General features: G+C 43.8%; 1 protein-coding gene across 10 annotated transcripts; it reads left to right on the top strand.

Annotated features, from left to right (window-relative positions):
- The first annotated feature begins 27,010 nt into the window (after positions 1-27,010).
- Positions 27,011-101,852, top strand: HIC2 (HIC ZBTB transcriptional repressor 2). 10 transcript variants are annotated; one of them, XM_082324897.1, is made up of 5 exons: positions 27,011-27,445; positions 68,626-68,695; positions 93,077-93,220; positions 94,660-94,792; positions 99,116-101,852. In XM_082324897.1, exon 5 carries the CDS (start codon positions 99,152-99,154, stop codon positions 100,862-100,864), a length of 1,713 nt encoding a protein of 570 aa, XP_082181023.1. In that variant the 5' UTR covers positions 27,011-27,445; positions 68,626-68,695; positions 93,077-93,220; positions 94,660-94,792; positions 99,116-99,151; the 3' UTR covers positions 100,865-101,852. The 10 variants fall into 10 exon arrangements, with proteins under 10 accessions (XP_082181023.1, XP_082181016.1, XP_082181014.1 ...); XM_082324890.1 differs by lacking the exon at positions 94,660-94,792 and adding an exon at positions 62,944-63,032; XM_082324888.1 differs by lacking the exon at positions 94,660-94,792.
- The last annotated feature ends 42,327 nt before the right edge of the window (positions 101,853-144,179 follow it).

Here is a 144,179-nt window from a genome sequence, read left to right as displayed (position 1 = left end):
CAGTTAATGTGAAGAAGATGACCACATAGCATCATCATTACAAAGCTCTATTAGCATCCTGCTGCCTGTGGAGCAGCTGTGGTGGTGTGTTACTCTGCACATTTCAACAGACTGAGCCAGAGAGGTAGATGAATGCAATCCTCTGCTCAGGCACATAAGAGCTAATTATGAAAAGGTGTGATCTTTGATTGTTATTTCTTCCGTAATTATATCCCTCACTTACAAGGACTTCTTTCTGACTGTTCCTCCCAATAACAGTATGCTTTTAAGTACACAGCAATAATTGCTACTGTTATTTGCACTGCAGGTTTGGTCAGATGGAGGAACTTTGTATGACCTTCCAAATAAATGGAGAAAAAAATGATGCTAACATCATGATATTTTGGGTGATTAATAAGGGAAGCAATGTTTGGAGTCAGGATGGAGTTGGTAGTATTGCTGGGAGATCTCTAAGTAAGTCCATTGAAGCACGGTTCCTGCAGCCTGAGAGCTACACTGCATGTAACGCTTCCAATTCACGCATTGATTCCACTACATTTCAACAAAGTTGGACTAACTAGCAAAGAAAATGTTTATAAGTCTCTATGAAAATAAGTGATGTCAGGATAAAACTAATCAGAACAAAGGGACTTATGCTTATTTTAAAGCATAAGTAGATCTGGCTTTAATTTTTTTGAACACTTTTGCTCAACATGGGCTTTTGTCCAATTTAAAGAATAAAATACAATTTTTGGTTACTTTTAGATTCAAACCATTGTGCTGGCACTGTGCAATGGAACGGGTTTTTTAAAAAATTCCAGGGCAGTCCTTTGATTATAAAAAAATTGATGACTGCCAGACTAGACAACCTCTCAAAGTCTCTGCCAGCCTTATGGTTCTATGACTTGTCATTGGTCTGGAAAAGTCTCCGCTCTCATTCCTATCCACGTAGTTGCACTGTCTTCATTTTACACAAAGGAGTGGTGCCGTAGAGAAGCTGAAGTAGCTTGCCAAGAATCAAAAAAGGGATCAGTGATCAAGTCTGTGCAGAAATGGGACTTCTTGTTTTCCACTGTATAACCAAAGAGCATGGCCTCTGACGGAACTGCTCAGCTGTCAGATCTACCCCACAGAGCTACATTCTCTACAGACCTTGGTGCCTGATCCTTCCAGTCAAATGCCAAATCCACAAACAACCATTTTCATGAATTCCTTTAACATTCCTTTGCCCTCCTTCCTCCCTCCCATCTCTTTCTTACTTCCATCTCTTCACCTACCCACGACATCACCTGCACGCTTTCCCAGGCCCCTGTTGCTGCTCTGGTCTCCACATCAGTGTTCCCATCACTTCCTTACCAACGGCTTTTGGGGTGACAGAAGGAGTGAACACATGTGCAGAGGTGGGGAGAAGAACGGGAGACAGGTTTGACTTGTGGGAAGAGGGAATGGACTGAAGAAGGGGACCCAGGCTGTGCTAGCCTTACCATAAACTGGAGCACAAACTGAAGTTTCTGAAAACTCTCATGGGAGAATTTAACACAGAATTACCAGGAAATGCCAAGAACATTTCAGACTCCCTCCTCCCTGCCATCAGCAGGTATAACATGCCAGGGCATATGACACACTCACATCCACGAGACTGCAGAGTTCCCTTCCTTATTTTACTTAAACCTGCAATGACCCTTGGTATTTGGCTTCCAAAGAAAATGAGGATTATGCGGTCATGCTGTCTGCCTGTTCCTTGTCCCAGTAATGTTTGAACTGGATGGCCACTTTCAAGAAAAACTGTTTCAAAGCTATTAAGTTCCCACGTTTCATGAAAGTGAGTGTCTGGACAGAACATGAAAGCTTTTGCCATATCAAGTCCCTACGCCTCATAACAAAGATCTGGAAAAGGACATGTTGTTGCCCATCCTGCTCTGAGTTAGACTCAAATGCATCTATATTTTCCTCAGTGAATGATTTTTGAGTCTGAGTCTGTTCTGGAAAACCTCTAGCAAGGGGATGCCTCAGCACCCCCTGGCAAACCCAGAGCTGCCACCTAAGCGTTTGCCTTCCTCCACACACTGCTGCCACATCAGCTTGGTATGGAAGACAGTTTTAGAGAAACATAAATAAAGAAGCTTAAAAGGAAATAGAAAAAGGAAAACACTTCTGAGTAACAATGCCAGATATCAGCTCCGTATCCTGAGATAACTGCTTCAAAACACAGCAGCTGTCTATAGAGGCAGACCCTTTCAAAATTTAAGACTATTTGGAGAAACCAGTCACAATAGTCCCGTAAGCACAGATCAAAACACAGCAGTGCTGCATGTTACCAATTTGTTGCTGACAATGCTTTGTGTCACTACCCTCATTTAGGAACAGGAGATGGAAAATGTAGTCCTAATACCTACTTCTCTCCAGTAGCCTCTCCTCCTTGTGTCATTTCATTTTTGGTATAAATCTACTCTACATGCCATATCCTTTTGTGAGAGGCAGGGACCTGGGGCTAAACGTATATAAATATCACCGAGACGCATCCCTTAGCCTTGAATCCGAGAGAGGAAGTATTACTCCATTTTGAAGTGCAGTGAGATAAGAGCACACAGCCAAATGCCATCTCCATTAACAGCCCTGCGAAAAGCGTGATGGTGCACAGAGCACAAAGGCACTCCAGCCTGCAGTGCAGAGACCTCCCGCGCGCTTGCAGTGCAGAAGGCCCAACCGCTGCAGCAGCTCAGCGTGTTGCTACCCTGTACCATGGCTCCCAGCCCCAGGCCAGCCCCGGGCTCCGTCTGGGAACCCAGCAGAGGGCTCTCCTAAACAAGCGCCAGGAGAAGATGTCCTGGGCGGCCAGGGCGAAGTTGCGTTGGGATCTGGCCCTGGCACTTTGCGGTTCAAAGACGGGCCTGCTCGCTTTCCACTCACACAGGGTCATTCAGCGAGAGAGGAAATCCTGACAGAAAGTGAGCTTTCTGGGAAAAAAGCAGAGACATTCACTGGCACGTTGTTTCCCCGATGCGTGTTTGGTTTGCCAGGGGAAAAAGTGATAAGTTTTCCATGTTCTCCAGCTCATGGCTGTGGCTCCAACTGCATTATTTCTGCCAGGTTTGCTGGCAGTGCCTGAGAGCTAGGGATCGTATTTCAATATTTATTAAAAAGAAAGTGTATAGGGAAGGGTAAAAAAATCTTGTTTTAATGGGAAGGGAGAAGGCAAACGAGGAATCTGCAGCCTTTGCTTTGCTTTACGTTTCTGTGCAAACTGGTGACTTACTGCTTGATCTTCCCCTCTCTCTGCCATCCTGCCAGACCAGCTCATACTGTGCTTTCAGTCGTGCCATGAAGCACAAAGGAAGTTTAAAAATCCATCAGCACTCACAGAAAGCGTTCAGCAGTGCTGCTTGGTCACTCTCTGGCTGGACTGCGCTGTCCTTCATCAATAGCTTGTGCACTTTGATTGCAAGCTCCACGGGCCATAGCTGCCCCTAAATAATTAGGAAGTACTGAGAGGATTTAGTTCTGGCTTTCCCATTTCAGAGCTGTCCTTTTCTCTGCTTTCAACATCGTATTTTATTTACTCTATGCTGAATACTCTGTCCCTGGACCTTCCACCTTTCTGGGAAAGTTACTTCAGGATTTTGCCAAACATGCCAGGGTAGAGCACAGGCTGTGCAGGGAGGAAGTCAGGCATTGCACCTTCTTCCCAGCACCCGTGGCCCTGAAGTATGTCAGTTCACAATAAATCTTCCTGCTGCTTGCCAATGAGCTAACTGCCTCCCCACACGCAAACATTGCCACAAAGATGTCACAAACGCTTTGTTAAACACTTTTGGGAAATAGGTTTCCATTTAGAAGTTAATCCCAAAGATGCGGGGAGGGTCTGAGCTGGCAGAAGGGTGTGGGAAAGCGGCTGGGAGACGCGCACTTACTTCTGAACCCGGCCTGAGTAACACGGGGGCCTGGCTCCATGTGTAGGACTGTGTTGCGGGATGGGGATGCACGTATGATCTCCATTCCACTTTGATGATTTTATGCCTGCAAGAAAAGCTGAGAAATTTCCTTTTCCCTCGCCCACAGGAGAGAAGTGACAGGTATGAAACAAACCCCAGCTGACTTTGGCGAAATAGAGGCACTAAAAATCAGCTTTACATATGCTCCTTTGGCTTCAGATTTCAGTTAAAATCACCTCTTTCTATTGGTAGGTTTGGTTCTTGTTTAAGTGACAGCAATGTCTCTTGGGCCAGTAGCTCAGATTGTGGCTCAGCTTCGCTGCAAAAAGGCTTGTCCATCTATTGCTGGGTGTTTAAGTTCTTAGGTTTTGAATTCTTGCAGGTGACTCAAGGAAATAAATCTGATTTAGTGACCTTTAAAAAAATTATTGCTTGTAAGAGACACAGATGGATTGCAAACAAAGGGCTGGTTCCTGCTCCTGTTGAAAGCATGGAGTTGAGGCATCAGAGTTCATTCCTGACTGCTTTAGGTTTTCAGGGACAAAGAACGAAGTAAGAGCCAGCTGTAAGGCCGAAAGCGAGCACTGACTTGCTATCAGACCCTCGTGATTACCTCCGAGGGGAGAAACGCCACTTGTAAAAAAATTATAAGAGGATAACTGCACCTTCTCCTCCATGAAAATGAGCAAATTCCAGAGTGTTTCTTCTTCTGCCTGCTATGCGATTTGCTTCAGCTTCATTTCACGTGATGTCTCACACAATAGCCTCCGGGGATTCTCAGGGAAAAAAATTTAGCTGCCTCACCTTCTATGCCCAAGTCCTGCCTTCCTGCAAGAAAATTATTTGCTGCTTTCCTAACAAACCAGCTTCAGTTGTCACTGTAGTTAAGGTTATGTCAACACTTCTATTATAAACTCCTCTTGTCAGGAATTTACAAGTCGGCTGTAAAAATTCCCTTTGCACTTAATTCTGGCATAGATGAAAAAGCCCCAGGAGCACATTAAAAAAAAAATCAACATTTACATATTAGATTTTAACACTTTCCAAGAAATGAAAATTTCAATGTTAATGCAGACACTGTATCATCAGACAAAGACCTAAACCAATGGCTCCAGTCAGCATGTGAATCCTCTACTGAAGTAAGTCACCTTGGAGTGCCCTGCACTCCAGTGTTGCAAATATGGAAATGTCACTCTGAGTGCTACCACAGGAATAACAACGAAAGTTCCCTGAAAAAATCTCATCTACTTATACTGCAATAATTAAAATGCAAGCCATCCTGTTTATTGAGGGATACATCCTGTTTCTCATACCAAGAAGCTGAGTTTAATGTATGAAGGTTTCACAGGAGTTGAGGAAGGATTATTTTTATCTGTCTAAAATATTTATCTCACCTTCATCCTCATCTGAGCCCCTCATAATCACCAGCACATTCAGCTTTTCTGGTGCATTACTGTCGTTTATTTTCATTTCAGAAACAGAGCAGTGATAAGGAGAGAGGTTAAATGATTCGCCCAAGGTTGCAGAGGACAAGCCTCTGCTCTGAGAAAGGCACTCATGCCCATGCCTGGGATCCACCCTAGCAGATTCTCCATCCTCTCATGGATTGCTAAGGAGTAACAGCAATTTATCATCCTTAATACAGCTCTGAGACTGCAGTTTCTTCTGTCTTCCCTAGGCTACTACTTGGCAGGATTTAAGAGTCACTAGCTTCAGCCTCCCCCTCCACTTCCACCCTTGCTTTTTATGGGTTTAAGAGGAGCCAGAAAAGGTCTGGATTTGGCTCTGGGGAAGTCTAGAGACCCCATGTATTTGCTCCCCAAATCCTCTGCATATTGGAAATTTTGCTGCTTACAGACTGAAATGGAGACAGGCCAGGATTTGCTGTATAGGCAGAGGTGCGTGCTTTTGTATTTTGTCCAGTCCCCTACTGAAACTGAGGAGTAAATGGCACTAAGCTAAACTGGGTATGTCTTGAGGAAAAAAAAGAAGGCCAGGAAAAGGAAAAATAAGATACAGAACAGGCATAAGTGTTGTCAAGACAGTCTTTAGTGCATTTTCAAATGCTACAGGAAATCAACGACTGAAAGAAATGATAAATAATCCAGTCAGAACTAGTGCAGCTTCAATAAAACCACATTTTTAAAAGTATGATTCCAGCTCTGTAAACTCTTCCGCATATTTAATGCATGCAAATATCTACACCCATGCGTATGACTTACCTTTGCAAAGTTACACTTATGTTTGCAGCATTGCAAGCCACGTTTTAAACAAAGACTCAGATCTCCATCTTTTACCTTCCTTTAACTGTACTAGTACATGCACAAGGAACACTGCTTACTCTAGTGACAGCTAAGGAGGACAAGTAGTAACCCTGTGACAACCCAGGTCCAGTTTTGAGCAAATGATAGTGTAAGTCTGGAAAGAAAAGCACTGAATTCTGTGTAACAGAATCAGGCCCAAGAAGCGCAAAAGGAATTTACAAAGCAGGATTTCTGTAATATGGTCCATTGGCTTTTGATAATAAAAAACACATTGTAAATGGCCAAGAAATTAATCTTTAAAAGGCAGCTGTAGCCCATGTGTATTAACTATTTTTTCCAAGACATCTCCTCTGGATTTTTGTTACCTTCTTTAATACATGTTTCCAGCCAGCAGAGATGTTATGCTCTGTGGGCGAAATATAATATGCATTTTAAAAACATTTATAAATATGTATACACCCTATGGATTCACATGGCACTGTAGGAGCTGTGTTCTGGTCTGCCTTGAAATTAAGGCAGTCTTTAAAAAATAATTACAAATATACTAAGGTGTACGCTCAACACAATGCATGGAGATTTAGCCACATAAATTTCATTAGCGCTAATGAGAGGTGTGCAGCTAAAGCCCTGCATATCAAGACATCATGCATAAAGAAAAGCCTGTCTAATGATGCATTTACTTATTAAACCAGAACAGCTCTGAAGGGCATGCATGTTTATCTATTTTTACTTATTCCTTTTCAAAAGAAATGAAATGCACACATGTGCACGTGCACACACACACACACACATCTATATTCAGTAGAACACAGAATTTCTAAATTTTGATAAATTATTGTATTGAAAAATCAATTAAAATGATTCTGCAGCTATTATTACTTTTTGCAACAGGCAAGATTAAAATGTCCCTTCAGGTCGCAAACCAGAAACATGCAAATAATTTGGCTATGTGGCACGGCACTTTTGTGCTAGAATAAACAGTTGTGATAATAAAGGCGTTGGTGGTATATTTTAGTAGAGTTGAGATTGTGACATGCAGTACTTAAAGCTAGGAAATTCTCAGTTCACCTACCTCGTTTTCTCAGCTCTCACTTTCGCCTTTATAAAACTTCCTTCCTTTTCTCAACAGCGGGACATGTAGAGGGCACACAGTCTGTGTTAAGGGAAAGCCTTGTTTTTAGCGCGTCTATGTGGGTCAGAAACTAGGTATTTTTCATCAGTTTCGTTAATTTCTGGACATGAAAGAATGCATTTTATGCAATTGTTTATTTTCTTCTCTAGATTACAAGTGGGTTCCTTTGCTGAATAGCTACAACATGCATTTGCTGCCAAGTTCAGGGTCCGAAGATGTTGCTCCAATGTGTCATTTGAACACTTCGATGCCATCTACTAGATCATTGTGTTATGGGGCCAAGTTAGGGCCAGCAGGGTAAAGGCAATTTATAACCCACATAGTGACATCAATCTAACCTAGCAACCTCCCTAGCAACACTGCCAAAGCATCACAATGTGGCCCCTATAGCTCAGATGATATGAAGATAGTAGCATTGTTAGGGTGGGAGGTTGCCACTTTGGCCTAGCAACAAATAACAGCCTGACCTTGGGATCTATTGAAAGCTGAGAAGCCAAGCAGAACAGAGGGAGAACCACCAAATGAAAACCCACGGGTTCCTGCCTGTTTCTTTTATGTAACCTAAACAAATTCTTCAGAGAAAAATATGGCAATGCTTCCAGACACGCTGCACGCATGTATATTCAACATTGATTTTCCACACGGCTGGGTAAGAGCTGTACAGCTTTTACGTGGTGGTTTGGAAATCATAAAATCTGGGTGCAGAAAAAGGACGAATATAGAAATCACTACAGCCAATTCAGAGTGGAGACAAACAGGTTGCATGTTGCTATTAATGTGCACTGATGTGTAAGGGCTCACACATGTAGGTATCGCACATGGTAATCGGGGAGCTGCATACACACCGGGGTTTGGGTTCACTCGAGAAATCTAGCTGTAGCTGGCTTATACGCAACATTTTGTCACTGAAAATAATGAAATGGATATAAATCACATTCCCCCCCCCTTCTCTTTCTTCTTGTTACCCATTCAAATGAGCCCCCTATACATGCCATTGTGCCAGTTCTCCACATGCAGCTGCCGAAGCAAGGTAACATTTCGCTCTCCAATATACACATCAAGTGTAGGGCATCCTCTGAAGACACTGGAGCTATAAGGAGTTGGACCTGACCTGCTTGATATTTCTAGTTTCTTACGATGATCCCATACTCCTGGTGTTTGTAATTGAATACCACTTACAGCATCTTGACAGTTACAGTGATTCAAAGACAACTGAGAGAAACAAATGGGAAGTATGGAAAAAGTACGCGATGCATTGCTTTCTGTACAGGTGGCCCTGAATCAGTGTATGGTGCTGGAGGTTACCTGACACTGAGCTTCCAGACACCATTCGGTCTTAAAAAAATACGTAACAGTATTAGCCCAGCAGTCTCTATGTGAATCATAACCCTTGTAATTTCAAAGCTATCCTGTACAGTGACCACTTCTAAGACCAACCAGTGGGGATAATTCACCTCCCCCTCCCTGCCTGCTGGCTTTAAGCTACCAGCTGGCCAGTACAGAGAAGCTCAAATTGCAGCTGCCTTCACCCTCTTTAGCATTCAAGATAAACAGATGACTTTGGTTTGCAGCAACAAAATATTGCATATACATTTTCAAAAATGTAATTTCTTTTGTTAAATGAAACACGTTTGCCCATACGTGTGGTTCTGCATGTGGGTGTGTGTATACACACACATTTATATATAATTACATATATTTAAAAGGGGATTTTTTAGGTTTTTAATGCCTTCCATTTTGTGCTTTGTTTCCCCCTTGTATAACACTTGGTATCACTTTCAGTTTATAACTTCTCTTGAGAGAGTAGCCACAAGCCACAAATAGTCAATTGTCTACTTGCAGCAGACTTTAACAAAGGGACTGATAGAGCTGGACTGGAAATGGTATGTCTATACTGCAGTCACTGCTACAGTAACCACAACCGTAATTTTGGTAACACAAAGTCAGGGGCAATTTATCTTATAAAACCTTAGTGCAAGTTTCATCACAGAATATAGCATCTGTCCATTAGATCCATTTCTATTTTCAGCCAAGACCATGACAAATTCAAAGACATTGTATGAAGTGCATGAAAGTTTGCTCTTTTGCATGTTTCTCACATTACAAGCTTTAAGTGCATTGAAAAATAGTGATGATTGGGAGAAACTTCTCACGTGTTAGTGCGACTTCATCCATTCCATACTTTTTCAGACTGAAACTGGCCAACCGGATTTTTTTAGTACCTTGAATAACATAACAGCCCTTGTTGGAGATGTGTGCATCCGAATGGTAAAGTGGAAGGGCACAGCGGTAACCGAAACAGTATGCCTACCTCCCTACGACGCAGATCTGCTGGGATTCTCACAGACACGAAGAAAAATGAAATTTTAGCTCCCTGAAGGGCTTCCCAGCCACTCTGCTCTGTCTCCTCCCGCTGCCATCCCTGCAGCGCAGTCTCCTCAGAGGGTAACTTCCAGACTGTGAAAGAATAGGAGGAGAATGGGAACGTGGATGAATTCTTACAAACTGACTGTATGACTTTCTCCATGTATTTCCTGCGAAACTTCTTGGTAAACAGTGATAATCTTTCGCTAGTCCTAATGCTGGCCACAGCTTTCCCCTTAGGGAACTGCTCCACATCAGTGAGTCCTCTCTCCCCCTTTTCCATCTCATTTCCTTCCAACTTTGAACCACGCTTCCTGAAGGAGGGAAGGGAGTGGGGTGTGGAAGTCACTCCTCCATGCAGAGCTGCCAGAGAATGAATGGTCACTACTGGCTGTGCGTCTTTTCCTTGGCACCATATTTTGCCAATCTGTGGAACATAATGTGTGAAATACACTTGCAAAAAATAACCGAGAAGAAGCTCATTTCCTCCTCCTTCCTCAGCACTCAGCACCTCTGAAACTCCAGCATGAGCTCTCACCAGTCCCAGACACAGTGTTCGAAAGCTTCAGCTCTGACTGTCCTCTGCCCTCCCACTGCAAATTCAGCCCAGAGTAAGAGCCCTGTGTAATGAATAACCCAGGGGAGATTCAACAGGACTCAACACCAGAAAAACGACTTGATTTCTCTGCTTACAAAATTCAGTGTAGTTCATCATTTTCCCAGTTCTGAAACTGAGTAACTGAGGCAAATACCAGAGGCAGTCTTAGCTTCTTAAAGGAGACAAAAGACTCTTCCATCAATGTTTCAGGAATGAAGCAATACTTTTAGATGATAGAGGTTAGGACTGCATTGCGTGGATTTCTGTCTGTGCGTAAATTTAACAATCTTAATAGCCATGTTTTTTGAAAAATGAAATCAGTGTGTAAAAATAAATACACCTTATTAAATACTTAAAACTTCTATCCTTTCCTCTAGAGATCATGCATGACTAGCACTGGAGCTGGGCCATTGCAACCAAAAGAAATGACTGATTCCGATCAGCAGACCTTGATCTGAGCATAAGGGAGCTGGTGGGGCTGGGGGAGATTATAGCAAACTTGGGATGTTTGGATCTGGGTTTTATTCCACCTGTTAAAGGAAGGATGACAGATGCAGAATCTGGGATCCAGTTTATGTAGAGTTCATCTGTATTCAATGTAAATTTAGGTGCCTCTTTGGTGTAAATCAGAGTAAACCTCATACACAAGCGCTTGGGAAAACACAGGCTCACCTGAACACATTCATTCTTGCACAGGAGGAAAAAAGAAGTGGCTCTGCACTTGTGAGAGGAATGCAGCTATATATAAGGATCTCCAGTGCCTGTGGTTAATGCCAAGGCCAGCTCCAGCTGACACCCTGAGGCTGTGGGGGAAGGGATCGCTGTACTCTGCAGCGAGGCCACAAGATGTCAGGAGACTGCTGCTCTGCTGCTGCTGCGCTGCTGCTGCTGCGCTGCTGCTGCTGCGCTGCTGCCCTGGCAGGGCACTCAGCACTGGGCCCTGCGAGCAGCCTGGAAGCTCCTGCCATCATCGTTCAGGCCAGCTCGCTTCTCCCCTGTGCTATCCTGCCTCCTTCCCATGCCACTCTGTTTCCTGATGAAAAGGTGTGAGCAAGAAAATGAAGAATTCTCTCCTTTTCGATGGCTTTTCCCGAGTCCCTATTTTACAGCTTGCTAACTCCCTTGCCGTGTATCTACATGCAGCTTCCTCTATTATATCTCACTTTATTTGGTTAATTGTGTTTGTATTCTCCACAGGGTTCTTGGCAGTTACAGCATACTACGAGGTCACTGATTCACCTCCGTGTTTTCAGAAACCTGCCTTACAGTCCCTCCATGTAAAACTGAAAACGAGTAATATGTGAGAGAACAGCAGTTTGCAAGAATGCTCACGATAAAAGGGTAAACAAGACCTTACACAGAACCGTGCCCGGGCTTGCATCCAAACACATTGTGTTGTATCTTTAATATAAAGGGATGTCTGTAAGATGCATTTCATTCTCACTGCATGCACTCCGCTAGTGAATGCTTTAATCACCAGACATTAACCGTGTGCTATGCCCAAATCCTGCAGTAACCTGCAGGTGGAATAAATCCTCTTCCCACACTTGAAGTATACCCCTGTGTTAGTTTTTGCATGTGAAGCAGCCAGAGCACAGCTGTGCATGTTTGTAAAGCAGCAATGTCCGTTTCACATGGTTCAGTTCCAGCAGATGGTATTTGGGGTGTACACGATTGCTGGGAAATTGCACCTAATTGCAATTCTTTAAAATAGTCCTTTAGATCCAGTCTGGTTCGTGGCCAATATCTATTTGATGGATTGATGGAGCACTGTCCAACCGACTCCCATTTTGTTGCTGCTGTCAGGTGAAACCCAAAATGGTGTCCTAAGGAAGCGTGCTGCATCCCTTTCCCTCTCACACCAACACACTCCCACTTGCCTATACTTGCAGAATGAAACTCCTTTATGGAGAAGTAATTTTTTCCAAGTGCAAAGCGGGCTTAAGCAGAGGATATGTGTGGCCAAGATCTGCACAGTGCACAAACTAAACTGGGAATTTCAGGGCCCAGCTCTTTGCTTTACTGTTATTTTCATACCCTTGCTTTGGCTGTAAGCTATCGCTCCTCTGAATCGGTAACTCTGATCCCTCTCTGTGTGCAGGTGTAAACAGAAACACAAGCCACTTACCTGCTAGGAAGAGTCAGTCCCTTATTTTTCCACACCAGAAACTGTATCTCCCTATATGGAAAGTGCGGCAAAAGCTCGATTGCTTTACACAGCTTCCATCTTAAGATACTTTCTAGTATATGTTATGTCTGATTTCCCAAATGGTTACACCACTTCACACCAGTATATCTCCACTGACTTTGGTGAGACCTGTTAACCTGCATTACATGACAGCACCACTGGTGCCATGAAAGGGTGAATCAGGGCCACTGAGTGCCTGGAAACCGCTGTGAAGCCGAATGTGCTGTGTATTGCCATCTTTCATGAAACTCGGTGTTCTGTTCAGGAGCCTGTGCAGCAAGAGATTTACTGTTTTGTCAGCACTGCATCACTTCTGTCATACAACTACTTCTTTTTGGGTTACTTTTTCAAGGTGTTGTGAAAAGAATACTTAGAAAACACTGCAATTGTCTGCTACTGTTATTAAAATACGAAAAGTATTTTTCTGAGTCTCCTGGCTGCTAAGATCAGCTCTGATCCAGCAGGTACCCCATCCTGTTCACGATCTTATCTTGCTTCTGTATCCACGTTCCTGAGCTCCTGGAAACTAAATCGATGCAATGAAGCCTCTCTTTTGCCATCAAGTGGCATCTGCACACCCAGGTCTTGGGTGTCACGCTAAGATCTAAGAAAATCAGAAGACACTAGAGAAAAATGAAGAGTATTAACATTGTTAGGGTGCTGGCTCATTTGCCAGAGCAACATCAAGAAATACTACACGCACCAGCGTGTCTTGCTCCAGTTTCAAGAAGAGTCATTGCCATGGATGTTGAGGTGGTATGCAGAAGTGGATGTTAGATACTTCGAATGCAAAGCACGGGTACTGGTATACAGGATATTTTTAGGCATTGAACACTGAAATGTTCAGGTTGGTAGTGACTGGAAATTTTCATTCCACAGATTTTGAGTCACTATGTGAAATGACATGAAAACTACCAAGTTTATGTTCACGCACACAAAAATACAAGCACAGATGGTACCACATCTTTCTGGTAGCATCAGCAGGTTGAACAAGGATTAAGCAGGTAAGAAGGTTCAAACACAGGCTCCATGGGTGCCACTCGTACAGCTCCCCTGCTAGGACTGATTTCAACAGAATTGTGATTCTTTCTGAACAAGAAACAATCCTTTCCTGTGCCCTACAGGCCCATCCTCTCTGTCAGGCCTGAAGCTTAGAGGAGCAGCCCGGGATGCTTGCATCGTCACTCTGCGTTTGGCACTTTGCAACTAGAAATTTTTTTTTTTCAGCTCTGTCAACCTAGCGACCAGCTAGCAAGTCAGCTATGAAAATGAGTTCTTTTGGAAATATGGTGTGGGGATGAGAGAAGGCAGGAAATTAATGAGTGATGAGCACTGAATGCAAGTGGGGAAGGAGGATGTTTACAGGTATGATCCTACAACCCTGTAAATCAAGTTCTGTGTTCAACTTGCTACTGTACCTCTGAATTCTGGGTTGAGCACTGACGTGTAAGAAGGAGTACGAGCTCTGCAGGACAAGGCTGCAAATTCTGAGCTTTTGTGCAATGCCTCTTACTCTGCATTTGATGTCATAATCACAATCCTATTTTAATGAGGGAATAGAGCATGCATATTCCTTTTCTTCCGTTATTCCGTTCTGCTGCAAATTAAAGGAACATCAGGAAAGCAAGAATTGCAGCGCTCGGTCTCTTTTAGGGGTGGTGCACTCTTGCTTAATGTACAGCTCAACTGTTTTGTCACAGCCACTTCATTTGTATGGTTTGCTGTGTAGCCCATGGCTCGTACCAAAAAACCAGATGGCATTGGTTTCATCATTGTGACATCAGACTGGTGAGGAAAATAGTAATGTATTTGGCATTTTAGAGTGAGCATACCTCAGGAAATTATGGCACTCCTGATTTATCTTAACAGCACATTTCCCAGAAGTATTTGATTCTGTAAATACTGACTCCCAGTTCACCAGGTCTACAGTTTGTATTATGGGATACATTTTAGCTTCTTCCAAGAAAAAACTGCTTGGAATTTGGTAAATTTATAGTTTTTTAGAGAGTCAAGGAAGAAAGATTAAGTCTTAATAATCCTGACAATAAACGAAATTCCTCTATTTCAACTAAGACCTTCCTTCCACTGAGCCGAGTCCTCGGCACACTGCGCTGCGCACCTCAGGCACCGCAGTACTTTATTGTCAGGACTGTCTTTCGCTTGCAGAGCTTTTAAAAATGGATTCCAGCTTGAAGCAAAATTTCTGGTGACTAGTAACCACATGGTGATGGTATCTTGTCTGAACAGAAAACTGAGGGCTGACTACTTGCAGGGCTGCAAGCAGGTAAAAAATGACATTAATTTCATTTAAGTTTATTTCTATGTCCAGGATAAGACATGGGAAAGAGGCAGCAGATTTGCACAGCTGAACGAAACTTCCCTATATATAAATATTTGCAATTATCTTCAAGAAAAATATTCTTATTACCCAGTAATATCTTGCTGTCATATATGACACTGAACATTTGAATAAGTGAATTTTCACACTGGGTAGAATGATTTAGCACTTTCTTACCTTCTGAGAAAGTTTTTTAGCAAAACCAGCAGACTCAGGCTGAGTACTGGCATGATGGATCTTTTTAGAAATAAATGTTAAAAGAACCTGTGTTCCCTAAGTCCAACCCTTTCATAGGGAAACAAGGACAGCAATGTGTGAGGACCGCTACATGGTGTAGTGTGGTTTTGTGCCTCACGTTGGCGGAAAAAACAAGTTGACAGCAGCACAATTTGTAAACCAATTACTGCTTCTGGAATTGATAGTCTCGTGCTGCTAACCGGGGGTCTAACGGAATCAGGTGTTGGACTGCAGCACTGGCCAAACAAGGACAGACAGCAAATTAAGTGCTATCCTGAACTGCAAACAAAATATTACATTTCTTGCTCTAAATTAGCAACACTGAAGTTTTTATTTAGACTTCAAAGTCTGGTCATAGAGACCAAAGCAGTATCTTGCTCTGTGGTCAGTTTACATTAAAAAAAGTAACAATGATAGATTGAAAAGAAAACAAGAAGTCACAGAATTTGCTCTTGCATGGAAAAGACCACAAACTCTGGGAGCATTTGCCACTGCGGCATGTGACCGACCTTCCCCTGCCTGTGGACGGTGGATTATCGTCAAAACTATTTGGACACACACACATGACCTCACAAAAATGTGCACTAGCAAAAATATACTTTTTCTCAAGCCAAAAAGGGAATGAAATTTTGTATAAAAGAGACCTAAGGCTTGCTCTTGTGCTAGTGATTGGATTAGGTAATGACTAATTAGATGAGGTCATCACTTTCTATGTCATATATATACACACTATTTATGGAGAATTTGCTCATTCTAATTAACAGAGTAGAAATAGTTTCTTGACAAACTTCATTTTCCTGAAACTAAGAGCCTTGAATTTGTTCCACTTTTGATCTTTCTTCAGTGGCTATGTTTGCTTTACATTAAAATAACTTCTAACATTCCCATTAAGGATAATCCCTCCAGCAACCACAGTATGACATTTCTATATTAATCTTTTAAGCATTTTAGAAAAGCAAGGTTTCATGTTTTAATAATCACAGTGTTTTTCTCCGAGGAGTTGTAAAAATTTATGGGGCCTTTCTATCCTATTTGACTTCTACATCTTTAGAGTTTGGTGCTAATGGCCCATTCAGCCTGCTTACTCTTTGACTCCTTTTTTATTTCTTTTTCATCTTCTTACAAAAGAAAAATTGTTTCCGTGCCTTACGCTGTTGCAGATGCTGTCCAAGTAGTAAGTAATTTCAATCTAACTAGCTGAAAAAAACTCACAGCTTACCCTCATCTTGGAATCACCTGGGGGTCTCCACTGTAGACATGTGCATACAAATCCTTTAATTCTTAATTAAGAACAAAATATAGCCACTTGTTTAAAGCAGCAAAAGCAGCAACAACAATATGCATACATGCATTTTTAACACGTTATCAGCCCATCTTAAAAAAATACTTTTTCTGCTTTCGTATTTTATCCCATTCTTGCTTTTTTAGCAGAAGAATAAAAGTAACAGATTAACTATTTATCTTTATTATAATTTTAAGATGGCCATAAAAGTGGCTCTCCAGTGCCCCTGGAAGCATGCTTGTCCCATACTGCTCACACTTTGTTCTATGCAGAGCCAGGAAAGCCATTGTAACTAATAAAAATCCAGCCCTGCAATCGCAGTAACTAAACAACCTAATTCCTTGCTCTGTCAGTGAGACCTCTCTCACTGCTCATGGTTTCGCTTTCTGAGAGCCAACAGATCTCGGCCCTTTTGGACAAAGCAATTTCCAAAGTGGAGAGAAAACAATATGCCCGCTTTAAGTCAAGATTGCCTCTGTTGATTTCTGATGCTGAAATCCCTGCAGAAGAGGAGATATAGCGTGTCTCAATTAGGCAAGTCTCAAAGCATTTGTGGTTACAGAGAATAAAACCAATATTCCCTGTTCCAATGCAAGTGGAAGACACTTAGTGAGATCAATTTCTTGTGAGATGCTTCACTCAAGAAATAGATTGACATGATTTGCACAAACAGCATTACTGTCAGAAACAGGGTCTTACCCCTTACTGAAGCCACCACAAGTCAAGTCTCACCTGACTGCTGTGTAGAGAACCAAGGGGATCAAAAAGTTTCGCAGTGTCTCATGTAGCAACAATAAGCTGTTTCTTGATACAGCCTACTGTGGGCCTGCAAAGAGACTGGGACAGAGGATAAAGAACAGAGCAGTCAGCAGCACTTTGGAATAAGTAAGTTTGATAATGAAGGAGACAGGAGTTTCAGGGGCTGGGAACACTCACCAAGGAAACTGCAGTAACTATAGAGGAGTGGGAAAATGTAGTTTCTATTGCATATTCAGGACTGTAATCAAAGAGATAAGTGCCAAGAAGATCTGCAGCATCCAGAAATTGTCAGGGTTGTCTTGCCACAGCTTCCCCAGTGATCTTAGGATAAAAGACAAGTGTTTCATAACAGATTGAATGATATCTAGAATGCACGTTTAAGAATAGACAAGGAAGAAGCAACCCTTTTTTGCACCAGAGGACTCCATGCCCTATTTAAAAATAAAGTAAGTAAGGGCATGGTGGCAACTCAATCACCACCACCAGAGCCAGCACTGCCTCAATGCCCCCGGCAGCCAGCAGGCAGATGGGTCTTCCCTCACTGCAGCCTCTGTGATTTACTGCATGCACATAAAGCCTGAGTAACATGAATGCCTCCTGTATGATTTATAGAGGCGTGGGTTGCTCATCTAAGCAGAGGAGTGGGATGCAGAAATGCTTGTGCTCTAACCAGTTTTTGACATCGAGTCCTACAGCCCAAGGCACGTCATGTTGTTTCTCAGCCTCTGGGCAACTTCTCGATTCCTAAAGCAAATCCCGAGCATTTTTAGATGTGCTATTAAAGGTTCCAGGAGAATGGGGAGAGCTTGCAGAAGTGCCCAGCTGTTCCACTCCAGTTCCCCTTCCTTCTGTGTATCCAGCTCTCCTCTCATTCAGCCCCTAAGAGCGAGTACTGCCGAGTCGCTTGATATGCAAGAAGGTGCAATGATTTTCTTCAGGAGCCATCCTTTGCCTCCTGTCTCTGGGAGAGCAAATGCAGCATATCTGTTGTGCTGGATGAAAAGGGCAGCGTGATGTTCATCTATTTCACAACCACATACTTCTGGTCCTTCACTACTCCAGAATTTTCCTTTGGCCCTTGCTTGCCTGAGCACTTGGAAGAAAGATTTGCCTCTTTGTTTCTCTATTTGTACAATTATCAGTGTAAAATTTACTGCTCTGTATCCTTCTCTAGTGTTTGTAAAGCCACTGAAAAATGTAATGTCCTAAATGATGCATTTTTGCTGAAAAGCTAAAGAAATTTTTCAGCAAATATTGTTGATGACATATGTTGTTTTGATCTCTACATCAAGTTTGATCTTTAGTGGACATTTTGGATAAGCAGACTATTACCTGCCAACATGTCACAGTTTGCAAATGTTACACTATGTCACCAGAAGTTAAACAAAGGTTGAAAATATTTTGCCGATTCAGCCCAGAGTCCTGCTATGGACCTCCTTAGCCTGTGAACACTACATGTGTGGTACTAGATGGCCATTGTGGTGTCTCTGGTGTTCACTGATATTCGCAGTTCCCTGTCCCTGCACCATCATTGGTCAGAGCAGGCTAAAAGCTGCTGTAAATGACTCTCTGGCCCAGGGGAAATAGAAGAGCACCAGGGACCAGCATCTGGGTTTCTAGTATGGTGCTTTCAACGTGCTTTGTCCTTAAGCTAAAACAGTGTGAGAACATTGCCAGAGATGTTGTGCCTCCAGAGAAACAAAGGGAAAAAAAGAATGCGAGTATTAAAAAGAGGAAGGAGAAGCAGAGGGTCTGCATTCCCATGGATAACCCCTAACCTGGTACTACATCTAGAAATCTGCAAGAAAGTGCCGCTCAGTCCTCGGTGCTGATACAGAAAACAATGAAACTAAATCACCCCAAACATTCATAACCAGTCTTCTGTCTGCTCCTGAAAAAAATCCCAATCTCTCGTTCTTTGTCCTCTGAACTATAGTCACCTTGCATTACACGGTACGAAATGACTAGCCAGGCTTCCCATTGTCCTTGGCGTTAATCACAGAAGATGAATATGAACTGACCAATGGTGTTTATAACCTTGTTTAACAATGTCAGGCACTGGGCTAGAGTCTCCTCTCCCTTTCACCCATATCACTCCAGTGGCTCCAGCGTAGTTATTTCTGGTTTACACCAGCACCAGTGAAGTCAGACTCAAACAGAAAGGCACTTTTAGGGCAGAAAAATCCAACGCCACTTTTGAAAAATAAAAAGAATGAAAAGTATCAGAACCCAGTGAATTTCTTTGCTTTGCAGCTCAGGTGCACACAAAAACCGCTTTCCATGAAAACAGCACACTGTATGCTAGAGTAAGAAGCAGATCTGGCCTTTGAAGCAGATGCCCTGCCAGCATAAAGCAAAACATGTTTCACACCCATATATTTTCACTAGCACTTGAAAAATCACAGTAAATACAGTCCATGTTGGTACCAAACAAGAAAATGTCTCTCTGGTGGTAGAGAAACTTTTATCTTTGATCACCAGTGCCCTGCTGGCACTGGAACATATTTATTTTTTAGCATTCAGTGACCTTTGATACCAGTAGCTACAGAGGGCTGCCAAGCTGCCCATGGGCTCTTCCATGCCAGTCTTTATCTGCTTTGTATACTGGGCAGTTTGAAAATGAACTCTGCCTGTTTGTGAAGAGGTAGGCAGGACAGGCAGCAAACCCCATAGGGACTGTGCTCCGAGTCTGTGAGTGTGTGCGTGCATGTTATGCATGTGCCCGTGTGTGTGACACTGATTCTGAGGCCACTGATGATACTCAGTTAATATACACCTATGTATGTGTGCATGTAATCAAAGGAACTGCAGTTTCTTTCTCTTACACAGTGTAAAAAGTCATATTTGCATGGCCATTGGCTTTAAAGGGCAGTCTTCAGCTGGGCTACAACATACCCTAACATTCCGGTGTCCACTTTGTATGGAAATGAGCCTTTTTATCGTCCTTGTATCTTGTGATTATCTTCTCTACCGCATTAATTAAAAACACTGCTGTGACCTGACCAAACCTGTAGCACTCCCTGGGTTTGTACTTCACCCTGGGCAGTGCCAGCTTTGGGGAGTTTGCATAGCCCAGTTGCTCTACGACGGTTCCTTTTTTTTCAGCCAAGATCCCAGCTGGAGGGGCACGTGTTGCCCTCAGCTAGCTGTCCCAGCAATGACAGTGCATGGCTCATGTTCACCTACATGTAACTAACTCACTGAGAAAATGCCAAGTTGGGGAGGGAGGAAAAGGTGGCTTTTAGTTAGACCTCCACCGATTAAATCAAGCTAAAATTACCTATGCCCTTTGCTTAAGTGCCACTGCTTGAGAAGCAATCTCATTACATGTGGTAAACACGTAAGCTTAAAAGCATTCAGCTAAAACCAATCCTTCTGCTGTCCCCTGCTCACCAACTGGCAGCAAAGCTCCACATCAACACCAATCTGGCAACCTGTAGAGTTTGCCCTCTATTACATTTTGCTTCTATAAGCACAGCTATTATTGGAACTGCTTACTTGACCATATTGTATGTTTTACCTCCATCTGACAATAATTCATTCTTCCAGCTTGCAACATTAATTACTTATGCATACTGTACACACTGCCACTCAAAGTACATATACACAAAGAAAGCAAAAAGATTTTACGTACAGCTGAATTTGGTGGCCTTTTTCCTATTATTTTTATCTAATGTGAGGACAAGAAGAGATTTTTAGGTTACCTATAACTTGAAAGTCAACACCACAAATACTCAGAAATGTGTCTCTTACGATTACCCTGGGCATCCTGATAGACTAATACCTGTCCTAACACCTGTGATGAGATCCTACACAACAACAGACATGATGGGCCAGCAGTGCCTTCCTGTTGCTATGGGAAGAACCTTGTCTAGGATCACGTTTGTCATTTCTGTTACTGCCTCATGTACTGATCGTTCACAGTCATCCACTGATGAACTAATGCATCCTTTTTTTTTTTCATTTTTTATTGTATTCAGTTTTCTTCCTTCAAGAGAATCTATTTTTCTTCATCCTTCTGCATAGGATTCTGGATAGTTAATAGAGAGACGGACACATCCAGAGAACACTTCCTCTTATCCTAAATTAAGAATCCAGAAGAGGCAGGACAGACCTCCATTCTTGAGGTATCTTCCTGTTTTCATTGTCTGCAGAAGCAGCCCTGATGACCAGCTTGAAGAAGACGCCTAATTTTCGATGGCTAATGGGGAAGTGCATCCCAAATGTATGTTCTGTATGGAATTGCATCCCATTTCCATTGCCCATTGCTTTCACTGTCTTCCAGCTTACCAGCCTTGATACTCTGATCCTGTTAATGACAGTGGCTCTTGACTGTTTCATCAGAAAATTTCTTTAGCATGCTTCAGCTTAAATGGCAATAGATCATTATAGTGAATATTAAACAAGTTCAGTCTTGAATCACTAGTAATCTCTCTATCCCAATAGTAATCTATTGGTGCCTCTCCTTCAGACAATTTTGCTGTTCATGTACTAATCCCCATCTTCTCCATCTTAATTAGTAACTTCCCATGTGGCATCATATCAAATGCTTGACTAAAATCCATATAGATTAGATCTACTACATTTCCCCTTGCTTAGAAAATCAGTTATCTCAGCAAAGAAATAGTTCAGGATACTTGGCAAAACCGGTGTTGTGGTTGCATTTTACCCTGTTTAGATTTGCTTTTGCTCTCTCTTTCTTTTTTTTTTCTGGTTAATTATATTTTCTTTCAAAACTCTTCTGAAAGCCTGAAATGGTCTCAAAATCAATGAGCTCAGTGGCTACTTAGATAATTTGCTAATAATTTAAAAAATAGAAGTATTATACCTACTATTTTCAAATCATGCAGGAACAACCTCCAACTCAAAAATTTACTTCAAATTTTTGCTATCAATCTGGTACTTGTTCCTTTGGAATTCTGGGATGGAAATTACCTGGACTCCCTTTGCTTGAAAATGTTGAGCTCTTTTAGATCTGCTTTCACCTTTATTGTTATCATTTCCATTTTCATCCTCTCATTCCAATTAATCATGCTGGTTTTGCTCCCTTCTTCAACTCCATTCTTCCTCTTAAAAGCTACAGCAAAGCTTTCATTTAGGTTTTGGGTACAGAAGTATTTTTCATCTTTTCCTTGTCCACACACTTCATAGTAGCACCAGTTCTTTTCTTGTTCCCTGTTCATTTACATGGTTGAAGAAATGTTTCCTTTTTGTTTTAATTTCCTTCTGACATCTATTTCAGAGTTATTTTCAGCAAATCTCACTTTATTCCTAACACACATAGGTAGTGGTTTTGTTAACCAGTTGTTTTCCTTACTTTTTATTGCTCTCCTATAGTCCAGTGAAATTATGCCACTGCACAGACTATATTAACTAACAGGATAGACATAGTTAAATACAGATGTTTTGTGGATAGGTACAGAGTGAACATATTAGCAATGAAATTCACAGGCCAACAGAAATCAAAGATCTTGTTATAATGGAAGCAATGTTTTTATCTGATTAGAGTCACAAAAAGCCTTGCATCAGCCCTGCATATGCCAGAATGCCTAGCAAAAAGCTTCAGCTTGTAGCAATAAAAATATTGTATGTTTCTTCTCTTCCATGGAAATTAGAACTTTCTATCACTAAGAATGCAACAGAAGCAGAAGTGTACAAAATAGTACCTTGTACAAGCACTTAAATGACTAGCCTAATTTCTCAAACTGTTACCTTCTGTTTATTTTTTTAATTGGGTCTCTAACCCCACGATTTTGAGCAGAACCCTTACAATGCAAACCAATGCAGAGCTGAGTGAATCTGTGAGCCACTGCAGCATAAAACTAGCTCTGAATTGGGGACCTTTGTGGCTATTTTTGATACTAAGGATTCAAAATACATTTACAGTTTCTGATTTTCCTTGATTACATATGATTTTCCTAAAAGATTGTATTTTGATTTTCAGCTGTGGAAAAACCATTTGTAGAATTTGTGCACTATTAAATTTTGAATTAATAAAAACAGGAACAGATATGAGAAATTAAGGTATCATTACACAAAGGTCAAAATGTAATGTTGTGTCCATCCGCCAACTGCAATCAAAAGACCACAGATAGCAGTGGGGGAACCAACTAAGCCAGCTAATTATAAAGGGGCTGAGGATAGCGTATTCATACATAGAGCATTTGCAGCTAAGAGACAAAAGATTTTCAAAACCCATCTTAGCATAAGATTGGAGTCTCCTCCATGGACCCTTCAGAGTCTGTTGGAAAAGGCCTTCCAGACACATACGTTTGACTGTAGAGAGATATTTCTACTGAGGGGACAGTAAAATAACGTTTTAATTTCACGAGTGATCACCAGCTGTTCTGTCACGATTCAAGCACAATTTTCCTGGGTCACTGCAATGCCTTGGAGGAGGCCTGTTTCAGCTCCAATCTGATGTTCTGGCCCTCAGCATTTTTAGTGGCACTACCCCACTGGAGAGACAATGACTGCAAACCTCTGCTAAGAAACTTTTTTTTTATTTTTAGGGCTAAATCTTTTTTCATTCTTGAGGAGCAGGCTGGTTAGCTCTTGCCTTCACTTTGCTTTCAGACATACACCCTATGCTGGCGTTCTCTGCCTTGTATGTTTTGCTTAGTTCCTTGAATTACAGTTTTTCTCCTTTTTGCTTCAACATTTCCGCCCAGCTTTACCCATCAGTTTACTACTGTAAACAACTGTTTTGCCTGCTAGATGGCACTGGACATCCACTAGCGTTGGGACTGAAGGCAGGTGGCACTGAAGAGCCATAAGGGCACATGGCCACCCTTTGGTCATTATTCTATTTACTTTCTGCAATGGCATTTTCTTTGCTCAGATTACTTCATCCCTCACCCACAGCACTGGCTTGCCACTATAACAATTCTGCCCATGTCCTCTTCCTGTTTTATGATGAGTTTAAACCTGCCATTAGTACAGCTACAAAGGACTGGAGCGGCTTCCGAACCCATCGGTTGGTTGAAAATGACTAAAGACAAAGTGAGGCCCTGAAATTCCTCTGGGTTTCAGCCACTGACTTGATTTGAGTCTAAGTATTTTGCAAACAATAATTTATTTGGAGGAGTTAGTATTAATTAAACTTTTCTGCCTGCAAGCAGCAGTACAGAGCTATTTGTGAATAGATACTGAGGGCTAATACACAAGGACGGTGTGAAATCTGCTGCTTCTTTGGATTCTGTTCTGAATTCTTTGTATACTGTTAGGACACAAATCTGTTCATCATAGTTACCATTGTATTCAACACATTCATCAACACACCGAGGAGGAAGCTGAAGCTTTCATTTGTGTCTGCAGAGCACCCAGCACAATCCACTGCTGCCATCCTGACTGTGGTCTTTTCAATATAAATGTTAAAAAACCCAGTCAAACAAAATTAGGAATCAAAGTTAATCACAAGTATCTGGCTGGAAATAGAAGCGTCTCTTTCTTCAAAGTATCCACTAACCCAAACCATCCTTCAGCCTATGCTCATTGCACCACAGCTCTGTAACCAGGGTGCCACTACTACCCTTGTAGTCCGGCCTCTCACCCGAGAATGCTCTTCTCTACACCTCAGTAACACATTTGCTTTTCTCGTACATGGACACGTTTCACCCAGTGCCAGACGTGCCCACAGTGGGTGTGGTTTCTTGGAACTAGAGGGTGTACCCTCTGTTTGGATGGCAAGTTCCCTGGCTGTGGTTGCTTGGAGACATTATAGGTATCATGGTATCTGCCTTGCATGCCTGTAGATGTTTTCCAGGTAGGTGTGGTCATACTTCTACTTGGCTCATCAGATTCTCCACAGATGTCCATGTTTCTAGTGACAGCACCAGGCCTAGCTTTCTCATTAATTCTTTTTCAACCTTATAATTATCATGTATACATGAAGCTGAATGCAGTGTTGCATCCTACCATATCATTTCTAGGTGCCAGACACCTAATTTCTATCTTTTTTTGTCTCTCCACTGAGAATGTGTCTCTCCATTTCCTTAGGGATGCTCAGAACTGATTGTCTCCAAACCTAGAGAAGATTCAAATACAAGTAAAGCTTTTCGCAGACTAAATCTTGTGGCGGCATCTTCGGATGTTTCTCTCCTTCTTCTCAACCTTCTTCACTCCCTTCACTCTCAAAAGTTATCACCTGCCTAGCAAAGTTGGCAGACATACTGAAATACCTGTGCTTCAAGCCATCCCTGTGCAAAGCCTGGCACCTTTGTTCAAGTGTCTGATGGAAGTGGGTTTGAACTAAGATGTTGGTCTGCAAACTGGCAGGACACACAGACTGTTCTGCTGACTGTTTCTGGGGTGGTAAGCTTCAGTGGAAGGAAGGAAGATTGAGGGCAGACGGTGGCATTGTTGAGGTCTTGAGATGCCACACAGATTCACAAAAGCAGGTCTTTCTAAACCCAAATGTCTAAACTTGCCTGAAATAACTCCAGGATGCATTTTTCCCCTGTTTAGATAACACAGCACAAGGACTTCTGTGTATTTGCCTACCAATTCCTCTGGCACAGCGTGAAGCAAATGGCTAGCTACACCTCCCTGGCTATTTGCAAGGCCACTTAGCTTTAAAATACAGCTAAGAGCAGCACCACCAATCTTAAATTAACTTTCCTGGTGGGGGAAGAGTCTTGAATTGATCCTTATCTACTTCACTGGGTCTTCTGCTGACAGTCAGGTTTGCTGTTCTCACCACTGTTAAAGTGTTCTGCTCTTTATTGGGTGTACTGTGAACAAACCACCAGACCAGACCTTTCTGATATGGCTGTTGTGATTTGCCTTATCTTTATTTGCTCCTCAAGCCACTTTGGTAGGGCTGAAGAAACCATCTCCTGCAAAAACTTTGAACTCTGGATGAGCAACTAGAAAATATCTTTACTATCAGGGAAGGAGAGCTTAGGCTGCAGCTGGGGTCCAGCTGAAGTGCATGCAAACTGCAGGGATCTGCACAGGAAGTGGCTGAGAGAGTTGCTGGCGTTGAGGCTATTAGGGAATTCTTAGAGATGTGTTAAATGGTAGGCTCAGCTTCACTAATGAATCACCTTGCTCAGGCTACAGAGAGTTTTGGTTATGGGTGGCTCCGAGGGCACAGAAGAAAAGAAAATGTCATCTCACACTTGCAGCTAATACAGTGATTCCTACATGGGATAGTGGAAGAACTCCTGTGCATAAAAATGTTTATACGCATTGCTCCTGTTATTACAGATTAATTAGCTACTGAAGGAAGAAAGTGCTACAAAGGCATAATTCGGATTTCTGCACAGTTGTACTTTGTGGCAGTGGTCAGTAAAATTAAGATGATATCAGTTCACTTAACATTTTACAAAATAATAGCTTGAGCTTGCAGGCTGTGCACATGCTTAGTGTAAGCATCTGAATAGCCCCTGCTTGCTCAGTGTGATTACTGATGTGCTTAACGTAAAGCATGCATAAAAGTCTTTGCAAGACCAGGGATGCAAAACACAAATAACTTTTCCCCCCGAAATACTTCCAATAGGTAAATAACTAAAAAAAAATGCACAAAACAAAACTTCAGATTTCTACGCATTCTATGGGTGCAAAGGCCATGCCTTCATCTGTGTCCTGGATGGTGCAAAATGCACTGTCAGTCCTTAAAAAATAGACAGGAGTGATAAAAAGCTAATATGCAAATTGCGTTATACATGAGTATGTTTTCTTAATTTGTGTACGAAGCTCGTTTCAGATTCCAATACATGTACAAGCTATAATCTATATAATTTCCCTTAACACACACTTGAGACCTCATCAGTGATGGAAGAAATAATCTTAACAAATGCCTGTTTCATTGCTCAAAACCTGGGAGGGAGCAGCAGTATTTGGGCTGCCGGGAGGCAGGAGTCGGGCTCCGGGCTGGGTTTCGGGGTGTGGGTGGCAGGGAAGGGGGGGCGGCTCGGGGTGGGGGAAGCCCTGGTCCCTCGGTAGGAATTACCCAGCTCCCTGTCCCTCTCCCAGCCCCGCCGCGGCAACATTTATTGCAAAAGCAGGAAATTGCTTATTACTAAACTAGCTGGCAAGGGAGCGGGAGCCGATGCTGTTCCACACTGGCACAGCACTTGCTTAGCTGCCGCTTTCCCTGCCTCTCCTTCTTCCGCTCTTTCTTCTTCTTCCCCCTCTTTCTCTCCTCTCTCCCTCTCTCTCTCCTCTTCTTTTTTTCATTTTGGCTTCTATTCAAATGTGGGTCAGGGGTGAGCGGCTCCCAACGTCACAAGCTTGCAAGATGGCGCTGGGAGGAAGGCTGTGAGATGAGGAACAGGCTGGTATAAACCCAGAGGACAGGAGAGGTGGAGGAGGAGGAGGAGGAGAGGGGAAGGGGAAGAAAAGCTGCTGCTCCAGATGCAATAAGAAGGTAACGCGGAGCGGGGCGCGGGCGCGGCCGGGGCGCGGGTCCCGCTGGGGCGGCCGGGCGCTGCCGGGCTCGGCGCTGCAGCAGCCCCGCTCCCCCGCTCTTTATTCGCAGCCCCGGTTATTTGCCCATCTGCACGGGTCCACTCGGGAGAGCCGCCGGGGTGGCAGGGGTGTCCCCTTGTTCCCTGCCCTGCAGCAGCCGTGCCCGGCACCAGCGGCAGCTCCACTGAAAAAAATACAGATCATTTTCCGTTCCCTCTTGCCCCCCGCCATGCCCCGGGCCCCCTCCCCTCCCCTCGCCCGCCCGGCGCGCTGCCCCGTTGCCTTCGGGGCCGGGGCGTACGTACGGTGTGTTCGCCACCGTGCCTGCCCGGGGATCGCCAATGCTGGCTATTTGGTTGAAGCGGCTGGAAACTTTCCCCCTCCTCCCGTGCCATTTGTGCCTCTGTGTGCGCTCACGGGTGTGCGCTGCCCCTTCCCCGCGGCGGTGGGATCGGGGCGGGGGGCCGCAGCTGCTGCCCGCCGGAGCCGGCCGGCGTGGGGGTGACCGGCGCGGCGGGCAGGCGGCCCCGGAGCAGCAGCCTTCTCCCCAACCCCACTCGCCCCCTGCAAGTGAGCCGTATTTTATTTTTTCTTTTCCCCCGAGAGGAGGGAGCGGAGCCTCGGGGTGCCGGGGGGCGTGTTTGTGCTGGGGATCCGGCCGCATTGTGGAGCAGAGGGCAGGGAAGGGGCTCCCGGGACTTGCGTCGCCTCCTGCCCCCCCGCTGTCCATCCGCGGGGCTGCAAGGCGACGAGCCAGGCCGGCACCCCCCAACCCCAGCGCCGGCCCCTGCCCCACCGGGACCGCGGTGAACTTTTGCCCTGGCTCCCCCCTTCCCCGCCGCCCCCCTCGGCCGTTCGGGATCGCGGAGGGAAGGACCCGCCGGCCCCGCTCGCTCTGCCCGTCGCTGCGGGTCCCGGGCTTTTGTTACGGCACCGTCTCGGATGCAACGGACGGAGCGCAGGATCGCGCACCCTCCCGCGGCCGGGGGCTCGCAGGACCCTGCCCGCCCGGCTTTGTGCCCCCGGAGGAAACGCGCGCCTCCCCGGCCCCGCCGGCCCGGCGCGGAGCTGCCCGCCCCCTTCAAAATAGAAATGAAATCGCGCGGCCGGGCTGGCAATACGGGTGCCGCGGCGCGCAACGCTGTAATTGCGGGAGCCGGCGGGGCCGATCGCTGCCCGCGGCTGCCCGGTCCCGGGCGAACGGCGCCGCGCAGCGCCGCGCAGCCGGGCCGCGCTCTACATCCCCCGGCGCGCCCGTGCCGGTGCCGGCTCGGCGGCGGCGGGAGCCGGGCTTTTTTGTTTTTCTGGTTGCATTTAAAAGCAAAGCCGAGGCGGCGGGGGCAGTGGGGGCGGGGGGAGGCTGCGTGCGCGGCCCGGGAGCCCCGCGGGCGCGCAGGGCGGCCGCGGCGCCCGCAGCGCCCGGCCTGCGCCCTGCCCGCTGCCGGCCCCTGCTGTATGGGGCGGGAGAGGTCGGCTATTGACTTTTGCTTGGCCTGGTCCCCGGTGGCAGCGGGCGGCCCGGGCGCGGCCCCCGCTATCGCGGCCGCCAGCTGCGCTCCGCCGCCGCCGGACACCGCGCCCGGCCCCGCCGCCGCCCGGGCGCTGCCCCCGGGCGCTGCCCCGGGCGCTCGGGCGGACGCGCGTTCACACGCGGGGACCCGGCGGCTCGAAACTTTCTGCCGCGAAATCCGCAGCCTTTGGAACCCGGGGCGCTTCGGGAGGCGGGGAACTTCTGCGAGCGGGTGGGGGTACGCCTTTACATCACATGAATGAATTACACGTGAAACCAAGTGTTTTCGCAGACGGCGACCGAAATCGCCCTGGATGTTACTTAGTTGTTAGAAGAAATCTGAGCGAGCAGCCAGAAACCAGTTAAGAGGAGCATCAAAATTACGGTCTGCTAATAAACTGTCCTTTGACCAAAACTGGTTTAAATTTATTGTGGAATGCTGTTTGTACTTGAATGGCTCCCATGTTTTTCCACAAATTAAAGGGGAAAACAATACGCAATAGTCACTTTCATTGGAAAATGTCAGAACCATGAGCAGATGTTTGCTGTGCTTGATAAATACACTGTAAAAACAACTAGTATTTCAAGATGACTTATTACTATTTTTTACGACTCAGAACTATTGTATATACTACAGCAGCTCTGGAGAGAAAGCTGTAAATGACTCCGTAGGATTTCACAGCAAATCTACATGGGGAAAATGACATATGGAAAGAAAATTGACTTATTTCCACAACTGCAAGTGGCCTCCTTTTTGCGCCTTTTCATTAGCAATCTAATCCTAAAAGCATTAGGAGCAATTATTTGCAGTGGTGCCTGACATTCTAGGTCTAATTATTTAAATCAGTTTAACTTTTGATGGTTGACCCATTAGGTCAAATCTGTGTGCCCTTTGTTATATTTATTTAAAAAAAAAAAAAAAAGAGGGGAGGGGGATCTTCAAACTTGCCACCTGCTACTGACATATCATTTTAGCTCTGGAGGAGATCAGCATTAAGAATAAGCAACCTCTTACATTTGTTACTTTCCGTTCTCACACGGGTAAGGAAACCCTGCATAAGCGCCCTGTTCTTTTGCATCTAAAATCCATTGCTTAATCACAGCAGACTTGCACGGCCACAGGGCTGTAAGCATGGGAGAATCCGAGGATATAGCAGGTTTTTCTTATGTCATGCTTCCTAATCTACGTGAAATGCAGACGAGATGCACATACATAAAAAGGATGATTTTTCAGTGTTTGGGGGAAAAGCTTCTTCCAAGGATCTGGGAGAGCTCTAAATCTTTAATGCATAAAGGAATAGCTCACGTTAGTATTCGCATACGTTGCTGGGCGGAATGACTTATGGATGTGTAGATAGTAATAAGTATCGCAAGATGCTTGAAGCAGTTGGTATCACGTGATACGCTGTAGTGTCAGTGCTGAATTGTGTGGCAGAAGCCAATGTGTGACAAGGGGTGGGGGGAGAGAGAAGGAGAGAAAGAGAAGGTTAGAGGCCTTATTCCAGGAGGGTACGTGCTCAATTTATTTTGATTAGTCGTTTAAAATAACTAGAACACAACCAAATGCTAAACAGTTTGGCTATGTAATGGATTGGAACTGCCTAAAACAGCCACGGCAGCCCAGAATTGGTGGTCACAGCATAAAATTTGAAGTTGTGAACAGCAGATCTCGCTATTAGAGTTCTCATTTTCTAGCATCTTTACAGCTCATAGTAATTAAGAACTGTCAAACATAAACTGTACGATGTGCATTTCTTTGACCTTGTATAGAAAATAGTACGTGGCTATGCTTTGAGCTCCTGCTAGCTTCTTTGATGGCAGAGGTAGGGAAATAGGATAATGTTTGAGAACTGAGGTGCATTTGCCTTCCTATCAGAACTCCTGTTTGTGCTGACTGCAGCGTTTAACCCTCTCATCCAGTCTGACGAACGTATCGCAGCTTGATAGGTAGAAGGCTTGATGTATGATGAGGTTGTCACGTTTTCTCTACAGAAAACCAAGTTTCCCATCCCCTAACCAAATCTGACTGATAAAGTGTACGAACAAAACTGCAGTTTCTGACAACATCTGGGGAAGAACGTCGCCACGAAGTGGCATTTCAGTGCAGCAGCAAATGTGGTCTTGGAATGGGAGAAAGCAGAATCACATTTGTGACACAGCCATTATATTGGCTGTATTGTGACAGGCAAAGCTCAATGGGAAGGGGGACCATTTCAGCATCAGCAGACATGCCTACCCTGCTGGGCTTGGAGAAAAATTAACAGGGCTCAGCTGTGGGATTGCAACAACAGAGTGTCGACCCAACCATAAGCAGGAGAATATCTTTTAAAAAATAAAGATGATTTCTCCTTTGGTTTGATGTGGATTAAACCACTAGGGCTGCTTAAATTGGTTTTTATCTTGCTATAGTATCAGGAGCAAGGACAATGCATTGCAATAGAGATTTCACTCTGCTGTGCTGTAGCTCATTGGCAAAGCAACTGCATTGGTTTGTTTAGGTCTTTTTTAATCAGCAGTGACGTGTGCTTACTTCTCTCAAAAGCAGCAGAAACAATGTAAAAAAAAGTGTTCCTGAGAGTTGTATTTTCTTGTTCAGTTAGCATCTCCAGGCTCCAACAGGATGCCAATTTTAAGCTGGGTTTCTTTCCTTGAAGCGCACACGTATTGCAAGCTAGCTGTCCAAACTTGTAAGTTACTCATGCTTCTTGTTTGCAATTCCTGGAAAGAAAATTCACCCTCCAGTGCTGGCTCCCACAAAACAAGGAAGAAATGAAACAGTGAGGTCAATCCTGAATTTTAAGCTGATATAAAAGGGGTTGTTACAATAGCTGTACAGAGGAGGCTACAACACTGCAATAGTTGTACCTGCTGTAAGTGACAGGTGGGAGAAATTTTGTTCTTTTTCATCTGTGTTTGGATGACGGCCCAGTGCTGGCCACGAACTGCAATCCAGGATTAATCCTCACATAGTGTTTTCTTTCTATATATCAGATTTCTCATTTTGTTAATAAGCACATCCTAGCGTGGCACTTCAAGTCAGCTGCTCTGGAGTAGAAGCAGCAGGGTTTTGCATTATTGAAATGACGGCTCTTATGCTTTCCTAGAGCCCGTATTGTTTGACCAGGGCAGGGCGGAGGGTGATCCTTGTAACCACAAATCCTAAACAGGGATTCTAGTTACTGATTTTACTTAATGGAAAGGGGTGGGGAATCTAGTTTATCCAGGATTACATATGTACTATATCACATTTTCTGATGTGCACACTGCAGATTTGAAGGGGCTCAAGAGTCATCTTTTAAACTGAAAACCTCAAGCAGGCATTTGGAAATAGACCTGTTATGGGAAACGGTTGTCAGCAATGGGCTTCCTTCAGCACTGGCTTTCTTGGTAATGCAGAAAAGACAAAACTGCTCAGCTCTCCTGCAGAAAGTGTCAGAAGACACATGCACGGACAGCGAAGCTGGGAGAGGAAGGGTCCTAGTCTTCAGCTGGCAATAAGAAGAGTTTAGAGAAGTGCAAGGGGTTTCCTGCTCAGAACTGTCATCAGGGGCTGCTCTCCCAATAAAACCAGCCCTGAAAACTGGATGTACTTCTTGCTTCTGTTGCTAAATGTTCTGAGAGATCTATGCAGGAACTAGGAACAACTGCCTCTTGTTCTTCCAGCTTTAGATACTGGATGGAAAATCTTGCCCATGTTGTCCTCGCCCAGGTTCTGGATGGGAGGTAGACACACTGACATTTCACGTCAGTATGCTGGCCTGAGGCATTTGCTGTCCTTCAGTCTCTCGGGTAAAGGAAAAAGGGGTAGCTTTCAATAATGTATCAGTTTGCCCCATCTACTCCCTTCCCCCACTGAATGAAACACTATGCAAGATAAAATTGTCTTCAACTCAGTCTTTTGCCATGAGTTTTAAAAGAGATACACGATGGACTGACTGGGGAAGAGGCCTCATATGGTAAACAACCTTACCCTGCTCTTCATGCTGGGCTAGTCCCATTCATTCCCAGCCTGGTTTAAGATGACAGGGGTGTACAGCAGATTCCTTTCCCTAAATGTGCGCTCATCTCCTGTAGTATAAAGAACCATTCAGTGTGTGGATTTAGTTTTCCAGGAGTCAGATAAAGACACTGCCATGTAGGACTCCACTTACTGCATTTCCATCGGCTGTCAAGATGCCACCAGCCAGTTTGACAGTTTGGAAACCTTTTCTCTTGTCCGATAAAGAAAAGAATAGAGTAATTTGCATTGCCAATTTTAACTGAAAATTGAAATCAGCCAGCAAGAAACCTTATTTTAAAGCTTGCTTGTTTGTCTGTGTGGTAGTTACTCTCCAGTGGAAAGACTGGATCTCACTGGTTTGTACCTATTAAAACATGTTGATGTTCAACTAAAAATAACTTTAAAGTAAATTTGGTATTATTTTCTGTTAAGCAGGAGGACAGGGTTTAACACATTCAAGCTATGATTTAACATGCAAATCAGAAACAAAATTAATTTACTATGTTATTGTTTCTGAGACATGTATCAAGCGACTACTTACATAGCATTAAATTCAATGAAATGCTAAACCTGAGTATTTTGAAGTGTTAAATAAAAATATTTGGAAAATATTTTCTTATCAAAATACTTTCTGACGACATCCTGAGGTCCCTTCTTACGTGACTTATTCTGTGATTCTTATTCAGCTCCATTTTAAATGCAAAGCAAAGGAAATGTTCTTGGAGCAAAAGGGAATTGATTATTTTCTAGTTATGCTGCTCTTTTATGAGTTTAGAACTAGCAGATATTAGTCTCTAACACATACTTTTAATTTGGAGGGAAGAAAGCCTTCCTGCCCTTCTGCCCCTCCTCAAATCATAACTGCTTTCTCCAGTCTGAAAGAACAAGTTATTGAACTAAAACTGAAAAAAACATCCTCCCTGTTCCTTTACAAGAGGCTCCTGATGCGAAAGGTTAGTTAACTGCCCAGGACTGGACGAAACAATAAAGTAGCGGCTTTCTCTGTCTAGGGATTGACTTTCCTCAAAACTTCACTAGCAAACACATATAATTGAAGACCAACTTTTTTTTTTAAACAAGACCTATTTAAAAGAAGGTTTGAAATTATGCCAGTGTATAGTGAGACTTGAACTTTTAGTGCAGCTTTTATTTAATGTTGTTTCCCCTACCCCTGGAAGGGTGAGGTGCTTTGTTATTCCTAGTTTCTGTTTACCCTTATAAAGTATTCAGAATAGTCCTCATGTGGAACTTTTTGCATCAAACTTCTCGAGTCCTTGAAAAAGGCTCTTTGTTCATTTTCTAGGCAGTTCAAATGCTCTTTGATAATGTGATATTAGTGACATGATTATGCCCAGTCTTCAAAGAAAAATGTGGATGTCCTTCTAGGCAGGAAAAATATCTACCAAAGTTGTAGATGGCAGGGAATCCAGTAAAAAATATAAATGTGTGTGCACATCTATGAACTGTACATAGCCAGAACTGTAGTACCAAAATGCTCAAAAAAAGGAATTTTGGCATGAGAGTGAGAGTTGTCTTGTAATTCTTCAGATGTCAGCAGACTGATGTTTAGCTGAGCATATTTTAAAAGTAACATAACTTATGACTCAAAAAGTTCTACCCAGAAAACTTGGTTATAAGTATTCACTGTTATGAATTGGTGCAGTGGTTGAATGTATGCACACATTTAATTCTTCTGGGTGAGCTTGTGGTCTAGGGAACTCTGGGTTCAGTTTCTATCACTGATTTAAATTTTCCACGCTATGGCCATGAAGGAAGTTAAGCAACTTAAGTTTTCTTCATCTTTAAAGTATGGAGAATACAACGTCCTTGGTTTGTCTTCTATATTTATCTTATAAATGCTCATCATATTTAAAAGTTTGCACAATGGGACCCTGACCTTAGCAAGGGCCTGTAAATGCTGCCATCATACACATAATTCTAATAAAGCTTCAAAATGGTGAAGTTGCCAAAGGACTAACGCTTTAGTACAATGCAAAACCCACGGTGGGGGAGGAAGAATAGAGAAGATTGCTCTCCAGTCCTTCAGAAATGCTACGCTTCTTAGTCTCCACTGCACTTTATCAAACAAGGCTTTCAAAATTGTAATGAAAATTGAAACAAGACAGCTATAAAAATTATTCACTTTTTGCTACAGCGTTGAAAATATTAATGGGACTGTATTTCCCTGCAGTGAACACTGGGGTTTTCTGGAAGGTCTGTTTTGCAGTGCCAGTCTCTTCCTGGGAATAAATAAATAAATGCCTCTAAATCATTCCTTTCGGGATGCGCAGAGCAGCAGCTTGTATTTTTTTGTCTTTCCTCCCTGGGTTGCATGGTGCGGTGCCAGTGTACCGCGTGACGCAACAGTCTTGGAAATTCTTGGAAAAGCACTTCCGTTTGCTCTAGGTAAAAATTGTGTTGGCAGCAAAACTGACTCTGCTGTTTACAAGCTGGCAGCATTCTTAAGTGAACTCCAAGAAAAGTAGTTTAATGTATGCGGTTCCGCATATCCATCCAAGATGCAGAGGTGTTTGAGACTGTTGGCCTGTTATTATGGGTGGTGCCTCTGGAGAAGGAATGTCTTGAGTATTTCCCCAAGTGTGGACCTCTTTTTAGTAGTTGTAGTCAGCTGGCTTATCCCAGTTGTGCTGGGTCTCCCAGTTTCTGGTTGCTACTTGCAAGTGATGGGTTTAATTGCCATAGTGATATTCCTTAGCTCCTGGGTGAGGGAAGAAGTGTCCTGAGTGAGGAGAGAGGACTATAAGCTGTTATCTTCATTCTGACAATCTCTGTTTTGGTGGCTAAAACAGAGAGTTGAGTATGAGAATTTTTTTGCCACTGATTTGTTGTTTGATTCTGGAAAAATAATTTAATCTGTCTGTGCCTCTCTATCTCTGCCTGTGTAAGGGCATGATATTTTGAAGATGGGCTGAATTTCCATTAGCATTTAATGAACAGTAAATAACAGTAGTAGCCACTATTGTCTAATATTTCACCCTGTTAATGGTGCAAGAGGATTTCAAGCTGAATGCTGTACTAATAATTCAGTGTCTTGTAAGTGGAACCAAATGCAGAGAAAACTAGTACATTTGATAGTGCTGTAGTACTGGAACTCATGCTGTTATTTAAAAGCTGCATGGAGGTGTAACTAACAACAGAGGACAGTCATGGAAGAAAAATATATTTTAAGGGTCCTGCTGGAACAGTAATCATTGGAGTATGGAATTAAAATATTTGCCTATCCAGCAAAGGGATCCTTTCCACCAAGGATCTCAAAATGCTTTCATAGTTAGTAATCTGTGATTTACAGCTGTCTCTGGCATCTTCATACAACCTTTTTTGAGACGTTTATATGACTTTCTGAAAGCTGCACAAGGGTTCTTCCCTAACAGAACAGAAGCCGTGGCCACAGCCAGACAAACCAGCTTCCACTCCTAGTAGATGAAAATGACAGATTAAGCACCCCAGTTTCTCTCCTTCACTTGTAATAAACAAATGAAATCTCCCTCTCTCTTCCAAATTTTGAGAGTTCAGATGAAACGGGACCTGGGCTACATGACGCCAGCTGTACTGTTTCAAAAGACTTATCAGTAGTTTTCTACCTAATACCCAGAGCACCTAATACCATATGCCAGAGGCTTGGGATGTTCCCCATCCATGAACTGGTTGGACAAGAAAGGGGGAAAGGAGTCCAGGTGAGTCCAAGCAAATTTCCATGTGCATCTACCCTGCCATTATTCAGAGTATTTGCCTATTTGTGCTTGCTTCCTCCATGGTTACACATGGACCCATGCTACCTCTGTGTTTGTCTAAAACAGCTTGGGTTGTACCCCTGCCTAAAAGCAAAAAAACCCCCAAAAAACACCAAACCCCCCCCCCCCCCCCAAATCTTCTTGGAGCAAAAGCAAAGGACATCCCCTTTTGAGGTGGAGGGGAAGCTGCTTCATTACAATGGCTTTGACCATCAAAAGTGGTGAGTGGGAGGGTATCTGACAGCGTTAGCTCTGCAGATTGACTGGCTGGGGTCACGTTTTTGTAAGTGAGAAGGTAGCAGCTGTCCTTTGTGGCATGCAGGATGCAGCATTTCAGGGGAACTTGCAGATTTTTTTTCCATATGAACCGCTCCATGCTGTGCCATGCTGCTGTCCCACCCCTCCCTCTTCTGTGCCTTGGGAGGGGGGAAGGCGCTGGGTGCCCAGCTGGAATGCTTGCACTGGCACAGGGAAACAAGTCTGCCTCTACTAAACTTATGCATCACTGGAGACTAATCAGTCAAGTTTGTTACTTTAATTTTGTTTTCGGTTCCCAGTTTTTTAAATCTTCAGGGAAGAAAGGATGGCAGCATCTCGAGTGAAGTCAGTGTAATGCCAGGGTGTGAGATTTCCATAATTCAGTGCCTGTCTTACTATTTTTTAACAAAATGCTTGAGATTAAGGAAGTGGAGAGGTAGTATGAACATGGTGGGTTTGCAATAAAATAAAAAAATGAACAGTGCAAACTGGTTGTTGGTCAGATCACAGTCTTCAGGGGAAGCTGTCTCTAATAGATGTCATTGTAAGGGTAATGCTGTACTTGGCACCAAAAATTAGATTTAATGCCATAAATGGAGATAAAGCACATTGCAGCTGACAATATACTTCCAGACCACGGCCCTGGCTAAAGAGCTTGCAATGCAAGGCACAAATAGGTGCAGTATAGATAACTGACTGGGGGGGGGGGTCAGATTCTGCAAATGCTTACTCAGGCACTTTGCTTGAACTCAGTGTGACTGCTGGAGTAAGAGCTTGCACAATCCAGCCCGAGGAGTGGGGCAGGAGCCGTATAGCTGTTAGGTAAAACAGAACTGCTTGGGGGTTTTATTTATTTTTCAAGTGCTCGGTGAGGCGGCCTTTAAGTAAAAGCCCGCTTCCGACCCTGACTTGCATGCCTGTTTATTTGCTGCAATCACCTGTAACCTGGAATTGCAAAACTCCTGTGGATACGCTAGTGATGCCTTTGTAAAGTTTCCCTAGCAAAAATTCAACTGGATTTTAAAGCACATGCTTCTTTCAAAACACTTAGCTATAAAGTTCAGTCCTGCCAGCCTGGTGGGCTGAGAACATTTCAGAAAAGGTCAGAGGGCCACATCGAATACTATGGGTCCAATTTCCCAGGCTGATTTGTTGCCTGAACTCTTTGAAGGGAGTGGAGCACCTGCAGATCCCCTTCTGGGGATTCCCTTCAAATGTGGGGAAGCCTCCAACAGGTGTGTGGAGCTGGCATGGCCTTGGCCCAAGGTGGGGAGAGGTGTGGCTGGGACACGTCTGAACCTGCACTTGGGCTGGAGCAGGGAATCAAAGAGGCTGTAAGTGGTAGCTGTTCTCAGCTCCTCCCATTCCCCTGAGTATAGGGAAGGGATGCTAGAGTTCAGTAAGCTATTCCCCGCTTTTCTGCAGCCTGTTCGAAGTAGGCAGAGGGCAAAGGAGTTGCAGCTGCATGTCCCCCCCTCTGAGCGGCAGCAGGCTGGCTGCTGAGGCAAATGCTGACTAACTGTACCAGGAAAAAAGTGGGAGGCGATAGAGCTGATTCAGATCCCTGGTTTAAAAATTCTGAGCCTGGCTGAGTGAATGCCTGATTAATGTGTTTTCTTCTTATATTCATTTGCTTTGAGGTCACAGTTCAGAGGCTCAAGAGAAAACAGGCAAGACATTACGAGTCTCGCTGGGTGTGCGTCACATGCTCGCTGCCTAGGTGCTCTCCGTGTAAAATGCTTTGACAAAGTGAAGTCCCAGATAGACTGCGGTACTGCTGTGTCGGAGAAGGCTCTGGCTGGGATGTCTGCTTGGGTACGGGTTTGAATCTTTTTCTTAGGAGGCAGTTCGTTGGCTGGCATCAAAAAGTTATTCCTTCTGATGGGTCATTGGATCTTCTTCATAAGACCTTTCTGGCTTATTTTAAAAACTTAATGTTTAAGGGTAAACAAAGCATTTCTTTTGCTTTCATTGAGAAGAGAGTAAGCACTTCATCTGAGTAGGAAAGAAAAGCACAATTACTCATATGAGGTCAGTCTCTACAGTGAATGACTGAACAAAAAAAGTCCAACTGGAAGAGTACATCAGTTCTACTGAGGGCAACAGACTTTTTAATTCTGTTCATCCCCAGAAGTCTTAGAGAAAAATATGTTTTATCCCTCCTGCTTCTTGTCAGAGGATTTGGCAGAAAGAAACCTACCTCCTTCCCAATCTAGTTTTTAGAGTGTATTTGCTCTTCAAGAACAAGTCAGCACAGTAATCCTGTTTCATGTTAACTGCTGTGAAATATGGTGATAACTTTTTAGCCCTATAGTGGCAGGAAATGGGTTTTAAGATTTTTTTCTTGAGTACAGAAGAGTTTAGGAGCAGGATTTAAAAAAAGAAAAATGCCGTACAATCCTCTCGCTGAGTCTATTTCCATAGACTAATCTTTCAATTCATCTTATTTGTCTATTATGCAATTTGGTGTATGATTTTAACCATGATAGTCCTTAAATGCAAGTTGACACTTCAGATCCCTGTGCTGCCTTCAACTCTTAGACCATAGTGTCTGCTTATCTAGATTTATGCTTTGGTTGTCTAACCTGTTGGATTCTTTGCTTCCTCCAGAATCCTCAGTTGTGCACACACTTGCTTTTTCCAACCGTTTGTACATATTTGCTGTTTCACCGTAATTTCTTCATTCTCTGGGCTGTGCCTATTCCTATCTGTTTTCTCTGTCTCTTTCCACACAAACTTTGCACCATGTTTTGGGCTGTCCTTCATAAATGTAACAGTAATTTCTTCACTGTAAGCTACTCCAGAATTTCAGAGAGTCACCAAATAGTCTAGGGTTATATCCATACGAGTGTTGGTGTAGCATCTGTTTGTGCATGAAGACTCTCTTTAGAACAAGATCTGTGTTTCAAAACTCTATGCAAACGTCCTTCCTACTATAATACTTGAAGGCCACTTGGCACAAATCTTTTTTTTCCCCGACTGGTATGAAACATATTCCAGTAAATAAGAAAGTATCACTGCAGATACTTTTAGGGACAGGGAAAATGAGGAACATCTACTGTGACTTGCAGGAAAATCTTCTGGCTGTTCTACTGATGATGTCCTTTTGCTTCCCTTAGTATACTTTTTAATATTTGATTAATTCTTCTGGAGCAGAAGAGTCATATGATAAAAGTTCTAAGCAATATTCCAAAAGAGACAAACTTGAATGTGTTGCTGCTTTGTCTTGCTAGATACCAGTGGTTAGATTGAAGCCTCTGATTGTACAATTCCCACTCATTCTTGACCTCAAACCTCCAGCCTATATCAAAGTCTTGCTTTCCAGAACTGCATGCCCTTGTATCTAGGGAAAACTTGTGACTGATGGAAGGTTTGATATCAAATGCTCTCAAATCCTATTGAAATCAGTAGGTTGAGGGTGCTCATTGCTAAGATCAGGCCCAACAGCTAAGATGCAATTTGCAGATCAGATCCCTCCTGCAGTTGGGTCACAGAGCCTTGGAGAGAAGCAGTAGATAGTCTCATTCCCTGCCACGGACAATCTTGAGCCTTCTCGTTAAATTGATCATTATTTATTATACAGACACATATATGCACTCTTTCTCTAATTTAAATATATGCGAATAATACCAGACATGAGTGTTGCTGTGTGGAACAACTGAACTCAGTTATGCTTGGCATTCAGTTACAAAAAGAAAAAATGGTTTTTGCTACTTAGTGCTGAACAGCAGAGGCCTACTCATCAAGTTTTTCTGTTGCAAAAATGCTATGTCTGAATTTCTTAAATAGTGTGTGTCTATAATAGGCCCAGAGACATGACAGTACACGTGGCGCACATGAAGGGGAAGACACAGGACATGAATTTTTCTGCAGGTTTTAACAAAGCCAGAATTTTCTGTGCCCTCTCTGCTCTGCCACACAGAACAAAAGCCCCAGGGAGGTTGTTTCTAAAGTCACCTGAGAGCTGCCAGCACAAAATGAAAGCCTCAAGGGATTCTCCAGTCATTGAAGGGGCATCCACAGCCTATAAATGTGAAAATGCATCTGAGCTGCACTTCGAAAGTGAGAGGACAGCGGCCTGGCACGGTCACTGTGGAGTCACTGAACAGTCAAGACTGACACAATGTGGAACTCACGAACTTGTGCTTGAACAACTCATTTGTTTAACCAGTATGTGACTTACTGCATGCTGGTGGCTGTTGGGCCCCACATCCCGAATGTTCCTCTACCACCTTCCCTGTGTCTGTTCATAAGTCAGCTCCCCTCTGGGAGGGGAAGGACACTTAATGTGGCACAAAGCCTGCTGGAAAATCCCAGTTATGCTTCATTTCAGACCTGGGCATGTGGGATGCCTGGCTCTAACAAGTAACATGAGTTTTCCTCTGCTGTCTTTTAAGAGGGACTGCCCACCTCTGTGCCTGGAGGCAAGGGCCTGCATGGCCTGTGTGAGGAGCAGCGTAAGTCTGCTCCCATTTTTGGCTCCATCGTACAGATACACAAGCCTTGGAAGTGAGTGATGATCTTGCTTTCCCTGGAGGCCTCAGCATGCAGCTCACCCTGAGCAAGGAGGGCAGAAAGCACTGTAGGAGGGAGCTGGAGGGCAGCGTGGGCAATGCAGGGGTTCTTGCTCCAGCCCTTGGCTGTCTGAATCCCCGGCAGGCAGAGCTGCTGCATGGCCACCGTCATGGACAGTTGCACCTGATGTGTGGGAGTTACTTGGCACCTTGTGGATGTAGTTTCCCATTGATTTTTGGCGAATTGATTTATAGAGCTATTTAATGGAATTGATTCTTTTTACAACTTTTTTCCCCTCTTAAAGACCAATTGTTTTTCTTGAGTGATGGCTACAAGTTTGTGTTTATATATTAATATGCTCATGCGCCCGCAGTCCCAACTGTGTTCCTTCTGCTCGCACTGCAAAAGAAAGTCTCAATCTCAAATGCCATCTTAAATTTTAATATTATATTTGATGTATGACCTGGAATAAATTAAATGTGCTAGAACTTGCAAGATGAAATCCTAGTGGTGGGTATAACCACAAAGCAGTGTTCTATTAAGCCAAGGACTGTCGAGAATGTCTGTTGTGGTTGTGTCTGGGTTACGAGTGGCTCCCTTTGGTTTAGTGTAGGTGGATATTTTTATTCTGCCTGGCTCATGAACAAGGGAATGAAAATTCAGAATTTACCTACGAGAAGTGTAAGACTCTGCTGAGTTTTCCTTTACAAGCCCATAGGTAGGAACCACATTTTTATCCTAAAACCAATATTTTTATTGTACTTAATGTTTTTCATCGATTGTCACTCCAAAGTACTTTGCATTAAGAAAATATGATATTCTGTACCTGGAGGAATATTATGAGAAACTGTGAATATCATAATTCTCTGTTATTGCTTTGCACTTTGCAGGTCAGTTCTGTCAGTATGTTTAACTTGCAAATTTGGGTTGTGGTTTTGGGCTTCTTTCTTTTTTCCTTCCTTTCTGTCTGTCTTCTTTCAAGAAGCACCAAAATAAATTTGGGCAGGATCCCAGCTCTGGGTGGGACTCCTGAGCAGTTATTATGCCACCCAAATTTCCAGATAAGAGAGACTTAACCATGTGTGCTGAGGGCTTAGGACCCAGCTAACAACCGCCTGTCAGGATACAATGAAATAAATAAACTCTGAAATAGCCAGCACCCAAGTCATACACGGTATTAGTAATCCAAAAGTACCTCCTTGAATGGCAATGTGAAACAAACAGGACATCAACCATCACAGTTGTGATCCCTGTGTGAAATTTAGCTAAGCAATTTTGCAGCTGTATGTAGTACTAACTGGAGCTTCCCAGTGGTGGTCTGATGTTGCCCTAAGCACAGTACATTTGGGTAATTAGTTATCACCAGAGAAGTGACAGAGAGAGAGTCAGCACTAGTCAACATCCTATTTGAATAGAAAAGCTCTCAACTTCATGACTGCTTATCAAAACTTCCACCCTTGGCCAGCTATAATCTGTAGCCATCTAAAAACGGTTGAGAATCCAGCAAGGCCCCCTACTGTGCGTTTAACTTACATTGTGAGTTTAACAGGATGGCCAAGAATAATATCATTAGTATGCTGAATGTGCAACTGCTGAAGAAATGGGTTGTACATGTGAACAAAGCTTAGCAGGAAAACTGTAGATGGTACGTGCATGACGCAGAGCAGATGATAGCAGTTCATCCAGTTGTCTTGTATCTACAACTCTAAATCCCACATACTATTAATTTTGGAAAAGGACTCCAAATGTAAGCAAATTGCTCTGACACAGATTTTAAACTGGTAAAGGAACTTGAATTCACATGCAAGACAATATGGGCCCTTTTGCAAAACATGGTATTTAAATGTGGCTTGCTTAGAGAAGCTTCCAACAACAATCAACCTTCACCATGTGTCCCGGAATACAGCGAAGACTTTATTCAACATCTTAGTGATCCTAAATGGCAGTCTTTGAGAGGGAAAACTCTATCATTACTTTGTAAATTAAACTTGCAGCAGTTGAATTATACTGTAGTTTTACAGAAGTGTTTTATATACCACAGCCACATTGTAAACTAGATTTTGTTTGTTTGGAATTATAGTAGTGATTTGTAGTCTGTCTCTGACTGATGCGTATGTGTCTCTCTCTAACCATCACATGCCCTAAGCAATTATGCAGTTAACAAAACCTAGAGAAGGCAACCGCTCTTATCTGTCTTGCCCCATGCCAAGTCTTTGCCTTCCAGTCTCTGCTGGGAAATAGTAGAAATTCCAGGCATTCTTTGGAAGGGAGAGGGTTAAGTTTAAAGAGAAGGGTATCTTGTCTTTCACCACTACTGGGGTGGAAAGATTTTAACTGTGCCTGCTCCCTAGAGGTGCTTCGTTATGGGTGTGATGATATGGCCTTGGCATGTCCTTGTGGCATAGGCTGGACATTAAGGATCTGTACTGCCAAGGTTCTTCCTTGTCATCTGGACAGATTCTGGCATTGTGATTCTCAGGATATAAGAAAAAGCATTTACATGAGAATATGAGGTTTCATAGTTGGTGGTGTGTAAATCGGCCTCTAGCAAATTATATAAAAGCGTTCTTTGGCTTAGGGACTGCAGAGCCCTAAGGCTGTCACTGGGTGCTCTACAATCGCAGCACACTCTCTTCCCTGAAGAATGTTACAGTCTAAATGGACGGTATAGGCAAAAGGTGAGAAAGGAAGCAGAGACACAAAGAGATGCATTATTCAGCCAAGGCGGTGTGACAGATGGGGAGAACTACGAGGAGAACCTAAATTCTTTCAGTTACAGTTTACTTTGCTACCAGAACAGACTACTGTTATTATAGCACTCTTTTTTGCATCCTTACTCTTCCAACTAAATTAACTTTCCTTGCCTCAAGGTCTGACACAGTCTCTGTACAATCTTCTGGTGTATTTTAGCTATACCAGAGAACTGGAACAACAAGCACACGAACAAGTTACTGCACACTGACTGAGCATTGCTTACTCTATGAATGTGAAGCTTTAGCTCATGGCAGTGAAACGTAACCAGATAAAACAGCTTTGTGCCCAGGACAAAGCCAGCCACACAAGAAGTTGCTTCTGGATTTGCACGGCTACACGTCAGTCTTGCTAGTTCTGGAGGTGCCTACCTTTTGTTCTGGTCTCTGGGTTCCTGGTGCTGTGCACAAATGGGTGTAAGGCTAGGCAGTGCTAAAGTCACATCAGTCTGCCCTAGCTCCATTTCAGGCATGCATGGGCATCTTACCTGGACTGTGTCTGAGCTGTAGCCAGCTCTCTCATCAAGTCATACTGGCGTAAGTTGTTCTTGACCACATAACTTAAAAAGAGCAACATCTAAGTCCGACCAGACTATGTCTGACCGCTGGCCACCTACTCCCAGAACACAGAATGGACCCCGTTTTTATGAGTCTCCTTGAGACAAAGCGGCAGTAAGAGGAAACAAATGCAACTTCTTACTGCCCTGTATGCTGCCCTGGCTCCATAGGATGGTTCCATCAGAAAGCTCCTGTGGTTGCCCACTCTAATCTTGCTAGTGTTTTAAATTCCTTGCAGACTCCTGCCTTACTAAGAGTTCAAGGGATTGCATTTCTGTAGTGCTTGGACTCGGAAAGCTATGAGATGGAAACAAATATTCCTGCTCCAGAAGATGGTAAACAGGACCAAACAGTTACTTACTCTTTGTGCGTTGCCTTGGTAAATTTAAAGACTTCCGTGTATTAAATGATGCAATAGCAAATTCCTTACAAAAAATAAAATGCCTGTAATCAGATAATGGTTGCTCTGGTGCTAGTGGTAACATGGCATTGAATATCTCTTGGTTTGGCTTCCACAGTTCAGAGGTGAGGGGAACTGGAATGGTGTTTACTGAGCCAATAAACTTCTCACTAAACATAATTCATGGTCTCTAGCTGGCTAATAACCAGGACCTCAATGCTCTAACAGTTGGCCCCATACATTTTAAAACAAAGCTTTATTTGAAGTGAAAACTTTAAGAAAAATAAACTTTAGGATTTAGTGGCCTCTAATATTATCCGCCTCCACAGGCCATGAGAGATCTCATAACTAGAGAGTGCATTTTTAAATATTTCTGTTGCAGTCTCTTTGACGAATGCTAAAAGACTGCTTGCTCCAGAGATTGTCTCAGCATCATTTTTTGTTTGTTGTTTTCAAACTTACATGAATCTATACACTTAAAATAGCACTGTGCAGGGATTTTTTTTCCCTATTTATGTTTAAAAGGAGTTTCTGCTGACCATTTGAGTGCTCTAGGCAGTCAGCATTTGTTCAGTTACAAGAATAAGGTGAAGAGCTGAAACAAGGCTTACTCTCTTTAAGATGGCATTTAAAAAATTATTTCCATAACCTTTCTTACAGTCCTCGTTTTTCTCTGGAGAGGGAAGAACTTCATCTGAACAGGTTTATTTAAACACTTGCTAGATTATGTAGCAGGATTTCCCTTCGTCTCCTCATGAATGACGACCCATGCTTCTGCAGGTTCACTCAAGGAGCGCTCCTCCTCGGAGCGCTACAGAACTTAAGATTTGGATTGGTTTCAGATCCCCATCATTTCCCTGCGTGTAGAAGAGTATTCTTGTGTTCTGTGTTTGTTTAGTTTCTCATGAATGAAATCTAAATTCTTAAAGAATCCCTAGCAATTCTCAGACGGTGTGGGTGAGTGGTGGTTGTGCTCTCTGGTGCATGTGTAATTTGTACTGGGAGCAAAGTAGTTCATTTTTAAGGACTGGGAATCAGCTAATTTAGATTTCTGCTAATGGTTTTACCTTCTCTGGGAGACCTTGCCACTTTGTGCTTCATCTTCTTCCTTGGATGGATGAAGAAACAACGCCTGCCTGCCTCCTGTCAGATGCTTTGAAGTCTGTAGATGAAAGATACCATATGAATGCAAAGTACTTGCCAGTTAATGTCAGTAAGTCATTTTGCTTGCACCTTGATGGAAAAAGCTTTATTGTAGGCTTACAATGAATGGATTTGCATATGCACCAGTAGTTCTTTCCCTTTTACTTAAGTCTTTTGGAGAATTATATTGATTACCTCTCAGAAAGATAGAGGGAGGTTAAATAACAAGCAATAAAAGATTGCTTTTATTTTTAAAAGACGAAATTTCTTGTCATGCAATACCTTAAAGATAATACTTAGTAATGTTTTGAAAAGGAAAGAAAATAACATCTATGCACTCAGTCACAAGGAGTTCCTGCTAAACACTATCCCATTCTCTGTCTTTCAGGGATTATTTTCTGATGCAGAGCTAAGCCTAGTTTCATCAATGCATACAGAAGTTCTATTATTATACACTGATTTGATAAGATAATATAATTAGTGTCTTGGTCCACTGATGCAGACCTCTACTGTCCAAAAACAACATTAGGTTATTAAATCAATTTTTGTATTTGTTACAGTAATAAGTTAAAATAGCATTATTTAGATACTGCTTGTCTAAACTTAGATAAGTCATTCAACTGTATCTGTGTTTGCTTATCCACATTCTTCTGCTTTTAAAAACCAGCACAAATTCACTAGGTAGGTGTAGGCTTTGGATTTCCCGGCTTTTATTGTTTGGTGCGGCAGGGTCTTCCCTGTCAGTTATTTGTGTCTTGTCTGTGTGGCTCTGCCTCCCTTGCAGCAGATGGGCAGTAAGGAAATGAGGGCTCCAGTGGATAAATGCTGCAGCAGCAGCAGCAGCAGCTGCTTTCAAGAAGGGTATCCATGAAGCAGGTCACAAGTGAGATAGTGTCTGGGCAGCTAATCTGGACAGATATCTACTAGCAATTTCTGCTGGCACACAGATTGGGAGACCTGGAATTGAAGGCTAAACTGGCACAGAGCCAAAGTCAACAGAGGGAATTTTTAGGTAGAAAGGCAAGTCTAAGTTTCCCCAGATTACAGTTGTCTTGGGGAGCTTGGGAGCCTTCTGGCTCTAGAGAAGGAAGGAAGAGGCCTTGCCAAATGCCCATTTCAAGTATAAACGCTATCCCAAGCCCCTAGTTCATAGCTGATACAGATACTTACTGTTCTGCTGGAAGTGGATTGACTTACTCAAAGGTTGCGGGGAACTGGTTTTGTAGGTAAACTTTGATGTGTTTTGCTTTTTTTTAGCTCTAGAGGCACAGATCCTATAGGACAATGACTGATTTAGCCTGATGCTGAGGGACCATTGTGTCTAGTGAGATCTGTTGGTTTTTTTAAAATATTGCATTTTGTATTAGCTTGGGCTGCAGACCATAATTCTGCTCTGTCCCCTGGTTTTGTAACACACCTACTTGCATGGGAACATCCTGCTGCTTGTATGTGTGAGGACTTCCAGAGTGAGAGCTGAGCCCTGCTCAGCTTTGTTGCCAAATTCTGCAGTGGAACACAGGACTCTCCGAGAATGCAAAGGGCCAAGCTGTGCTGCTGTGTGCTCCTGGCGTGCTGCTGGCATGACTGTGCAGGGCCAGATGGAGAGGGAAGGCTATTTAATGGGGCCGTGTGTTATTGGAACTTGCCACCTAACATTCCTCGCTTTCCCCAGTGTGTTCTCCCCCTGCCAGGGTGGAATGCAGTACTTGCCACACCAGAAAGAAGCCATGATCTATCTGTCTAGTCTGGCATCCTTTCTCCAAGGGAGGCAAACACCAGATGCTTGAGGGGAAGGTATAAGAACTCCTAAAACAAACAACTGTGGAATAACTTGCCCATAGAGGAAGTTAGTGGTTGGCTTATGCCCTAAGGTGAGAGAGATTCTAGCCTTTACATGAGTGTTCTGTGTATCTGGGTATTCTCCATCATATACAACATACTTGCACTTAAGCCACTCTTGCTGACTCCCTGCCTCTTGAACTGGGGACCAAGGAACTCCACAGGTCAGCTGTACCACTGTGCACTGTGTTTGAGTGGTCCCCAGTCTCGAACTTCTGGAGGGACGGGGATAGCAAGGTGTGATATTGCTCCATAGTGCGTCACTGATATCATTGCCTGTAGACCAGTGATCGCTCTGGGCAGCTGTCACTCTCATCTCCTGTTTATTTTGTTTGCTAGTTTTGATTGTCTGCTGGCTTTTCTCGATTGCCTGTTGTCAGCAGCCTGTCTCTTGTGCTAAAGGCATAAACTGTGCTTGCCTGTGTGCTTTTTCTGTAGTGCTCCTTGGATACCTCTAGCCTCTGCTCTCAGTGTCTTCTACCTCTACCTGTACAGAAGTCTTTCTACACTGTACACGGCTTCGTGCTGTGCCTCATGTCTTCCCTGTGTGTCAGGCCTGATGAATATACTAGATGTTTCTGGTCTTTCAGCAGCTCTTCCTGGAGAGGATCCTGAGAGACTGTGTTCCAGGCGGTATTACCAAATGACAGGATTTACTCTGTTCAGTAAAGTGTGATATGAGCTCTTCCCTACTCCTCCCTTCTAAACACAAGAGCAGGAGGGTTGGCTCCATGGGTGCTCAATCAAGGCCACCAGTAAGGGACCACTGAACCTCTATTGCGAGTCAAGATAAGAACGACTATCTAGTTCCCTCCCTCCTGGTGTTCTCCACTGGCTAGATCTTTCATCACAAGCTGCACATATGAACAGTGTGTCCTGCTGCATAAGAACATTACTGGTAACTGGTGTGAAATAGCTTCCAGCAACTGAAAGCAAGAGGGAGAGAGGCCTGGCTGGAAATGAGAAAGACCTCAAGCTATAGCTTCATTCTCTGGTGCTGATGTAGAAGTTAACATTATGCAGGACCTGCATTCACCTCAGGGATGAGGAAGGGGAGAGTGCTTTTTTAATTATGTATTACTAATTCTTTCCCAACCAGCCAGTCTGGGATTTCCTTGCATTCTGAGGCAATGCTTTCATCTGTCTCCTGTTTAACAATCTTGACTTGCTTGAGAAGTTGGTTTTCCTTCTTGTGGAAGATTGCATTGGAGCCAGAGTGTTGTTTACTTAATATCTATAATAAAAATTCTTTATCCTTTTTTTCCTTCCTCTCCTACTTAAAAAGGGGTGGCATGGAAAGTAGCACGTATTCTGTGGGGGAAGATCTTTTGGGTTCAGCCTATGTAGTAACCTCAGTTACCAGACCGCTCTCACTTCATCCACTTGGTCAGTCTCCCTTGTGCTAGCTGGGCTTCTGTAGTCTATGGTTCTGATTTGCCACAAGCTCTCCCAGCAATCCTAGGTAAACTGAAGCGGAGAAGTTAAGTCTCTTTTCCTAAATGGCAGCTGGAAATTTACCATTACTTGCCATTTCTCCTCTGTGAAATGATTTTTGCTGAGCCCTTTTGATAAAAAATGTTGTGTCTGTGTAACTAGCTGAGTTGTATGACCCTTGATGAAGCTGTAAGAGGTCTGTGCTGCCTAGGTAAGCTGGAAACATACCCAACTGCTTACAAACAGCACAACAATCTCATTCTAAAACTTGAGAACTATCCTCTTTGTTAGTGGTCAGATTAGTAGCTCATGGAAATGGTGGAGGCCAAATCTAAATCCAGGTCCATAAGCAGACTGTTGCACAGATGTGTCTGGGATCTGGTGTCTGTCTTTTCTGTATGTGAAGTAATGTCACGAATGTTTCTTATGTGCTGTTGTCTTTTCCCATTTTTCATGATATCAATGTCCTTTTTCCTTCTGATATTTTTATTTCTAAACAGCACATATGCTCTGGTAGATTGAAACAAAAGGCAACTGCAGAGCCAGAGGTAGCGTTTTTTTAATGCACCTTGAGATTTGTAGGCATGGATAATTGGAAAAATTAAATTTATAATTTTAGTTAGTTTATTTTTAAGTGTGTGGGGGGAAATGAACGTTCTTTAGCATGGAAATGGGGAGAATTCCTATGCCACATTCGACTCTAGCATAGCATGTAACTTCGTCTTTTGTTCAACCCACTAATCCCTGCATGGGCTTTCTTAGAATTAAAATGCTCTTAATTCAGTAAAAAGAGATAAACCAAATTAAAGTTCCTTTTAATACTGAATGAGTGTGTCTGTACAGAGATATAATGTGGTTTAGCTAATTCACTTTAAATTCACAACTTTAGTTAATCTGAATTAAGTTTCCTAAGTCCTGCGTGTAAAGACCTCGTTATTTAGAAAAAGCTGCTCTTGTGGAAAGAGCAATGGGCTCAGCCCCGCCCTGAGGCATTCTGGCATGCAGCTAGCTTTTTCAGAGAGAGAGTTTCTGGGCATTAGCAAATTGTCTACCACATCCTTTTCTTCTCCTCTCAGAATGCCTCTGTGCCACCTCCTAATACTGAGGTTTCTGAGACATATATTCTCAGTAACCCGCTCTGTTTTTATTTGCTGTGCAGCTGAGGAAACAATATTTCAGCAACTTGCATCATTTCAGAACAGAGAAAGTTAAACTCATCCTCAAACCAGCCATGAACGTACTCTTTGATTTGAAAGGCCTGTTCAGTGGATGTTCACAGCCCAGGCCAGATACAGAGCAGGAAGCGGCATGTGGGATCTCTCTACAATAGCAAAGGTTTGTGCAGTAAAACCCGACTTGTGTTGCATTTAAATGGGAAAGCCAAACCATTAGCACAACTGTCTTTTAGGGCAGGAACTTGAGCTCAGAGATTTGCTCCTGGAAATACATGCTTTTCTGCTTGGAAATGATCTTGTGGTCATGTTACACTTTTCTTATGAAAGGAGAAACTGGTCACATGGGTCAAATATAACCATTTAGGACAAACATGGTTTAATGAAACTTGCTGCTTGCCAGATGCAAGGAGTGCCGGAGCATGTGAACTTGACTGCAGGTTTCACCCAGTTCTGTTTATTGGACTGTTTTCCGACTCTTGTCCTAATGGGAAATTGTTCATAGAATCGTTGTATTGTCTCATGGGCTGCCAATAGATCAGTTGCGGGGGGGATCAGTTGGCTTCCTCTAAAATTTTTCAGTTAGAATTTCATGTATGTTGATCATGCATCTTATGAATAATGGGTAGGAAATAACAGAGCAAAAATTACTTTCTTTCACTCCAACTTTGAGTTGGAGTACAGAGGCAGATAGACACAGGGGAGGTGGTTTTCTATGGGTCAATTGATGAATTCGTGTTCCTTCCACCTGGCAAAGTCATACCTGACAAGCTGAAGTCTGCAGAAGCCCTGAAAGCATCATGCGCTGTGCATGTGTACTATAAATAAACTTTTAAAAACATAATTTAAAAACACCTCTGGCAAAGCACATGCTTAACTGAAACTCGCCTGGTGAAGGTTGACTCAGGGGTGTAGGAAGGAGATGGGGAAAGAGCAAGTGGGAGGAAATAAATGGAACCTGCTGTCAGAGAAAAGCCACTTGTTTGTAATTTTCAGGCTGTCCAAGCTCTTGGCCTGTCAGTTTTGGGAGATCCCTAGTGACTTTCTGGATATTTGCCCTTGGCATGCATGTGTGTTTGTGAACTGAGAATTCAAGTATTAACAAAGCTGCGTGAGCAGGTTTAGTCAACATACTAGAAAAGGATCAGATGTCTTGGAATTATGGTTGATTCTCCAGTTCTAGGAATCCAAATAGCTCCTGCTGACAGTCCCCAATCAATTAGATGATAGAATAATTTCAACAAGTCCTCTTAATGAATTTTCGTGTGTTCAACCTGCAATTTAGATAGCTGCATCCCTTTATTTTAAACGGACAATACTTTTGATCTGCACAGAACCAGAGGCTATTTGGGGAGATGGAACTCTCTTAGGGTAAATTGCCCTGATAGTATCTGTGTAGGTATATCTGCAGTGCTGCTGTCTCAAAGCAGGGTTGGCTTACTTACTAGTTTTTTAAAGATGTATGAAAACATGATGCATCTTCGAGTAGGAAAAAGAAGTCTTCTACACCAAGGCCTCTTTAGATTGGCCACTAAGGGGTTAAACGCATTGCCCAGTTCTGAGGAAGCCTGTTCCAAGGAAGGCATTGACTGGAATAAGGTTTTGCTGCAGAACCACGCTGATGTGCTTGCAGCAAAGATTGCAGGCTTATCAGTAAAGATAGATAAACATGCAAGGGCTTCCAAAACCGTGTGTCCCTGCCACTTGTTTGGGATCCTTTTTCAGAGACCAAGAGAAAATACAAGATCTTCTCCAAGATAGATGCTACTTTGAAGAGGGCAGCCAGCAGACTTTGTAGAAACAGAGACCACGTATTACTATGTGGTTTGGAACAGGTACAGGAGATATTAGTTTACCTGATTCAAAATAGTACTTGAGACCTTGCAGTATCATGTGGGGTTGGCTCTTTCCAGTCAATCATCAGTCTTTTGCTGAGTGTCCAAATGCTGGACAATGCTGGGTTTTGTTGTCCTCAGTTACTTTTCTGCATTTGTGGCTTTTTCTGCATGTGGCTTTCTGCTACGAAGCAACCTCCAGCTTTTACTACCCATTTGTTTGCCATTTCCCACAAATACTCTGAATGTTATTTTATTTTAACCCTGGTGCTGAGAGGAGAATGGAGATAATGTTTCTTTAAAAGAATGAAATAAAAATGCACAGGATCAGCTACAGAATTTCTGGGCACAGAACAGACCTCTTGAGTTGCCTGCAAAAACAGTCACAATGGTAATATTAGGTATAATTACAGTGTAGCCTTGTAAATAATACATTTTTCTTTATTTCCCTCTCTTTCTGCTTCTATCACCAAACACTGCAAAGCAGGAGATGCAGAAATCAAGCACCTGGCTTCTTAAGGCCAAATTCCAAACATCTGCATTGAAAAATGCAGAACTTATTCCAGATGGGTGAGGACTGGCACTGTCTTTCTGTCCAGGAAAGTCTGTGCCATTCTGAAATCTCAGCCTGGGTCCCTCTGTTTTGCCACTGAGTCTGATTGACACCTACATGTGTGTGGCCCTTTTACACAGGGGTGGACCTAAGTTTGAAAATCCGGACATTTTTGGACTGTGACAACAGTTGGTATGGTGTTTCAATCCATATTCTAGTTTTAAAAAAATATACAGATTATTTAAAAAGGGAGTGTAGAAACTTATTGCAAAAGTCAGAGAGGAGAACAGTTTATAAAAACAGTTTAAAAGTCTCCCTCAGTGGAGTGAGTCTTTGAATGTGGAAAGAGGGACTTGTACAATTTAAAAAAATTCTCTTAAACTTGCAATGTGATAGATAAAGCTAGTTCTGAGAATGTGAAAATGTGGGCTCCATGTGCTAAAGCGATTTGAAAAGAGGTGTGAGTGAAGGGGCTGAGGTTGGTGTGAACGTCAGACTTCCTGCCTTCTGCACTTTCTGTGTCGCAGCTGTAGCACGTTCATAGTGTGGCACTTCTTTTAAAAGGGACTCTGAACTAACTCAGCCTTTCAGGAAAAGACTAGCTGCAGCCAGAAATTCTGGCCCATCGCAGGATGACAGGAGGAAGAGCTTTGTTACTAGCTTGTGTTTGATCTTAGCTGCTTTTTTTTCTGCTCTCAGTAGCATGCTAATGATACCTGTGGGAGGTGAAAAATGGGTGAATTCCTGCTAGGGTGCGGACAAGTTCGCAGTTTAGTTCTTGTCCTCTTCTTCCCCTCTGGTAAAAATTTTGGGGGCTGTCCCAGATACATAAAAAGGAACTTTTTCATAGAATAATATTCTGTCTTACATCTGCTGAGAACTCTGAATCAGAAAGGCAGTAAGCAGTTGACTCAGTTTGTTTTGTCTCCTCTCCCCCTTTCTTATGTTTAAAATTATGAGTATTTATGGGAAGCGACTGGCTTGAAAGTCTAGGACAAGTCTGAGCTGCCCATAAGCCATTCCTTTGCTACAGTTCAGTTTTGCCTTGTTGATTTTAAAGTTTAAAGCTGAAATGCCAAGTGCATCCTGAATTCCCATTCTGTTTCAAATGCCAGAGTTGCCAGTTTCACATTTCTTAGATGTGATTCTCTAGATATTGACCCACTCTTGGTATCAGAGAATCCAGCAGGGTGGGTAAGCTGCACCCTGGGTCAGAAGAACAGGGTGATGGTGAAACAGAAGGGTGCCAAACATGGAGGCAAATGTGCCTCAGTTTCTGCTGCTGCCCAGGGAGGGTCTGCAAGTCTGCGATAAGGAATGGAAAGAGACCAAAAGGGATGGGTGGGCCCCCAAAGGCGGTGATCTGGATGCCAAAATATCTTGCTCCAGCTTTGCGAGGAGCAGCATGCAAGTGCTTCAGAGGGCGGGCTAGCTGTGGTTTGTGGTTTAGGGAGTTGACACAAATAGTCTCTGGACCCTTTAAAAGCAATGTTCTGCCCAGGGAACTGGAGCCTGTCCTCCTCGGTGTTATCCTTTCTTGCTTAGCAGGTTCGAGGCTGTGTTCAGAGCAACCATTCATGGTTGTCTGTCAGACAGGCTCCTAGCTTAAGAAGTAGGGTTTAGCATCCTACATAGTTTATGCTATGTTAGAGTTAGATTAGGATGGACATGTCTGTAGTTAAACACTTGGGTTTGCGTTTCTGTTTTTAAACTACTGTTGTAAACCAGCAGTAAGTACTGTGGCAGGCAACCTGCAACAATGTTTCTGTGCCCAAGAACTGGATGGGCTAGCCTACTTTTTCCTTCTTTCAGTAAGTGAACTGTGTCACTTTTTTGTGGACAGAAAATACAGAACAGCTGTTGACCTTCATTGCTGATCAAACTTCAGTTGCACCCAGATATAACTGATAGCAGCTCTTACCTGGATTTACTTTCTCTCAATGCATGTAGCTGGTCACACAGAGGGGAAGTGAAATACTTCGGTAATACATACAGCACAAATGCCTGGATGGAATAAGAAGAAACAAAGTATGTCAGAGGGGAAAATGCACTGCAAATCTTTCAATTTCAGTAAGAAAACATTTCCATAGTTCAAATATTTCATTCTGCATGAAAGGCTGATGCTGAACCTGATAAAAGTCATCCAGATGGAGAGAGATTGCTACCTAGTACTAAAATACCACCATGCCTATTGGCCGTACTGCGCTCCTCGTATCTGGCAAAGCACTGGCTAGGCAAATCTCCCAGTCTGCTTCCCTTCCAACTGGGAGTTCTGCAGGGATGGCCAGAGGGAATCTTAGTGATAGGTACTACAAAGGAGCCTGTTTGCTTAAGAGGGCACATGTACATCTTTTAACAATCTGGTTCTGTACATCCTTTGTGGGAGGATCCCTGACCTTATACGGAGAGGGACAAGTGCTAATTAACTTAATTCTGGGAACAGGAGGTAGTATGACCTTTTTCAAAGTGATTCTTTTGGGCTAGAGTTTACAGAGAGGTATTGGCTAGGACTGATGCCTGGGTTTGCTATAAAAACGTTATTCATAGAGAGGTGTAAAATTCCCTGGTGTGGCCGGGGGAAGAAATTAACCTCCCATCCCTCTGGTTTGGGTTCACGGTTCCTTGCCTAAAAATTGTTGGCACTGTGGCCAGATTTATGTTATTTAGTATCAAAACACAGTTATGTTTTCTGTGTTATGTTTCAGCACTGAACACAGCAAGTAGACCCAAGTTATTAGACCATTGTTCTGGCGACCACTCACCGTATGTTGTGAACATCCTATCTTTTATTGGCACCCCAGGAGGAAATTAATTTCTGGGGCTTTTTTGTTTCCCCCTAGCTGTCAAGATGTTGTCTGTCCTGAGTATCTTCCAAATTTCTCCCTCCTTTGCCAAAGAAGTGGTAAGGATTCTTAATGCCATCTCTTTACTGTACTCCCTCTGAGCAGCTCAGGGACACAATTACAACCACCCCGAGTGTGCCTATGCCATTTGATTTTTGTTCTTCCTACCAGCACTAAGCAATCAGTCCCAGTTGCCCCAGTGTAGACAAAAACGGCGGCAGCTACAGCACTGCCTTAGGATTAGCTGCAGAAAGCAGAGCTTATGGAGATGTGCCTGAGGTGAGCAGGACAGAGGGCCACTGGCCTGACTCTGTTGAGGAAATGAAACGCAGTCCCCACGGAGGAGGCAAGCCGCTGCAGACCCCTGGCTGGCCACGTGTCAGGCTCACAAAGCATCTAGGAAGCCCTGGCTGCCGAGAAGTGGGCAGAAAGCTGGCCATGGGCTCTTACATGAGAGAAGTAAGAAGGCAGCTGATGAGACTGAATTTTCCTCAGGGAAAGAAAGATCTTTGGTCCCCACTCTCTGTTGTCTTCTAATGTTTTTTAAAAAACCCCAACAAAGCAACTCTTCCTCATTCCCCACTGCCGCCCCCAACAACGAAAAAGCACAGGTCTGCTGGACCCTAGGAGAAAAAAATGTAAGCACCTCTTTGGAAAACACTCCTGAGGCCTGCGGCCATCCCACATTCCTGAGGAGGCGGCAAGCCTCCTCCCCAGCATGCCTGCCCAGCAGGGCAGCCGGCCCCGGGACTCCGGAGGCCACGCTGCAGTGCTGCCCCTCTCACTGCACCAACATACCCACTCAGAGCCCGACTAGGGGCTTGGACCTCTCTCAAGCCTGTCCATAGCCATGTTTTGTGCTGCTCGTGCTCGGGAGATGACTGCTCAGGAGAACAGAAGCAGCATCTTTACCATGCGGCGCTTTCTGCCATACTCATTCAAAGGACGGCTCCAAGCCTGAAGTGTTGCCAGACTGATCTATGAACATTGTGAAGCAAACAGCTGCCACGTCTTCATCCTACTTCTTGTCACGGCATCGCCAGTAAAGCAGGAAGTTTTTCGGTAATGTAACTAGGTAAGAGGTATTTATTTAGATGAAAATGAAGGTAAAATCCTCATTTCCCAGTTGGTTTGACCCCTACTTACAAAGATCTAGTAATGCATGTATGTAGAAGAAATATCTACATAAGTGAAAATGTGCCCTGCTAATATTAAAAGGTACACTGTGGAATTTTGCCTAAGGAAAAAATGTAATTTTAATTGAAAGCTGCTGTAACCTGATAGGGAATATCCACAACAGTCTTGAGGATCTACTTTAAAATATAGTTAAACACAGAGCCAACTCCCACCACTGTGTCTCTTAGAGCTACATGTCCTCTTTGATCCATCCATGGTGCTTATGATTCCTAAGAGACACGCATACTGCCAGTAGTCAGAGCTCATTAATATTTATATGATACCTTCCATCTGAAAATGTGCGCTTTGCAATTATTAATTAAAACAATTTCACAAAACCCTAAAATTCAGCTCCATTTCATAGCTTACAAAACTGAGACCCAGAAAGTTTGCGTGTCCTTGCATGAGACAGAATGAGATTAGGAACAGGGAAGCTTGCCTGCATGGACTCCTGTTATACTGTGTTTCTTTATCTTTCCTTCACAAGTGACTTTTGAAAAGGCAGCACAGGTTTTCTTTGGCAATAAGATGCACTATGAGCCTGTAGCACCTAGGCAATACTGAGAAGGTGAGTGAAGGGAACCCACTCTTTCATTGTGGTTCTTCACGCAGCATTTGCTTGCTTTTTAGAAAGCCTCTTTAAAAATACAACCTGGAAACAGCTTGTCAGCCCTGCATAAAAGACCCTGAACAAATCTTTACTTGAACATGTTAAACCCTTCCCTAGCACGCTGTATTTTATTTCCCATGTAAGAGCAGACAGAAGGGATGGTGGGTTATAAACTGTGCCAGACGTGGGCTCTCTCCCCTCAGTCCTTCCTGGTGCATATGGAATGAAGGAGCTTGGCTCAGTGCGAGACTGATAACGGGAGGGAGGGCTTGCCATGTGATTAGACCAGTTCACTGTAAACACCCAAGTTGCACAAGTGGCTCAAACTTTGATCTTTTTGTTGTGGAAAAGAAATCTGAGACTGTGAAACCTGCCCTCAGTCACAAACAAGGAGGTGGACATTACTCAAACCCAACTTGGAAATGTAAATACAGATAAATGTGATCAAAATGGCAAAAGCACTTCTTTCTTCCCCATCCCTTGCTCCCTGGTGTAGAGTCTGCTTTTAGCAGGGGCTCCTATTCTGACTTGCCTAGCTCTGTTTGTGAGTGCGGGCCCCACTCCCACACCTGAAACGCCCAAATCCAAATGCTCCCGAGTGCTGTCTGGGATAAGGTTTAAGCCACAGGTGCAATTAAGCTTTTAAGTGGTAAGCCTATTTGGTTAGGGGCACACCTAGAGCCTGCAACAAGCTGAGAGAAAAATGATCAGTCTTTCAAACTGACAAGACGGTTCCTGAAATACTGCTGGAAGGGTTAAGAAGAAGCTACGATATTCCTAATTTGCCTGGTATTTATTGTAACAGCTCTCTGAACAAGTTCTCTGTGGATGCATCTGGCTGCCCTAGCGAGGTGGGACTTGATTTTCATTACAAATCTGGTAATGGATCATCAAAATGATGGTGTTGCTAAGGTCCTGGGCATGCTTTTCCTAGTCCTCTCTTCTTTGCCCCCCACCCTCTCCTTCCCAAATCTGCCTGAGCAAACACTGAAGCAAAAGGGGAAGTTTCACAAGAGTGCAGGCTGTTAGCTTGTGGTCTCTTTTCCTATTGGCATTTGGAGCTTTGATTAGATTTTTAGAGGAAAAATGTTATAGCAGGTTGTCCAGTAAAATGCTGGTGAATATTTTAAGATGCAAATGTTTATAGGTGTTCAATGAGCATATAAAAAAGCTGGATGTGAGACTTCAGCGATTCCTCAACATTCTGATTTCTCTACACTCTGTCGTAGCTTTGCTTTTATAATCACTAGGACAACATCAGAGACCTTCGCTTTGCGTAGCCTTGAGTTCTTGGGCAAGGATTTAAAAGTGGAACATTAAGACATGTTAGTGAACACATCCTAATTAATCTCTACCTTGGCTACCACATGCTCAAAGGCCGTGAGCCTTACCTACACTACACCTCTCAAATGCCTTCAACAGTATAGCATTTTATCCTAGTCTAGACAAAGTCTTAAGGGTTACGTTGTCTAGTCAACTAATCACCCCTTTTAGTGGGAAAACTGCTTTCCTTCAGGATTGTTTCTCTGCCTGCTTTTTCCTCCTTGCTGTCTCTTTTCTCTTCCTTCCCTCCAGCAACTCCTGCTCCATCTGCAGTAATGTAAGCATTAACTATTTAATTGCTGATTAGGAAAATCTCGTCACATGGGCTTCAGAACAATATTGGGGTGGGAATAGAGGAGTGGGAGGCAGGGGAAGGAGATGTGCGAGTTTCCAGGTCTCTACCACAGGCTGACCTGGGAGGGCATTAGTCATTCTTGATGCCATGAGGGTGTTTAACATCTCTTCAATCTAATGGGTAGAATGGTTGAATGTGACTTGGATGTAACTGGGTCCTAGTCATCTTTTGCTGCTGAACTTGCTGTTTGACCTTGAGTGAGCTAGGCCTGGCCTTTCATCCCTCAAGTGGATAGAGGGCAAGTACTGTAGCTAAGAGCTTTGACATTCTTGAATGCAGAAAACGTACTCATGCTCAGGCCTAGTTGCTTTTCCTGTATAATAAAATACTGTGGGGTCTTGGAATTTTTTCTTTATGTTTCTGTACCAGGTTGCACAGACTGAGATGAGAAGCTGGAGGAGATCTGCAGTTCTCCAAGCAGTGAAAGCCCTTTTAGCTCTATGTTCCCAAGCAGCCATATGGGGGGTTTTACCTAACTGACTTATTTCCTTCTGTGATGCAAATTCAGCTGGTGGCCCCCTTCTCTCCCCCTGGCATCAGCTATTCTAAGCATTCTCGTGTTATCAGCTTTTCAGCTCCCTTTGCGCTTGCAGTACCTAGTTGCCACAGTCAGCTGTAGTCTGTAGTATAATACTTGTGAAAATTCGGCAGACTCCTGGGGGACTGTGGGCGATGTGGGGAGAGAAGACGTGCAGGTGGACTCTGCAACCCACATCGTTGGTCTCTGCCCCGAGGGCTTTTCGTGGCTAGTCATAATTGCCAGTTTCTCACTTGGTTTTGCAGGACCCTGAAAGTGGAGCTGGAGATGGGAATTGGACCTTTTCCTTTCTGTCGTGAAAGAGAAAGGACTGAAATATTTTGATAATTGGAGAACTAATGAAATTGCCATTGTAAAAGACAAGAAGATGGTATTCTTAGCAATTAGCAAGGGAAAGCATTTTAGTCAGACTGAAACTTATCTTCTTGTTTGTATGAGGAGTTTATTGTTAGCAGATGTTTAACTTCCCTAAGAAATTAATATTTGGAAAGCTTAAAAATTATTTATATACATGTAAAAAACACTTGTATTTTACTTTAGTCAGGGAGTAAGCACTGACACAATGTCTTCTCAAAGACCCACAAAGACCAGAACTGGTATCCTTGATACTTTCAAAGAACAGATAGGCCTACATGTAGGAGAGCACAGAGGAGAGGGTAAGTGTATATACGGGCAGGGAATGGAAATAAAGGAAAAAATACCTTTGAGAAAAGGGACAAAATATGCTAATATACTTCTCACACTGCCTGCCTTCATGACAAACAACCCCCACCTCCACTCCCCCATCCCCACCTCAAAAAAGACCCCAGTTTCATTTAGAAAACATCCTTGCAGATCACGTGGCAGCTGGCGAAGGCTGCTAGTCCTTCTGCCAAAGACAGCTTAGACTTCTGAAACAAAGCAAACTGGGTTGAAATTCTAGGCATTAAAAAACTAAAGCAGCTGCCTCCCTGACATCCTGGGTCAGACTCTGATTTCAGTTTCACTTCTGCTAGATCTCAGGTAATGTCATTGCTATGGTGTAACTGAAATGAGAACGGGGTCTGCTAATCTTGACATTGGGTCACCCCCTGGTAATCCGTTTGTTATCTCCGTTACATTTGTGGGAGCACACATACCCACTCCCTTTAGACTGCAGTAATTTATTTGGCCTATTTTATGTCTGATGGTCACTTGAAACTGTAACTCTTGCCTGTCAGCAGCTGTAGTTGTTTTGCTAAGTGACTATCTAAAGGGAGACTTCCTTGTGCAAATGTATATTTTAGACACTGTCACCAGAAATCCAGTGGTTCTCCTCTCTCCCTACCCCTCCTGTCCCTTTCAGCTGTTTAGATTTCAGGACACATGGCTTAAATGAACGTATGCTTGGAGTTTGCAAAATGGCTTGGATGACAGGAGAAATCGGATCACACAATGAGAGTTCAGAACCCAGCCACCAATTGGTACAACAGGAGTCTGCAACTCCCTTATGCTCGTTGTTGTCTCGGCATAACATCTAGCAATGTCTGTTTCTCACGTCCCCCTCTGAAAAATGGTAATGCAATTGAAATGAGCAGGCGGAGGAATGTCACCACCTCCCTTTGACTGGCTGGGCTGTCAGCCTTTGCTTTCTGTGGTACCCCCACAGGCTGTGGGTATTGGGGTGGAGAAGAGCCTGCACACCTTATTGCGCTTTCTTGCTTACGCTGGAGAATCTCCAGCTTATCCTGCCAGTGCAGTGACTGCATGTGGAGGAGGGGGAGAAGTTGTGTTGCAACCTCTGAGAAAATTAGTTGTCTCTATTTTATCTTTTGCAGCTGCAGCAGTTTTGGTTTTTTTTTTTTTTTCCCCTCATCCCCCACCCCCCCGCCCCATGCGAGTGGTATGTCTGAACCATATCCTTCAAAACCAGTTTTCTAAGCAGATTAGATGGGTAGCAGAGACAGCTATGCAATCAGGCAAAAATGTGCACTCAAGCCTTTATTTTGTGCAGTGGCCAGAACAGTAAGTGTCTACCACCTGGATTATTTTTAATTCATTCTCTCCCTTTCCTGTTATTCTGCAGTGCTGTGGTCTGTTGCTGTTGTAGACTGAAACAAAATGCTCATTCTGGTCCTTAATTATATCAAAAATAGGGAGGGGAAGGAAGTTGGGTTCCATGCTAATGCTCATTAACATGAAACATAAAGCATGGTCCCTGGCTGGCATGCTTCATCATGCAAAGTGACATTTGCTCCCTGTGAGCATGCTGAAGGGTAGTCTGGGGATTACCCTTGGGTCCTCCAATACCAGTCCTCCCCTGACCGGTCTGGAAAACCAGCATCTAAGTTTACTGCCCCTCTGAATTCAGTGTACTCTTCTGGACAGCCACCGCATGTGAATTCGGTCTCTTGCTGCCCCGTATCTTTCAGTGCTCCCTGTCAGCCTTGTTGCATGCTAGGAATCTGACAATAATGGTCTTCACCTGCTTTGAGATATCACGAGAACTCTTAAGCATCGGTATTGGTTTCATGTCTGATCTCTTACAGGACAACGAGCTGAATTTAGGATTAAGCTCTACAGACAAGTTTGGAAACCTTATGGCTTGTTCAGTGTGGGTAGAAAATGGGGATAGGTTAGTGGGCTGAGTGGCAGACCTGAGTAAAACAGAGTTGAGTAAGCTTTGGCTTTCTTCCAAGAGAAGGAACAGAGTAAAGTGTCCCAGGAGCCATTTGTTGCTCCTCTGGAGGAGAGGAAAGAACCCAGAGCAGGGCAATCCAGAAATGCTTTTCCCTCTGAGTCTGGAGAAACACGGTGGCTAAGAAGAGGAAGGAGAGAACTCATATAATAAAACTAGAAAAGAGAAGTTGGGGATTGAGGTTTGGGGGAAGAAGAAAGAAGGAGAGAAAATTAAACCCTTTATTTCCCTTATAAGGTGTGGAGAAGGAAAGAAAAGAGAAACTAGCCTGAAGACTTTTGTGTGCTTTGTGGGGTAAGAAAGAAGCTACTAGGAGCCCAGACAAAGTAAGTTATATTTGAAATACTGATAGAAAACTGTGCTTTAATATGTTGGCACAACACACTTGATTATCTTCTGCTGATCCCTCAAAAGTAAAGAATTACTTTTGAGAGGAGGAAAAAATTGCAAACGAAAGACTCAATCTTACTGGCATAAAGGGGGTGAAAAAGTGGGTGGAAAGCTGGTTGGATGTGTCAACCACAAAAGCGGTGAGATATGATCATAGAGAATTCAGGTTTTAAAACACAAGGAAATCATGCAGAGATATTTTTCACACTGACTCGTAAACAGTGTCTTTGAGTGTGCAGCGTTGCCAAATTTACCCTTGTTACAGGGGCAACTTACAGTAAGTTCCCACCAAAGCCATACACCATCTGTTTGAATTACTTAGAGGAAAGGTTTGTCTCCTTATTCCCCTTCTATTAGATGTGACAGATTAATGTCTTTGAGGGCAGATCACTGTTAGGCTAAATCTTTCTCTGGTTATGATTCCTTATAACTATAAAACAGTCACAAGGTTATGGGGTTTAAAAAGAGAGGTTTATTGCAGTTTCCAACACTGAAACTACAGGCTAAGTATCTCTCCTCTTTCTTTTTTTTTTCTAAAGTAAATCAAAACCATACATGCATATGCACTCTACCTTCTCTCAGATATACAGACCTAGAGGTAAGAACACACACTGCAAGAGAAGCATTATAGAGTCTACAGGAAAGCTACTAAAAAAGCTTTCTGTGCATACATACTAATCCTCGCACTGAGTCCTCCCCACTTGTTTTAAGAGCTGTTTGCTGAGCATGAGTTGGTGGCACCTCTGATGTTTGGGGCAGAACGGAGCCTTCAGCAACTCTGCTAGCACTTGTTTCTACCCAACTGTTGTAAAAGCCATGTCCATGCCTCAGCTAGAAGCAGCAAGGGATCGACCATTCAGACGTCTGTTGCAAAACCTCTAGTTCAATACCTGTCTGACTCTCTCAAAACTAGTCGTTATATTCAGTTGATGACCTCAATCCTACAGTCCTTGGGTCACAACAGGAGCTGTGTAGGAGGCAGAGGGGTGTTGATATTGCTATAATTTAAGTTCCCTGCTGGGGAAATTTCTGCAAGAGTGAGCTTTGTTCACTGGATTATTTTTAGGACAGTTTGTAAGAATGCTGCTGTGGTCAGTAGGAGCCTGATTTGGGTTTTTCTTTGGAATGGCTTTTTCAGGTAAAAATACACTTTCTTTAAAATAGAACCCTTTTTTTTTTTCCCCTTGAAAAGCCCAATTCTAGATTTCTGATCACCTGTAAAATGAATAAACTAGCTTTTTACCAGAAATATTACATTGAACTGTCTATAGTACCTGAATGGGAATACCTCTTTGCTTTCCTTTTCTTTAACTGGTCTGAAAGACTTCATTCAGAATTGGTTCAAAACATTGTGTTGGATTCCAGGTAGTCCTCGGCTGCTCAGAGAGCTGTTGTCTGATGTACCTGTCCTCTTCTGCTGGACTCCAAGGGCTTTGGCCTTCCCTGTGGCATTACAGCTCTCCTGGAGACCATGCTGTGCCACGGGACACCTCGGTGTGTGCTATGGGAACTGCCTTCCAACCAGGGAGTCTGACCCAGAAGTGAGACCAGGGTTATCAGGCTGCCAAACTGCAGTGTCTGAGGCAATGCAACATTGTGGGAATAAAAGCAGTTCAATAGTGTACTGACTCAGAACAAAATTTCTCGGGTCAGGTCACCAAACCAAAATGAACCAACTTTGGTTTCAGTAATGTAAACATATTCCGTTTCAAATGACACAAAATGCACTGGTGTTCACAAATAAGTTTTGGTTTGGTTTGGGTTTTTTTTTTTTTAAACTTATGAACTTCCGTTCTACAAAGAGCCTCTAATTTCAGTTTTTTCTCCCCGAATTGGGATGAGAGTGAATGTTGAAATACTGGAATTTCTTCCTTTCTGGGGAGGAGGTAGCTGATGCGTATGAGCAACTAGTTTCAGGGTTAGGACAGCTGACTCTGAAGACCTGTACACTGGAGCAGATCAGGTGATGGTGGGGCAGATAGGCGATGGAGGGGAGGAGAGGAGAACAGACAGGCAGAAGGAGGGAAGTAGGAGACAGGAATGAGAAGCAGCAATGAGGGCTAGAACAGAAGAGTAAGGAGGAGAGAGCAGAAGTTTCTACTTGGCTCCCTGGGCTGTAGGAACTGCTACATTTTTGTGCTGTGTTATGCTGTTGGCCATGCCTAGCTCAGCACCTTCTGTTTTGCTGAGTGACCAGCAGACGTGCAAGCTGGTGCCGCAGTGAGAGCTCCTGTCAGAGAGAGCTTGAAGCACTTCATAGAGAAGGCAAGAGCTGGGTGAGGTGGAGCTGGAGGTTCACACCAGTGCACAACCAGGCAGCACTGCGTGGTTTCACTTCTGCTCACTGAGCAGTTGAGTCCTTCTGTGCTAATCGAATGGGGGTGAATGCAGGACCAAACGGCGAGCATTTCTCAGTTCCTATCCAGGCTCTGAGCAGGGTGCTGCAGCCCTTGCAAGTTAGAGAATCTCTCTGCCACTAAGTCTTTTTCTGCAAAGCAGAAAGAACAGGAATACTCTTTTCTGGTGCGACTGGGAAGGAGCACTAGTGACTGTTTCTAACACACTGCAGTGTATTATGGTGATGCTTTTATTATTTAACAAGTTTCTTAACTTTTTTTTTTTTAAATATACCAAATTGATACACTCCATCCATCAGCAATGCCCTCGGGGAATGAGTAGCTAATTAGAGAGCAGGACTTGTGAAAAGACAAACCTGGGTTATGCACAGAACAGGTTTCTCCAGTATTTATTGCCTACGTTACTGGCCAAGCTTCCTTGTAAGTAATAGTCAAATAATCGGCCTGGGTCCTTTTGTGAATGGTTTGAGTCTGTGTGGTCCTCCTTTGTTAGAGCAGCTCATGGTTTCTGAAAGCTTCTGCACCCCCTGTTCTGAACAGGAGAGCCTGGTGGCACCAGCTGCTTCTGCCTGGAACAAACATTTGCATGTGACATTAAAAAAAAAAAAAAAAGCCAATTTCAAAATGTATTTGCTTTTCCTTATCCCCTCATTTTTCAGCCCTTCTTAAAACTCTGGAAATATTTGAAAGATTAATATATTCAGCTTTTGCTACAAGCAAAGCTTGAAGAGGAAAGAGAGATCTTCCCTTCAGAAATAAAACAGCAGCCAGTGTTTGGAAATATTTTAACAATAGACCATATGGGAGTCCCAAACTATTAAGCTTTATTATTCAGAAGGCGGAAAATGTGGTTTGATATTCAATTGATATACAGCATAAATGAGAGCCGCAAACTCTGCTCCCTTGAGCTGGGATTCAGATGTTCTCTTGAATATAATAACTAATGCTTTGGCCTAGTTCCACAGAATGCATCCAGCCTGCTGATCACAAGCCAAGGAACTGTAGGCTTCCTCCCCACCCCCCTACCCCCCCCCTTTTCCAAAGTACTTTCCTCTCCTGCCAGCATGAGCTTTTGGCCTGAATATAAATCTCCTGATATTAGATGCGTATAGAAAATGGGGAGGGTGCTAATAGTGCACAGCAGTAGAGCTGTGCATATGTGCATGTGTGTTTGTTTCTCTTTTGCTTTAATGATAAGGTTTTCCCTCCGTGATGCACTGTCAAGGGGTTATGTTGGTCATCCTAGGTAGGAGCTTCTTTGTTCCTGTTTCACTGTTTGTTTCTTAGTGCTGTGGGAGCAGGTGAACATCTTCTGGGGTTACTGTGAAGTGGTGCCAGAGACCATGAGAGTGTGGAATTTGTTGGAGACAGAGACTGGAAGTGGTTTGTTTCCCCCCCCCGATATGACTTGCATATATTTATAATTGCCCTTTCCCCTTTCTATCAGGTCTCTCCTAACTTTCTCTCCTATGGGGAAAAGAACCCATAAAAGTTGCTTATAAAATATTACATACATGGACTAAGATTGCCTATATGCAAAGGGAGACTGATAGTTACACAGATACTGCGATCAAGTAATGGCAGGCTGGATCACCTGCTGTTTTTTGACACAGGATCCCCAATTCATTCCGTGTACGGGATGGACCAGCTTGTCACTGTGAATGTGTGAGGTGTGGTATGAATAAGGAGTTGCAGGGACACAAGAAATGGTCTTGTGGCTCTGGCAGTTGAATGTTGCCCTGAAATCCTGAGGTCCGTGTCTGTCTTTGTCAGAGAGCTCCTTTGAGATGCCAGTATCGTCCTTGGAAATGGCTGAACTATGTCCACTGAAACTTTCTGCCCTGTGCCCCTCACCAGAACTCAGCTGCCTGGGCACATCTAGACCTCAGGCATGGAAAATCATGCAGGCAGTGATATTTAACAGTCAGGTATACCAAATCAAGTTATGCTCTAACAGCCTAGAAGCAACCTTAACAGAGTATGTTTTGATTCCGTTCCCTCCCTATAACACATGCAACATGAGATGGCTTTGTATATTTTTAAGTTGTAGGTGTTCAAGATTTTTCTTAGATTTCCGTGCTGCAGGACTTGACAAGTATCCACAAGTAAGTCTCCCCCCAGTTTTGTGACAAGACATCCTCAGCTATGTTGGGTCCTATCTGTTCTAGCCTCTCAGAATCTGAAATCAACCAAAGAACCTTCTCTATGGTCTGTGATTTCCCCTGAGTAGCTAGAAGACTCCAGCATTAAGCTATCTGACCTTTTTCTCTGTAAGTTTGATGAGCCCAAGGAAAAGACCTTCGCTTCATGTTTAAGTCCAGGAATGCCTGTAATACAGAACACTGTAGAGAATATAAATTATGCACTCTGAATGTGAAGTTCAGTTTTGGCTTCAGTCTTTCCTCCATTTCTCTTTTCAGTTGTTCATGATAGCTGAAGTTTTCCATGTTTTTGTCTCAACCCACACGCAAATTTTTTCCTTTGGGGAAAACTGGAGCAAAATCAATTTTAGTGCAATTTTTCAAGCCTCTCTGACTTGCACCTACATCTGTTTGGTGTGGGGGAGTGGAATTTTATCATAAAACGTTTGATTTATTTAATGTATTCAATAAGCATCCAAGATGTGCCAGGTACTTTCTCAGGCCTTTTTGGATGAGAAATCTTGCAAGCTAAGACCTTAATAAACAAAGAAGCTACAGAACTCAAAATTTCCCTGCTGTTAAGGTCTCCATATATCTAAGGAATAAACCACGTTTGAACAAAGCTGATCCAGAGACTTGTAAAGCACAAAATGTCACATGCAGTACTGATGTGATCTAACATTATAGGAATAACTATTTTTTTTTCATATTTCTTGGTCCTGTTATCTGCCCAACTTACAACAAACTCAGCTGAGATGTGTCCATGCAGCAGCTCTACTTTCATTAGAACTGTGAGTCTATTTTTACTGATGAAGCCATTGCTATGATTGTATGACGCTGTACTAAGGGCTCTTCTAAACAGGGTCATTGATTCAGACCAAGGTAAGTTACAAATCTGAGCAGAAGACCTATTCCCAATTAACTTCATCATCCTAACGAAGAGGTGATTGAGAATAGTTAATAAGGAATAGCTGTTCTGGAATAATCCCTTTTTAAGACAAAGCCTTACTCTTTCTATAATTGCATTCTAGGAAGCTATTCTGTACTGAATCAGCATGGGATAGAGTGCCTGGAAGACGTTCAGACCAAGCACAGCTAGCGGTGAGTGGGGCAATATACACCGGGATGCCCTATTGCAACTATTATGAGTGAGCAGAAGAATAGCAAAATTGGTTGCCTGTGCATCTCTCTAGAAGGCAACAGAAAGTATTATATCAAAATCGTTGTACAAAGGCCTCTCTCTTAGCAGGGATGAAGTATGAGCTGCCTGTTACTGTCTGAGCATTAACCCCGTGTTATGGACAGAATGCATGTTTCAACTTGTAACTGATTAGGATTTGATTAAATGCTGGGGTGTGGAAATGACTTGTGTGCTTTTTTTTCCAATGTGTATAGTTACATTATTATGTGGGGAGCAATCAACTTATCAAATCCATATGATTATTCAATAGTTCAGTTGGTTGGAGAAAAACTTGTATTGTTTCTAAGGTGGACAGAAAATTAGTTTCAAAGAAATTTGCACAATCTTTTTCTGAGGAGAACCTCCACTAACAAACTAATCAAATAAATTAAAAGCCAATAATTTATAATGCCATGAAAATTTTCCTGCAGCACAAAATTTTGTGCTTGACTTTGCCAAGGAGGATGGGCTGGAGTAGATGGTGCTCTTGTGCTTCAATGCATTGTAGTTGTGATATAGTTGCTGTTAATTCATAGTTCTGACTTTTGGAATTCGTCCCTTCCCTTAAAAGGGAAGGTGGCAGCCTGGAGCGGAGCAGCTCCAACTGCAGCCCTTTGGATGTTAATCCACCCTGACTTTCTTAAGCTTCCTACTTAAATCATTATCTTAATGAATCACCATTGCTGCTATCTTCAGTGCTACACAGGAACATGCAAATTTTAAACAGCCTAGGGGAAAGACCTATTTGTCTGTAAACTGCTCTGATACTTGCATTTAGATGTTGCCACGATAGGTACCTTGGATACTACATTCTGCCTAACCCCACGGATAGATCATGGGGTATAGTGCATCACCAGTGTATGCCTGCTAGGCGGCTCTCGGGGCTTGCCCCTGAGAGGAGATGGATGTGATTCTGCTACTATCTGTAAGAAGCAGCTTTAGCTCAAGCAGTTGAGGCCAGATTGCTGTGCAGGTTTGTCATTCATCTAACTGCCTGTTGGCTATGCTTTTCTTTAGTTGCAAAATGACAAGGAGTTAAGGGAGTGAGGATGGGGGTCCCCCCTCAGCTCTGCAGCTGCCATTGTGACTTTGGGGCAACTTTCTTTACCTCTTGACTTTTTTCACAGTACAAAGAAATATGCCATGCAAATGTTAATGTATCAACTAAATTTTCTCCCAAGTAGGTATCAAGGAATTTGATACAGCAAGGAAATTACCAGCTTGCTAGAAAATCTTAAGAACATTTGTTTGAGGAAAAACCGAACATAGCGAAGCCACTGCAAAGTATCTCCAAGACTTTCAGCACTGTGTTGTTCATATTTTAACTTGAAGAGTCAACTTGGCTAGGCACTGAGCTCTGCCCACTTTCAGCTCTCCCAGATGATCACTTGAGAAATGTTTACTTGTAGACGGTGGGTATGGAGAGTGTGCCATGCATAGCCGTTTCAGATGGCAAATCTTTGTGGCTATTTGCAATATGTATTGAAAGATTCGATTCCTTTATTCATTAAACCAAGAGCTGAGGAAGCTGTTTTATGTAAATGTCCTAGACGATAAGAAGTAATCTTCTCAAATTGCAAAGTGAATTCACCCATTGTCCCCTTTCTGTGGCTTAGAAGAAGAGCCCATTCCCTTACTATGGGTAACTTTTCTTCACTAGTAGTAATTCTGCTTCTGGAACAATGGCAGGATAAATGCAGAAGATACCAGGTGAACAGAGATCCTCTAGTCTCAACTGGGAGGAGGACCATATCAACAGAACTTAAATGCATTTTCTGCAATAACATTATCAATTGTCAAGTCCTGCTGGGAGTCTTATGCCCACAAGCAGCCAGAACATCTGTCTCAAGGAGGGCACCTTCATTCTTCTCAGCTAAATCTTCTCTGAGACCAGTTGAGCTGGAACTAGATGTTTTTAGACTAAGAAGAAATGCATTTTCTTGGCTCATGCTAAAGCTAAGTAACGTGTTCTCAATTGGTTACCAAAGAAAGGGGATGTGAGCAAACAGTACATGCTGACTTTTTGCAGCTCAAGGCCTGGACAGGAGTCCAGTGTGAGGCAGGAGGTACTAAATGCTTCCTTACCCGTTTGTGCACACCTTCCCAGACAGCAGCAAGTAACTAGCCCTGTGACTCAAACTTTTTTCCCTGCCTGGTGTAGCTCTGTAATAGTGTCACTCTCCCACTTTCTTGTAATAGCGTTTAAGACACTTTTTGTAAACTGCTTTACAATGATATTTTTTTATGCTCATTGTGAGCAGACTGTTGTGTTTTCTGTATTCAAGCTCCTATCTGGTTCTGATCTCTTGTTGGATGGCAGCATTTTATAATACAGGCGGTAAATTAACTGGGGAAGCCATCTATTAGATTCAGCACTTAAAGAACAGTCAGACTAAGGATTTCAGAGGAAATACCAGAAATGATTTATATGTGTGTGTGTATAAATACATGGGAGGGGGTGGGGGGTGTATATTGTGTGTGTATTTCAAAAGAGAAAATTGGGGTGACTAACATTTGGGGCTGAGTGCAAAACTGGAAAACAACTTTTTTCTCATTCCAGTCTTCGGAAGTAATGGTGATGGGTGTGGGCAGGTCTCTGGCTGGCCTTCTGAATTGCCTTTATGTCAGAGCTCCAGCAAGGGATTTGGTGGAATTTCTCATCCTATTGAGTAAAAGTGATGTTCTGTCCCACATTAGTTTCCTTAGGAAACAGAAGAAAAGGGACTCTTCTCCCTAGCACTTAACACGCCCAGAGTTATTTTTGCAGGCACTGTATGCAAAATGCTCAGAAAATGAGATATCCAGAAGGAAGGTTTAGATTTCAATATGCTGAACTGGCTTATATTATTTGCCTAGCTTTTGCATGCTATCTTATGCTTGTGGGTAGTAGTAGAGGTTTTGTTGATGTACAAAGGTTGTTATTTCTATACTTTGCTCATTCAAATTCAGAGGTTTGTAACTGTGGAAGTAAAATGTGTCTGTGCTATTATTTTGTTAAGCTGTCTTGAGCTATTTTTGTTAACCGCATGTTCACAGGAGTCTGTGTTTGCTCAAATTACCTGCTCAGTTTTCTGGCCAGGTTCGCTGAGATGCGGTGTTTCAGCTCATAACTTTGTTTTGTGTTATCTTTCTCATGGTCCGTTACAACTGCTTCCCAGAAATTCTGAAATTGGGGTCAAACAAACTGCTCTGATGTTTCTCCCAGCATTTGCTAATTTGGCAGTATTTGAGCTGCTACTAAGAAACGCAGAGAAACTGCAGCTGAGCACTGTGACTGACAGTGCTGTTATGAGCAAGTGATGCTCATAGCGTTACACAGATAGACGGATTTTAATCTGCAAGCATATCCATCATTAATTTTAAGGGCTTTTGGAACCATGGTAGTTCAGCTAAGAGAGGGGAGATAAGCCAAGCAATTATACAGAGCAGCTATATTTGGGGAAGCACGTCTCTTGGGATTAGCAGGGGCTCATGAGGCAGGTAGTGAATTGTGCATCACAGTGCCAAGTCTGACTGATCCTTCAGGACACTCGCTCATTAAATAGGGATGCCTGGGAAATTTCTTAAGACTGGGATATTCACTGGGATAAGCTTAAGAAAGTTTCCTTGGTTGCTCAGTATAGATTTTAATGCAACAATGCTTCTCCCAGCTTGTTGGGGAGAACCATGTACTTTCTGCTTCTCTGGTTTGTGGGACTTCTTACTGGGTGTACAGGTGAAAGAAAATACCTGTGAGCTTTGAGTGGCTGCAAACTGCCATGCTTTTGGGAAGGCTTTGAGGGGAGAAAATGGCAGGGATTTGAAAGCTGTGAGTTTCACTGGCTTGAACTGGGTAAGAAATGTGAGATCTGTGGCAGCAGTTGTTGGGAGATGAAAAATTTCACCTGTCACCTCTGCAGACTACTTAAGAGCACAATCTGAAGTGAGTCCCCAAAAAGTTCTTGCAGAGAGACTAATGGCCAACTGGGAGGAAATGCTACACTCCCTGAAGAATCAACAAACTCCCTGCATGTTTACCCAAGCTGGTAAACCAAACAGAAACCATCAGTATGCTGCTATGTAAATTCATGGTGTGCCAGTATCTTAAACACTATGCAGTTCTGATTACCACGTCTTGAAGGTAGTGGAGGACTAGGGAAGGTCCAGAGAACACCATCAAAAATGAGACTCAAGTCAGTCAACATGATTTCTCTCTTTGCCGTAGAGAAGAGATGACTTATTACAGAAATTGCAGATGTTTTACACTGTTATGAATGGGGTGGGGAAGGGGAGTAGGGAGTTATTCTTCATGGTTCTTGTGTTAACTGATTCAAAGCAGGCAAAGAGGAGGCAATCTGTCAAGCAGCAGTTACCACGTGAAACTCATTGCCAAAGGGCGTTATGGATAGCAGAAGCCTAAACAGATTGAAAAATCGATGAAGGACAGATAAGTTCTTATTAAAAGTGATGGCCTGGATGCAACCTCTGAATCAGGAGATCTTTAACAATTGCACGGGTATAAAAAGGGAAAAGACTGCCTGTAGTCTATTTCATTGCTTCCCCCCCACCTTACTTTTTTTTGGCCCTATTCTGGCTACTCCTGAAGAACAGACAGAGAGGTAGACCTTTGCTCTTATAATACAGCTATTTTTGTAGTTCAAAACTAGAAAGGAAACAAGCTACACTGCAGTGCACCGAACTAGTTTTGCCTTGCAGCCCACAAGTAATGTAAAGCACACTGAAATGAAGAGAATTAGGAGCCAAATGCCTCCTAATACCTTAAAAATGTGTGTTATAAAATGCCTCTGTAGCCTGCTTACTTCCTTAAAATTCTGACTTAACAAAAAGCTGAGCTTGTTCATGAAGCTGTGAGTCACTACAATGTTTCTAGTTATCTTTCTCATTTTCTGTATTTGGTGCTACAGTCAGTTGGGTTGCCTGATAATGCACCTAATGAGCTGCCTTAGGCATTTTAACTCGAGTAGTAGTGACACCTTGGGCTGGAAGCTGTGAGGGTAGCTGCCCTCCGCAGAAAGGACCGGGGAGCATAACAGGGAGGGAAGAAGCAGCAAGTTGGGAAGGAGGCTGAAGAGGAGGCAAGATACTAAAATCTCTTGTATATGCATAAAAACACAAAAGTCTAATACAGAGCAGGGCTTATAGTTGTGACTGCAGTGGCAACAGTCAGTTGGTATTTGGGAGGTGAAAAAATCAGTTTTACTTTTTGCTAGACAATTGTACTGTAATACAGCAGTGCCTCCTGGCAGGGAAAGCAATGTAATGTAAAGCAATACAGTGTGGAAGAGCAGTTGGAGAGCTGTCAGAAGCTGAGTAGCTTGGAATGCTTCCACGTGAACCTGGGAGCAAGCGAGCTCGCTGCAGTGTGGCGTTCCCCTGCCCCGAGGAGGAGTACGGACTGCAGCACAAGCATGAATAACGCACCTTACAAACAACACAGCTCAGCTCTCTGGAGGAGGGCTACAAGAGGCTTTTCTAGGCAGAGAGTGAGAATTCCTTTTTTTCTCTTGGGAGACTTCTCTTCCAGTTCAGAGAGCCCTTCTGAGTTCACATGCCAGGCAGCCCTGGGGCAAATGAGTTTGTACCTGTCAGCTGTCATTGCCTGGCACACCTGAGTACTCAAGGGCACAAGGCTGCCAAAGGGTAGCAAAAGGCTGGAGCTCTCTAAAGCACAGGCTGCTGGAAAGCTGCTGGGTCTGATCTGATTGGGCAAATAAGGAAGTAATGACTCATCTTTTTTTAATAGTTTGTATTTCCAGAGGGCTTTGGTGCATGGCATTGGCTTTTATTCCAGTTTTTAGATGTTGGATGTAGTTAACAATCTTACTTGTGGTTTTCAACCCTCCCCCCTCTCCATGCCCCCAGCATTTTCCTTCCCTTCAAATCCTCTGCTTCATTCTATGTATTGCTACTATAAATTGCTTGGGATGATGGGTCCTGCTTCTTACTTGGAGCCTCTGGATGCTATTAAGAAGTAATTGCTGGAAAAGCTTGTTTAAACATCAAAACCCTACATTATTTTTTAAATTGCCCTTTGAGGCAGCTGAAATGCTACTGAAAGATTACTTTCCTTTAATACTGGACAAGGAACTTTATTAGGTAAGGGAAATAGTGTTCTTACTAGACTATTTCTGAGATACCAAGTCACCTTCCTTTTAAAGAAGGGATGTGTAGTTGTACTCCCCCTCCTCACTTCTCCCCCCACACCAGCAAAACAACAGCTGTTTATAGCAAGGCGCAAAGAGGTTTTACTGGCTTTATCCCTCCAACACATCCAGACTTTCTTTTTTGAAAAACCTGTAAGAATTCAAGGATTCATTCAGCATGTTTGCTGTCTAGCCACAACCTGAAATCCAGCAATACCAGTAAATTATCCAGGGAAATTCTCTCAGTGTCCAAGCTACATATACGAGGGATGTCCAGCATGACGTAGGACCAGGGCACCATGTCTAATACACTACTACTTTTCCTGTTGTAATCACATTGGTCAGATTACTGGATGGTTAACCTGTGGTCATGGATGAGCTTGAACAGGATCCTCCACCATTCAGAAACGAGTACCTACACGCATGATGCACCTCTCCGGGCTAAGATTGTTGTTAGATTGGCTGAAGTGCAACAGGTCTTGCTCAAAATGTAACTGAGGTGTGTTCTGTCAGTGGCAATATGAGTCACCGTTGGCCTACTAGCATCCATTGGATAATCAGGTGAAATTTGCATATATTTTACATACTGAAAACTGTTAGGCAGACCTCCTCACAAGATGAGTGTCCCCTGACTTCGAGAACAAACGGTTCATCTTGCTTTGATGTTCATGCAGCCACAGGGATGCAGTAAATATATTGACATTTTATTCCTTTCTACTCTTTCATGTAAGTGTATGCACATTATTGCAAGAAAGCAGCATGTGAGCTCATGGCTGTGCCTCATCACCTAATGAAGCGTTTGCTTTAAAGAAGCGACATGGACCTCCTGTGGAGGCTGTAGAAGCAGTAGCTAGGCTGCCCAGGTCTGAGCCCCAGCAGGCAAAAGGAAAGACTTCATTTCACATTTCCTAAGCTGGACAGGCAGCCAGGTCTGTGCTAGCAATTAAGGTGTGAATTTTGTAAATGGAAGTGCTACCTTGGGGAGGAATAAACAAATAAGGAACTTAGTGCAGAAATGGTTTGAGAAAGGTCATGGATTGTGAAGACAAACGTGAATTTGGAAGTAGCATGGGAGGGTTACATGAATACCTGTTTCTTCTGCACTTTTCACATAACATTGTGTCTGATCTTGTGAAGGTCTGTCTTCTGTTCCTCTGCCATCTTCCTTCCTTTTTACATTTGGCACGTGTGTTATGATTTTGGGGGAAAAAAAGATTTCTCTCTAATATAAATTGCTAAACAAAATGTGGACAGACACAATCACAGCCTCTCAGTACGTATGCCGCAGAAAGGGAAGCAGAATGCATATTGTAGGAAATTGATACATACTTCCTGCTTTCATGGTGCATGAGTGTTTCTCTTTCCCCGTTGTTGTTTTGTTTCAATTTGTGTTTTAGTAGTCTTTATGTTAGGAATTTGTGGGATATTGAGCAAAAGTCAAGTGCATTGTAGATGTAGCGGTTAAAAGCTACTGAATTGAACAGTCTTTTTAATACCTAGGAAAAGACACATGCTTCAAACTACAATAGCTGCCTTAAACAATTTTCATAGATCTTGGTGAGTTTAGGTCTGTCTTTATTCAGGCACTGCTTGTCTTCTGCTAAAGGTTTAAGAAAAGACAGAATGCTCAACTGCAGAAAGTCTGTCCCTAAGCATGAGGAAGAAGCATTTGTAAGAAAGTACTGGGCTTTTGATAGATGTAGCTGCTTTTGCAGGGAGACCTCGAGGCTGGTTTTGCTGATTTTTTTTTTTTTTTTTTTTTTTTCATTTGAGTTTACTTAATGCAGTAAAGGATTTCAGTTGAGAAAACAATGAAAGCTTAAGAAACCTAGGATGCTTGTTTTCCTTTTCTAAGCTGGTGAATAAGAACTAGATATAATGGGAGGCAAAGATCTGGTAGCTCTAGATTTTGAAGGACAAGGCAATGAGAATTCCGTTTTAAATCATCAGCTACAGCTCACTTCTCTTTATTAAAGAGTTTGTTTTAAATGTTAAACATGTTTGGACTTAAATGTTTAGTATGCTTGATAAGAAAATGAAGTCAGAAAATTCTCAATGGATGGTTACTTTTTGAATTTTCAGGCAGTATGATTCAAATGAGAAAAATAAAATGTCTAATAAAAGTCACTGGCTGTTTATTAACATAATAAAAGGAGGAAAAATGTCAGCTGGATAAATACCTGTAAAATAGAATAAATGCTGGAGATGGTGCAGCTCTCTGGTTAGGAAAAAACAAACAAACAAACAAACAAAAAAACCCAACCAACCCAAACCACAACAAATTGAGAGCAGACTATATTTAGCTGCAAATCAATATGGCTTAGTAGTTACCAGCCACTCATCATCCTTTATGAAAATAACTAGAGTGTAAATGTAAAACAAGATTAAAATTGGTAGCTTTAAATTACTTTGATTTAAATCCACCCTTCCTCTACCATTGGATGCTATCTGAATAAATAAATAAAAGCACATTTAGCTGCTGGCATGACATTGCAGTGGCTTTTCCTGTATTTGCTATGATGTGATACGCAGATAAAGGAAGCTTCCTCTGTATGTTCATATATTAAGTCACTAACATAACACTTGGTCCCTTTTCTTCCCTCCCCTTCTTCTGTCTCTCATCTCCATTACCCTCCCCCAAAACTTAAATGGGCAAGTGAATTTTGAATTTGCCATGTTTTACATACTTCTCAAGGTGTGTGAGCTGCCTCTGAAGATAAGTGCACCTGGCCTCCTAGTCTCCTGTCTTCTGTATGTTTGATACAAACTAAAGGAGAGCCCTAAAGACATTTTTCTTATTTTACTCCTGGTCACGTGTTTGGTACCATAACTTCTGAAAATTAAAATTAATTATGACCTTAGAGGCAGACAGTTCAACAGTGAAATAGCTTGTAATTTATTTGAACTCTGAAATTCCACTGGCTAAAATTGTGTAAAACTTTCCAATAATTTGTTTATATATTAAGAAAAAAACATCTTAATTATGAGCCTGGTTCCTCAATAAAAATGGATCACTACCTGATTAATTGTTGCTATGCACTAGATCACTAATTTTCTTCTTAATGACAGTAGGATTTTTGCCATTTTCCCCCATAAAATTTCTTCAATTATATAATGAATGCATTTGGTTCAAGGGGACGGTCTCTAGGATTTTATGCCCCAAAACAGGCATGTCACGAAATAGCTGTAGGTTGGTGAAGAACCTCTGTTGGATTAAATGCTTGTGAGTACTGACAAGAGCAGGAGTTGAGCATCTGGATGAAGGCCTGTACAGAGGTTCATGGACAGCTCTGTTTTCAGCTACTCCTACTTGAAATGAGTTATTTTGTTTTGCTTTCACTAAGAAATTCAGACTTTCTGAGTCTTTAGAGAAGATGTGTGTGCTGCTAGCTCCCTATGGGAACACACAGCTCCATCTGGGTATGCACAGAGGTTCCTCATAAGAAGACCTGGTTTTCCCGAAGTCTGAAAATTTTGTTTGTGGAAAAACAGAGTGAATGATTGCACTCCTGTACCGAATGTGGGGATTTTCTTTAATGGCTTCTTAAATAACTGTTTCCGCATTAGATGCGTCACTAAGGATGAAGGTTTCTGGAAATGCACATTCACAGTTATGAAATACAGCTGGGCCTCCATTTGTCTGTTGGGGACACAGACCTGCTCTTGTGATTTGGTTTCAAGTTGCTCGAGAAAGATGTGACAGTGTATATTCCAAGATCTCGTGACAAATGTGTAAAGTTAAGTGCTCTTACCAGGCTGACTGCTAACTGGCCAGGACGTCACTAACACTGCAGCTGGCAAAGAACAAAGAAAACATAAAGATGCTAAATCTTGGTTATGGGAAACTGCTCAACATTTAAACTCCTGGTGTCTGAGAACATGGGGTGGCATTTGCAACAGATGTCTGCCTGGTAATCAAAGACCCAGTGTAATAAAGTTGGTTAAAGAGTAAGAGTTCACCTGGTGGTTAACGCTGATTTTTATGGCTATGGACTTGAGACCTCTTGAAAATGAGAAATACCAGTAGTAAGAAGTGTGCGTGTTTCTAGGGGGAGATGGATTTTGGGGTCCTGCTCATTTGTTTGAGAATGAAGTATCATGAAATGGCCTTATTCTGGATTCATTCGAACAGAGATGGCCAGCGAGATGAACAGATGACTGTGATGTAGAGTATGTGAGAATTGCACTTTGCTTCTGACCTGGCTGGACTGATGAGTTGGGTTCATTGAACCCACTGTATCACCCAGCCCTCAGGGGGTTATAAAGCAGAGAGAAAGTTCTACCTATGCCACTTCAGAAGAACGTTTAGCTTGGCACTGCCTTCATCCCTGACGGCTGCTCATGATGCCTGGGGCCATTTACCATAGGGATGAGCAGACAAACCTGATGTGTGTTCAAACCTGGAAATCTGAATTAATTAACCAGTGGAATAACTTATGGATGTGGTAGATTCCTCATAAATTAGACTTTTCATCAAGATTGGTGCGTGCGTTCTTGCTCGTGCACTCTCTCTGCTAAAAGCTGTTGCCTGAATGAAAGAACTGCTCACTGGAAAATGAAGGCACTTGTGCTGTTAAGGAGGAATAAGAAAGGAGGATCCTACAGGGCCCTGTGGTACTCCACCTCTGAGCCCAAGCATGCTGGTCAGCAGCTTCTCACATCCATCAGTGCTCTGGCTCCCTGTTAAGTACTACAAGATGCTTTTCATCAGATGGGTGGCATGGGGGCAGTTCTTATTCATGCTGAAGAATACCTTTGTATTGTGATGCAGAGTTACAGCTCAACCAAGTAGCTCTTTTCTTTTTATTATCTGTGCCACTCATGAAGACAGGACACAGAAAATGCTATTAATCCATTTGCTGCCCTGAAAATTTTCTTGTTGGCTCTTTCAGCTGCTTAGGCCAGCAGCTAGTATCCTCCAAGGCTTAGTGAAAGAATTAGGTTGAAATTGCCAAGGAGTGTCTCTTCCTGCACTGACTTAGGGATGCATGAGGCTCACTCCTTTGTCCTTCCTTTATCCTACACTAGCCATATCTGCCTTGTGCCCTGTTAGCATTTTCTGCTTGGGAATGGCTGAGTGGACTTTGCTCTGTTAACTGTGCATCTTTTTTTATTTAAAGGAGATCTTCAGAGTGTCTATTTGGCATAAATCAGTAGAGAATTTGCTGGTGCTAAGTGCAGAGGAGGGAAAGAAAAGAATACTTGGAGCCCTCTGTTCACTTTCTCTTGGCAGTGCCTCGTTCCTGCTCTTGGAGGAGGTCTTTTGCTTGTCCCTGAATTGATTCAGCCCCCAGAGCACAAATGCTCCCAAGCTGCAGTTGCAGGGTCGCTGTCTGTCTCCAGAAAGTCATGTGGCAAGGGGCTCTGCATGCTATGGAGAGCAGCTCCCCCCGTCCAAGGAGTTACAGGATACCGCTGGGGGTAGCTACAGCTGGTCTGCACTGGTACTAATATAATCCCGCAGGGCTGTATCCATGAGACACAAGTGTGACATGTGAGGTATTTAAGGAGACACACCTGTTTTAGGCATGGGCCCGGGTATTGCATGCCTTGGAAATGGAAGGTTTTGGTGGAGCAAGAAAGACTCCCATTTCATCCGCAGGAGGGCTTTGCTTTCTTCTTTCTCCCCAGTTTCCAGTTTTCTCCATTATTTTTTAATTCCCTAATATTATGCAATCCTGTGGCCTGTTAGCATCGGGCTGTTTTGAAGGCCAGGCTAGTGTTTGCATTTGAACTTTTTTTACCTTAGTGTGTGATTCCAGAGTGATTAGCAGGAGAGAATGGCTTCTGGGCTGAGTGATGGTTTGGGTGTAACTGCTCCCAAGAAAGGGCAGAGAATTTGGAGAATGTCATGTATGTGCGGGGTTGGGTTTTTCAGTCCTTGAGATAATTTAGATTTTATGTTGTGTTTACCTGTATTTTTATTATAAGGCCTCTGTCTTGCAATTTGGAGCAGCAAATCACATAAAAGTGATACAATCTTACCAAATTTTGTACAAAAATATTTTGTCCCTTTGGTTTGAAATCTCTGAGTGTCTTTCCTTCTCATCTTCCCACCTGCCCCCCCCATCCCAGAAATTGTTGTGAAATGGCTACTTTCCATACAGAAGAAAAAGCAAGCAAATGCAAAATAATTCTCACTGTTGTGTACTACAAAGATATTAACTTGCTTAGATTTTTATCTCTCTTTTTAAGGTAATCTGACACTTGTTTGGCAGAAGATAAGTTTTTTTTCCCATTGAAAAGGAGATGTATTAAGATGGAGGAAAAAAAAATCACAGGATCTGTCATATGACTTGGTTCCATCTGTCTGTCTGTCTTGTCTTTCAAGTAGAATGGAAATTTTCTCTCAAACTTCTTTATGTGCCTTTTTTTGATGTTAATGTGGAATCTCCTAGTTTGCCTTGGTCTCACTCCACATGTCCCTTCTTTCCATGGATTCCTGCTCTTGATGAGGTTTTAAGTGCTTGTTGGTTTGGGACAGCTACCAGGATTGGGGCCAAGATTTCTCCTGTAACTGATAGACTGTTGTGTGAAAATAGTAGCAACGGGACAGTCTTTCCCTCCCATCTTTATTTTAAATAGAAGTTGCCAATAAATATCGAGTATGCCAATTGTTTGTAGAACTAATAATGGCTGGTGGAAATAAGGAAGAGAGGCTGAGAGGCATGTGTTACTCTAGGACTTGATTAGTTTGGGCAGTTAGGTATTTAGGGGGAAAGGGGGTTATTACTCCCTTCTATTAACAGCTCTGAATTCTGAGTGGGGTGGACTGGAATAACCAGACCCTGAGGGAACAACAGATTCTCCTTCTCAGAAATGAGATGTTGGCAGGGGAGAAGATCCTGGGAATGGAGACTCCTTGGCTCCAGCCTCACCTGGCCCACGGGGTAGGCTCCTGTGAGCAGGTCATTAACCCTTATGGCAAAGGGATATAAATCTGAATCTTGTTAATCCTAACCTGAAAGATGGCTGTAGTGTAGCAAGACCCTCCTTGCCTGGATGGGTGAGCAGAGGTGCTGACCAAAACCCATGGTCCTCTTTAGTCCCTGTATGCTGGCATTCAGTTTGACCAGCCCCAAAGCCTCAAATTGTTTTCCTTCCTTGTGGGCAGACACATTTTTGTATGTATGAATGTGAAAATACCTTTGATTATGATACTAAGAAGCAGAATATCTCATTGTAAGAGAAGCATCACCCTCATCTAGCTGTGGTGCCTCCCAGCACCTTTGTATTTCTGCACATCACTGCATTTTGCTGCACAGACACAGCCTAAGGTAGACATGGCCTCACTATCCTTGCTAGCTGGTAATGGTGGGCTCTCTCTCTCCCACCCTGTCCCTACTGGATTCTCCCAGAGTTAATAGATTTCTAACCAAAAACTGAAGAGATTTATTCTGGTGGGGGTTTTTTGGGTTTTTTTTGTGTTTGTTTTTTTTTTTTTCTCTTTTCTTTTCTTTTCTTTTTTTTTTTCCTTTTTTCGGGGGGGTGGTTGGGTTTAGTGGGTTTTTTTGTTCCTTAAGTGCACCCTGCAAAATGTCCCGGCTGAGTTGTTTCCAAATACTGGCATCTCTAGGGAAGGGGTTATAAATTGCTAATTTAAAGCCTGCAACAGGATAATTAACTAACCAGTTTGATGTAAATGGCTTAATGGGGCTTTACTAGCCCCTTTGAACTTAAAGTAGCACTAAAAAGTAAACTGTAAATACCTTCAAGGAAAGTACTGGCATGCTTGAATGTGGGGCTGCTTGGCTGTAAGGAGCAAGCCTGCTCCACTTGCCAGGAATCCAGTGGCCTGTGTGACAGCAAACATGTCAAGCGCGTGAGGGGACCAACCAGGCACCTCTTGGGGAAAGCTCTGCAACTACCCTAGTTCTTCAGGAAGCACATAAACTCTGATATATCAGGCTTTCAAACCTGCCCTGCCTGCTTTGGAAAATTTAAATCACAACCTTGGTTTAAATGCAACTGTAATGAATTTCATCAGGATTGAAGGAAAAAACAAACAAACAAACAAACAAAAAAACCCTGAGGAGGAGGCAGCCACTAGAGTCCACCCTAGTTTTCCTGGAGTTGTATTTGCATTAAGGTCTTTTGGCAAGTCCAGGCAGAAACACTTATTACACTTTGTCTCAGAAGACTTTGTTACCCACTGAATCTGCTGAGACAACGTACTGCAGCCCTGGAGCAGATTCCAGTTTCTGATGCATCTTGGGGACTTTTGGGAGAACCTCTGAACTTTCATTCTTGCTGGGCTGTTACAAAATTCCAAGGGAGAAAGTCAACAACTGTTAAACATCTAGAAATGAAGATCATTACAAAGTGGAAGCATCTCATGTAGTTAGGCATTGATCTCATTTCTGACTATGCAAACTGGGGTGCCAGAGAGGAGGATTTCAGGCTCAAAGGCAGGCAGGAGTATTCCCCTCTGTCCCTCCCTCTGTGGGAGACAAGCTCCTCCTGGTCCGAGTGCTGCTCTGCTCCATCTTCTCACTGCACCACACGGTGCCAGCAATAATTCGCAAGAAATTTCTTCTCTTCATTGTTCCTCTGTCTCACCACCACCTTCCACCTATTGCCAGCAGCCTTCCTGGGTAGTGGAGGATGTTTTGGAGTTTGCAGCACAATCCTCAGTTACTGCTGTGACCTCTGACACATGGGATTTGGCTTTACAGACAGCTTTGCTGTTGAGTGTTCCTGGTCCTTGGCTGTGCTCTCCTGCCTGCTCTGTTGCACTACCCCTGAATACCATGAGGCTGCAAGGCTGAGCCAGACCAGGACTGATGCAGGAAGAGGGCAAGACCTAATCTTTTCAGTGGTGGCCCTGACTTGGATAGGCTAAAACAGATCACGATGCCTCATCATCTGTAATGATGGATCTCTCTCTCTGTGGTTTGGGTTTTTTGTTTCTTTTTTTCCAGCTGGGAGAATAATGGGAAATAATGTACCGCTGGCAGTGTTAATGCTGGCTTTAAAAAAAAGAAACATAAAAGCACATAAAAGTGTTGGAGAGGGCAATGATGCAGAAGTGCTACACCTTATTTGAAAAACTGTATCTGACAGAGGATTCAATCCTGCACTCTAATTCAGTTCAGATGTCTATGGGCCTGTTGTATGCAAAGATCAAAATGGTCTACTGTGGCCTTTAGAAGAAGAGGTAATAACATGGCACTTCTTTGCTCCTACGTGTTGACTGAAGAAGTTGGCACCATGGCACTACCTGATTGCCCTGTGTGGGTGGGAGCACGGTGTAAGATTAATTTGGGGTTGATTGTGTTGGCAGGGACCTGTCAGCAAAGCTTGCCCAGCTGCCTGTGCTACGCTGTAGCTGTTAGTGCTCATAAAAGTGAAGGATTAACCTAGATCACATATTTAAAAAAATTAAAAATGCATGCGCTATTAGAGAGAGAGAGATACTTGCAAGCAGAAGAGCTCTGTACACATGCAGTGTTGACAGCTGGAGACTCCCTTCAAGGAATGCCAGAACACCTTAGCATGCCAGCTTTGATATCTTGGCATCTGACTGGGAAATGCAAATACCCAATCTTAATCCATCATTCCCACATGCTGACATGTATCCAAGGGGAACTTCTGTGAATGTTGTTGTTATTTCCATACAATTTCAGCTGCTTCTTTGCTTCCCAGCACCACCCCACCATGTGTCCAGCTGAGTGCAGTGTCTTCCAGGCCTTTTATGCCAGATCTTTTGGATTTGTTTCTCTCATGGGGAGGCAAAAGGGCATTAGTGTGTATGTGCAGCAGAGGAACAAACTCTGTGTTTGGAGGGGGTAGGGTTATTCTTATGAGGCTTTCCTCTTTCTAATCCCCCCCAACAAACCCTTCTGCAGATTTTTAGATTCCTCGCTAAGTCCTTTAAATAATATGATCAATTAAAAACCAAATGAGCAAAAAAGCTTTTTCAGAAACTTCCCAGGAAAATAAAAATTAAGGAAAGAAGTGGATTGTAATAATAATCCTTTCTTTCACATGAGAGATGGTCAGAGTTGGGGCTTCTTTCTTAAGTTCTGGTGTGCTTTACATATATTCCAATAATCATATGTTTGTCTCTTATAATGAAAGTTTTATATGAATAATAACAAATTATACATATGAATAAAAGCTAGCATGACTAAGACTTTCTACTGTGCCACTCATCCCATTGAAAGACCCAAACTCATCAGCCATTTTTGGGCACCTCAGTAAATTTTAGCACAGGTGTTAGTCCTGTCTGATGCTTTGTATAGTTCTCAGTGACCCAGTCTCTTCTGGGGGAGGAAGAAGTAAGTTTTGTTTTGCCATCTTGCAAATGTTATTTTCTCAGTAATTTCACTGTTTGTTAAGAATAACTATCTTTAAAAAAAAAAAACAAAAACAAAAAACAAAACAACAACATCAACAATCCCCCATCTAATACACACCTTTTGTTTTGAAACTCACTGAACGTGACACCCATGTTTGATTTCTTGGTTCAACAATAACAGAGAAAATGTGAGCAGTAAAACCTGGCCTAGCACATTCAATTGCTGCTGGTAGAGAAATAACAAATTATGCATAACAGTGCTTTCCTGATCTTTCCTCTGTTTTTAGAAACATGAAAAATTTCATCAGCACTTTTTTTCTGGCTATTGCAAATAATAGAAAGTTGTGTGAAAATGAGAACATAATGAAGACAAACTACAAAAAGAGTGGTGTCTGCTGCAGGTCGTGGGTGTGTTCGCTGAATTGCCTCCTGCTTAGAGAGCAGCTGGAAAATCCAAGTCCTTTCCCAACATGTCAAAACCAACTTTTTCAAAGGATGCAGTAGTTGTGCCAAAGCACCTTGCCTATTTGTAAGCAAATGCATGCTATTGGGACTCTCTCTGCCTCGGCCAGCATTCTCACATGCAGCTGGCTGTATTAAATCAATTTGATGAATTACTACATACTTTTTAATTTTTCTACAGGCAGGTCCCTGCTATTTCTTGCCTGCACAAGATTAAAAGGGCTTTTATATTGTATACCCTGTTATAAGACTTTAATTGTCTGGAATGGGTCTGCGTGTGCAAAGACTGGCCCTGGAAGGGTCTGGGGATTTGGGATTATTGTCAGGCTTCTTACACTGAGGTAGCAGAGAAAGAAGGTGTGCGAAAGCTGTGTTAGCATCCATCATGAAGGACACTCTATGATAAGAAGGATGCCGCCTATGCCACTTAGTTGCCTGTTGTTTGGTTTTGGATTTTGGGGTGGTTTTCCTACTGTTAAAACGTATTCTTTGAGTGAGGTGTCTGCCAAGAAAATGCCTGGAGAAGGGAACAGATTAACCCTAGAGGGACTGACTTGATGGGTCAGAGAAAGCTGGATGGCATCAGAACATCCCTAGGGCTGATGAGGCCTATCTCAAGTTCACGAGCCTCAGGACGTGCGTGTTTTGGAGCACCTGCGCTGTGGCATAACAATGCTAGAATTTATTCAGCCCTTCTCCATGAGAGAACTGCGTGTGGCTGAAGAGTGTGCAGCCAAGAGCCAGGGACTGAAAGCACCTAGATACTAGATACAGGTGTTTGGGAATGCGCAATGCTAAGAGAGATTTTAGTCCAAACATACCCTCACTAACCATACTTTTTGCATCCTCTGGGAGTCTCTTGATGCTGTTACATTAGTGGGCTCTGCTGGAAGTGGTAAGGATATAAGAATTCTATTTTTTCCTTCCAGTCCAAGGTGTAGTATAGTTTGTTGTGGCTGGTAGCAGTAGTTTGTACATGTATTACTCCTTTAGCCAGATTTTTGTCCTATTTGTGTAGCTATAAAACTGCTGACTTGTTTCATCTGTGTAACGGAGGTTTCAGTCCCTCTGGCTGTTTTGGTTTTTCTGTTTTGGTTCTGTTTGTTTTTTTGGTTTTTTCTTTAACCGCTTTCCTTGCTGAGAGGGGTGAGCTCTATGGGAAGTGATCCAGCAAACTTTTAAAATAGCCTTTTAGTGTGGGTTTTTTTTTTAACTCTTGCTCAAGCTTTTAAATATGTGAATTGTCTCTGTGAATTCTCTTCTGAGTGCCTATGAAACCTGCCAGCCAAGCCTAAACCTTACAGGAGGTGCGGCCACATTTGTGTTCTCAGAGCTCTCTGGCACAGATACCCGGTACACCTGTGTCTCCTGCTAGTTTCAGTACTGTCACAACTTCACCCCTCTGGTGCCTCCTTTTTTTCCCCAAGGTTATCTTCTATAAATAGAATCTGCTCCAGCTTTTCATTCCCCCACACCCATCTTAAGGAGAATAATTAATTACCAATGAGATGGTTTTAGTAGTGCTGAAAGAAGGAGGGTGATCCATTCTGCTGTGCTCTTTGAGGCTTTTTTCTGATAGGAAATAAATGCACAAATTGCTTGGCAATTTCCTTATGTGACAAATGTAAAGTGAGTAGCTTTTGAAATACTCAAGCTTGAGTATTTAAAATTTGATAAACGATGGGTTATCTGAAGAATAAAATTGTAATTGTTTCGGCACCCACAGAATTCCATGCAAAGGTCTCAATCTGAGTATAAAATCTGGTAATTTCCTTAATTGTTGTTAGACTGGTGGAGGTAACTGTGGTATCTAGTGTTCACCTGTCCAGAAACCAAAACCATGCTCAACCCAGGCTAGCAGAGATGCTTCAGATGATGCAGCTATCTATCAACACATAACACAGCAGCCAAAACATGCAAACATTTAGAGCATTCATAAACCAGAAAAATCTCTCTAAAATGAAAAAAATAACTAAAAAAAGCATGTAAGAGTTTGAGGTGATGCTGATTTTGCTGCAGCAGCCCAGAGCTTAATGTCACATAAGCTTAATGTCATATAAACCAAGAGAAATGAAAGAGAAGCTGTCTCTATGGACTACATGATGCAACTGGTGAGCAATTGCTCAGATAGCAGGGTGCTCTGCATGGAGTAAGTGCCTACAGATAGAAATGCTGTGTAAAGGAATCATTGCTGGCACACAGATGCATGCTGGCAAATTAGACTGTATTTGGTGGAAGGATAAGAATCTACTACAGCTTTTTTAAAATCACCGGTGTCATGATCATCTCGTGATAAATATTAATCTCTCCAGTGTAAATAAAAGCATAGCACATTTCCCAAATAATCTCTTAAAATAAAAACAGATTGGTGCATAAGAGTAAACCAAGCCGGAACAACCAGTCAACCTACAGTATTACTCCTCGGAGCTCAGAACGAAATGGGAACGGCGGCACTTTTTCAGGTTTTACAGCCACCTCTTTGCTCTCCTTTGACAATTATTTATTACCTCTAATATTGTGCTTTGTAAACTTATACAGTGCTTTATGAAGTAAGACGTTTCCTATTTTAAAGATCTTATAATCTTGTGGGCTGATAACGGGTGCAGATTATCCCTTGGATGTTCATAAATAGCATTAGCGCTAAGAGTTTTATTAGCGCTGCGTCCTTTCAAGCCTGTGGCTTGCTCTTTTTCTTAACAACACTTTCCTAGTCAAGTGCTGAAATAAGGATTTCAACACCTTGATCTTCGAGGCTGGAACAGTATGGGCATTCTTTTGTCTTGCTTGTAGTGAAAGAGCAAAACCCAGGCAGAGTCCCAGTGCAGTGACTGTTGCTCTGCATGGGTTTAATCCACTGCCTTTGCTTGCCTCTCTCTCTGAGATTACAAATCTGGACTTTCGGTGATGGCAGCAGAGAGCAAGCTTGGGAGGTGTGTGTGTGCGCGCGTGTGTGTGCGTGTGTGTGTGTGCGTGCGCACGTTTTAAATAAACAAACAATGGCACAGCAACTTCAACAAATTGTGAGTGGTGCTAATTTGTTATAGTGCTGTCTTGCCTCCTGGCAGTGTTGATTAAGGAGAAGCTGAGTAGACTGGAACGGATGCGGGGAGCTGCTGGTTCTTTTGCTGTGGGGTGTGTATATAGTTCAGTATAAAATGCTTCTAAGGGTCCTGTCCTGAGGAGCTTCCAGATTACAGGGTAAAGCACAGACAATCTCTGACTTCGACAAGAATAGTATGTAGGGAAGGAAAGGAGGAAGATCCTTTGCTTTGGATTGTAGCAAAGTTTTCAACACTCCAAGACCTTTCTGGGCTGCTTCATAACGCACCTGGGGCTGTAATCCCCAAAGCTGAGAAACCGTCTGACAGAGGAGGCTGGCCAAATGCACATGAGATATCTGCAGCCCTGGACCACTGTTGTGCAGTGCTGCAGGATAAGGATAGCAGGACGGGAGCCTTGTTGGGAAGAGGTGGATTTTGGAAGCATATGTAGAGTGACCTCCTTGCAGCCTGTGAGCCCAGTTTAAAGAAAGTCTGAAGTCTCAAGTGAAGAAGACAGAGGAATGAAACAGTCAAAATGAGAAGTAGTATGCGAAGAGAGGCAGCCAAGGAAATGAAATATTTTGAAAATGAGTAAACCTTGCTTTCCCCTTAGGTTATCTTCAGCTTGGACAGATTCGGATGCAATGCAGAGTTTGCAAAACTTTGAGTCTGTTAGTCCTTCTGCTTTTACAAGCAATAGTGGCTTTCTGGCGTCCTCTCGTTTGCCAGGCTCAGAGTTGCAGAAACATTTTTTGGTGGTTGCAAAGAACCAAATGTATGAGGAAGGATTCAGGATGATCAGTTAAGCATCTGATTCAGAGGGACATTTGGCAGGCAGTACAATCTTGATATTGCCAAGACTGATTCTTAAACAGTGGTTTGCTTGAAAGGCTTCACAGGAGTGGAGCTTAGAGACAAAGATTTCTCTGGGAGGTACAGGGCTGAGTACATGGTCAGTTTTTGGAAAAAAAATGGAGGATAAAGTGCAAAAAGTGCTGTATTTAAGGCATTGTTTATTTTTGTTAAGGAGAACTGCCGCTGCTGCATTTGCAGGTATGCATGAGATACGGGAATAAGATTTGGTCTTGTAGAAGAAAATGAGACAGCAAAGTTTGTTTCTGTGCTCACCGGTATCTGGCACGTGGTGAGAGAGATGACATTTTGGTCCACGGCTGTTACTACCCATGTCCTTCCTGCAACCCTCAGCATGAAGCTCAGTGTTAACTACTGCAACAAGTTCACAATATTAGCAGTATTCTGTATGCAGATACTCCTGTGCAGACTGCTGCTCTCTGCAGAAAAGTTTGCTGAGTCCACACAAGAAATAAAAACAAGCAGGCCAATTGGGAGGATCTTTATCAAACCCTCTCCCGTTTCTCCCAGTACTCTGAGGCCTTGTTTGCTCTAAGAAACCATGTAACCAAGGGGTCTGAGTCACAATCGCTAGGTGGATTTAACACTCCCAGCCACCTGCCTCATCCCTGTCCTGGAGATCCCTCCCCAGTTGCAGGGGCAGCTGAAAGGTCATGCATTTGCTCCAGTATTGCTGCATTTCATAACCCAGCTATCAGCTTGTACCTGTGGTGACTCAGAGCCCTAAAGCTGTGCTGCAACTGGGAGGGTGCTGTAAGACAGCTGGGAAAAGTTGGGAAAGGGTCACAACATTCCTTCTTCTCCACCGTGCTGTGTGCTCTTGCCCGCAGAGCAATGCCCAGCATGAAGCTGCCGCCCTGCGCACCCCCTGCCAACTCTGGCCTACCATACTGAAGGACAGGTCCCAAGCTTTTAGGACCAGAAGCATCTTCTCGCTCCATGTAATCCATAGGGTTGTTGATTCTGCCTAACACTCTAGGATTAGCCTGGAGGTAGCAACAATCCTTTAGTCATGTCCTAAATTCTTGCATTGTAAAGGGAGAATTCTATACATCAAGGCTCAAAGGTAGCTGGGAAACAGAGGGATTTTGCATACCAAAGGGTCTCAACTGGTGGATGGGTAGAGGGTATCCTTCCTCCCGGGTGAGCTGTGCTACTCCCCTGAATATGTGGGTATTTTAGTGCAATAAGGAGTCGTTAGATTAGCATGGGACATCAGAGCTGCCTTTACCACTTGCAAGGCAGCTACAGTTGGAGCTGAGCTTGTTCAGTTGTTGCAGGGCTGCAGAAGAGCCCAACATCTATTGCTGCTCACTAGCTTCTGAGTCTTTTATTTGTTTTGTGCCACTGCTGTGCTCCTGAGATCAACTGTGCTCTGCAGATATGCAGGAATTTTTAGTGCCTGGCTCTGCTTTACAAGATCTGCCATGTCCATGCCTCTTCTCTTCTCCTCCCACTAAAGGGTTTGGGTAGTCTTAGGCTCCTTCATGTCAGCAGTGAAAATAAATGTGTAATACACAAGGGCTCTGTTTAGAAATTGGCAGGAAGCTTCATTTCTGACTGCAGTGTCATGTTCTAACAGTAGGAAACACCTTTGTTTTAAGCAGTTCTCTGCTAATCTCTGCCCTAGAGGGGAAATACAACTATGGAGAAGAGCTTCTTGCTTCACAGTAGCAAGAAGCAAATTGCTGTAATCTGGGTGTAAATCTGCATTTGAGCTGCTGTCTGGAAACCTGTCCAAGAAATACCTTTATGAAGCATTCAGCCTTTCTTAAGCTGAGTATTGCTGGTATTGCTGAGTGTTTTGCAGAGTCCTGATGCTGGCAGATGCAGCCAGTAACATGTTGCTCGTATGCAGTCTAGTCTAGAGCGTGTCATCTGTTGGAGAGGGGGGAGCTCCAAATCCCTGGGGCTCTGGCCTGTTACGCTTAAAGCTGCACGCCATCGAAATGGGGGTTGGCCTGTTCATGCTGGCAGCGGTCTGTTCAGGCTAGTTCAGTAAATGCTCTTGGCTCAGCATAGCCCAGGTCAGTAAGCAAACGCTTACATTTCACTTCTTCATTGTATTGACAAGATTTAAAAATCTTCAGTCTATAGCAGTCAAAACAGAGCGATCTGAATCCAAAAGACCTATTAGCTCAGTGTGAAAGGGATTTAGTTACAGAATTGTGGGGATAAGAATGCAGGTGGGAATGATGGGAACACTGTCTTGGGCCCGAGCCCAGCAGATGCCCAGGAAGAATGAAGAACTATCTCTTTACATTCAGTGTCCTTTTTTCATTGGTGTGTCCTTTTCGATTTGCCAGGCCAGTGTCCTCCTTTACGTTCTCTCTCATCCAACTACATTAATAATTTTAAGTCTTTTTCATTTGGCCTTCTATCTTTTATGGTTGAAATTAAAATCAATATTCTTCTAACTTTTTAAATGTAAGATTTCTATCTCCAGCAGCACAGCTGGAGACATGCAGCCATCAATGTGACAAGAGCTATGCAGAAGTTTCCCTTTGCCATGAGGGTCTAAAAACCTATTTTAAATCCCTGTGAGGCTGAAGGCTTATTTCTGTTCTGGTTTTTTGTTTTGTGTTGTTTTTTTTCACTGGGGCAGCATCACCACTTGTAGAGAGGGACCTGTGCCTGTTAGCATCTACCCTTGATAACCCTGCTGGAGCTGATGATGGGAACTCTGGGGAAAGGAGGATACGTGCTGCAGAGAATACTCTAGGCTTGACAAGCTGTGTGCCTGTGGGATGTGCCTTTCCCTGGCATGGAAAAGATGTTGTTGCTTTTTCCTTTGGGCAGGGAAGGGCGGAATTATAGATCTTCAGTTTTGCGACTCTTGTACCAGCTGCAGTTCACCATGAATCAATTTGATCTCCAGTCTCCAAGAACATAGATTAAATTACCAGTGAAGCATCATTATAAATAGGAGAGTGTATACGGTATTTTCTTTTCCCGTCTTGCACCACAGTTGTAACAAAAGCCAAAAGACCCAGCCTGGCCCAATGCCATAACGTCTCTAGAAGAGCAAGATTTCAAAGGCTTGGGAAGGGGGACAGGAAAATGGGGACAACACAGAGGATCAGCATTTAAGTGTTTCTTCCATTGCCTGTACTGTGTGGGGAACGAGACCATGAAGCTCTGCTGCCGGGCTTTTCTCATGTAGAGGCATTCCTAAATGGTGATACTTAGTTGCCTGAATTTCTGGGCAGAAGGAAGCTGGTGCAGACATCCTGGGATCTGCTGTTCTTGGATAAATACGGACTGGTCCCTCTGAAGCTCAGTGCCATTGGGAGTCCTGAATGGAGGTGGCCAGAGTCATCAAGAAACTTGCAGAGGCCTTCTGCTCTGTTTCTGTCGCAGTTCAGCAGTTCTGGGGAGATGGGTGGAGGGGAGGAGGTTCTAGTAGTTACATATTTAAGGCAGGTGGCCGTTTTAAAATGTACGTTTCAATTTTGATTGCAGTTTTTTAATTGCATTTAACAGCGTCCCTGCTGGTTCTCCATTCTGCATCCGTGCAGCCACGTTCTATTGATGGCCTGTTGTGATTTCAATGGAACATCATGGGATGTACCTGGCACGTCGGGCAGCACTGGATGGAGGTGCCTTTAGCCCAATGTACCTGGCATGGTAAGCGGCAACCAAGTGGTTCATCTGCATTCTACTGCTCGTAGTCTCAGCTTGTACAGCAAGGTGTTCCTGCTTTGCTGCAGCCTTGCACTGACTGGATATCACTTTGCTCTCCTGATGTTAGTGCTTTCATGCACACAGGGCCCCTACCCTTTTCACCCATGGAGATTCCCCTTCCCTGGGCAGTTTGCCATGCAGTAGAAAAGGGCCTAGCCATGTTGGGCTCTCCTTGTTATCCTAGAACAGGAAGGAGAAGGGGCTGGGGAAATCATCTGACTCTTTTCCTTCTCTCCTTTTTGGGCCAGGAGCTGCTAGCAGTTGAGCATGTATTGCCCACGTACCTAATGTCCAAACATTGCCGCACAGAAGTACCGAATAGGTGCTTGTGTCCATAAGCAAAGCTATACTGTTTCTGTGGGAGTCCTGCAAGAGCTGCTTCAGGGAGCTGGGAGGGCAATTCTGCCTGGCACTAACTGGAACGTAACAAACTAAACAAGGGCCACTTTAAGTCTGCTGATGTGGTATCCTCTTCAAAATGATCATCCGTTCTCCTTCTCCTTTCCATGTCCACACCTGCAATATGAGCTGCACATCCTGCTCTGTCCTGCATGTCGCTTTCTCTCTCTTCCCCAGCTTTGCAGACCTCTCCCTGAGTAACTTGACATGTTGGTCTATTTTGAAGTGAGATATATTCCTGTGAGGACCAACAAGGGTGCTGCACCCTGTTTTCTGCTTGAGCCCACCTCACAGAGCTTTTGCTGCTCCACTGCCAATGATGAAAATGCATGTTCTTGCCTGTTTCTGAGCTCTGCTCTCTGCCTGCTCACAGGGGCTAGGGATAGGGAACCATTTGGGCTATCACAGTTCCTGCATTCCTCCCCTATGCCTCTGCTGCTCTGGAATGCGAATACCTTTACAAGGCATGGGCTAATGACATGCCAATTGCAGCTCCTGGGGGGAAGGTTAGTGGCCATGAAAGCCCACCTCACCTGTACCTAGGGAGAGTCCTGGAAACAGGTTCTGTTGGGATGTGGGGAGAGGAAGACCAGATGACCCAGTGAGCAACAGGAAAGCTTTCTTCCCAGTGGAGTCTTCAAGTGCTCTAAAAAAGTTAGTTCATCTGAAACTGCAGGATGCAGAAGTCATCTGTTTCAGTTTCACCCAGATCCAGTAGCAGCTGGACATAGCATTTTTAACGTCAGAAGTAAATTGGTGGAAAAAAGCAACGTAGGAAACAACTGATTTAATTTTGCCTTGTTCTTCCCCACGCTTACTGCTGCAGTGTCTGCTCAGTGCAGCACAACTGCTTGGGAAGGTGGAGAAATAAGCAAGCAGGCCGCTATCTTTCCCTAGGTATATTATAACATGCACAGTAGGCTAATGCTTTAATGGCATCTAATTTGATACATCCCATCTAATCTGTTGGTTTTTATCTGCAGTACTGTTAGTTCACTGTTCAGGTGCTCGGTGTCTAGCCTTCTCATCCATCCACAAATCCTCTACGTGAAATGAGTGATTCCTTAGATCTGTTTTTGATTGATTCTTTGCTTCACTGGTGTCGCTTCTTAAAAGGTAAACAACATTCATATGCTGCAATCTATAACTCAGAGATGAAATCAAATAGCATCTCCTGCCAGAGGTTGCTAAGATAACACATTTAGCATTCATTCAGCAATTACTTTTAGGAAGAGACTTAGTGATACTAAAGAGAATCAAATCTGTAGTGAATATGTAGATTTTATACTATTTAAAGGGGTGAAGGGATTCCTCTTCTCCTGTACTTTGGCAATCTAATTTTCTGTGACTTCCAGAGTCTTTGTGGAAACTGAGAGAAAATTAAGTTTTTCCTGCTTTGTAGTGAGAGCAGCGCAGCTCCTGGAGCAGTCTGTGTGTTCTGCACAATCTTCATGCCCACAGGGTGCCCCAGGCTGGGCACAGCAGCTCACAGTTACCCAGCTCCTTGGGCAATATTGCTTATGAAGATGCTATCAGCTCTTAGCTCGCGAAGCTTTGTTTGATGTGTGGCATCTGCTTGCAGCATTACTGTATTCTGTGATTTGTGCCCTGTATTTTCATGTCTTTGCATGTGCTGTGTCTCAGTGTCATGGATATGGTAGAGGTCGTGGAGAGCCTCATTCCCTACTTACACAAGAATATTTGAGCAGGTTCGTTGCTCTGAAAACTGGGTGTCTTGAATTACTAGGAAGCAACCTGAATCTGAAAAAAGACCATCTCTAATGCTGTTTGTCCAGAGCCTTCTGCAATCCTGTTTTAAATGCAAAGGAGTGAAATTTTGCACACCAAATTCAGTGATAAAAGACTGTGGCCCCAGCGAGACATCTACATACTCTTGAGGTCTGGGGGTTGATTTTTTTCCTAGAAATGCATCTGAGCCTTTTCTGAGCCAGGGCTCCTCTGAACTGGGAGTATGTTTTTTCTATCTTTTTGCAGAAAACAGAAAAGGAAGAGTTCTTAAAAATGATACTGAGATACAAGAAACATAAACCACTGTGATTTTTCAGGGCTTTTGTTGTCGTTATTGGTGGTGGTGATGTTATCCAAATGTTCAGGGTTTCTTAAGAGCCGGTCTCTGCAAACTAATGGATAGCAAGGCCTTTGTAAGGCTGCACCTGCCATTTGTTGGGAAGATCTGCTAACTTTTATACGACCTCGTAGTTGTCTTTAGTCCCACGCTTTCAGCTAGAAGTGAGAGCTTAGGAATGCCATAGATTAAGGAATAATGCCTGCTTCTCTTTCGCTAACAAGTTTTCCAACACACCCCTCTTTCCCCACCTCTGTAATGCATCATTGCTAACAAAGGGTTTGTAACTGGTCAGCTCTGGAAAATATCTGGAATGGATTTATTCTTGTTCAGGACTGCACAAGATACATACACAAGTCAGGCTGATGCTATAAAGCTTTTGTCAACAAAGGTATGTCAGTCAAAGGTGTGTTCTCTGACCCATGTTGCTGCCCTGGTAAAAGCCCTTGGTGGGCAATTCTGGCAAAATCTTAAACATGGGGCTCCAAACTTGGCTGAAGGTTTTGCTGCCTTGTTCCATTACACTCATTTTGTTGGGGTTGCTAAACCCATGTTAGACTTCAGCTAACAAATTCAAATTTGATAGGCAGTGTTATAGTGCTTAAACCTGGCCACTGCTTTTAAAATCTACTAAAGGTAATAACCTACCTCATACTTATAACCTACTGAACATGAGTACTTCTGTAAAATTTGAAATATGAGATAAATAGAGATAATTTAAACAACTTGTACCATGCTAATTTTTATGCTGCAGAACATACTGAGGTTTAATAATAAAATTATCTTCCTCATGAAGGTCAGTAAAAAGCAGAACTATAATTCTACCCCTGTTTCCAGGGCTTTCCCTTCAGGCTCATCACCTGGTTTCAATATCATTTAAGGCAGAAAGAAAGAAAACAGAAGTAAAAATCAAAAAATATTTCCCATTAGTAGCTGCAGCAAGCCTTGACTCTTTGCAAAGGCTCACATAAACACATATACAGAGATTTCTAGACCTCTGCTTCAAGTGCCACATGAATGGGAAATAAGCTCGCTTTTACTTCAGTAACGTACTTTTTTTTATTAGTCTGTTTAGGCAAAAAATATTGGCTGTGCTGTTTCCTTTCCTTTCCTATATTTGTCCTTTATGGAACACTTAAAAATCATTCCAGGGATTTTGTGCATGGAGAAACACCATTATGTTTGTAGTGAAAACAGTGTAGTAGTAGGCTGTCTCTTGCTATTCTTGAGCAGGATGCATTTATATATAGAGATGCTGTGTTATGTTGCAAGCCATGTTTTTGTCCTTCCCTATCGATATATCTCAGTGACCCAGAAGTAAGTGCTTTTACTGGCCTGGCTAGATAAAAGTGGGTATTTAGTGCCTCTGTGCTGTTGCTTCTTCCTCTTAATCAGCAATTCTGGAAGCAAGCCACTAGAACCAGACACATTGCCTGCATGCTGCAACTCTGATGTAACTAATTACAGCAAAACTTGTTTTTAAAGTGCTCAACACTGTTCAGTGGCGGTAATCCCTGTCTCTGTCACGTTTTTGTGATGCTGCAGGGTGAGTTTCTATGACAAAAACACTATAGCTGGACAAGAAATAACCATGGCACCATGGCAAAGCCTGTATTTCCTCCTTTTGGCTGCCACCCTTTCTAAAGCAAGCCACCTCTGGGAACAACAGGAACAACGTTAAGGTGCACAAAGGCACAGTGGTGAATCCACCATCTTCTTGGGTTCCCATCCATTGCTGAAACAATATAGAACAGAAAAGCAGAGCAGCCATTTTAGCTGTGGGTCAAGGTGACGAGCCACTGAGATCTGCGTGGATGCTGAATTAGGTGCTGGTGCACTGAACAGGGGCCACACAATTCTCCCAAATACGCAACCAAGTACCAGGCTGACCAGCTAACCAAGTGAAGAAATGTGTCCTGTGGAAGAAGGGAGGTACCTGCTTGGCAGATCTGTTGGTAAAAGTATAAGTACCAGGCTAGTATCAGGCAGCAAAATTGCGAGGGAAAATTGCATTTGTTTACTTTTTGGTAGCTTTTTTCATAAAGCAAACCCTTTTTGTTGTGCAGAAATGGATGATGTAAATTTACCACCTTTCTGCCAAATTACGTCTTTCTATTCATCACCAGTTAGTGAGAATCAGGATTGAGGGAGGTTATTTTTAATATTGACAGTATCGCTCCTTATTTTTTTTTCTTGCATACACATACTTGACACAGAGGGAAGATAATGCAGTCTAATGCTTCATCATTTGAAATCTGATGGGACAGAATATGGTAATGGGACTCAGAAAGAAAAAAAACACATTAACTGATGATGATTTTAAGGGAAAATTTAAGCTCTTAATTTCTATGGATTTATGGCCTGCTCCTCCTTCAATAAGAGAAATCTGTTTCAATAATAAGATCAACTGGGAAAGGAAGGTAGGAAGTGGAAGGCTAAAGATGGCTGTGATGTGAAATACATGAACTACACGGACGTAACCGCAATTTTCCTCCTTCCCAATACTTCAGGGTAGAGAGACTGTGACTTGAGATAGGTTACTTGACTCTATCAGTTTTAACAAAATTCCTTCAAAACTAAAGGCAGGGCAGAATTAACTTAAGAAAACGGTTTCAGATTGTTGAAGACATTTGGTAGCATTTAGCTAGCTCAGCATCCTGAATTTCAGCCAGTTCAGGGTTGATTCCAGCCCTTCACGTCAATGGATCGGGAGAGGGACATTGCCAGGGGGCTGGTTTTTAAAGCAGCCTTTCATACTCTTAAGGAGATCTTCCATTCACACCTCAGTGTGATTAATTCCATCTTCAATGGATTTAGTTGCTACATGTCATTTTCTCAACCCCAGAGCAGCTGGGTGTTTTTAAGATTTCAACATGTAAGAGCCAAGAAACAAACTACATGTTAAAGCATGGAAGCTGCAACTTCTGCTAATTATTTTACATGCTCAGATATGCAAATGGCAGTGAAGTAGATGCTTCTTTTTTCTTCCTTTTTTTCTTGTTCCTCATCGTCTCTTCAGATTTGTGTCAGGACAGGGAAACAGCTTTCCCCTGTACCTAACTATTGTTTTCCTGCTGGTATCTTTTGAATAGTAATTCCAGCCAATGATGATTGCTTTTGTAAAAAGATATTTACAAATCTGATTTTTGAAAGACGTGAATCAAACCTTAGCATGAGAAACACTTCTCTCTGTATTCCAAGCAGGATCACAGCTTGCAGTCCTGAACGTACCCAGAGCTCCTTAGTCAGTGTCAAGCCTAACATAGACTGCACCATGTTAAGCCAGTCTATTAAATGTAGACTTGTTCAAGTGGAAACAGCAGGTTCACACCTCTCATCCTCCTGTTTTGCAGGTGGTAAGGTGAAGGTGAAAGGAAGAGAAGGTGGAGATGGAACTGCCAAATCATGCCAAACAACTGCTACTGCAGCTGAACCAGCAACGAGCCAAAGGTTTCCTCTGTGATGTGATCATTGTGGTAGAAAATGCCCTGTTTCGTGCCCATAAGAACATCCTGGCAGCCAGCAGCATGTATTTCAAATCCCTTGTCCTGCATGACAACCTGATTAACTTAGACACAGACATGGTGAACCCCACCGTGTTCCGGCAGATCTTGGACTTTATTTATACTGGTAAGCTCTTAACGACTGACCAGCCTGGTGAACAGAACTTTAATGCTCTCCTCACCGCAGCAAGCTACCTCCAACTGCACGACCTGGCAGCTCTCTGCAGAAAGAAGCTGAAGCGGAATGGCAAGTCCTTTGCTGGCAAGGCTGGTGGCCTTGGTGTTGGGAGATCTGCCAGGAGTCAGAGACTTTCCACTGCTTCTGTCATCCAAGCTCGCTATTCAGGGTCAAATGAGGGGTTGAAGGGCTCGCACTCAAAGGAGCTGTCAAAGGGAAAGCTCTCCGATGACGAGGTCTTCATCAGCAGCTCCAACCAAGAGAACTGTCACTCCTTAAGCAGGGGAGCCAGTAAGAACAGCGGTGGGGGCAGCAGTGCGAATGGGAGCACTGGCGACCAGGAGCTAGGCCTCGACCTGTCCAAAAAAAGCCCGTCGCTCCCTGTTGCAGCCTCCCATGATGACACGCAGCACAGCGAAAGCCAGCACGGCTCTCCCCAATCTGCCTCAGCCCCCGCAGCCAACAGTGCCTCATCGTTCGACGAGTCTGGAGTCGGAGCCCCTCACAGCATGGCGGACAGCAGCGACCCCATGGAGATGGATCTGAGCGAAGAGTGCCAACACTCATTGACGGAGAGCAGCCAGCGCAAGGGCCTCCGGCACTCGTCCCGCAAGAAGGAGTGGCTCAAGAAAGACAATGCCTTTGACCGAAAGGAGGGGGGCAAAGACAGGGATGAGGGTGAAGGGCTGCCCAACGGTATCCTGCTGGGGCCCTTGTCCAAGTCCGTGGAGCGGAGTCTGGCCGGGGCCTACAGTGCAGACCTACCCTACCCATGTAAGGAGGAGGTGGAAAATGGCAAGGAGAACAGTGACGACAGCGGCCAGAGTGAGAGCGAGAGCGGCGGGCATACTAGTGCCAACTATGTTTACCGGCAGGAGGGGTTTGAGCCAGTGGCCTACGGTGACAACCTGTATGTCTGTATCCCCTGTGGCAAAGGCTTCCCCAGCTCCGAACAGCTCAATGCCCATGTGGAGACGCACACCGAGGAAGACCTTTACATCAAGGAGGAAGGCACGTATGGCGGCAAGGATGAAGCCGAGGATTTGTCCAACCCCAACCAGCCCTACGCCGCAGAGTCCCGGCCCTTCAAGTGTTCAGTGTGTGAGAAGAGCTACAAGGATCCAGCCACGCTGCGGCAGCATGAGAAGACTCACTGGCTGACGCGGCCCTTCCCTTGCAACATCTGCGGCAAGATGTTCACACAGCGGGGCACCATGACACGGCACATGCGCAGCCACTTAGGGCTCAAGCCCTTTGCTTGCGAGGAATGCGGGATGCGCTTTACCCGGCAGTACCGACTGACAGAGCATATGCGTGTCCACTCAGGAGAAAAACCTTACGAATGTCAACTGTGTGGTGGGAAATTCACCCAGCAGCGCAATCTGATCAGCCACCTGCGAATGCATACCTCTCCCACATAAGCCAAAGACTCCAGAATGAGCTTCGAGCCCATCCGCAGTGATTTACCTTTCTGTAGACTTGCTGCTTAAAAAAAAAAGAAAAAAGAAAAAAAAAAAAAAACAAACAAAAAAGGGGGCAACTCCCCATACTCTGTTCAGTCATGGGAGGCCTAAACAAATGTAGCTTTAACATTTAAAAAAAAAAGTTCCTTTTTTCCCTTTTTTTAAAAAAAGAAAGGTCCACAGCCAAGCTGATGCATTTAGTCCAACTCTTCCCTCCAAATCTTGGTGATCTGGCAAGAAATGCCATTTTTTTTGCACACATTGACTTCATTGCCATATTGATTATCTGGAGCAGGTAGGGGGACCATGGGGAACTTTCAACCTCTGCTGGATTCCCCCCTCCTTCTCTCTTTCCTTTGTTTTGCTGTCACCCTACTCACCTCTTCTCTTAAAACCAAACTCAGTAGGGGCATTTCTTGCCATGAAAAACAAAATGAAGTACACCTTTTCAGTGGCCTAAGTAGCTATGAAATAACATAGCGTTGCATTCACAAGTGCGGAAGCTGTGTCTGTGGACCATCTCACAGGGTTGGCAGCCCCTTTGGATACTGTGGGAAAGCCATAGCTGTGGTCAACCCACCACCCTTCCCCCGGGCTGGCGATGGTGGGGAGAGCAGTCTACCTAGGTGTGCACCAGCCAGAGTGCTTCACTTAAAGAAATGGCAATGCCCCCTCACCATCCCTCCTTCTTTTGGTTTTGATCTTTATCCTTGGCACACGTAACCACACGCCACCTTTTCCCACGAAACACACAAACCTCTTCTGCCTTACCCATGACTGAACAGGGACTGGATGCCCTGGGAATTTCTTTCAGTGAGCAGGGGGTCGTCTTTACTTTTCTAGTAGTTTCGTATGAATATTCTTTGCTTAGAGGTACTTGTTTTATTAAAGGAAAAACCATTGTAACGTTTATGTGAATGTTTGAACTGGAAGGTCTGAGGTTAATTCTAGGGTGGGTGGGCGGGGAGGGGGTTTGATGTAGGCTGGACTTGCTACAAGTTCCTTAGGTACTTTTTTATTATTTTTTATTTTATTTTTTGTGTGTGTGTATGTTTTTAGCTTTCCTCCCTCACTAAAGAGCGAGTCTGTGTTGACAGACTTGTTACCTTTGCTACCTCTTGAATTCATGAGAACAATAAGATGGTTAGTGAAAGATTAGGCTTTTTTTTCCTCTTATTGTAAGTAATTAAATGTATAAAAAGTAGAAGCTAAATTAAAGTTAAGGGATTTTTACCACCCCGTCCTTCCATCAAAAGTCAGCTAGAGAAATGTTAAAGCAAAGCTTGGCCAAAGACAAAGCAAAAAATATGTTGAGCCAGAGGCTGTGCTGGCTGCTTGGACTGGCTCATTCACAGTCTCTTGGCTCTTTGTAGTCACTTTTAGATAAAAGAAGAAAACTTCTCTGAGCTTTCTGGGCCCTTTCCAGCTTTGTTTATTGAATCTGGATACTATGGGGAGGGGAAAATGTCCCCCTCATCTTCCACTCCCCCAGCACATCTGGGTCAGTCTGTAAACACCTGGCAGGACAGAGGGTGAGGGCATAGCAGCCTATAATTTACTAGAATCCAGAGTGCAATAAGGTGGGGGAGAGGAGGAAAAAGCAAACCAAAGTGTTTCATATCCTCCCTTTTAGACAATTTAACACACGCACACAAAAAAAAAAAGAAAAGAAAAATGAAAAGAAAAAGAAACAAAATGTTCTTGCAACATCTGCATAAGACATCACAGCCAACAGCTGCTATTGGTTTAGGAGAGAAGACAGAGAACTTAGCCCACCGATTCTTGGCCCTCTTGACTTTGTTGGCGTGACCTTGTGGAAAGCTATGGCTTACTTCAAGCCTCCTGTGACTGTGGTGGTAAAAATTCACAGCCAGTAGAATCATCCCTTCTGCATTGAGTAAGGTTTACACTTGTGTTTTTTCATTTGTTTGGGTTTTTTTTCCACTCAAACCAGTATAGTCTCTATGCGTAAGGTTTACCAAACCTCACATTTTGTCTTTTTTAAAAAAAACAAAACCAATTTTTTAAGTTTTGACCAAAAAAGAAGAAAAAAAAAGAAAAAAGTGAGCATGTTTGACTAAAACAAAGAAATATAAGCTTCATTTTCTATTGTGTTTTTTTTTTTTGGTTGGTTGGTTTTGTGTTTTTTGTTTGTTTTTTTGGGTTTTGTTTTTTTTGTTAAGGTAGACTAGTCCATAAGAAGTTTTTGGGTCAATTGAATGAACTGAGGAAACTGGAATCCAGGCTCCAAGCAATAGACAACCCAAAGGCGCTGAGCCTTGGCCTGGTGTCACGTTACAGGGAACACGCTCGCCCCTCTCTCCCGCCGCGCTCCAGTGTGCTTCTCCCAGTGCCATTGTCTGCTTGCTCCCAGACGCCTGCGAGCTGTGGAGCGTGAGAGGGGAGCATGGACTTTTGTTTTTTTCTAATTGTGCCGAGATGCGCTGTTTTCTTTTGGGGGGTTAACTGGGTTTTTAGTGTCTTTAGCACTTCCACGTTTTGAATATATATTGAGTTCTTTTCTCCTTGATTCCTTGCTGACCCCCCCAAGAATGTCCCCAAAATAATCTTTGGGGAGGACAGGGAAGGCCTTGCCATCTACCTTTTTCTCAGCAGGGCCCAGGGACAGCTGTGCAAGATTAGTTCCTAGGCACTTTCACCCTGCCTTTACCTTCCCTCCAACCATCCTAAACCTGAGCTGAATCCCATGCTGGCTTAGGCTGCGGCCAGATCAGGCTCTCCTTGCTGCCAGCTGGCTAAGGACCCATCGAGTCCAGATTTTCAAAACAATTTTTAGCTCCGTTTGTGAGAAGGGCATGGCGGGGGGTGAGCCCTGTCCCCCGCTGTGGGTTTTGGATGCGGGTTTCCCCCATTCACTTGTGGCCCCGCAGTTTACTGAGATGGGTCCACCACTGCTGTGGCACATGGCCAGTGATGGGGACAGCAGGCCGGTGTCCGTGCAGAAGCCGCCCTTGGGACAGCAGCTCAAGCGGTGACCAACTGAGCCAAGCCACGGAGCAGCCCAAGGTGCGAGGAAGCAGTGAGCTCCTCAGTGGGCAAATAACCGGCTCCCTCTCACTGCATTCCATTTTTACAAGCATGTGTGTGGTGATGTAGCCTCTCCCCCTGCCCCCAGGCCCCCTCTTCACTTACTTCTTAAGCCTCGAGAATCATGTTGAAGTTTCAGGACCCAGTGCTATTTTTAAAAAGTTTTTTCACAGTGTCTTTTTTTTACTTTATCCCCTCCCCAGCACTTAAACAATACGACATAAAGTCTGTGTACAGCAAGAGTATTGTACAAAAGGAAATTCTGTTCTTTTTTCAAGTAGCTGTGTAAAGTTGTGTTCCATAGATTGAGTATAAACAACATTTTCCAAATTGTGACAGTAATAATGAATAACTAATAATACTCAAAACTTCAGGGACTGTTTCAGGCCTGCTTGGGGCCTAAACACTCAACTGCATTTGTACGACATAGTATTGTATCAAACATTTTTCTGTATTTTAATGAGAAAGCAAAACACTAGTTTCATATTTAAGATTTTAAGAGTTTTAGGGTTGGGGGGGAGGGAGTTGCATCTTTGTTTTTTTTTTATTTTATTTTAATTTTTTTTTAATACACAAAGAGCCTCAAGAGGAATAAAACAATTTAAAAACAAACAAAAAACAAAAAGAAAAAAAAAAAAAAAAGAGGCCAGGCAGCTTAAGTATATGCTTTAGTCACTTAGTTCCAGAATGTTTTCGGAATAACAGGAAAAAAAAAAGATAAAATAGCAAAAGTTGTATAAAAGAATAAAGAAGCTCATACCCAAATTCACAAAACTATTTTTTAAACCAAAGCACATTTGAATGAGTATGGAACCTCACTTGGCTCAGAAAAGTACTAATATATTTATCTCATTGTTTACATAAACTTTTACAGTTTCAGACCTCAACAGATCTAGGGGCCAGTCAAAATTAATCTTTGCTTTTTCCGTTGGTTTGTCTCTGAAGGCTACGCAGCTTTCCCCAGCCTGCTAGGGGAGATCTATGTCCCAGCCTGTGTTCCAGCACTGCTCGGGAAGGGTGGGGAGAGGGAGGGCAATTAGAAATATGGCACATAGATTTTTTTTTTTTTTTTTTTTTTTTTTGTCTTCAACCCATGAGAGATGTTGCTGGGAGTGCGACCCAGGCACTATTGCGGAGGCATTCCAGCCTACCTCTTCCTCAGAGAAGTCTGAGGGTACCGAGGGGGTAAAGAGAGATGCGAGAAGCTCTAGAGATAGAGAAGGATGTTGTCAGAAGATGGTGGGAGCTGCTGTACCCAGCACATCTCCTTAACATTAGCCATGGGGAGCTGGGCTAAGCTGTTTTCCAATCCTTTACTGCAAAACCTCCAAAAACAAACTCCTGGCAAAAAGCCCAGCTCTGTGCATTTGGGGGAGTTAGCAGGAGCCACAAAGATCACAGAAGACACCAAAGAGCTATTGACACGCAGCTTCTGTGATGCTTTGCGGCTGCTGACATTGAAGAGTACGCACAACCGAACCACCCCTCTGCGCCGGGCAGGGGCTGGGCAGAGGTGGCTGATCTCCCTGCAGCAACTTGGGTAGCTTTAATGGTCTGGCATGAGGGCGAGAGCACGGGCACCTAGCTGCCTCCTCCTGCTCAGAGCTGTGCTGGGGCCTGAGCTGTACTGTTTGGACCATCTGAGCCCCCTTTTAATTAAACAGCTGGATAGATTCACTCCAGACCTTACAGTCATGCGCAAAGAGCCCAACCAAAACTCCTAAGGCTTTCTAGGTGGAAACCTAAGCTTCATTTGCATGTTAGAACAGTCTCAAGATGACCAATGAGGATGGTTTGCTAAAATACCACTGAAGCCAAAAAAAAAAAAAAAAAAACAACAAACAAACAAAAAACAAACAAAAACACTTTAAAAAAAAAGCTTCCCATCATTAGTCTTGACCCTATGTAGCTTTTACCTCCTACACCAAAGCCACCTCAAACATTTGAGGGGAGGCTGATGGAAAATGAAATATTAATTTTGCCTGGTCTTAATATCTAACAAAGATGGTGCAAACACTATTTGACAGTGTTGTTTTTGTATCAATATGTATGTGCAGTAATGAATGTATTTATTTCTCAGATTCTGTATGCACAGTTTTGCAATGTAATTCAGAAAGTTGCAAACACAAAGATGTGTCCGCAGGGTCTTCTCTACAGGATTTCAAAAAAATGAAAAAAAATATATTAAAAAAAAAAAAAAAAAGAATCTCAGAGACTCTCAGCATAGCCATAAACCATAACCTGTGAAGACAATACAAAGACTGGACTTTTGTAGCTTTGCATAGAAGAAGAATTTATGTTTTGCTGTATTTAAATGTTTCCATTTACAGTGTCACTCTTTTAAGATTCCTGTTTTCGTTTTTGGTTTTGTTTTGTTTTTTTTCCTCTCTCTCATGTGTGTGGAAAGCATTGTTTTCAAGCAGTGCAGGTTCAAAGTCTGGGTTAGCAGTATTTTACCGTGTCGCTTCAGTTCTGAAAAGCAGGAATATGGGTCTTGACCAGGGAAACATCCAGCGCACTCAGTGAAACAAAACAAATTCTGAGGTGACTGCTGGCAAAATCCGGAGAAGGTACAAGTCATCAGAGGAATGGTTGGGTGCTTCCAGTTGCAGCTTGTGACTGAGACAAGTCTATAGTCCTGCCTGAAGGTCAGCACGTAGCTCCTTTGCTAAAAAGCCCCCCTCATCCCTCACTTACTGTTTATTGTGGTAGCAATAAGGATCTCAAAAGTGGGGAGTCGATGCCTAAGACAGCTAGAGGAAGCTTTGTGCCAAACCCAACAGCTTCTGTGCCATCTTGTGATGGGCCTTGCAAACGATACTGAAACATCAGACTCCCTGTAGTGTAAGGTGGTTAGAGACCCTGGGAAAACCTGTACTTTACAAAGCCTCTTGTTCCAGTATTGGTGGAGTTAAGCGTTATGGACCTGCTACAGCCTTAAAAATTAGCATGAAGAAAGGGTGTTTGTTGATTTCTGGATATTTGCCAAATTCAGAAACATTTCCAATCAGCTGTGCTGGAGTTAAGGGAAAAGCAAATAAAAACCAAAAAGATAAAACCTCCCTACATTTTAGATGGGTTTGAGAGGCTCTAGATAGTAAACAGCTAGCTCTCCCCAGACAGTGGAAATGCTCATCATTGAGATGGCATGTTTGAATAAACATTTGTTTAAGTAAGAGTTTAAGATCTAAATGTGCTCTGACCTGTAATTCTGGGATAATTAAATAGACTTCTAGCATTTTTTCTTAGTTTTTGTTTAAACTTAATGATTTTCTCAACATCAGCAAAGTCTCTCAATTTATTGTAAACACCTTTCTTTTCATAAGCTTCCTCTTGCACTCCAGAACTGGCCATACTGTTGAAAAAGCAAATGTAGGGGTTGCTTTCAATAGCTGAAAGTAGCTTGTTGCAATGGTTTCAGTCCCGTGGTACTTTATTGTCCTGATTTTAGTACAGGAGACAAGCAGGCAAGCAATAGCTGATTCTCAACCCCTTACCATTCCTCATGTTTTGCATTTTTTCAAAGTAAGGTAAGAAATTTCACCTTTGATGATTTCCTGTTAGACTCACTAAATCTGCTCCTTTCCTTGTAAAAGGAAAAGATTTGGGATCCCTTGTGAGGCAGTTCCAGCTCTGCTGTAAGGCTCCTAGCTGGACATCCTAGTCAGGAAGGCTTCCTCGTTTCAGCTCTATTTCATCTCTGTGCCACAACAGAATTGCTATTTATTCTGCTTTCCTTGTTTTAACTAACTGGACTCAAAAATACTGAAACATAAGTTTAGAGCTAAAAATGTGGTTTTTGTTTAGTTGTCTCCTATCACCGTCCTTTTCCTCCTCTCCTTCCCCAATTTTCCTAAGTATTTTGAAGACCAGTGTTGAACACATAGGGATCAATGGATCAGTGTTTTTTGGAACAGAGCAGACCCTGTGGGATGCAGTAGGGAAGGTCTAAAACAGAACACTTCATGCTACATTTGTTGGCAGTTAGGGGACACACTTCATAGCGCTTGCTTTCCCTGAGGAGTGGGACATTTTTTAAAACTCTCTCATTCACAAGTCATCAATCGAAGCACCTAGCACAACTGTTGCTCTATCTTCCACAGGAGTTTTGACTGGCTGGGGATAACTTTTCTATTAGGAGAGGATCTTGTTCTGGCTGGCTGGGTATTTCTCCCTATTTTATTTTAATATTTTAAATACAACTGAACAAGGGATGTTGCATCTTTTTTTTTTTCCTTTTCTTTTTAATTTTAAGCCTTAACTATCAGTCAGTCTAGGAGTCCTGGATGTTTCCTGGGGAGGGGAAGCAAAGGGGAGGGCAAGGGAAAGGCCAACATTCCTGCTGCAATGTTCTGTTCATTTCCTTCAAGAGCTTGAATTCAGGTCAGAGCCACACATAGTTGTGGCTTCAACTCAAGTGTCATATAAAAAGATACAGAAATTATAATATGATCTCAGCATTCAGAAATTTGCAGTCTTAATGTACAGTGATGAGAAACTGTTATTTTATGATCTTTTCATTAAAAGCTTGATTGAAAAATTACATCTTTTGCTCTAGAGTTCACCTTGTTCCTATAGTTGACTCTCTCCATGTTTTCTCCTTCCTCATTTATTCTCGCCCAGGGATCCGAACCAGCTACTTCACAAGGCAGACCCTCACACACACATACATAGTCTAAAGAGCTGCACACATCTTCTCATTTTATGCACCTATACACTTTGCTCATAAGCCAAAATCTGATAGTCATTACAATATAAGAAAGGATGAATTGCACGGGCCAGGCTGGCGTATAGTAAATGCGCAGGCAATGGATACTGGAGGAATCGTAATTTCACTTTTTTTGTTGTGACCCTGAGCAAGTTGAGGCTCTTTCTGAAAAGTTACCCCTGTTTTGTCCTAACCACAGTTTGAAAGCAGAGTTTGTCAGAGACGGTAGATGGACCTGCCGATCCATAAATCCCTTCAGTCTATTCGGGCTGTAAGTCTTAACTCCCTGGGCACATCTTTGAGGAGCAGAGAAGCAACTGAGGCAGAAAAGCTTCCTAAAGTAAATTATGGTTCTCCATCCACCTGTGGTAAAAAGGGGAAATGCTTCCAGGGAAGACAGCTGTAAGTAATGTCAAAAGCCCCCACTGCAGATTTCAACCTCTCAAATGTTAAGATCCAGACATTTTTCCTTGGGCAGGTTAAGTGTGACCCTAGCAAAATTAATGAACATTTCCTTGGCCTGGGTTCTTAACAGTGTTTTCTAGTTCCCAGGCCACCTTTTTGGATCTAAGGATCCTTCAATAAAATACCTATTTAATGGAGACAAATTAAGTATCTTCACCATAATGCAAGAGCCAAGCCTAGTATTTTGCAACATTTTGCTTTGTCACACTACTCATCACCACAGTTTTGCTGTTTCTCCCAGAGACTGTTGGATTGCCTTAACATGCAACAGAGTAACCCTGGCGTTGAATTAATGTATTTCTTTTTTCTTCTTCTCCACCCCCCCCCCCCTTTTTTTTTTTTTAAACACAACGCTGACTGTATTTTAAAGTGACTGACTGAAGGAGCTTCAAGTTTAGTCAGTTTTCTGACAGGTTGCAAAGTCAGCAGCACTGCTAAGAAAATCATTTTTATTAGTCCTTGGAGATGTGTTTTACCCAGCAAGGTTAAAGAGAAGGACAAAAATGAACAGAAAAACAGATGAAGAGTTACAGAAAACCAGCATCTTTTTCAACAGCTCAGATGTGGTAATAAGCCTGTACTCTTCTCCCAGCTACCAGTGACTTGTCTTTTCCTTTTTTTTCCCTTTTTTTCTAATTTCTTCTGGAAGTTTTTGCTTCCTGAAACCCATTTCTCTGTGGCAATAGTGGTTTCCAGCATAGTTAACAGATTGCATGTTCTATTTTACTTTCTTTGCCGTGGTCAGTTCCTTTCCATTTCATAAGATCCTGTGACAACTATACAAAACTCTTCATATAATAACTCACAACTGAAATGCAGCTGCCTCTGCAGTGGAACACTGAAATATGTACAACTGAAGTGCAGAGTGCAGGATGTAAAGGATACCAGATATGTCTGGAATGCCTGGGAATTTGTGCTTTCTTTCCTCTGCTTTCATGGCCCCCATTTATTGGTAGGACTTCTTTTCTCCCAAACCCACACTTGCTTTCTCTCCACTACTCTTCTCCCTCTTGAAGAGCAAACAGACATCGGGTCAAACCTTTGAATGATAGGTTTCATTTTTGCCTTTCTGCAGGAAATATAATTTCATCAAAATTGGAACTTTTCTATGGGAGCAAAACTTTTTTTTTAAATGAAATTTTGTTTGAGCCACTGTTGAGGTCCCTTTTGGACCCTGCTGAGTAGATACAGATGCAGAATGTTTGTTTGTTTCATGAGAACTCTGATGACTGATATTGCATTAAGAAGTTACAAGGGAAGGACAGGGTTTTCTTAAAAATAATAATTTCAGGTCAGTAAAAGCCAAAAGACTAGCACCTCACTTTGCAAATTATTTCTAAAATATGCCTTCATCCTGTTTTGTATTGGGGAGGAAAAAAAAAAAACCCAAACTTTGAAGCACTAGAGGTTTTATCTGCAAGTAATGCCAAATTTTCCAACAGCTCTAAGAATGCTGAAGCTATTACCAACTATTAATTTTGTGTATCTACCTGGGTTTTGTTTGTCGGGTGCACTCAAAGTTGCCCAGGTTTAAACAAATTGATTTTGTATGCACTTGTGCAAAGCCTGCTGTGTACCAAGTTTAGTGTGACCTGGCTTAAATCAGTAATAGCTAAAGCTAGTGCATTTGCCTTAGCAAAACTCATTGTTCTTTGTCTTGTTCTTTTCTTACGCAGTGGGAGCCACCTCCTGCAGCCCCCTGTAAGCTGCACCTTGAGAATCCAACTGAAGGGGCTCCCACAGGAGAGGCTGGCTGCTGTCAGCAGAGCCATTAAGTCCCTCACTACTTCCATGTAGTGTATATATAGTCTTCAGCTCCCAACTCAGGACTACGGGATCCTTTATGGCAGGAAGGAAACTACCTAAAACGCAAATAATGCAATGGTTGCATCCAGTTGGGAGCCTAGCCCCTAGACTGCAAATGTAACGCTGCTTTCATCCATCTCTGCACATTACTGTTTGCCTCAGGTCACAGCATGCTTCTGGTAACACTACTGTTTCTTTGTGTTAATTTCATTAAGTCTGTGTTCTTCCAGCATCTGAAGCCAACACCCATCCTATCCCTCACCTTGAAGTACCTGGATTACAAAAACTGGCAGAGAGGGCCAAAAAATACTTCGAAGTTTGCTATCTGGACCAAAATCGCTTCCCTCTACAACTCCTCTGGAGGCTGCTCTTGCATCAGTTCTGCAGTTTCCTCCCTCCTACAGGTCACCACACCACATCTTCCTTCTTTCCCTTCACAGGCTCTGTAGCAGTGATCAGGTTGGTTTGGGTTTTTTTTTTTCCCCTCTTCAGTTGTGCTTAGTGATGAACACAATTGGAAACTGCTGCAGAGCAAGGTCTGAATCCATATGTTTCAGCTCGGTAGGCTGAGCCAGTTGTAAGAAAGCACAATCTCCCTGCAATTACAGTGCATCCATAGCTCCAATACTATAGAGTGAAAAACATTCATCATACTGTCTTCTGCTGTTCCAGGTGCTAAGAAGAGAGGCCAATGTGGCTAGTATGTATCAGCCTAGGAGGTGATTGATGGTCCTGCCTACTTCCTTTGCTTTCTGCCTTCTCACCGTTTTGCCCCTTACCTTAGTTTCTTGCTTAGTTACAGAGAGCACTGGGAGAGAAGAGATGTTGCAGGGCTCTCTCAGCAGGAGACGGTAATTTTTTTTTATAATCTGGCTCTGAAGCAAAGGCCTAATTCTCCCTCTCTGTTCTTGTCCATCCTCTCCTTCCTGTATACAAACATTAGATTTTAAAAAAAGTAGACAGAATCCTGTGTCCCTTGCCTCTGGATTCAGAATCAGTCGGTTCATTTACTTTTGGTTGGAGATTTTTGAATTTGATAAAAATCAAGAACTCTTCCAGAAGTCTGACTTGAAGCAATCAGCACTTAAGGCTAGTAAAAACATGACATAGCCTTCCTCCGATTTCAGAGGACAGCGGTGGCGGAGCAGACACTAACTCTAAGATTTTTTGATCAGTCTCCCTGCACAGCATGTGTGTGCATTGTCCAGTTCTTTGATGTGCACCTACTCCCCAGTACAGGCGCTGAGGATTCAGACGCAGGAACCTGGCCAGACTACATAACCACATCCCCTGGCTGTGGCTGCACAGTGAGCACTTTATGAGCGCTAGGCAGGAATCAAGCTCCACACCTGGGCAGATGCTGCTTCTCTGTAGCCCTACAGCTCTCTGTGCCTTTACAGTAATGGGCCTGGCCATTCAAACGCCATCTGGGACTGGCCAGACAGATCTGACCACAGGACAGTGGAGAGGGCAGCATCACCAGGTGTCACTTACCAGCCTCCCAGGCATCTGTAAGACATGCAGAACTAAGCTCTGGCTTCCTAGCCTTGTCACCAGAGGCTCTCACTACCCCCATCACCTGGCAGCAGCCTCACGCCAACTCCAGCTGGTCCCCTTGCCACAATAGCAGCCAAAGGCCAGCCAGGGAAGATTGCACAACCAGGCCTTGATCTGTATTTTCCACTGCTCAGCCAGCAAACCCCTCCTTTTTTCCAGCACAGCTGTTTTCCATCTCTGCTCAGGAAACATGCCCTGTTTTTGATTCTTGGGTCTTGCTTTATGAAGCAATCATGGGCAAGCTGTCTGGGTGGAATGGGTCACAAAGTGGCTGTGGGATAACTCTGGATTCTGAACGCCAACACAGAACAAAGGGGAGCTTTGCCAAGGCTCAGGTGAGCCTGGGGTCAGCACACAGACAGGCTACTGACACAAGCACGAATGCAGAGCTTGCTTTCTCTGGGCTGTGGTGTTTGAAATCCCCCCTCCCTTTTCCTCTCCCGCCTGTTTGCCACAGCCTTTGCCTGGTTAGATCCACATTTCAGTAACAGCGGCGGGTGCATGGGTGACGGTGTCACTTTTTTGCTACACCTTACTCATACAAAACTCCTAGACCAAGGTGGCTGTCTCTTCTTAAGCCACCAGCCTTGTACGGCTAGGGTAGTAAGCTGCCAGTTTGTCCCCTTCTAGGCATTTTGGTTGACAGTATCAAGAAACGCTGCTGTGGCTTGGTAACCCACAGCCCTGCCATTAAAGACACTCAGCCCATGGCACACGCAGAGGATGGTGGGGTGGCAGACAGTGGGTGGAAGCCCAGGATGAAGTGCAGACCCAGATGTGCTCCACTCAGGAACACCAGCAGCCTGAAACACCCTGGCATTGCACTTCTTGGCGCTCTCCCCAAAACACTGGAAATTAGCCAGCTCCCTGGTCATATCGACCTGGAAATTAACTAGCTTCCTCAAGGGTTAAGGCATTAATGTTAACACCATCTATATTAACTAAAAATAATATGTGTGCAAAAAGGTCTGAGTTACAGCTGTTACAGGAGTCATACCCTGGCTTTTCTGAGTCCTTTACCTGTGAAGTGTGGTCCTTTACAGCAAAGGCCTATAAAGCGTCTTTTAGGCTGGAACGGGTAGAAGAGGCAGTTGGGATGAACAACCTTGGAGCTCACAAAGATGTGCTCTGTAGCAGGCTTTGAGATCACCAAGAGCAGAACAAATGGTGGAGGAGGCTGATCACTTTTTCTCTTTTTTTTTTTTCTCCCCACAGAGGGGCAGAGCTAAAAACCAGCTGGGCACTGTCATCAAACTGCCTGGCTGTGCATCTACGTAGAGGCAACAGACAGAAATAGAGAAGGGAAGCAGAGTTCCACCTCCTTCTCTTTTACAAATTTACAGTTGATCAGTTCCTGGCCACTCTAACTGGTTTAACAGTGTTCACACAAAGGACTTACTGCCATAAGAGGAAAGATTAAAAAAAAAAAAATCACTTAATTGAATCATTGTTGTCATCACACAAGCCACAGCCTGCAGCAGCAGCAGTTGACATGTGGGCAGCAACTAGGGAATCTTCTGCTATAGCTACTTCTTTGCTTTTAGTGGGAGTCTTTGTTTCAGGGCTGGGGGTGCAGGTGGGAACTGGAGGAGGGGAAGGAAAGGAAGCAGGCTCAAATGTCTCTAGCAGTGCATTGCAGTCCTGCCCAACAGACAGATGTAGCCTGCTCTTCCAGTCTTGGGTCTCTTCCGAGCAGAGCACGCCACTCACACCAGATTGTGCAATAGCAGTTTAGGATGTGTACAAACACTGGCAGAAGGGACAGATGTCAGTCCTTGGTGTAAACTCTGACCTAGCCTAGCTTCAAGCCACTGATCACAGTGGTGAGGTGTATATATGCCAGGGCTTGTCACGCACTCACAGTGCACTCTATGCTTCCCGACAAGGTCTGTCAGGCTCCTCCCGTGCTTTGCTTTATATGTATACACACAACACAGTCTATGAGCACTTTGTCCTGCCTGTTTCCTTTGAAGGCAGCATGAGATGAGAGGGATCTCCATTATTTTAGAGAGCATTTAGCTTAATCTCCTGAACTCCTTACAAGATGGGTATCTTCCAAGCCTCCTGACCACTGTGAATACTTTCAGAGGCATATTAACTTCCCTTGATTTGGTTGGAGTGCCTGCCTACTCTCATTACACTTTTGCCCTGCACAGTACTGTTCTGCAAACTATCATACTACAGAAGACCTCTGACCACAAAGTCCAGACCAGTTCTTGGTCCATAGCAAAACTGTAATACAAGTAAAACAACTATTTTCAGATGGATCACCCTTTCTGTCACTGTCAGGTAGCCCAACAGTGGCTCATGCACGGTCTGTGGGGCACATCCTCCCAACAGCATGGCCCTTTCACACCCTAGGAACTAGTGAAGCAACATTCTTGAGCAACAAAGGGAAGTGTGACACAGTGGCACATAAAATGAACTTGTTAAACTTCTTCCACGGCCATGCTGGGCTCTGATTTAACCTTATCTCCAATGCCAGAACCTTGCCTTTACCTTCATCCCCATTTTGTTAAGTCATTTTTACAGTTTCATTTTCTTTTGCACAAGGCACAGTTGAAGAAGCTTAGGGAAAAGAAAGACTTGCTTTGTTTTGATGCCAAAGGTAATTTTTTTTTAATTTCTTTTTTTCCCTTTTCAGTTTTTTTAGTCTAAACAAGAGATAACATACCTTTGGAAAAACAGCTTTCCTGAGGGTTGCTTGTGCCCTGGAAACATATAGACCTGGAAATTCCAGTGCTTGAGAAGAGCTGTAGAATATCAGTCCATAAATGTTTTTGCTGCACTTGGGGAGCCAGAAGACAGGCTGGATTCTGTGCTCAGTGGCTTCAGTCTTCCCTAGAAATGACAATACACGAAAGCATCAGCACTGAAACGTAAGAGCAGACTAAAAGATGAGGCTTCTTTCCCTTTCACAAGGCCTCTTGAACAGCCTTCCTCGACATCTCAGTAGAGTTGACTCTACTGAGATATTCAGAAAGGTGATGCTTTGACAACCTGATCTCAAATTATGCAGTATACCAGTATAGGTAAGAGATCTCTCAATACTACAAGAACAACAGTGCCAGAAGCACAAAGCAAAGCTTCTCCAAGCCTTCTTAACAAAGACACCCAGTCCTAAAAGTTTCTGTATTGGCTGGTTCTACCTGCCTCATTAAGCCTGGAGACAGGATAGAATTAAAGCACATTTCTTTTATATGAAGCAGAGCCTGGCACTGTCTGCTGCTGGAGAGCACTAAGTTCTCCAGACAGCCTTGAGGTGCTTGAAGGGAAGATCTGTGAAAACATACAAAAATATGTGCGAACAAACTATGAAGCCTGTTACAAAAGCCAGAGAGGTTTAAACCGTGCTGCCCTTGAAAGGAGGCCGGTTCTGAGCAGAATTAGGCAACACCCCATCTAAACCACGACTGTCCATGTCACTTAAGCTGATGGAACTGAACATGTATTAACCATGCAGTAGAAGGGAAAATTTCAGGAAGGGTCCTTTACATCTACAAGCCTTTGATCATTCATTTAGCCTTTTGTTCCTTGGTACCTGCTACAGCCAAAGCACTCCATCAGGCAGCCAAGGGGATGGCAGTTTTAGAAGTGTGCATTGCAATAAGGAGAGTTAGCAAAGCTGTGTCAGGTTGCACTAGGCCTTATCCAATTGAGTTCTGAAAATCTCCAAAGATGGAGCTTTCATACACCCTGGGCTACCTGTTCCAGTGCTTAACCCACCCTCGCTGTGAAATCTTTTTCCGCATATCCAGTTGGATAGGTAATGCAGTAGGCCGAGAGGTTTGTCTAAAATGCCAGCATTATACCTTCCTCCCTAACTGGTGTGGAAGCTCCAGGCCATCAGGAAAATCACAGAGTGACAGCACTACAAAAGGAGCCTGCAATGTAATTATGTATGGGCACACAGGCTGGAGGGGCCCAGGCAGTCTGGAGATGACAAAAGACATGGTAACTGGCTGGACCTTGTTTTTGTTTCTCAAGGCCTGTGCCAACTGTGCTGCCAACCGTGTGTGCCATGCACATTAGGTAATAGTCTGGAAAAGCCTTCCCTTGAGAGGCATGTTCTGTGTTCGTGGTCTTTGCTGCTATGCAGCCAGCCAGTTCTCCTTCCTCTTCCTTAGCTTTGTGAGCCTGGGGCTGTGGAGGAATCAGCCCATGTAAGGGCTGCAAGGAGCAGTCATCCTCTTGTTCAACTCTTCAGCTTGTTAAGGAGTGGCACTGTGCAACGCTGAAGGCAGAAGCAGGACACAGATTCTGAGCAGCAGGTGTGGCATGGCACAGAGCAGGAGATGGCCTGAGGAGATCCATAATGCTGAAAGCAACAGACGCCATCTTTGTCTCCTAGGCAAGCTGAGCCTCAGTGACTTTATGTGCTTTTATAATTTAAGGTACAGGGAAATCCGTATTTAGAAAGTGGCAATAGGAGGAATTCAGCTAATGCCACCATATCTGCATCCATTCTGCTTTAAAGAGTACATAGGGCCTTGGTTTCCTCTGACAAATGGGTGAAGGGAGAGGCTAGGGATTGGACACGTGTTCAGTTTATTCTCCTGGCTTTGAAAGGCTTAGTTATAGTAGGGCTGAGAGCCAAATGCAACTCTGTCTTGGACCATTCCTTCTCCTCCCCCACTAAAGAATGATCTTTAAGCTCTGGACCCTCATCTCCACCCAAAATGACCGTCCTGATTTATTTTATGCTTTTTTTGTTGTTTCCTTTTAAATCACTCCTAAGCTAAGCTTTTGTTTGCCAAGTTTTCAGCCTGGAGCAAATTTTTACACTCGAATCATAACGTCCTCTCCTTCCCCTTGAAAAAGAGGTGTTTTTCTGGATATGCTGCTGTCCCACCCATTACTCACCTTGCTGCTGGGAAGCAGGGGAGACGGCAAGCTTTTTAAATATCAGCGTCTCAAAGTTCAGTATCACAGGCATGGGCACACATCTGGTTAAACCATTTCCCTCATATCTTGGCTCAAAATCCTTGGCTGAGACATCTCATGGCAGTAGACGCGTCCAGGGAGCTGAGAGGGAGGGAATAAATGAGACAGAGTGGTTAGGTTTCTCAGAAAGGGAATGGTTGTGGGCTGGAATATAAAGTAATGCCAGGACCAGAGAGTCTGCTCTCTCAGCACGTTACAGGGTTTTGACTCTTCAGGGCAGCGTGACGCTAACCCACACTTGAGAAGCCCCCTCTAAAGAACAGGCTGCAAAAAGCAGAAGACTGCCGAGGCCACTGCCTTCCACTGAAGGGACAAACGAGAGACAGTCTGAAAGGGTAACTATGACCTGGAGCCTCAGAGGGACTTGGACATTTCTCTTCCTCAGAGATTTCAGTTTCCCCACTTAGAACCCAGCGAAAGCCTGAAAATCCCTGCTCAGCTGCCAGTGAATTCCTAATGCCGATTTTGAAGCCAGGAAGGTTCTGGAGAAGATGTTTCAAAGCAAGTAACTTCAGCTCCTGAACTGCCTGCTTTACCAGTAGGATCCAGTCCCTCACGCTTACTCAGAGTATGCCTAAAAATGTTACCTGTGGTGTGGGAGGGCGCAAATAGGAAGGGAATAAGACATATTTGGTGGGGAATTCCCTATGGATATGTCAGATCAGGACTGAAAGTCCTTCACTGGACTAGAAATGTTTGTTGTACAGGAATTGGTGCCCAAATTATTGTGTTACGACCTTTTATTATTTTTATCAACTTATTTCCCCTCCTCCCACAAGATCAGTTAACAAGCAGTGGATGCCTCTCTCACTGCAGGCAGATTGCCTGCCTTTCCACCACACTCCCTCTCCGAAGGAATTACTCTATGTTAGGAGCCACCACAGTGTATAACGACATTTTTACACATGCTGACATTGGCAGCAAGTTATATGATTGCTAGGCTTTAAACTATTCAGTGCACAGGTCTTCCAGAAAGGCTATTGACTGGGAAGGAGAATAACCAGCATTCAGCACAACAAAAAGGCCAATTCTGGTACTGAGCTTCTCTGCAAATAGGGGAACCAGACCCAGGACTAACTCTGAACTTGGTGACATCATCAGATGTGAAAAGCCAACACAAGATGGTGCATCTCATGTTCTGAGAAGGTCCAAGGGTAAGAAAACCACAGGGTAAAATGGATCTCTGTTGCTTTCCCCTGTGAGTTAGAATCTAAGTGAGGGAAAGCAAGAGGAGCCTCTTCCTACAGGCAAGCGCTCAGCTGCATATTAACTCCCACTGTCGAGGGAGTCACAGAAACTGAGGACAGAAAGGGACCTTCTGGTCCATCCATCTGCCTGCTCCAAGGCAGGTCAGCTCAGTCTGCCATCCTTGACTGAAATTTTTACACTGTGTTTTAAATATTTCCTTCATAGACCCCACAGCCACCTTTGCACTTTATTCCAGGGCTTCATCAGCTTTACTGCTATAAAGATTTTTTTCCTAATGTCTTGCTGTAGTTAAAAACCTTGACATTTTGTCCTATATGCTCTGGATATGGAGAACAAATTATACCCATTCTCCCTGTATTACTTGTACTGTCCCTCCAGCCCTTTAGTACTTCATGATGTTATCACATTTCTCCTTCATTCTTCTTGTTTAAGAGCCTCAGGCTCTCTCAGCTCTCCTCTTCTAGACCTCCTAGGTCCTCTTCTCATACCTTAAGGCAAAGGCCAAGCTTGCTATTTTAGCAGAGAATGGCATGGCCCCACACTTTGGGGGCAGGGACTGAAGTGTAGCTACACACCAGATCATCTCAAATTGAACCAGGTTAAAAATTTCTTCTTTCCACTGGCTTTGCTCTGGTACTACAGTTCACCCCTTTCCCCAGTTGTGATTATCAATTAGTCTGCAGGCTATGCTCCACCACAGCCTGGAAAAAAAACAACTTTAAAAAAGAAATATGGAGAGCTGTTTTTAACGGGGATATTTCCAGGGATCTATGAGAACTTCTGAAGCTAGTTTCACCTCCCAAGCCAGCTTATCACAACTACCCTCTAACAGGTATTTTGCAAGTGTAGTTACAGACTCACAGAATCGCTGAGGTTGGAGGCACCTCTGGAGATCATCTAGTCCAACCCCCTTGCTCAAGGCAGAGCCAATTACAGCAGGTTGCCCAGGACATGTCCAGTTGGGTTTTGAATTATCTCTGAGGATGAGGACTCCACAGCCTCTCTGGGCAACCTGTTCCTATGTTCAAATACCCTTACAGTAGAAATCACTAAGAAGAGCCTGGCTCCATCCTCTTTATTCCCTCCCTTCAAGTACCACACACATCAGCTAATCATATCCGACTCCAAAAACCTGCTCTTTTCTCTCCTCCACATGTCTTTTTCCCATTAATACTTGCTCTGGTCAGTACAGCAGATTCCAGTTTTAGGGAGCTGCCAGGGTGACACACAGCTAACAACTGCTCAGGTGTGCCCAAGAGTTTGTTTGCTCCTGTTCTGATCACATCTACATGACCAAACCTTGTTGTACTTCACAGGGACGAAGAAACAAGGATGCAGGCACCAGAGGTATCAAAGCCAGCATCAGAAGACAGTGATGAAGAACGGCTCTACTCATCTTCTGTATCACAATCTTCACATTCATTAAAAAAGCCCCCCCCCCAATGTCTAGAAGCCTGCAGGGTGATAAATACTTAAAAGCGCATTTGTAGGGAATCTTGTGATGCCTCTCTGAATCTGCAGGCAGCCTGAGAAGCACGAATAGCTATCACTTACCTCAACATAAGATAACTAAGAACCACAGCTCTGGAAAGGGTAGGAAAGGGTAAGAGAGCAGCAGCCCAGTATCTTTCCCAAAACACTGGATTTCTTACCCAGCCTGCAAACTACTATCCTGGCTTTTCCACGGAAGGAGTACAGTAGGGTGGAGACAGAGAAAGAAACTCTGCTCCTCCCTCGGCTTTCAGTGCTGTGCCAAGATCCCAAATTGCACCAATTTGACCTTGCCAGACTTTTTAAGGAAACAATTACATGGGTCTCTGCCCTTGAAACTTTACATTCAAAGTCTCCAACCTTCAAAGATGTATACACTTGCTTGGCTTAGAGCCGCTCATATCAACATGATATGAATGAGTTACAGGCAAAGAAGAAAGGCTGGGACATGCATACTCTCGCAAGGGTTGTCAGAGAGCAGAAGATGATCACAAACCTTTCCCTCTCCACCAGGTGAAAAACTTTACAAACCGTGGACACTCGTGACCTTCCCCTTTGTCTAAAGCCTGGCTTTTCCCTGGAATATTTGTCTTTCCTACTGTTCCCCCCAGTAATGATATAATCAAGTAGAATTCTTCTGGTATTAATCAGATGAGCAGGGGAGCACTTTGTGGTTAATATTATCAACGAGGATGTCAGGAAGACTTTGACAGGATTACCCTTGGAATTTGTCATTTATTAACTAGGCCATTACCTAAAATGGCACAGCTGGGGTGGAGCAGGTTTTGCTTTGCACATGGGAGATGGCTTGTTTGAGGGTGGGGAAGCTGAGGGTGGTGGAGTTCTGTCTCCATCTGATTCAGAGATCTCGAACAGCTGCCCTGGCAGCCCTGAGATATCTCTCCCCATCTGTGTGTCTTTCTTTGCTTTCATCATCTCTTCCCATTATTGGGAAACCATCACAAATGAAGCTGCAGACTGAGCTAGGAGAGCTTGCACCACCAAGTGTAGGCTTGTGGTCCCGACCCAGGGAGGACGGGAATGAAACCCCGCTGTTACAGGTTGTTCCGCTATGGGAGGCCAGAGATAAATGCTCCCAGCCCCTAGCCCAGGGCACCAGGAAGGAGAAAATGGGTTTAGAAAGAGAGGCATATTAGACTTGCAGAAGCAGCTGGTATACAAAGTAGGCACATGCAAAAAGTTTAGGCAAGCGAGGGAAACAAAACAAAAAATTTGTTTTCTCTCCTTGAAATTTAGCACTGCTGTTTGCCCAACAAGGACAGATAGATAAACATGGTCAGGTAATGGAAGAATACAACCAAACATTAAAAAGGAAACAAACGTAAAAATATAGCTGCAACACCCTTCCCCTCCAAGCAGGTTTCTATCCCAAATTCCAAAGGCGCTAGGAATCATTTACTGTGCTCCAGACAACTTTACATGGGCTATTGCTAGAGGCAACTTTTGCAAACTTCAGTCTCAAAGATCATCGCACCAGAGAAGAGACGGACAGAGGCACCCAGCACCAAAAGTGGCTGCACCGTGAAGCAAAGGGCCTCAAGAAACTCTCCTAACAGATCGCAGAACATGTCTTATTCATTCCTTACTCAGGCAGGAGTGGGGAAATAAGACCTCTATTCAGTGCTATTTTTCTTGGCAGCACACCTCAGGAAAGACGGCAGGGATTCCCTCTGCACTGCTAGTTCTGCAAGATGAATCCCATGTGATGGCACCGGTTTCCTCGCAGAAAAGGGGTCTCTAATCCTAGGGGCAGGTGGAGCACAGGGCTCCACAGCAGGGATTGTGGGGAGAGGACAACAGGCGCTCCTCACCGACAGGCATGAGTCAGTGTCTGGGAAGTCTAAGGTGAATGTAGCCCTGGCAGTGGCCAGGCTTGAAAGCTGCCCCTACATAGCATCTCCTCCTACCACTGCCAGAGACAAAACCCTTGGCTGGATGGAACCAGCCCACTGGTGTCGCCCAGCAGGGCAATTTTTACATTCTTACAAACCCTAGAATCACAAAGGCATTGATTGAGAGCTTTTAGCAGCTCTCAAAGTCTGTGCACCGCAGTACCTGTCACTGCATTCAGACACCCCACAGCGTTTATTTGTCATGAGTAAGTCAGTGGAGTAACTGGACTCAGCATGGAACAGAACTGGGCCCTTGCAGAGCATTTAGGCAGGGGAAAGAAATGTTGCTCTTCTCGGACAGAGCACTGAATATAGAAAGGCAAAAACTGGTGCTCGTTTCTAAATCCTATCCTGCCTGGTCAGCTAAAGAAAGAATTAGCACTAGAATCCAAAATGCTGCAGGAACAAAAGCACATCCAACTCACACAGTCTCCTCTGCTTTGATGCACACAGAGAACGTATTTATGTAATTCCATCCACTCTCACTTTAAATGTGGCACTTATGCCTAGAAAGGCCTGCAAAAGGAGGCCCTTGAAACCTTAGTAAAATTTGTAAAATGGATTTCCTAGATCATAAACCAAGATCTTGCATCAGCCCTTTACCATTTATTCAGCACGAATACAATTAACTGAAAATTCAACAGCTACTCCATAACTTCTCAAATTGCCTATGGAAAAACCTATCAACTCATGTCTCAAAGTCCAGGTGTGAAATTCCTGTTTCTCAATTTGTTCCAGCAATTGCTCTGATGAGGGAACATCCCAGAAAAGGTATTTCTTCACCAGGTACTTTGCAGAAGTCTGGCTTCTGAACCCAAATTCCCTATACCAATGTCATCTTCTTCACCTTAAGCAGATCACTTGGTCTTCATTTAGCAAGAAGGCTATGGGTTCTCCTTGAGGCAGCTTGCTCCAAAGAGGTCCACCCAAAAGATAAATGAAAAGCCAAATAAATGTCAACATAAAATAGAGACTGAACCTAGCAAAACTGTTGCTGATATTCGGGAGCAGAAACCACATGCCTCTTGCCTGAACAATTTCCAAACCATAAATGATGTTTAATGTGGAAAAAGTCATAAATGTACAAAAGTTACTTCTAAAACCAAAAACACAGAGTTTCTTACTTACAGCTTTGATGAATGAAGTGTTTTGTATTCTGGCGTCACGCTTGGCACTCTAAAGAACCTTTCTGCTAAGGTGGAAATTAATGGCACTGCCTATCAGCATGTCCACCGGCTTTGCAGCAAGCTGGAGAGTGCCCTTCAGGATCCTAACACAGGCTATTTCTGTTGACTGCTCAGCAAAATGGAACATGTTCTCCTTCCACCAGTGGTATATCACAAGAAAGGGTTAAACAATACTAAAAGGACTTTAAGTGTTGCTGTCCATTATGTTCTTCTGCGCTCTCAGTTTTTACCTGTCTTTCAGCTACAATTCTCTACTGTCCAATTCAGCAAGAGTCAACGTGTGAATGTATCATGCACAAACCAAAAGCAGCTCACATAAAGCAAAGCAGATTAAGGTATTTCAAAAGGACACAGGAGTTAAGGAAACTATGATCTAGTCTCCTCTCTGTTGCTGTTGATTTGCAGACATTTCCAAGCGTGTTCCAAAACTATATTTAAAATTAAGCTTTTAAAGTAAACAGTTTGCACTGGGTGCCAAGATTGCCTTAATGCCAAAATAGAAAACTCTGTCTGTCTGGCACATGCATCACTTTCCAAGCAGGAAATCCAACAAAGCGTTTAATACAACAGACATCATTTGATAGCCTCAACTAAGACGCCCACTTGGCACTGGCAGTAACCAGTCTTCCATCAACTGCATCCAAAAATGATGCTTGCCTAACTCGTTATCATGCAAAACATTAATGGGAGTATCTTCCTCTTTCGAAGTCCGTTGGAACTGGAAACGTAGGCTGAAAATGCCTGGTACACAACCATGCAGAACATCTGAGAACCACCCTTCCGAGATGGAAGGAGACAGAATAACACTGGAAAGCAGAGCTTCCCAGCCTTTTCTGTACTGTGAGTCACATCATCTATGCACAGTGCTAGGGAATCCCTATGGGAGCTACAGCCATGGGGAACACAGGGAAGCAAAGCTAATAACTTTTAAATATTTATTTGAGTAGCTGGAAGAGGTAAGCAAGCCTGTAGCTGCCCTGTCAGCTCTCCGAAGGCAACTAGTGGCTAGTCAGACGATGAGTTTTGAGTGCTGCTATCTGAGCTGTTTTCTTTTTTCCCCCACCACTAGTTACTTTTCACATTACGTAACCCCAAACTTTTGTACAAGGATCTTTCTTGAAGCAGCACTTGAAGTTGCATAGTTTTCCTAGGCAAAGGTGGTCTGTTGAAAGAAATTCATAGCTGAAAATATTACATCACTGTGTGATTTGTTTAAGCATACTCCTCAGCCATCTTCTGAAGCCTTGCCCCTACTCAGAGAAAAGGCATGCTACCTACCAAAGGATCTTTTTGAGCAAGTCTTGATAGTTGTTTTCATCATTTCTAACAACCAGTGACTCAGTTTTCCTTTTTCCCCTCCCGCACTTCACTCAGCAAATTAAACAGGCTGTCAATGGCTCAAGGCCAAGTCTGGCCCTCTCACTCTGACAGCATGCTTTAATTTTGCTGTTCAAGCACTTCTTCCGGGACAGGTGCCCAGTAAGTGCTTTAGAAACCAGTGTTTACTATTCACGAGAGAAAGAATTTCAGGAAAAATACCATCATAACATCCATGACAGGGTTTTTTATCACTCTTTTTACAGCCATGCACTTCTGGCATGCCAGCCTTCTGAAATGTGCCTCTTTGGGGTCCAGCCCGCTCTAGGTTGCAGTTTTCTGTGCACCTGGAGTGAACATTGCCTCAGGTCTGGTAGCATCCAGATCTGTGGCAGTGTTCTTCCTGGGACACTGGGAAGCAGTGATTAACAGGCTCCTTAGAGCCAAGTAGTTAGAACTAAAGTATGTCAGAGGAAATACATTCCTTAACTGACCCACTGTAGCATACCTGGTCTTTCCTTAAGGCTGGAGCTGGAAAGACCCAAATCCTTTGTGTCTCAGCAGACACCTAATTCCTGAACAGGCAACAGGGTTGAGTGTCCCCCATAACAGCTCCTGAAGCTCGCTCTCTCTCTTTTTCACTGTCAGTATATTTTGCTATTTGACTTCTAACGAGTTTTCTCCCCAATATAAGCAACTTATACATCACATCAGTAGCTGGTGCAGCTAGGTCAGAGTCTGTACACACAGCCAAGTGTCATATACCAGATGCAGAAGGAATTAGCTTAGTTCCATGTGAATGACGAGGCATTCTTCATCAGTGTTAGTTTTGTTTTACTCTTGCTCATTATCAAATGCTGCTCCTAATTCCTACCCATTTGCAATGTGCCTGTGTCTTTAGAGCTTCTGTACAGCCCCCAGCAATCCAGGCGTTGCTCCCATGCTCCATTCTGGTGGTTGCTTGTAATTATCTTTCCTGGTTTTCCTACCCTTTTCTCAAAAGGCTGAGGCACTTTTTCCTCTTTGCTTTTTCTTTTTTTCATATGTGTTTTCCTCACACCTATTCAAAATTCACCACCATAACAATCCAACGTGCCACCACTGTCTGTGTCACAGCAACAATCTCGGAGCAGTCATTCCTGGAGCTGCTATGGAAACATAAGCATTCCTGAAGGAGTTTTCTGGGCAACTCACGGCTCCTCACCTGCAGCCTGGGGGCACACCACCTGAAGCTGCTATCACAATGCCCTGTTTCCTATCTCATTAAGGGCAGAAGGTAAATTGCAATCCTTTATTCCTCAGCATGGAGCACAGAAGTACCCTGAATCGATTCTTTTTTTTTTTTTTTTTAAATACGCTCATTTCTTTTGGAGACTACTTCCAAACTTGATTTAAGAAATGGTTAGGAATGAAGAATACAGTGGTAGATTATTCAAATGGAAAAAGATCCTCATCACTGTAAGCTACACCCTCTTTCTGACCTAAATTTACTGAGCTTCAGCTTTTAGCCACTGAATACTCATACTTTTTTTTTTTTTGCCCTAGTTGGACAACTCCATTATCAAAGCTGTACTCTCTAAACAAGTACCAAGAGATTACATTAAGACCCTTCTTTTCAGTAAATTAAACATATTGTTAAATGGGGTGCTAAAATTGACTCCGAGTTATCAAATGCAGAAGTCTCCAGCTCAAAACACATCTACCAAGGGACAACAAGTGTTCATACAGCTTTGAGTCAATGCAAAAATTGGGATTATTTCCACCAGCACTAGTGAGTGCATAGCCAGGTGGTTATGCAATAAAGAGACACTCTGGAACCCCAAATTCCTCTAAAGGAAACGGTCCTTAGACCAGGCTTGAAGCTTTCTAGTGAAGAGACACAAAAGTTTGTCCTGTTGCCACACCGACTTTGTTTGGTGAGTAAGTACGCCTGAGTATCTTGTTAACATGCCCTAGGATCTTGAAAGCTGACCCTTTGCAATAAGAAGTGTGACAAAGAAACAGGCTCTTGAATGGGGAAAAAAAAGGCTGTATGCCCCAAGCACTGTAATCCGAATAAAGGTGCTTTCTAAAGGAACAAAGATGCTTGTACACAGGTGCCTGCTACAATTGCTGCTCCTTCAGTCAGTGGGTAAAGTGCAAGACAGCAACACTGTTGGGAATTGGGCAGCACGGGAGTTTGAAGCAGAGAGGCTGGTCTGCTTAGCCTCTCTATTTCACAACAGTTCCTGAAAACTTCTGAGTTCCAGGAGAGCTGCCCAACTTTCTCTGAGGCGCTGCCTCCGAGCTGCATTTGCAACACTGGCGGCCTGTGTATTTCAGGAATGCGAAAAACTGGCACAGTGAGGCCTGTGATTCAGCCAAGATGATGTGTTGGGACATGACTGAAGTTAATTAAAAGGAGCTTAAGACAGACAGACAAAAAAAAAAAGTTTGCAAGACTTCTTAAAGAGCCAATTAATTATTATTTGTGGCTGCACACGCCAGCTGGGCCACAACATAGAACCTCCCCAGCCCTTACCACTCACCTCAGAGCCTTTACACAACACCAAAGAAAACCCATATGCAGGTCAGCCTTCAGGAGCTCTGGGCCAAACTCCCTGCACTGGAGCTGGGTAGAACTTCATGGAAATTAGCAGAATAATATCGTTTACACCCACAGATTTATGCTAGGTCTTCATGGAGGACACAGAAGCAAGAAATGAACAGTATCTTGGTTGACATGTAAAAAAGCATGGGCTACCGCAGAGCAGGATGACCCAGTGACAATCACCTTTGTGTGCATGGACTGGAAGAGGAAGGACTGGCTCCACCTGGAGTCAGGGTGGGGGAAGAGAGAGTAAGTGTGAATAATTTAATGCCCTCTACTGCATGATAGCGATCATTTTCAGAGCTGCATGAGGCACCCACACTAAAAGCAGCATAGTTTCCCAGAACACGCTTCCAGACTGGTTTCCTATAAGGAATTCACTGTCTCCTTAGCAATTCCCTAAGACTCTAAATTCCGAGTCCCAAGTCTATAGCGTCAAACCCTTCATCACCTCCCCAGGACAGCAGAGTAACGCTCACATGCGTGAGCAACCTCCTCGCTTCCAGTTCTTCTACGTGTTCAGCTAGCACTGCCCCAGAGGGACAGCTGAGCAGAGACAGGAGTGGGTCTCACCATAGACCAGCCTTGCTGGGAACTCAAAGCTACATGCACTGCACAAAGACAGAACAGTCAGAGCCACCCGCAGGCTGAGCAGGCTGCCCGACCCACGCTTACCAAAATTTGCACTTTTCCTGCTCAAGAGGAACAGACCCTACTACGCCCTATCAGTAACCGACAAGCATGTTTAACAGGAGGCTGCAAATGCAACAAAAGGGACTTTTTACTTTGTCTCCCTGTCATTTCAGTGGCTTATGGCAATTACAACTTACAAGGCTCCTGCGTGCGTGTGACTGGCACGGCTGCTCCCTCAGCCAGGGTGAGGAGCCTCCTACCGCTGCAGGCCCCACACCTGCTCACACAGCCCTACCTGCACGTATACCTTGGCAGCCCCTGTGGCATTTGCTGGGGTGGGGGCGGGAAGACCATGGTGTCATTTACACACAGGTTGAGCAAACCAGGTGCAATCAGTTCGGGTTTGGCTGAAGAATCCTCCACCCTTCTCAAGCTATTTAACCCCTGCAGTGCCAAACCTTCATGCATGCCCAGGGCAATGAGAGCATTAGTCTGCAGAGAAGAAATCTTTAAGTCAATCATCGTTCCCAGATTCCCAAAGACACCACAGAAGGAACAGGTCATATTAAAGATCCATTGCCTAAAGACAGACAGCCAGAGCTCCAGCTACTGTATTGTGAAAATTAATTTAACCAAAACAATGAAAACATGTAGTAAATACTGTAAAACCAATTGCCATCTGAAAATGGTTTCCTTGCCCTTGTGCTACCTGGCCCTGGACAAGCTAACATGATGCTTGAAAACCCTCTGAAGAACACAGCATAGGGACCAATGTGTTGCAGGTGCAATGGGCAAAAAGATGGCAACCTGCCCACTCCTCTCCAGAGGCTGCAGTAGCCCTTCTGGTGCTGCCCTGGTGAGAGTGGATGGCCAGTGTGGGGAGCCTTAGGAGGGGTTCCCTGGTTCAGCATTGAGACCCAGCGTTTGGTTAGCCACCATGCAGGTTATGCTCAGAAAGTGACCTGAAGGGGCATCTCTTTAGCACAGCTTTGAAAATAAAGCACCTCCTGCACACAGCAACATATACACTGGAGCATAACTGTGGCAGTTCTGAGCAGCACATACCCCAAAAGCAGTTCCTGTTTATCTCAGATGACTTACAGCAAGGGGGCTGTGGTGGTGCAAGGGCCACTGGGCAACCCAAGCCTTCAGTACTGGGAAGCAGTGCAGCAATACCACTGCACCATCCTTGGACACTACTGCACATTCAGTCCAGCTCTATCCCACAGTAGTGAGGCAAGACACCTAGGACCCATGGTCTGAAAATCACTCCCTGGAACACCCATCTTTTGCCTTCCCACCCACCGAGCTCTCTGGTTAGTGGGGTACACATCTTGCAGCTCTCTGACACAGGAAGAGTTTGGTATACAGTTTGTAGGGACTGGACAATTATCCATCCCTGAGCTCATGGGTCCGTCAAGTCAACTAAGGGCTGCTTACCCCCAGTCTGTTATGGTGCTCAAAATTAATACTATCACAACAAAACCTTAAGATGGAAACCCCTACGGGAAGTTGCTGATTGCAGATCGCTCAGGCTGAGTGTGACATCTTTGCAGAAAGGCCTGGAACAGCCGATTTTATTTGAGTTTTTATCTTCAGTTGTTCTTCTAACCCTTTCACAAAGGGTTGAAGAAACAGGGGAGGGACCTGGGGGGAACTCCCGACTGAAAGTAGCTTAACACCTTGTTGGATCCTTGCCAAATGCAGTTTCAAATTAACAACTCCAAACTAGCAGGAAAAATGCTTCTCTCGACCCCCGGGGGGTCAGCGCGAGACCCAAGCGCAGGCACAAGGCAGAGCTTAGATCTGACACGAAAAGACAGCGTTGCTCACCTCTCTCGGGGGCTGAAGCCCGGAGAAAGGGGCACTGCTTCCAGGAGGGGACAAAGCCTGCAAACCCCACAACAAAGGCCACTTTTCAGCAGCCCATAAAAGAAGGAGGGCCTGGCTCTGCCCCTCCAGCCAGACCCCACCCCTTGCAGCGTGGAGGCCTTCGCCCCAGCCCCAGCCAAATCTAATCAAGTCTGACATAGAAGACAACGCAGACAGCCACTTGCCTTAGGCACCCTCCGCCTCTCCTGCTCACCCACAGGCCTCCCCCCAACCCACAGAGGCACTGCCCTGCTGGAAGAGCTCATGCCAGCCCCACTGCACCATCCCTGCCTCCTAAGGCAGCCTACCCCTGTGCCTGGCTCCTGGCCGTCACCTACCTCTGGTCAGGCCTGCAGCGGCCCATAGCCCCGCCAGCCCCTGGGAGGACAGGTGAACCCCTTCCTCCCACCGGCCTGGAGGGTCCCCGGGACCTTTGCTGCACCAATGCAATAGCTCTGCTCATGCGGGGGTAGAGGTGGCCTGTGGCCCTGCTGCAGTGGGCCATGAGCCCTTCCCTGCTTGCAGCTGCAACTGAGGTTCCCTTTCGCTAACACCCTCCATAACAGCACACATCAGCGGGTGCTATGTACCTGGGGGAGTCTTTGCCCCCCCGTCCTTATAGTTTAAAGCACAGCCCAGTGTTGATTAAAGTACGCAGGAACTGGGCCAGATCCTCAACAATAAAAGTTTCCCTTTGGATAGGAGGAAAAAAAAAAGAAAAAAAAAAGAAAAAAAAAAAAACAACCAAAAAAACCCAAAGCTTTAAAAGAGTTCATTTAAGCATTGCTGGGACAAACAAGCAACTGCTGAAGGTAGAAGGCAGCTCAAAGCAGTCAGACCTGTCTCATAATAGCAGGGAAGACTGAATATTTCCTAAAATTGCCCCTCCTGCATTACCTACTCCACTCCTTAGGTCAGGGCTCAGTATGCTCCAGAGCAGGCGAGAATCTAGCAAGTAAAGCTGAATAAGCATTGCTTGAAAGGGAGGAGGCAGGAATTCACCAAAGTGAAGAAGAGGAGGAGAGAGCACAGGCTGTTTTTAGAAGTACTGGCACCACCTTAGTCTGCAGCGGCCAGGAAACTGGTTGGAAGCCCCATGACTTGAGCAAGACACCCAGACCTGGGAGCCAGAAGAGGAAGGGACTTGGCAGAAATTCCCCTGCAAAGCAAGGAATCATTTCTGCAGAATATTCAGCTTGGCCTCACTGCAAACCAACCCTGCCAGATACTTGATCATGCCACCAGTATATCAGCACTCCACTCCCCTGCTCTAATATAGCCATGAATCTTCTTCATCCACTTCTGTCTTCCATTTGATCTTTTTTAGACAGCTTCCCTCTAACGCCAGTCTTCCTGCACTGCCCTGGGGCCATCACAGTGCTGGCTGCACCAAGAGCAGCAGGTGTCCCATCCCCCTGGCTTCCAGCTGCCCACCCTCATTCCTCCCGCACTTGCCCTTTGGGCACTGTTGTCTCACCCCCTTCTTCGAGAGGCTATGACTCATTGCACGTGGAAGGGAGAAAAACACCACTCTGGTCTTCCTAGGGTTAAAGACAAAGAGACCAAGCATCAAAGAGCCAACTCAGGGAAGTTTTGGCACCATGCAGGATGCTGAGATAACTTGGCTGATGCATTGCTAAACTCACTGCTTCAGTTCATCTTTACCCTTCCTCTCCAGGACTAGCTGCATGTAGCACATCCCATGGTGCAGTGTGGTATAAAGCCCAGGGCAGCTGGAACACTTGCAAGGAAACAGAGTAGATAGGGTAGTATTAAAGCACTACATTTATTTTCTTACTTGCTTGCAACACAGAAGGAGAGTGAGAGGCTCAATACTAGGCAGCTGGAGCGCCTGACACCCACAATATCGCAGTGGAGTTAGAATACACCTATCCATGCTGCAGAAAGTTGTCTGCATCAAGGGTTGGTGGTGCCAGCATAAACCTGTGGGCAAAGTCTGCGAAGTTAACACCCTTGCCAGCTAGAACTTCGAGAAGAGAACAATACCACTTCAAATACATACAGACACCTAAAAGCTTCACTGTGCAAATGACAGCCATGTCCTTATTTTCTGAATGTGTTTGTCCCTTTTGAAATCATCAACTTTGAAATCAAGCAGAACAATTTTAACTGTTAAAGACGTTTTCCAGGGCACAACAATACACTGAATCATTTCCCTTCAGAATATTCCATGGAAACAAAAATAACCCTTTTAGAAAGACTATAATCAGCTGGTTAGAGCACACGTGTATCTCTCCCCAACAGACACACAAAAGATACATCTACACTTGAGTTGTAGTCCTGTTTTAACGTGCCATCTAATAAGACTGTCAGTTCTAGTCTAGTTATGATATCTGTTGCTAGAAGAATAAAATCCTAGCTGAAAGTCTAGAGCTAAAACAACTACCCTGGAAACATCTTGTTAATAAACAAATGACTGTGTAAAATACACACTAGCATTCCCAATTGTATTTTAATTATCCTCTGTGTTGAAAAGAAGCATAAACATATCCAAATCCACTTGGGGAATGCTAAAAAATGAGACAAAAGAAAGCAAAGTTCACTTTGGGCATGATACTTGCCACGCCAGGTTTGAAGTTACACAGGAACAGCCCCTCTAGCAACAGTTCTGGCTCCAGACCTTTTGACAAATGAATCCTGCTGCAGATGGGACCCTGCATTCTTCCCCTTTTAGAATAAATGCTTGCACAGGGAAGGCCTTGGGCCCACACAGCAGAGCGGGTGACACCAGCAGGCATGGAGGGAAGTACACAAAATGGGTTTGATCACAGCTAAAAGGCATGACTGATAAGCAGAAAGTACAAATTTTGTTCTTGGTTACTTTAACTTAGAGTAAGTCAGTGTCTTTGGGTCCATGCCTAGTTTTTGCAAGCTAGCTGGATTCCCATCCTGTCCTTCCTTCCACATGCTCATTCTGGCTACAAGTTTAAGGCTCCTGAAAGGCACCAGATGTTGGGGGGGTGGGGGTGGGATGTGTTTGTTTGTTTGAACTCCCCTTGCAAAAACAACAACAAAAGAAGGGAAGAAGATTGGATGGCTTCAGATTTGCTTTCCAGCAGAGTATGACCAAGGCAGGGAGGCAGCTTGGTAAATACACTCAGGGAGGACTATGGAGAGGGACAAAAAAAGTATGGAGAAACTCAACAGAAAAGTAGCAAGAGGGATAGAAGTTTCCAGTCATTAGCAGAGTGAAGAAAATAGAGACAAAACAGGTGATCTGGAAAAAGCTTTTGTGGACACAGCCTGGAAGGGGAGAGCCAGGACTTTAATCTCCAGGCGCAGTCTAATATGGACCCAGCAGACTGACAGCTGAAGTAATAGGTGAGAAAAGTGAGGGCAGGAGACAGACCAGAGAACAGGGCTCACTTGGTGAGCAGTCCAAATGTTGTGCTGGACCCTGTTTGTGTTAGTTGCTGCTGTGTTACTAGGGATTTCACACTGTCTTTCTAGAAGTTTGTAGCATTCAGGAACCTTTTTCTCCAGGAAACATTGCCATGCCTGCATTGAAGCGCACTGTGATCAAGGTGAGCCACAGAGCAGCTATTGGAAGGCATAACAGAAAAGGCGTGAGGATGAATATGAGGAGAGAAAGTGTCTAAGAAATCCAAATTGATCCTGGTTTGTGGGACAGGGACAATCTGAGGAGGAAAGGATAATGGAAGGCCCTAGAAGGAGAAAACGCAAGTTCATTGAACTGAAATTCTGCTTTACTTTAAAACACACACATTGCAACAGAGATGCACACATGCACGCACACACACAAACAAGTCAAGTATCCACATGAACACAGTTGGTTCTGGATATTCCTCCTTTCTTTAATTGGTCCCAGGTGAGGCATCAACAATCACATCTGGAAATTTTTATACAAATGGCAGGAAAGCCAATGACTCGGGTCACAAATATTTCACGCTCTCTCTTTGCCAGAAACACAGGACAAATGTGGTTTACATCTGCCTCCCTATAAATACACACACTCACACTTGCAAGATTCTCTGCTATGGCAAATACTTCTGCATGTAAAAGCAGAGCTGGTCAGTATGCTTCCCATCCCACCCAACGTGGATTCGGTCAGAACTGAGAAACTGGATGCTGGGCGACACCTGCGGTCCAGGTCAGGTTTATCATTGGGATAAGGATCAAGAGATGGCAAAGACATCCCTACTGACTGTAGAAGCAAAACACAGAATCAAATTACATGGATGAGGTCTTTTAAAAGCTGCTGCAGCCCCAGCCTTCCAGACCCAGACTCTCCATGAGACCACAGGACTGACATGCAAACTGAGCTTAGCTTTCAAAAGCTCACCTTTCAAGGAAAAAAGGCACCAGTCCTTCTTTAATCCCCTACTCTTCCTGTCTCAGCTGCTAACAGACTTGCTGAAGAAAGGCAGTGGTGGCAGTAGCCGCCACCTGAGTTTATCCACTCCTAGTCAAGAAGAGATTGTACTAGTTTCTTGTCTATGATGCACCAACTCAAGCAGGGCACTGCCCAACTTAATTAGTTCTACCCACCGTGCACTGGTGCTGCAAAATGCTATACAAATTCAACACATGTCAGTAGTGAGGACCTATCTCTTGGGCACCAGAGCCTGAACTCAGTGCTAAGAATAGCCCTGTTTCCTAGGAGTAAAACTGTTCTCAGCTTCATTTTGGGAGTAAGCCTCAGACAACACACGATACCCTCAACACTGTTGCTGTATGAGCATTACAGCTGCAAAAGATGGACACAGCTTCATTACTATCTCTGTCAACAGTGCTCTCAGGAATGCAGAGACGTATTTCTCTTCAGTACTAGCTAATCCTTAGAAGAACCACAAGATCTTTGGTTCTTTGCTCTTCTGAGATGTCCTGCTAGTGTAGATGATGCTGTTGGTCCTCCGCAGTAGATACTAATTTAGAAGAACTAAGAGACCTGCTGGGTGCAATAGAGTGTGCAAGGAAGGCAAACAGCAACAGCTTACACACTCCTAATGAGCCAACTCTGATCCTATCTATGGTAACTTTGTGTGGCTCCAGGGGTAAAAAGATTGCAGAGGTGACTTAACTAGATGTCAGAGGGAGTCTCCTAACACCACCAAAGCAATCCATTTGGCATTTTTTCATTCTCTCTCCTTGGCCTTAGCGTAGTGGATATGGCAGTAGCCAGTTACAGAGCTCTGCCAGCCTCCGGGAGGCAAGGTATGACAAGGATCACTGCACTGCACCCCTAGAGCAGCCTACAGTCTGCAGCTATAAACTGGAGGATGATGAAGCTGCTTAGCAAGCTTAGATAAAAATGTTTTTCCCTCACTGAGACTGTCTAAAGCTAAAGACACAGCTTTACCTACTTCTGAATGCCCACTGTTATGCTTCATGCCATCAGAATTTATAATGGACAAAAGCGTCAACAGCACTCAGCTAATGCATCTCTTAGGTTTGGGGTTTTTTTTGTTTTTTTTTTTTTCTTACTCTGTGGCATTTAGGTAGGGTACCTGGCCATATTTTTCCTCATCTAAAGCTTTAAAGCAAATTGGAAAGCTCCATGTATGTTCAAGCACGAGTTGATCGCTCAGGCAGAACAGCACAGCAAGATAAACATTCGCTTAAAGTCAGTGGAATTCTAAAGGCCAAGCACTTAAAATTGACAAAAGGTCTTTTTTTTATTCAATGTTTCATTAACGCATCAAGTTTACCTCGAGTCCCACTGTTGCAAGAGAGGGCTGAATAGCTTACTAATTTTGTTTTTTTTTAAAGGATTAAAGAAATTTGACTAAAGTAGCATCTTTCGATCATTCGTTCATTAGATCTTTAGAGCACTCCATCAGCCAGGCTACAATGCGCAGAGCTGCTGGTACCTGTCCTGTCCTCACAAGTCAAGAACAGGTACTGCCTTAACAGGTACCTTGTTAGTCTCATTTGGTTTGGAGATTTTCCTTGGGAACCCCTACAAGGGTCACTGCTGGAAACACAATCGCTGAACTGATCAATGAATTCGTCTTGGACGGCTCACTCTGTTGTCTTCTGGTGCTTTGGGAACTTTCCTGAAGCCCACACCAGGCTGGCCAGCATCCCTGCAGGACAGAGGCAATACATAGGACTAAGAGAAACTGAACCAAATCGAAGCACAAATGTTTGGAGTCCTCGTTCTGAGTGCTGACAGACACTGCCGTGCTCTGATTTATTCTCTGTAGCCTTTTTAAGGGCACACATTGAAATGACCTTCCCACGTGTCTCCACCAGCGTTCATCTGGTACGCCACAGGTGTGAGGCTGTTGCTGCTCTTAACATCTTTTAAATGTTCCACCAGATGAAGAGATGAATTCCCTTTGTTCCTCTGAGATGGAGTTTCTTTCATTTCCTGCCTAAGGATGCAGTCCACACTTCTAGTAGAGGGAACAGATGATGTAGGCCTAGAGGGTAAGGGTGCATTTGCATGGGATGGGTTATCAGGTGTCTTTGTACAATTAATCACTTATGCCCATTGGGCTGTACACATCTGGTAACAGCAGTACTTTTCTGAGGGTGTGCTCTGTTTCAGAAGAGCTCAAGAGAAGAAAACCACCCTTTCAAATCCCTTTGCTCTCAAGCTCATGGACAGAGTCCCCTTAAAACCAAACCTGAATGAAAGGACCCCGATTTGGCTTATTTGCATATGTGATTATGTAAATCAACCTACTGCTTCTTATCCCATGGCATCAGACCTGCCATACTAGGCTGCAGAAGAGCCTCCAGGTCTGTGCCACAGTGGAGAAGATTGGATTATAGAAAGGGACATATGCGTGAAAACAGGTCCTAGCTGCATATTCACAATTCATCTGCAGGCACATGGGAAAAGGGGGATTTAACTCTTCACTGTCAGAGAGGCAGGGGAAAGGGGAACAGTACAGCAACTGGAGAATGCTTAGATATAATGCAGCAGCCTTTGTTTGAACATGTTTAAGGGTAAACAGCAGAAATATTCCATGACCATGCAGACAGCAGTCTGCTGTGTCCAAGAGGGTTAATGATCTTAAGGCACCAGAAATCAAAATGACGAAAGATTTCCAGCCCCAGTATCATCACAAGAACTGCCTCATTCACGTGTCACTGTCAACTTGTGACGCGCACACGCTATCTGCTTGTTGCTCACCAGCATGCACAGTACCTGCCTCCTGAGATGTATGTTCTGCATGACCACACAGCTATCCTGCATCCCACTGCTGTCCCGACTGTCATCTGCCTCCATACCTTCAGCCTTCCAGCTGCCAAACGACAGATGCAGCACCCAAACCAATGCTAGCTGCACTGCTCAGATGCCCAGGACGTGCCACAGCCCTATACCTCCTTGCTCTTTTATTATGGATCTGCCTGCCTAGCACCCCACTACCTCCCAGGGGCAGCTGGGACATTAGCCCATTCTGTTAAAGCAGCTTCTTATCGCTGGGAGGCTCAACAGGCCCTGTCAATGCAGCAGCACTGCTAGGGTTAATGCAACCCCAGTCCGGCACATCTAAGCATCTGTAGGAAGTGGAACATTTTTAATGCTGTGAGGAAACTGCTGTGTGGACAACAGAAGCAAAGTGACCAGCCCTATCTCCATCAAGAGGAAATAGAAGCAGTGTTTAGGGATGCATGGAAAGTGCTGAGTAATCACAAGATGTATTTTGCAAGCTCTAGATAATATCTTACTAGGGCTAATAAGGCACCTCTCACAAAAAAAAAAAAAAAAAAAAAAGGCATGAAAAGTAACAAAAAGGAAAAAGAATTGGCACTTCCAGAGAACATGGCCAACAGAAACCAGCCATCTCCCAAGGACTGATTTTAAACTGACTACAGGTTTAAGTGACAATAACTTCAGGGTTCTAAGAAATGTCCCAAAGCAAAACTAAATATGCATCTGGATTTCTCTCTATTCTGAGATTTGAACTCAGGCTGGTTGTGGCCAAGAGTCACTCAACTTTTAAAGCCAACTTTGCCCAATCTAAAGTTTCCAAACCAGGGCACAAAAAGTGGCTTTGGCAGAGTTTCCTTTGGAGGGATTTTGCATGTGTGACACAAACTCAAAGCAAAAGGTGTTGGGGGGGGGGGGGGGGGGGGGGGGGGGAGGAGTTGGTTTTGTTTTGTTAATTCTGCCAAGACTAGGAACACAAGGGGAGATTTTAGCAACACAGTAGGTTGACCCAGACCAGTAACATCTCTTCAAACGATGCTGTTTTTACCTACCCTGGGTCAGCCGCCCTAACCTGCCCTTTGTAAACTTATGGAAAAGCACATTGACATGAAGCAGCTGACACTGGCTAGCTCTGTCTTATTTTCCTATTGCAGACAGGACCCAGGTGAGAACAAACAGTGCTGAGTCAAAATCAAACTTAGTAAAATGGCAGTGTTAATGCACAGCCCTGGCAGTCCCAGTGGACCTCACTTCAAATATCTGCAGCTTGAAATGTAAGCAAATAAAGTAAAATTCCTTCACTTACAGGATTTCTCATCCTCCAACCATCCTCCCAATCATCAGTTTTGATGCCCCTCAAAGGCAAGACCAAACGCAGGAAACTGGGGCATCTGGATTGTATCTGTGCTCTAATCCTGCAGTTTAGATGCCAGCTTCCTCTTCTGTGGTGGCAGTCCCTCTGCAGATCATGCCTAGAATTCGGGGAACAAACAACCGTGAGTTTCTTTTCGCTGTTTTCAGAGTTAAGACTGGGGTTTAGCCATGGGGTTTCTTGCACCCCAGCTGCACTTCTTTAGCCATGGCACTGTGTTGATTCTGCAGTCAGAATGATGACACCATAGAAACAACATCCATCTAGCTCCAGAAAAAAATATTCTGGCAACTTGCAAGACAATTACTAAGCTTCCACTCATTTGTGTGTGTTTCCTCACAGTGGAATTCAGGGTATGTGGTGGTGTAGTCCAAACAGCCCTAGAGGCTTGCACATGACTGCCAGTCATGGTTGCTCCAGAGAAGAGAGATAAAGCAACAGAAAGGAAAGAATACAGCTGAGGGAAGGAACGTGGAACACGCTTACGGACAAACCCATCCCACACTGAGCACTGCAAGGAGGAGCAGGGTGCTGAGTTCAACACATCCTTAGGGACAAAGCTTGGAAGCAATGGGAAAGACTCTTGGATGTGCTCAACAGCAGCAGCATGAGATAGCTGCTGGCAAGGACTATCAATGGCAACATTTGCATGTTATGCTGCTCTTTCCCCCTTCTTGAATGGTACCACTCCAAGGTACCAAGCCCATACATACACCAAACCTCTTCACTTTGGTTTTTTCAAGGCCGGACATGGACCTACGCTGTTACTGGTATCTGAGAAGGCCTGGAAGCAGCTCTCTACAATTCCACTGATCTCTTGTGGTCAGGAACTGACAAAAAGGTGGGAATGCAACCGTACCCTACAGACACAACCTTGCGCATTTAAGCTGCACCAGCTGGAAAGGTAACTGCTAAGTGCTAGAAACTGCTTTATTCATGGGTTAGTCTAAGGCAGCTCTTGTCAAACTGACCAAGAGCTTCCTGCCCTAATACTAGGGTTTTCTTTACCCTCTGGTCCTCTGTGTGTCCTTCCCCAGGAGTCCTGTGGCACCAGATAAAACAGCCCAAGGTCGAAGCATGCTCTGAATGGCAGCTGGTGTAGCACCCACAGTGCCCTGTCCCTAGCCTGAGCAAGAGCATCACTGACATGAGGCATCCAGCCCCAGCCAGCCAGAGAGGTTAGACTCCAGCAGTGTCTTCCCATTCCCGGCTGGCTGTCTCCCATGTGGCGACGCACAGCACTATTCACCCGACTATTGGCCCAGCCCAGAACTGTTTTTATTAGAAAACACTAAGGCAAGCCTTTCCAAGCCTCAGAAGAATCATCTTGTAAAGATCTGGGCTTGAGATGCCAAATGATTGCTGCTTTGGCGGAGTCTGCACATTCATTTTTTATTGGTCACAAACGCTTTCCAGATGCTGGCATTCTGGCTGCAGATTGCAACTCTGGGGACTTGGCTCCCAGCCCCAGTCACTTTGTTAAACTCTTGACCTGCTGTGGGTTAAAAGAAGCGGGGAATGGGACTGAGTCACCATGAGGGCATTGCTAAGAGAGAGTGCGCACTACACAGCAGAGACCCATTTCAGCAGCTTTCTGTGCTCAGCTGGCATGGAAAACATTTAAGGTGGTCCACAGCAATCCAGCTCAGCTGCCAAAGCTGGTGAGAACTGCAGCGTAACACCAGCCCGGGGTTTAGGAGCAGGGACAGAGAGGCTGCCCTGCAGCTCAATTTTCCACACTGCAGCCCATACACTTTCCATCTTTTTTTTTTTTTTTTTCCTCTGCAGAAGTGGATTTCCCATCCCTGCTCCAACACTAAAGCAATCCTCTGAGCCAGAGCCATGTGCAACATTAGAATGAAAGCTGAAGCCAGGCAACCTTCCTCGGGTTCAGGTTTCATGACAAGCCTGAAGCTTGTTCATCAAGGAGGTTTGCAAACCTTTGGGGAAAAAAGACTTTCTGGATTCTCAGTTGTTACAGGATGTCCCAAATAAGGGAAAAAAAAAGAGAAGTGAACAAGCAGAAGGAAAGACAATTTTGATAGAGCCGTTTGATATTTTTCTGACTGGAAAAATTTCCCTTTGGAAAACATAGCTGTTAAAAATCATCGGGTTTTTTCTCCCCCTCAGTAGGGGAATTTTTTTAAACTAATATTTTGCACTTTTTGACATATTCCGCAAATGAAATTCTTCTGCAGTTGATGACTTTCTCTAATCTCAGTTTTCAAGAGGAAAAAGTTCTCTCAAAATCTCAGTTCAAAGAGAACTCTTCGAGCTGAAACAAAATTTTTCATTCTGCTTTGAAACATCCAGCCAAAAGCAGTGTTTCAGAGAATGTATTTCCATTTAGAACTTCTGGACAGAAAGGAAAACGGTTCTTGATGAGCCCTATTGACCCGAACTTTGGTGCAGTTTCCCCCTCCCCTGTGCGGGCACCCTGCCGGTGGGGGGCTCAGGGAGCAGAGTCCCTTGGCATGTCCTCTGCCCCGCACATCAGCTCAAGGCTCTCGCCTCTGCTCTCCTATCCACTCCCTTAGGAAAATGCTGCCTACACCACAGCCCTGCCAAGCTCCTGGTCTCTCTGCTGGGGCAGACGATTAACTACCCTGCGCTGTATGCCAGGCAGGACAGTGGACAGGACGCTGGTGCAAGAACACAGACAAGGGTTGGAGACCCACAGAAATGAATCAGGTCCTCCAGCACTCACGCAATGACGTGGTGGTGACAACGGCCATTAATGCCTGGTCACTCGTCTGCTACTGCTTCAGCTCGGGGAAGCTGCTAGTAGAGGTCTGCTTGCTCCCCTCCGCCCTAGCAGCTGGATATGGAGATTTTTCAAGATGCAGATAGAAGCAGGACGCCGAGGGATGGCAGGATGCCCCACAGCTCCGGTTGTTAACTTCAAACTTCTGCAGGAGCTCAGTGTCATCCACAGGCCATTCGTCACAGCAGGCAGGGCCTCAGGGTCTTGAGCAAAAAAGAGTGAGCAAGACAGTCCTTCTGCTCAAGCCTTCAACAGCCACCCAAGGAAGAGAAGCCACAGGCAGAGGTTTCAGTAGATAAGCTGGGATCTGCCTCTTTGTACTCATCCTACTCAACAGAGGCCTTCCCATGGCTCTCCTGCCCATGTTTGCAAGCAATGCATGATCCCCTCAGCGTTACTTGTGCATATAGAAAGCTCTGCAGTCCTGAGGGAGTATTGGGGGAAGGTTTTATCCCATGGAGCTGGTCCAGGGATGCTAATTAAATCATCACATTAGAGCTGAGTGCTTTCTTGAGTAAGTGTTACCACTTGAGCTGAATCACACCTCAGAGCATGGCCAGGTGTGCTGCCTAGACTCCAGAGAGCCCTGCCAAACTCATTTCACTTGTGATGCTAAGGCCAATTCCAGCACAGTCTCCAGAGATTAATAAAATAGTGGAGCAATCCAGTGTAAACCTGAAACCTTTTAGGTTCAGCCAAGTGGAAATCCAGCCTGACTCCCCACCCAAAAACAAACAACTGAGAAAGAGAGAAAGTTTTACATAATAATCTATCCGATGTTACAGCAGACAGAGTTTCTCCGAGGACATTATGTAATGTCTCATAAGGGCTTTTAGCTGAATTATCAGGTGACTTGCACAATTATTAAAGAGAAACACAGAATCACAGGTGAGCACTGGGTGTGAGAATACGCATCTGCCTGTTGTACATTAGCAGCAGGAGAAGTGATTCAGATTCAATGAGATGTCATTGGAGATAGGCTCATTCTACAGACCTCAGATTTAGAGTTAACAGGCTGCAAAACCCATAGCTATTTAGATCTGACATTCTGGTCCAGGCCTGTCTCCTCCAGTGCTAGGGACAACCACTCTGCAAATCCTTTGTAGAGGCACAGACTCCCCAGAGTGAGTTCTCCTGCCTCCTCGTATCTTTAGGCCTTATACACCAGGAATCAGTTCTGGGACTTATCGTTTGTGCCACTGGGGCACAAGAGAGAACTCTTGGCTATTTCCTCTCCCACAGTACAAGGATAGGAAGGATGAAAACACTTCAGATGAACTCACACTGCATAGATGCTGACATTTACTTACATGCTATTCTCTCCCCCACCCCTTCTGCTCACTGAGAACTGCAGGGGCACAGGATGAAGGACATGTGCAAACACAGCCAGTACATCAGATAATATAACCCCTCATGCCAGCTTACTGAGTTCTGTCTTAAACTCAGCTCACAGAAAGAAGAAGAAGAAAAAAAAACCAAACAGCAAAAAGCATCAGTTTTTGCTGGGAGTCTGCTCCAGAATCTCTCTCCTCTGATGGTTAGGAACCTTCTAATTACCAGCCTAAAGTAACTACTGGCTAGATGATACCCATCTGTTCTTGTGCCAGTGTTGCCTTTAGTTCAAGCAGTTGTTCTCCCTCCCTGGCATTTACTTCCCCTTTTCCTCCTGTTCTGGTGTATTTATATAGACTTTCTCTCAGCCTTCACTTTGCCAGACTAAACTTTTTATTGAGGGAAGATTTATCTAATGGGTTTACATTTGTTTTTGCCATATATTGGTCTGTATTTGTCCAGCTTCAATGTCTGAGTGGAGCAGCCTTGCTTTCAGATCAGCATTGTCCTTTGAGCATGTCACTAAAGAGGTACCTTATACATCCATTAAATGAATGAATGCTCTATTGCTATGAAGAGTGCTTTGCAACAGAATAACTACTCACAGGAAGACAAATCTACAGAGTACTATCAACATGGTAGTGATTATTGGAGCAACAGGTAGATATTAGCACACAGAAGGCAAGAGAACAATAAGGTGGATGGTATTGAGAGCCGTTTGAAAGAGAAAAGAAAAGGCACTTGGCAGAATAAAGAAGAATTAACTTTCAGACAAGCGGAGAGACCTAGTACTGCTCTTCAGCAAGCCCCTAGGCAACAAACCAATGATGCACTGCAGTAGAATGAACTTTTCCTGAAGAAGAGGAAAAACGAAATGTTGCCAAAATTTTTATATTAAAATGTCTTTTCTGTAGACAGTTCGAGTAATATCAGAGTAATTCTGCACATGGAATCATAAGATTATACCACAGGAAACTTAAATCCTTAATAATCCCCGACTTGCACCATAATCAAACTGCTAGTATCATAACCCTATTGTGGTAAAAACAGCCAGACCAGCAAAGGAGAATGCTTCTTGGGTGAGTACATGCAAGTCTCACATGATGCTGGGATGAGATAGCAAGGCTTCGTCCTGTCTGCTTTTGGGTTCTCTAATGCTCTTGAGTGTAGTAATACAGCTTATATGCATGCTATCCTCTTTGCTATGAGTGCAACCCAGAGATACATATGTGAACCCAAGCCAGTGTATACAGCTGGCTTAAATACATATGTGAACTGCATTCCCAGCAGAAATTGCTTTAGACCCCATTTTCTGGCCAAACTATTGCTAACATTTTGAAGCAGTTTCTACTGGAGACATCTTTAAGGCTAGATTTTGTACATAAAAAATATAAATCAAACAATTCCACTGACAGCTGACAGAACTATTCCAGATTTCACAAGGGCAGCTAATATAAAGTGTCAGCATTTTGTGCCCCTCCCAAACTCTGCTGTGAAGTCTTGTTGGTTAACTAACTTTTGTGTTTCACCCAAGAGGCAGCTGCATCAGACTAAAGAGTGAAAACCTCTCTGAGTTAACCTGTTACACTGTGTTGCTTCCTACAGAGACCAGTGCTATACAACAACATAGCCTATTATAATTTAAGTGCAACTGATTAGCTAGAATTCTAGGACATATGGTCAATCACCCAGGAAGCTTTAAAACACATTCATATCTCTCTTAAATGCATCTAGTTCTACATTTTATAGATTTAAAGACTTTTACTAACCACTGCTGCAAGCCACCAGCAACACCTACTGTTTAAGTGATGGGTGTCCTACCAACAGCTCTTCTGCTCCCCCTAGCACTTGCTGCTATTATTGCAGATTATTTATTGAATTGTCAATTACTACTAATTTAACAATGTTCTGATTGCAA

This window comes from Platalea leucorodia (assembly GCF_965183815.1).
Source record: "Platalea leucorodia genome assembly, chromosome: 12".
NCBI lineage: Eukaryota > Metazoa > Chordata > Aves > Pelecaniformes > Threskiornithidae > Platalea > Platalea leucorodia.
The sequence above is the reverse complement of the archived record's forward strand: the minus strand, read 5'-3'. Positions and strand labels throughout refer to the sequence as shown.

What these genes read in the sequence shown, in the direction of transcription:
- HIC2 (XM_082324891.1), top strand. Translation starts at nt 99,152, where the DNA reads ATGGAACTGCCAAATCATGCCAAACAACTGCTACTGCAGCTGAACCAG.